The following is a 134154-nucleotide window of genomic DNA, read 5'->3' as shown; positions in this document are numbered from 1 at the left end:
GGCAATGAACCACTCATTTTCTGTATTAAGCAGTGTTACAGTCCCTATAACTCCAGGTGAAGAGGAGTGAACTTTGAAGAGGGGGGGCGAAGTTTTGTTTTCATTAAGTGTAAATTAAATGGCATTTTCCCTCCAGGCTGGATCTTCAATCTATCCTGATTTATTAACTTTGGAAACAAACTCTGGGAGCCACGCAACAGATGACCAACTGATCCCCTGAGCCAGGTCCTTCAGCTGAAGCCAGCAGCTGTAGCTGTGTTGCGCTACCATGTGTCCAATCCAAAGGGGTCTTATCTGTCAGAAGAATATTGACTGCATTACTCATTATCAGCCAAGAGTGCCTCTGCTAGTAAACTCACACTCAATGAAGTCTGCTATCAAAAGCAATACTCCGGAGGATGTCTGGCCACATGAGATGATCCCTGTGCAATCATATGTCTCTCTCTGTCTCTCTCCCTCTGTCTTAAATAATCTGTCTGTGTCTGTCTGTGTCTGTCTCTCCCTCTGTAGCTTTATAGCTTTTTAATCAACTCTTCCCACGGCTGATCGCTGCTCTTCCAGAGGCAGACGGTGAAGGGAAACAAGATGAGGACATCAACTTCACAGCCTTCAGAAACCTGCTTATCACCCTGTTCCAATAAAGATGACTCTAAGGAAGAAAAATAATAACCACTTGAAGCCAGTTTGTGCATGTAATTTACTTTACTTCAGAGCGAGAACTCACTTGGGGCAGTATTGACAGGACAGGAGGTAAAATGCAATGAAGAAGTCTATGCTCTACAAAAAAAAAAAAAAAAAATTCAGAAGAATTGTGTTGCATTGGGGTAAAATGGACATGTGCACTGTCTCTTTAAGATTTTGAAAAGAAGATTGATTCCACTCTCATGTCTGTCTGTAAGCAATCGTTCTACATTTATTAGTCTAACATAGCTTCACTTAAACATAGCTTCGGTCGTGTGTCATGTTAAGCAGATGGCTGTCTAACATGAGTCTGTTTTTTCTCTAAGTTTCTGCCTGTTAAAAGGATCTATTTCCTCGCTGCCATCACTAGCTAAACACTGCAAGGTGTAATGCTCATGGTGGATTAAGATGAGATAATGTTTGTTGTGATTTGGCGCTATATAAATAAAGATTGATTGATAAACACTGGGAGTGGAGATGAATAGCTAGCTTGGCTGTCTTCCAGAATCGTTTAATACCACTTAGATCACCAAGCATTATTTAGCTGTTCATTATTGAATCTATAGTTAGCATTTGAACAGTGTAAAAAAGTTGTTTCCTTCTATCTCAAGCCCCGGAGCTAAGCTAAGCTAAGCTAACTGTCTCTAACTTAAAGTTTTACTTAATTACAGAACAGTAGTACTAACTTTTTCTATGAAAGTGATTGGGTATGTGGTCTAAAAGGTCAAACTACTGCTTTAAGCGATTGCTATTCCTCTGTTGTACTGATGCGTTAGCGTTGTTGGTAAGCCAGCACTTTCCTTCCAGCCTCCATGGGATCTAATTAAGAATACTTTTAAAAATAAGTGCTGGATTGTAAACTTTTGTCTCTCTTTGTCTTTCAAAAGTCTTTCTTAAGCCCGTTTGTTCAGCTTTTAATAAAGACACGGCACATTTAGACTGTCCTTAATGGGATGTAATACATCTGTTGCCTGTATTCATAACCTGATTTCCCCACAGAAATCATGTAATATTTATCTTGTCTTGTCTCATCTTCTACCTGCTGAACTAAATAAACAGTCAAAATCTGGGAAGTTTGCCATGCTGTGCTCTCTGGAATTTCAAACATAATAACAGGGTAAAGTTTTCTTTCATCCAGTTGTTTTTTTCTGTCTCAGGACCCTTCCTATCTTGTGCCTTTGTTTACACCAGGAAAGTATGATTTATTTGTTCTGCATATCCACCAAGGCAACTTCATCTCTTTCCAAACAACTGAGGAAGAACAAGGCTAGATGGCTAGAAATACATACAAATAAAAAAGAGGAACCCAGCAATTACACTGGTTGTCACACTAGTCTTTGAATATATTTTTCTTCTAGAAGTCTGAGCTTTAAACATCTGTAAGATTCAGTGTATCTGCACTATGAGATTCCCAAACTTGCCGTGAATAGCATCCTCCAAATAACACTGAGGAGGGTGAGTTGAGACATACATACAAAGCTGCAGAATGTATCAAAAGAAAAGACGAGACTGAATGATAACAGAATCTATTGTTACAATCTAAACTACAACATAGGCTGTCACAATGCCTTCTTGTGAGAACAGCAAACAACAAAAAGGAAAGGAAACTGTGTAAAAGAAAATAGCCAGAAAACCCCTTCCTCATCTATCCCAAAAAGGCTGGCTTTATTCCCCTAAGGCAAAATGAGAAAGGTTGAAGAATTAAAAAATATTCCAAATACATTAAGATGGGATAAAATATAATGCAATATGTTACAACACTATATAATGAGGCGATATGACACAATATGATTGGACCTGACACAACAGGACACAAAATGACACAACTCGATTCATTACAACTCAGTATTATAAGAAAAGATAAGAACAGATGGGTTACGTTACAATATGATACGATACCATAGGTAACGTTACGATATGATAGGTTACGTTACCGTATGACATGATACAATCAGTAACATTACGATACGGTACAATATGATACGATACGATACAGTACAATATGTTACAATACAATACAATACAATACGATACGATACAATACGATATGATACGATGCGATATGATTGGACATGACACAACAAGACATTTCTCGGTTCAATACAACTGAATAAAATCACAATAAGGTACGATACGATAGGTATGATACTGTACGACATGAAAGAGTCGGTAACGATATAAGGTGACCTGATTCCATCCTATACTGTTGAGATAAAATACCAACATCAGGTTATAATTGTATTGTTATAAAAGCTGAATCACTGTATAGGGTGGTTGTGGTGCATGAGTCAAAAAAGAAAACCCAGTGAAAAATGTAGAAGGCCAACCAAGCATATCTGAATTGCATGTTTCTATACAAGCTGTGCCACATGCATATGCTATGATGTCACTGTACATTGCAAAAATAATAGAGGCCTTTAATGAAAAAAATCATGGCAATAACCTTGTAAGTCCTTGAGTGTTTAATGAACTGATCCATGGATTATTTCTTCCAAATAGGCTTTAGTTGATTCATTGAATTATGTCATGTACCCAGTGATACAATATCCCATTGGTAAACATGGACTCAAATCTTGCATATAAAGAGTATAATTACATATCAAAGTTGGCAAATACAAAAAGCTAAACCCTGCTTTACAGCCCTCTGCAGAAGTTTGGTGTACTACATACAAACTTTTTTCACCCAGTTGCCCCTGAAGTACCTACTTGAGCCCAGTCATCCAGAGATTTGGAAAACCATCATCAATCTCTTCAGAAGAGGTAGGACCAAAATTCAAGAGTCACTTGAATATCCCAAACTTCCTCAATTTGTCCAGCCAGTAAAAACCTAAAAACTTTAGTTAGCATCAGTACTTTTTCCAAAAACAGTTTGAACTCCAGCTGTGTAGCATGATTAAGCCACTTTTAATGCAGATTGCCAACAGTTGGAGGCCCTTTTAGTGGAGCAATAAAGTCTGTCCAGCATTTTACTGCAGTGCCAAAAACAGGTAAAAGGAAATACATATAAATGCAAAAATGCTTGGCAAATGGTGATAATGCAAGTATGTATTAACTACTCAGAAAAGAATAGTAATTTGTGTGCATTTGCTTTAAGCACACATTGAGCCCACGATGGTTAATAACAGCAGGTAATGAATGTGCGTCATGATTGGTTAAAAGGGTAATCTTAAAGACATAGATATGTAATGCAGCGAATAAGGTAGGGAATATATTGTCTCTGCACATAAACCTACACTACAATAAACAACCCAGGAGTCTGACTCCTGATCGTAAATTAGCTCTATGTTTTCACTTTCAGAAGTGAGAATCTGGGTGGGGCACGGGGGTAAATTGATCCCAGATGTGATGGAAAAGTCCTCTGTTGCTCAAGGGGATCAATCCAATGTCGCCTTTTGAAGATATAGCAACATTGTTTAGCATTCAAAAAGCAACTCCCTCAGAGAGAACAGAAGAGTGCAAATAGGAGAACGGTTCATTTCTATGCCTCCATGGTAGCACAAATGCATGCTATCAAAAAAATCCCAGACAAAGGCACAGCAAGAGGGCCTGGGGCATCAATACTCGTCCCAAAACCTGGACCAAGAGAGTGCTGTCTGTCTGTCTAATTGGCAATCAATCTACACATCCACACAAATCTGAAAATCGAAGACCTTCCTTTCCTTTTTTCCTTCCTCTTACATGCATCTGTATTAAGACAGTAGTGGTATCAGAGACTCTGCATAAACAATAGAAACATTATTCAAACTGACTTGTGACTAATTCTGAGTTTTGGACATCACAATATTTGGAATAGAGAGTCGACATAACATACACTTCTCAGCTGCTTAAGTACACTTTGTCACATTGTATGACAAAATCAAGTACAGAGTTGGGAAAAGGCTGCAAAGACTTAAAGTTGGTTAAAATTTCAAAGAGATATTTAGCTGAAAACTGAATATGTATTCCAAATGTGAAATAAACACACACATTGTATTTTCTGATCCTGATTCCACACATGCAACTCCCCATATCCATCATTAAAAGTGGGAGGCTAAGCCAGTATCACCCCTCACTGGATGCAAGAGAGCTTAGCAGATCCAAACACCTGGAGTAGTGTGAGGGGGCCCGGCAGCAGGGCTTATAGGAGCAGCACGCCGCCTCTGCTCTAAAGCCAGGACGCTATTGATGCTAATGGGGCCGGGGCAGCCCCGCAGCCCGCCACCTGTATAATCTCCTCTAATACTCTCACCACCCGCGGCTGTTTACTTTCCCATTTGCCTGAGTTATTCCTCCACATATCCATCGAGTGTTTTTGGGTGATGCTCTCTGCAGCCACTTGTAGAGCCTGGAAATGTAAGCTACTGGCACTGTGAAAGACAGTATTGTATTTTATGAACAGGGAATGGCTAGGCTTACTGTAATTTATCTCAATTGTGCTTTTGACCGAGCATGTTTAAATAATCATGCAGAAACTAGCTCTGCATTTCACTCTGATCTATTTTACTTCCTTATAGCAAATACATTTTTCCTTTAAAACCAATAATATGTTTAACCCTCCTGTTATGTTTGTTTCTCTGGAACAGCAATTATGTTCCTGGGTATCCAAGTGTCAGAACCCCAAAAAATCCCAATACACATTTTTTAAATCTAATTTTGAACTCCATTACTAACCATTTAAATCAAGATTTAGTCCATTGGTGTTCTTTAATTCTCACAGATCATGCTTCAATGAGGATAACTCACTCGTTTTTTAATTAAAATGAATGTAAAAACTTTTTTTAATGTACATTGGAAAGTCCTAAATATAAATACAATAGTTTTACATGACATAGATTTTTATTTATTTAATTTTACATTTTGATTTTTTTTTTTTAATGAAGTGATGTTGATAAATTAACACGACTCCTCTTCTGTCACATGCTGCCCAGATTTTTTTGCTGCATGTAGTTGGTTTGGAAGACATATATTGCCTAAAAAAGACTTTAAAAAGGGTCAACATAACAGGAGGGTTAAAAAATGGATACAAAGTGTGCTTTAACCATGCCAAGAGGAGGGATGATTAAATTCAAGGACATTAGTAGGTATCTAAAACCTATTCATATACTGTATATCATTCCTGTTGTTAAGTATTTCATTAATTTAAGTTTTCATCCATCACTCTCCCTTATTTTGCAGTTCACCTTGTGCCCCATCATGATTATTTTCACTTGTACCTTATTAGCCTCACGTTGTCTCGGTATAGTCTCCGACTCTCCAGTTTGTCTAAAAACCCTGTCTCTATTGTGGATGTCTTCTTTGTGGCGCTCGAGTGATTTGCATTGTTTTTCTGGACCTTGTCTGTTTTGTTTATTTGCCTGCTCCCTGTGGATTCTGCTACAGTAAGCCTTTCTTTTTCTGTTTGTTTGAGTTAAATAAATCTTTGAGTCATCTTTTGGGTCTCTTCCTAAATTCAGGTTGTCCATTAATCACAAGGTTTGTGCTTCATTTCCTGTTATATTTTCAGTCTGCATGTGAAAGTGTTTGTGGTGAGCACTGAACTGCAACCGGTTGGTGTTCAAACGTGTGAGTTAGATTAGATTCTGATTGGCAGGTAAGCATCATGCATGGCTGCCTTGGTTGTCAGTGTATGGATGAGTGAGTAAAAGTACAGTCAGTGGTGTGAAAGGTTACATTTAGAATTAGTGTTAAGTGCTCTTTGTGGCAGTGTTGTTTTTGAGTCACCAAACTTTGAGTCTCAGTTGTATTTTGGGTCTTCAGTTCTGAAGTCTGAGTCACCAAAGAATAATCCAAGTACAGTCCCAATTACCTTAGTCTAAGTTCAAGTCAAGTCCTTCTCATGATATATTACAAGGGGGCAGCTGTTTCACTCTATTGAACCTTAACTGAATGTGTGGGACCTTTTGAAGGTGTAAAAAAAACATTTAATTGATTAACATCAGAGATTTAAATGATCAGTGAAGCACAGCTCTCTTATGGGGAGACAGTCAAGTGCAGGTGTATTATCAACTCAAAAATACTTGCAATTCTAATCATCACACTTTTAAGTAACCAGAAATCTTAGACCTGGTGGCACTACAGAAATGATATCAACAGTCAAAGCAACTTTAGCATCTCAATTACTTTTCTTGGCGTATCCTGGACAATGATTGTTGAAGTTTAAATCTGTCTTCATCTTCTCCTGGGTATTTCTTTTACCCTTTCTTTTATCGAACATGTTGCACTGCTCTTGCTTGCATTTGGGGTAAAATCTATGAGAGCAAAACACACAATGCTTGACACTTCATTAAACATCCTGGACTGCTGGACGAGACGTCACATGAACATGTATGCAGGTGAACACATGTATGGCACTAATCCAGGTAATCAGTGCTCCAGTCTCGTCGAGTCACTAGTCCTGAAAATCAGGATTCAAGACAGCTGAGTCCTGGCCTCGAGTACTACACCTCTGCTTTAGTGATCATTTGATCACTGAAGGGTTTAATTTTAGACTCCTTTGCTATCATGTTGACCATCTTTGGATTTAGAAAAATTGGTTAATTAACAAGCAACAAATTTATGTCATAATAGGCTTTTAAAAATTACAATGAGCATTTTCGCCACTTTCATACATCTCCAAGACTCATTTTATACAAAGTCATCAAAATAAATGCTCATGTTTGAGACAAATTGTACACCTTCTTTTAAAGTAAGAAAACATGAACATTTCTTCATGTGTGTAGTTTTTGTGTTTAACAGTTAATGTCTGTTTCAGCTGCTTTGGGAGCCACAATGGGAACGATCTGAACAGTGTGAAATGAGCCACATATTGTTTATTACCAAATGGGCAGGCCAAGAGCCGTTTCCCCCCTCCAAGGTCCACTGTTATTGGGCTCTGTTGTTTAACAGTCAATAGAGCAGGTAAGTGGTAATGACTGGATGTTGTGGCACAATATTCAGTATCCCAGCTGAGCTACTCCACAACCTCGACACACCTTCCTTCCATATGTTTGACATTTATTGCAATTACCCTGACAAAAGAAAAAGGACTAACATCTCAGTTGAAAGGATTACCTTCTTATTTAAGTGGAGGCTGACGCATCATTCTGCAGAGTCCATAGAAGGCTGTACCAAGGAGACAAAATGGTCCAACTCGAACCTTTCAGTCACTTAATACAGTAATGGCATGGATAGCTCGTAGCTTTTGGCTTGCTAGCATACTTTTGGGACATCTTTGGGGGTCTCTCTCTGAAGAGATTGATGACTCTGGGATCAGGAAGCCAGAAAATAAGAAGGATTTTAATACTGTAAGCTTCTTTTGTGATTGCAAATGGAAAAGAAACTCCTCTGTTTACACACTGTATTCTGTATCAGTCTGAGATGAGTCATGCAAACCAACAACAACCTGATGCATAGGATTATTTGGTTTTTGATGTACTTTTACACAAGGAATCTCCACTGCTCTTTACTTCCACACCTCTACAAACCCTTTTCTCAGACAGGCTTCCAAACTGCTGCTTCAGAGTGAGTCACTGTGAGAGAGAATTACCTCCTCCCTGGTAGAAATGCTTTTCTCTCATCTTCATCAAAGAAGTAGCACATCTAAGCTTTGATTTGTACGGCAATCCAGCTGTACCAAATGCACGTAGAAAGAGCCTGCAATCACAGCCGGCAGTCTAAAGAGCAGGAGCAGTCTGATACAGTTCTGCTGGTAGTTTGGAAGTTCAGAGGTCATAAGGAGTACACAGTATAGATTGAGGCCAGAACTTACACCAAATGTGGACCTGCAAGAAGAGATACAATGCTAGATAAAGCTTGACAAAAGAAGTAATAGCAGATACATGATTTTTTTTGTGCAAGAAAAGAAAAGCCCTAGAAAACACAGATCACAGAGTCTACAGGTAAATAATGTCAAATAGTTTGCCGAGTGTTACTAACACTAACGTGCTAACACCACCAGCCTTCTGTCCTATGTTCAGGTTCATAACAACATGCCTGTGCGGGTGACTCACTGTCCGGATCGAGTGGATGTACGCCAGTTCAAAGAGACACAGACGCATACAACTTTATCTCCATTTTCTAGACCAAATAAGTAAAGGGGCGTGTCCACTGCCACCTTTTTTTGTGCTGGCAGCGCCTGTTTTCTATACAAACTCTATGTGATTCAGCGTTTTCAGCTTTTTCAGCGCTCAGTGCAAAAAACGCCCTCAGTGTCAGCTGATTTTTGTGGCAGTGCTCTGGGTTGAAAACAGTTCAACTTTTGGAACACCGCATGCTCAACAATGTCAGAATCAAGAAGGGGCAGGACTACTGCAATCATCTTTGTCAACACAATGGCAGAGGTCCGTGCGGAGGAGAAATGTTATCACACTCGTTTTTTCGAGATATAATTTCCTGGTTTAGAGCAGCTGCTGCTGTTGCTCTTACACGATTTCTATCAATATTTTTTACAGTTTCATGTTAAAATGCTATTGAATGAAAGCATGTATGAAGCATACAGAGCATTTGAAAATAAACCTTACAGGACACGGAAGTGTTGCGGGACGACCTTTCGTCACCTAGCAACAGTAAACGCTGGTGGGAAACACTTTGAAATTGAGGTCATGGACGCTCCCAGAATTACTAGAATTCATACTAGAATTACGGCAGTAGCTCCTGGCTGCTTGTGGCAGTTGACTGTGCTTCAGCTAAGACACAACAAATGACCTGCGTTTCGGGTCTGAAGTGATGAAATATTGACAACTTGTTTAACCAACTAGTAATTCTCTTGTCGTCTAGCCAGACTAATCATTTGGTTGACTAAACGCGCACATCCCTATCGCTGACTGCCATTCACAGTCAAACAACCATTTTAGCTTCAATATGCGAGACGTGACTTGAAAATCACCATCAATGTGTTTGAATTTGTAATGAATCTTGTGACAGAGACAGATTCTCTAGTGAGATCTGGTCTAAACATAGACACTAACTCATTGTATACAAAAAAAACTTTTCAGTTTTGACCTGTTTTCAATGTCTCTTCAATGATGGCCACTGATGTCTATTAGTTGTTTTTTCAACAGAAAAACTGCCTCAATCTAGCTAATGTTTCCATGATAGCATTAAGCTGAGGCCCTTGGGATTGTTGACTATTACTGTTATTATTTACCATGAAATTATTTATATGAAAAAAAGGGGAAAGACATTTAATAAGTTGACCTGATGCTGAAGGTATAAAAAGTTAAGGGATGACCATCATAACTGCAACTGATCCTTCATAGGCATCAGTGTTTGTAACAAATAGGACATTTGAACATAAAACATTTGGCAATTTAGTGACTTAGATGCAAGTCAAATGGTGAAAATTTTAATATTGCTGTCGACTCATGCTGAAACAGGAGATTCTATTCAATGCAGAATCCAGTGAAATACTATCAATTAGAAGACATTTGCATGGATCTGGCCTGGCATGAATAAAATGCCAGAGGAATAATTGTTTTTTTTGAGAAGGTATGAACCGCGGCATATTTATCCTGTAAAATAATTTAAATGATGCCAGTGCTGCTAACAGTTCTCAGTGCCTGCATGAGCCCTACAGGCCCCGTAGGCCACTGAGCTGGCTAAGCTGATGGCAAATGTGGAGGTAGGGGCCCTGCTGGGATTATAACGGCAGCGTTTTTGATTATCATTTAATGAGATTATAATTAAATATTCGTGTCAATGTGTCTCAGTAATTGTCCCAGTGGCTTTCAAAGTATACGACTGCTCAGAGAGATGGGAGAGCTGTGCTGAATAATCAGGATTATGATGTGTGAGTAGAGAAATCAAACAAAGAAAGTTGTCTACTAAGGACGTTCTACTTTTTGCTTTTATTGGTTTGAAAAGAGCTCTGAATGAAGTGTGAAGGCAAACTTTCTCAGATTGAAGATCACCAGTGGGACCTTATTATCTGGAACTCATTTTGTATGGCTTTTCTCATGTGATGTCTTTTAAAAGCATTTTTTTTCTTCTGTAAAACCATCTGTTCTCTGTGTACGAGTATTATCTGAGGAAATCTGCATCTTGGCTTTGTTAGCATGTGTATTTGAAATTTTAATCATGAGCTAATAACATATGGTTCAGGCCACTAATTAAGCTGGACATATCACAATTTTAAATATCCCTTGTATTGATTACAAACTAAAATTGTAAAGGCAGTGGCAATGAGGTTACACATCGTTTCCTCAAAACTTAGACCATTTGTAAAAGATTGTTATTTGCAGAGATGTGCCCCAAATTCAGATAAAGTTGCATCCCTTCAAAACATACAAAAAATCCAAAACAAGTCTAATGATAAAAACGTGCACAAAGCAGAAAGAAATTAGCTAACAGTTAACACAATGAAAATACCGAAAGGGTACAAGGTCACAATCACACAGACCAGGAAAACCAATGTAACAAGCCCCACTGAGGCATGTAGAGGGCACTCAGTTGAACACCTTGAAGGGATAGGGTTTATTTTCATTTTTTTTCTAAAGTCGGGCTATGTGAGGTATTCATCAGTAAAAAGTTTTAATACCCACATGTTACCGATCAGCTCGCTACCTTTGCAGAGAAACTGCCAGATGAACCAGCATAGAAGCTAGGCTGCAGATGGGGTCAACTTGACCCCATATTTAAGCCAAATTTGAGCAAGTCCGAACCAATCACTGATGTTAGTGTATGTGTGTACCACCTTTAGAAATGTTAGAAATGTTAATTGTTAACCCTAAACCCTAACCCTAAATCTAACCCTAAACCCTTACCTTAAACTAAACTTAACCCTAAGCCCTTACTCTAAACCCTAAACCCTAACCTTCAGCCTAACCCTAACCTTACACCTAAACCTAAACCTTAACCCCAACTGTAAATGTCAGAGAGATCACTTTACTATAAAACAGCCTTTTCGTTTTAGCACTATTTGCAGACGCAGAACTTTCCTGTAGGTATACTGTATATGTTAATCTCTGCCTGCAGCACACTTATCAGCTATTCAGGTCTGCAGGCTTTAAAAGAGACAAAAACATACAATCAAGCCAAATAAAAAATAGGGATCCTGACACAGATAATAACATGCCGTTTACTGTGGACACAAGAGGACACCTTTATCAACTGCAGTTTACAGAAAAAGAATGAGACTCAATGCATTGAAGAAAAGAGGAAGACACTTCTATTCTAACTGGGGAGCAGGTGAGATCCCACTGTTAGCCCATGCATGCCTATGAACAGGTAGAGCTATGCTGTCACAAGTGGGACTTGGCAACAGCAGTACTTCAGGACTATCTGAATCAGAGGACACCAGCTGCTCACATAGAGCGGCAGCCTGCATTGGTCGCCACCCAGAGTTCCATGACTCACTGAACACCGCTATTTCATCAAATTTGAGAGGTTGAAATAGAAAACCAAGGAAGCCAAGATAAAGTGTGTCTGCACTGAGTGTTCAGCGCTCATTGTTTTTCATTGCATAATGATAAAACCCATGATGTGCACGATGTTGACCTAATCAAAATACACTATTTGCAGTTGAAGGGGAAGACTGAGCTGCAATAACAAACTCTGCAGCTATACCGGTCAGCCCGATAATGTTCAGCAATTGTTGATTAAAATGATCACACACTGAAATGCACTTCTATCAAAATTCACAATATCTGCTTAGCACTTATGAATGCAAGAATACTTGGCAAAAGTCAAATTACCCCATCCGTAGACCTGGACCGCAGATCAGTGTGCTTCAGGGGGAAAACACATGTTGCATCTGGAAATAGTGATAAGACAAAATTACTTTCTGGTGGGAAAGTAAGGCTCTGAAAAACAAATCTAAATCTAAGATACACTTTCCTTGGATTAATGTTTAAGTTGGACTTTCTCAAAAATAGCTGTGGTTGGTAGCTTAGCTCCTGTGTAAATTCTCTGCTCAGTTTTTCAACAAAGGGGCCAAGCTGACCAGCATCCCACCTGGGTAATACACTAATGACAAGTACCGTCACACCACTTTGAAATAAATTAACTTCCCCTTTTATGTTTGATTGGAAAGCAAAGGGGCATTATGCAAGATGCTCAGAGAAAGCTAGAACTAGCTAGCAGCTGTGACTCAGCAGTGTGTCACCATTTCTTAAAATACTGACTTAACAGTGGACATTTAAGTTTCTCACATGGCAGCTGTTGCTTCTGACCGGCAGACACAATATGGCTGAGATTTGTGGTGTGCTGCTGCGGTCTAGTTATCTATCACATGATAAGAGTTCTGTGTGGATGGAGAGGTTGTTGACCCTCTGACTCGGGCACTAAATCCACGGCTGAGATTACTGGCCTCCGATATCAGGCCCCACTGAGCCGCACTGGAAGATTGCACATAAATCTCTGTGAGCAAATAATAAAGGGCTTGTTCGTCTCTTACTGAAGCTTTTTATCTTATGGCCTGGAATACACCCACACAATCACACAGCTGCACTGACACGCACGCATGCACACATACTTACATGCACAGAATCAAGCACCACTTTTGCAAACAAATCGACAAGGGCAGTTTGGGCCACTAAATCTTTGCACTGATACATCGATAAATAATTAAAACATATTGATACAAATTATATATGATTGTTATCATTCAAAATGTCACTTTAAAGGGATATTTCCGTTTTTTTGAAGTGGGGTTGTATGAGTTACAGTACACTATTGCTCCTGCTAGCTACAATGCGTGCCGGTGAGCTCTTCCCCTTTAATGAGAAAATTCCCAGAGGACCGGCAGGTAAACTAGGCTATTTTCTTTGTGGACGGGGCCTCCTATTTTGCATAATTTCGCTAAAGTTGAGAAAATATGGTCCAGGAACTCATCACAGTGCAAATGCATGCACCAGTAGAAAAAATTGGAGCTATGCAGTTTGCCATCAGAAACCCCCTTTGTTTTGGCACTATTTTCGGACGCACCTCGCAGACCGGTGTCGTCTGCTGCATGAGCACGGATACACGCCGATCAGCTGTTTGGATCAACAAGCACGTAGCATTTTTAGCAGACACTTTTAGGAACAAAAACTACAAACTGCAGAAGTGAGTGATTCTGACAGCAACGATGACATGCCGTTTACTGTGGACACAAGAGGATTTCTCTATGAACCAGAGTTAACTGAGGAAGAACTCCAGATGCAGACCCAACGTACTGAAGAAAAGAGGGGAGAAAGTTCTGTGCTAACGAGTGAGCAGAGAGATCCCATGTAACCTGGTGGTGCCGGTGCGTAAAGGCAAGGCAAGGCAGCTTTATTTGTATAGCGCATTTCATACGCGAGGACAACTCAATGTGCTTTACATTAAAATATTAAAAGCATTGGAGACATTCAGACAGGCATAAAATAACACAATTAAAATGACAAATATAATAAAACAGAAAAGAAAAGGAAAATTATAAATATATTAAAAATTACATTCAAATTAATTTAAAGTGTGTTAAAATAAGCTAAGATAGGAAGGCAGTGGCAAATAAAAAAGTCTTAGTCTTTGATTTAAAAGAGGTGAGAGTTGGAGCAGACCTACAGCTTTCAGGGAGTGTGTTCCAGATATTTGGTGCATAATGACTAAACGCTGCTTCACCATGTTTCGTACTGACTCTAGGGACTGAAAGCAGACCAGTACCTGATGACCTCAGAGGTCGAGGTGGTCCATAAAGTAGTAGATAAAGTAGATCAGCAATGTATTTTGGGCCTAAACCATTCAGTGCCTTATAAACCATCAGCAGGATTTTAAAGTCTATTCTCTGACAGACAGGAAGCCAGTGTAGAGATCTAAGAACTGGGAAAACTGTGAGCCCATGCCAAAGAACCCAGAGAGCTTCTGCAGTTGGGAGAGGGACTTAGTGACAACAATACTTTAGGACCTTTCTGAATCAGAGGATACCAGCGGCTCACATACGGCTCCAGTCTGCATCACTCATCATCCAGAGTTCCCTGCCTTCCATCTTTTGAATTTGCAGAAAAGTGAGTTTAATTCATTCCAAAGACCGATACCGCTACTTGATCCTGCTACGTGCTTGTTGATCCAAAAAGCTGATCGGCGTGTATGGTTTGGGTTTGGTTTGAAATTTGTTATCCCAGACTAGTTATGCACAATACTCCATAGTAGGAGGGCAATCAGTTCAACATTCAAAAAGAGAATCAAACTGAGGAAACAATTGTGATTAGAGAGTTATTCACCTTATTTGTTATTATTGCTTATAGTATATACATTTTTCTTTTACCTTTAACTCTAAAGTACACCAGAGCCCTGCACAGATAAGAAGTGACTCTAGGGATGAGCTGGTTACTGAAGCACATCCTCACAAATGACTGTAGGATCTTTGAACTGCGGGGATGATGAATGAAAAGCCTCAGCTGAACTTGATGCTGAGTATAATGCCGTACCACAGCTGTGCTCAGGATCACAGCCTCACAGCCTCTGACACACACACACACACACACACACACACACACACACACACACACACACACACACACACACACACACACACACACACACACACACAAACAACACACACACACACACACACACACACACAAACAACACACACACACACACACACACACACACATACACACACGCAACTGGCCAATACGTGCCACCTGCAGTCGCATCAGCCTCACAGCTGCACTCTTCACATGCAAAAAGCCCACTCATGCAAAAATATTCACATGGTTGCACTTGTATACAAACACACACACATTTATTTTAGTTGAGGAAGGCTGTGGAAGGGCAAAAGGTGAAAATGCGGTGTCTTCTGTTATTGTTAGCCTGAAGTATTGTACTGGTCGCTGAAATGTTTTGCACGCACATCTTACAGTACACACCAGCTTCTGCTCTGACATTTATAACTCACCTATAGAAACATGTGCATTTTTAATCAAGTGTCCAAACAGGCATGACTATGTAAACATTATTGGCATATCAGACTGAAATGCCATATTTGGCCCAGTGAATATTTTAAAGGCATAAACATTTTGTTAGCTATTTATGGAACTCAAATTTGGTACAACCCCAATTCCAAAGTTTGGACAATGGGAAAAATGTGTCAACATTTTTCTCTTTTTGTCCTCTTGAAAACCCCTAAAGCAAATATCTTGCCTATTTGCTGTGTAATGTTCGGCTATGATTAACAGCTTGTTGACATCTATGTTTATCAGGCTTTCAATGCTGGAAAGGTTACACCGTTTTTAAAACTGGAAACAGCTGTATCAGTGTGGTTATAGCTATGTGAGCTGTAAAAAATGAAATAAGTAAGTTGGCATTTTGACAGTCTGTGCCTAACTGTCTCTATTCAAACTTTTCTAACCTGCCCTTAACTCTTCTTCTTGCCGAGAGCTATCTGATGAGTGTGATTGTTGAAGCCAGTTAGATTCAGATCAACGGGGCCTGTCGCTCGCACAGCATGAAAGCCCAACCTCAGTGTTGCTCTGTCTCTTTCATTCCACCTGGATTCATCCTAGCCATCACCTGCACATTTTTGTGATTGTTTGCTATGCCTATCACCCCACACTTCATTACAAACATCCACATTTACATCACTGACTTTACAAACACTCCTTATTTGCAATTACATATCCAGTTGTTTACTTTGTTATGATAATTAGAATTTGCAGTTAATTTTCATGTCCTTCCCATACTCATCACGTCCCTTGAGCCAGGTTATGACAGGCATCGGGAAATCATAACAGTGCGCATAAAGATGTTCCCCTCAGGGGAAAACAGTGGCTTTTTTCCTGTTTTGAGATTGTCATTATGCACCTTTTACATTATACATTAGTCTGGTGAGCAATTGTTATTAAAAAAGATTGATCTGTGCAGCTTTAAATGTCAGAGTAAATGTACCCCATTAGTGAGCAAGTCAAGTCATGCTTCTTCCATCAGTTAATCTTCTATTTTCTCACTTTATAGTTTAAAGGTCAGAGAATTTAAAAAACTTCTACTCAGCTGAGTAGTAAAAATAGAAACAGAAAATGAAGTTGAACTTCTGTTTCTTTTAAATGTTGCAGTGTTCTGTGAAATGTTGTTGAGTTTTGTGAAATGTAAAAAAATCCTTCACATACCCGTTAAGTCTGGATCAACATTTTCGAATCATTTGATTTTTCTCGTAACAGTTGAAAACTCCAAGATAAAAAAATACAAAAAGCGATGAGGTGGCACTGCAGCTCCTTCAAATCAGCAAGCAGGAGTAACTTCGTTTGCTTTTTTGCATGAAACTGACGGAATAATTACTGGAACTATTGCACAATAATCTTCTACAGAAGGTCTGATTAATTGATAAATAAAAGTTAATGATATATTTGTGGAACAGTTTTAAAAAAGGGTAAACATTCACATAAAAATACACACTCATGAACATGGAGTAACACACACACAGAACATTTGGACACTTCTTGCTAGACATACAAATCATTTGATAAAGTTTAGTTCAGACACACAGTGCTAAGAGTTTGTCCCTGAGCTTTATGTGGGTGGGAGTCAATCTGCTCAGTGAAGCTTCTGTTTCAATCTGTTTAATATCAGGGCGGGCATGAAAATATGACATTTTGCAACTACAAAAATCAAGGAGCCTTTTACAACAGCAGTATATCCACATGGACTGCAATGTGTGTGCGTGTGCTCATTTTAATATTTATCTTTGTGTGAGTGTGTATAGAGGCCTACGTGTCCACATATCGGCATGTGTGTGTTTTTAAACACCAGCAGCTGCCTGCCTCGTCGCCCCCCTCGGCCCCCCGATGTGTGCTCAGAGTCTATTGGGATCCCACAGAGTCAACAGAAGCAGACAGATCTCCTTGCTGTGTGTCTGTCTGCCGGCTAATCCTCACACTTCCCAACCCTCCTTCCCAGTTAGATACCAAGCAAATGAAATGAAACACACACATCCCCAGTCGATGGGCCTCTTCCATCTGAAAGCGCGAGGCATTAAAGCGAGGCCTTCTCCGCTCCTCCCACACTGTGAGGCTGAAGAGAGAGAAAGGAGGGAAAAATGACAAGGCGGGTCTCCCATGGGCTGCTGCTCAAATGATAGATTTGTAGTGAAGACGCTTCATGCTAGGCTGAAGCAGAAGGTTACATTTCATCAGCAAAGAAATGTGTCAAAGTGTTTTACGCCCCAAATATGATCCCTGCTGTTTCTTACATAATGGAAGACCTCTGCAAGGCTCCAGTTCCTTCCTGATAATGAAACATGAAGGAATACTCCAACACCATTATAAGAAAAGGGCATTAGACACACAGTTGATGGATACATAACAAGATCTTTTACCCCATTGGAAATACTATTCTTAGCGTTTTTATTATCTGGTGACTAATTCCAAATGTGCGCTTTAATACATTGCATGTTTAGGGCCCAACAAATAAGTCTTCTCCCACTGCCAGCATACTGAAAGCCCCTGTAAGGTGTTTTGATCTAGTAATAAAACAGACTGATATCAATACTGATGTCTCATTATGACGCATAAATGCTAAAGAGACCAACAGCATAAAGATTTCAGCATGCTGAAAAAAAGTTCTATTATGACATGCTCCAAGGCAATAGCTCTTGGAAATTGATATTATTGATTGTGGAAACACAACCTACTGGACAAAATCAACAAAGACATAAGACATACTGCTTCGCCCACAGGGGGCACCAAAATCAACACAAACATGAAGTTCACCACAGGAGCAGTAATAGCTGCTGAATTAAGCAGTCCCTCCAGGAAGTTGTGATTTCGCGATCGCAACTATCAACGCAAATTCAAACAATCAGCGCGATTTCTGCGTGGCCTTGCAATTTTATACAATCACCACAACTTACCTGCAAATTTGACCAATCAACTTAACCTCAGCCCCTTTACGTCATCGGTTTTGTCATCAATTTCACTTCCTTGGAACATAAACGTAAGTCCTCACTTGATCGTCACTTTTCAAAAAATGGAGGGGCCTTGTCTCATCCTGTCAGAATTCCACTTGGCATAATCACTATACATTATCCCTTACCAATTTACTGCAAAATGCAAATGTTGATTTAAGCTCTATAGACATTTGTGAGGAAAATGAGTCAATTTAATTTCTCCTTTATCTCAGTAGATTTGGTAATCTGAAACCGTATAAGAACAGCCAGTTTCACAACTCAAGCATAAACCTGCTGTGTGCTTTGTCTTTTTTTGGCATCATCTGCTGGAGTGAGACGGAAGCTGATTTCATCCTTTTGCCAAAACCACTGGCACAGTCTTGGTTGAGATGCAAACTCCTGAGGTCATCACGGTATCAATGGGAAACAACAGATGTATCTTTCTCACTCCATGAGCTCCACTGCACTTCTCACAAGAAAAACGTTCCTATAAAGACAGACAAGTTGTTCCTCCTGTTCTCAAATTGACAATGAAAGAGCCTTTTGGGAAAGACAATTGCGTATTAATTCAAGTGGATTAGCCAAAACAGCCTGTGTTCATCTATTCAGTTTCCTGTTTTACTTACTCTCCTCTCTTGTTTACATCTGGTTGTGAGCCCTGTAACAGTTTTCACCTGTGCCTGACCTTCCTGGTGTGTTTAGTCCTTGTCTTGTCTCCCTCTGTCTGTCCCAGTTTGTCTGTAGACCATGTTCCAAGTTTTCTAACCTTTCCACTGTTTTCACCTTGTCTGGTCATGACTCCTTGCCTTTTTGAACTACGTCATAGCAGTGAGACTTTCTTGTAACCTTTGAGTGCTACAAAGGTAGGCAGAGAGCACTCTTGCTATGTTATGATGTTGTGATTAGAAAGAAAGAAAGAAAGAACTGTGGTCAAGGATGGGATCATCCCTTTCACTGAACATTATGTAGAACTGTCAAAGCCTTGTCTTTACAAAGTGCACAGGAGGAAATAGATCTCTTGTGTCTTGTGGGTACCTTGGCATAAAACATAGAGCATCTCTAAGGCACTCACAGCAGTTGTTCATCTTTACAAACATCAGCTCATATGTTGGCTATGAGCAGGCTTTACATCGCCAGGGGGAGGGCTACCTGCCAAATGTTCAGAAACTATAAGCGCTCTGTTCAGTGCAACAGCATCGAGTGTGTGTCTATGTCTTGGGCTGTGTTTTGCTCTGTGTTTTGCTTGGTAATCTTCTTATCTTTTTAAATTCAGGTGATCTTCAGAGGGTCTTTGATAAGTCTGGGTGTTATGCACCTGAAAAGGCAGATACCATCAACAGAAAGTTAGGTAGAAACAAATGAAACCTGGGAGTTATAGAAACTATACATTCACTACACCACACTTAAGTAAAAGGTGAAGAATAAAATATGTTCTGGCATTATCAGCAGCTCAAAACATTTGATGTTTTTTTAATGGTTGTATTAGTTATTCTCTGTGACTGTGTGAACTTTTTAACCTTTTAAATTTGATTCTTTATACTGTCCCTTCAAGATGTAGAGAATGGATAATGTGCCTTCATTTCCATCCATTGTGAAATGTGAAGCCAAAGACTGCCTCTATTGGCACTGACATATTGTGCAGGTGCAGCCAAGGCATGCAGTGAACTGGCGGGACAATACTCTTTCCACAATCCAAAACACAGATTTAACTTACCAATAAAATGTGGAAACCCCCTCAGGTACAACTCATAGCAGAACAGATTATTGTGTTGAATTAAAGCAGACACTTTTGGTTATAGAAAGTTAAATAATTCTTGCATCACTGATAGTAACATTTTCGCTCGCTGTTTCCACAGAAATTTCCACGCCCGTGGAAATGCAACACAAACAGAGTAGAGTCGAGTCAAGTCAAGTAGAGAAAGGCTAAGACGGGCCGGTGGAAAAGGGCCATTAGAGTATTGTCTGAACCTGCTCTTTTTGAAAAGCGTCTTGAGATAACATCTGCTGTGAATTGATGCAATTGGTGGATTAAAGTTTGGGTGAAGTATAAAACCACTGGTAGGAGAAGGGGTAACTAGCTCAGCGTAGAGATCAGCACTGACACACATTAGTAACAAAGCCTCTGAATGGGGGTTCAATCAGAAAAAGATGTCTGCAATCTGTCAGTAGATTAAACACATGTTATCTGGATATGGTTATGTGGGTAGCTAAAAGTTTTCATCACTTATGAAAGAGAAATGTTTAGAATGGCACAGATGTCTACTTAACAACATAAAAAAGTGTTTCCACATAAAACACTTTAAAGGGTATCTCAGAAACTTGAAAGCCATACCCTCTTTGGTGCAACATTGCAGTTCCAAAGGGATCAGTATTTTGAATACCAATGAGTGAATCTAGTGATGTACACGCTACTGTCTGTGGGGAAATGGGGTGATGGGTCGAATTTGTGGAAGAGGGTCTGATTATCAGCCATGAGCTGCCTTTCTTTTTAACTGGTTACATATCCAGCAGTGTATACTTTTTAACTTGTCAGAGCAGCACTTTAAATGTTAACGCATCTCAACACTGCAGGATTATCCCAGCCTTCGTCCTGCATGCTGGTGTGTAGAAAGTCAGCTGCGTTCTTATCTTTGCTGCTGATTGGACATGGGATCATTCGGAGTCCTTAGAGATCCCAGGACATGAACACACAGGGAGTCTGCATATAAGTCTACCCATTGCGACTGCTGCAGTATGATCACACACCCTCAGCTGTGGTAAGGTCAGCAGTGCAGGAGAAGACCACAGGCAGCTCTGTTTGGCTCTGCAAGTAGAATTTCTGCTGTGACTATAAGCATGTAGCGCCTGTGATCAAAGGACAGTTGGTTGTTGTTGTTGTTTTTGTTCATAGGGTTCAGCACTTGTGACTGTGAAATGAAAGTCTGCAGAGGGAAAGAGAGAGGGAAAAATGTTTAATCTACATTTCCAGAGTCTAGTTGACGGAAAAGGCAACCATCAAATTTATAACACATTGCTAGAAAAAACCCAGCATGCCCTTGATTTAATTATTCATCACCAGAAATGGCCATGGAGAATTGATAGACATGTCTGCTTGTTGATATTTGCAGAATAATAAAACAGCACCGAGGCTGATCGTATCGCCTCTGTTTAAAAATGTGTTATGTCTATTTTTCATGTTCTAATGTTGCTCTTTATTAGATGTGTAACAATGTGACTCAGTCAGTTTCTAACTAAAGAGCTTCCTGAGGCATTAATAGATGAAATTCCTAGATTGTGTCGAAGCAATTATTTTAGCACAGTGTGATGTTTTTAAAAATGAAATCGAGGTATTTTGCATTCCAATGAGAGCGAGATGCTGCGGGGCAGCCGGCAGATGCACATTGTAAACATAGAGACAAAAACACAAGATTAGGGATGAGAAAACAAAGCCTCTTAAGTTGAGAAATACTTGAAGCGTTTATCTCTGACTTCTCAGAGTTCATGCCTGCATTCCAGCTGTTCCAAAAGGGCTTGCAGAGCACTGAAGAGTGCTTTTGAAAGAAAATGAAAGGAAAATGAGAGAACAAGGGAGGAAAAGGCAAATCCCTTCCCTCTTTCCATACTCTGATTAATTAGTTCCGAGTTATCCATGAAAGTAATATACTGATAAGGCCAGGAACAAACAGAAGCCAATTACTAGCATTTCCCTGCAAGCTCCTGCACACCAGCAGCACTGATGGAAAACATTTAAGGCTTTTGGGCTGATTGGACAGGTGTTGTGAGGTTGTTTGTGAGTGCTCTCTTGCTCACGGCACATCTTTTCATTACCAAACCAAGTGCACACCCTTATCAAGCTGTTCTCATCGATGATGGGAGATGAGACCTTGCATAAGAAAGTTGTCTACAACAACAGCTGTGATTGAAGTAAACCTTGGGACCTGAGCTGCATCTCAAAGACTACAAAAGCAAACACACATATGCACATGGCAAAGCTATGTGAGGCGAATGCTTCCAACTGGCCCCAGTATCTAGTTGAGCTTGCTTGGATAAGTGTACTTTTTCATGCTTTATACTGCTGTGCTCCCCCTGCTGCAGCATCATCAATACATTGATTCTGCTGCCACCATGCTTCTAAGGCACCCTTTGACCCGGGGTAAGAGTTTTTCTGCAATAACCCAAACAGCTGGGTGTCTCTGCCCACAGCATAATTAAGAATTGATTAGCAGCTGACTGGTCTTCTAGTGCACTGCGCTTGAAACCACAGGGTTCGACCTTTTTCTTCTTTCCTTTTCAAACCCCTCAAACCCCACAGAGTTGAAGAAGTCATACATTTTTTAACATAGAAACAGTTACAGCTGCATTATTTCGTTGACCATTTTGACTTTGCTTATATTTTCCTGAATGCAGCTCTTTTTAGTGCTGTGTTGCAAACTCCATAAACAGTGAAAATCTAACTTGCTGTTATAATTACACAACATACCAGCTTGAACAACTATTGAAAAGACAATGCACAGTGGAAATATTGTAGGACATGAGGACATGTTTCAAGGCAAGGCAACTTTATTTGTATAGCGCATTTCATACACGAGGCCAACTCAATGTGCTTTACATTAAAAGATTAGAAGCATTGGTAACATTCAGATAAGGATAAAAGAACACAATTAAAATGACTAATATAATCAAACAGAAAATAAAAGGAAAATTTGAAATATATAAAGGTAAATTTAAAATTTGCATTTTAACTGAGGTAGAATAAGCTAAGATAGGAAGGCAGTGGCAAATAAAAAAGTCTTATTCTTTGATTTAAAAGAGGTGAGAGTTGGAGCGGACCTACAGCTTTCAGGGAGTGTGTTCCAGATATGTGGTGCATAATGACTAAACGCTACTTCACCATGTTTCGTACTGACTCTCGGTCGAGGTCGAGGTGGTTCATAATGTAGCAGCAGATCAGCAATGAATTTTGGGCCTAAACCATTCAGTGCTTTATAAACCATCAGCAGGATTTTAAAGTCTATTCTCTGACAGACAGAAAGCCAGTGCAGAGATCTAAGAAGTGGAGTGATGTGATCTACTTTTTTGGTCCTTCAAGGAAAAACAAATTTGCTAACGTAATGGCAACCAATGGACAACCATTTACTTGCTAACATTCAAGTTAGATGATGCAACATGAAACAAAGGGTATGATAACTAGTCACTATTGTTTTTTTTATTATCTTGTTTTGGCTATAATGTTAGTAGCCTACCTGATTAGCAAGGTAATTGTTCCAAACAGACACTTTAATCAAGTTTTTTAAGTTTTTCAGAAAAGTGCTTCAAATCTGATCCTGATGTTTGAAAAAGGAGGCAGGGGGAATAAAATAAAGCCCAATAATTGATTCATGCAGCCTTCATGGTTAACCAGCTCCTTGAAAAAGACCATGGGTTAATTCTCCCTCTGTTGCCCGAATGCTTTTTAAGTTTGATATCCAGCTGATCAGGTGAAAGCTAATTAACTCATTATTTTCAGTTACTTAACTGAGTATCATTTCTGAATATTGTTATTAACTCTCTGTGGGACTCCATGCTCAAGCTTTTCTCGCTACTGAGATTTACCCTGATGCAGCATGCCTCGCTCTTATGTCTCGTTTCTGACTTTAACGCTGGATAGGAATCAATGCTTTTGTGTTGTGTCATGTAATATTACAGGACAGAAATGTTAACTTGGAAGTGGTTGATACTAACAGTTGCACTGCCAAACATTAGCTTAGGTTATCAAATGTAGCTCTAGCGAAAGTTCAGACAGGGAGATTATAAAGCAATCACAGCAGTTGTTTAACTCTCCTCTCCCTCGTTCAATAGCTCATTGGCTAATCAGCAGTGGTCGTCATAGCTCAGTGGCACGCCCTTACCGTCAGCCTATCAACTTTCTGCTGTCTTTTTAAATGTGTCTCTCTCTCCAGCTAGATCCTTCTTGCATTGATGGTGCACACCCCTCCACCTCCCCATCTCCACCTGGTCTCTGCAAGTCTTCAATTCCTAGGATTCATCAACCACCACCACCAGTGTCTGGACTCTAGGGGGATTTCTTCTGCTACCAAATTCACACATCCTACGCTCACAAAATTATCCCCATAGAGTCCTTACGCCTTAAGATTTCTGTGAAGTTTCATTATTCATTCAGTTGTAATAAATAACCTTTAATATTCAAATTGTGTCTCTCCTGATTGAAATAGGTCTGTAGTGTTTTATCTTGAAGTATGTTTTAACATCTTGCACACTTTATCACAGCAGTTACACACAAACCGTTTATTTGTTCCTCTCTGAGAGTGAGGAAATTGGTCACAAGGTGAAGAAAGAGGGAAATAAAAGCCTCAATCAAGCTAGATGGTCTGCCTTCACACCACTGACATTTTTTGAAGAGCACGCCCATCCTCTCCCTTGTCATCATCATTTCCCATTCTCGTAAAACATCATAGTCAAAAGCACAATCACGCACCCTGCAATTACTATGCTTATTTGAAAGCTTTCCTTTCCATGTAGGTGTGAATGTTCCCTGGACATCACTTACACGTGTCTACAGCAGGAGGCTTTTTTCTTCTTTCCTAAGGGTAAGGGAAGTGTGTCAACAAGAAGGATTAATTTGTCACTGGGAGCCGAGACTCGTAAACTTTGCCCTACCCTGGGGATGTCAACAAAGCCTTCACGCAGAGCGGCCAGCCATTGGATGAGGCTGTCATCGGCAGATAATTGACTGTCAATTAGGGACACAGACAACAACGTGGGAGTCAGCAGGAAGGCAGTAAATCACTACCTGTCTGTCAGGCGGCATTGGTTGCCCTGTACTTGTCTTCATTCCCTTCACTCTCTGTCTCCCTCTCTCTCTTACACATCATTCACTACAAAACATCCTCTGCAATTTTTCACCTTCTCTTGCATTGCTCTTCCTGATGATGTTAACAAAATGTACAGCACCGTTTTTTTGTCTTCTCCCGACCTTTCCTGGAGTGATCATTCCAATCGCCATGTCAAGCCAACTGAGTGAGTGGTCCCCATTTTTAAAGGTCTCCCCCTGATACCAGCTGATTGCTGCCGCTCACATCTTACTTTCCTCAAAGGCCAAATAGTCTGACTAACATTATCCAGGGTGCACACACAACACATGAAAGTAGCAAAACCCCTTGTATCTCCTTACTGTGAGATCTGTGTGTATTTGTCACAATAAAGCAGCATTTATCTTGGTAAGCTTTATTGAGTTGTCGGCTTTTGTCTGTGCTTACAAGCACAATCACAGTAAAAGGAAGCAGTCAATAAGGTTAAGAGCCATCTAAATGAACCAGCTACACACACTTAGGGCCTGATCTACTAAGATCTCAAATAACGAGCGCTATATTGCATGTGCAAACTAAAACAATTGCATGTGGTATTTCTGGGCGTGTTGCTGGTGATCTACTATGACTGCATGCACAAATGATAACAAGTGCAAAAGTGGTGCTGACCGTCTTATTTTAATGAGGACTTTTGTGTGCCACTGGCTGTCACCATGGAGAGTTTGAGAGAACAGAGTGGCCGCAAACGTTTGAAGCCATGGAGTTGGAGGTTTTGGTGGAGGGGGCAAATAATCACATTGGTGAACTCCATCAGATACATCTCAGCGTTGCCAGAAAAATTATTCTTATGCCTTGTACAAAGAGAGCACAGTTTACCAAGTCAAATTCCTTGTGTGTTCAAGCATACCTGGCCAATAAAGCTGATTCTGATTCTGATTCTGATTCTGATTCTGATTCTGATTCTGAAGAAACGCGATTTGGGAGGCCATCTGTGAAAAAGGTGAATGCTGTGAGAAAAAACAGAAGATCTGCTGATGAAATAAAAAGAAGATGGCACGATATCCACAGAAGAAAAAAGGAAAAACTTTCCCTTAATAAAATCTCAGCGCATTTCTAATATTGGACACATTTAATTAGTTCAAAATGAATTTGCTTCGTGTGTCACGTTGAATATAGAATGGAAAAAAAATTGTGATTTCATTATTTTAAAAGTGTTTTAGTAAGTTGTCAGTCATGACCTTAAAAAAAAAAATCTGCATGTATTCTGCATATTCATGAAGGCAACCATGCTAAATGGATTACGAGTGCTATTTCGCTCATTTGACAGACACAATCATCGGTGCTCCCGTTTAGTATATCTGCTTTGCGCACACTATCAAGTTTGCACGTGTTTTTATACACGCAAACCTTCAGTAGATTGGGCCCTTAGAGTACAGCATCTCTTCTAAAAATAAGATTTGACTAGAAATTAGGTTTGCTGTGGCACATAAGGCAACATATTCCTCAATTGTATGTCCTGTTTGACAAACCATTTGAAAAAAATAAAGCACTGCTGCTAATCATAGAAGTTCTAGCACTAATGCTGTTAGCAGTGGACCATATCTGATTGTTGATTCCAGCTGGAAACATTGAGTTTCTGGTGCAGCCTTCCCTAAAATAATCTCTCGGTTCTTGAGCTTTAGCTGGGAGAACAACAAGTATAAAAAGTGAAGAATCTCACCTTGAGCTAAGATAAATAAACTCTCTGCACCGGTACACCAGCCGAGCTGAGATAATAGATGTGGCCATACAAAACCTGCAGACACTACAGGGGGGACTCGTGTTTAAAAGGTGGCACTAGAAGTGTAGTACAGAAGTAGTTGAGTGGCAGCTGCTGGGGATGTTCCAACAGAGCGGAGTTCGTTGTAGAAGGTAATAACAGTAATGAGTGCATCTGTGTGCGTGTGGGTGGCTTGTGCTTTGTTCGAAGTGTTACCATCTCCGTTTCATGTGGCAAACAGTGTAGCTGCATGCTACTGTAGGCCTCATCCAGTCTGCAGGGAGAGGCTGTTGTGAAACTCCAACAGACTTAATCAAGCAATCAGGTGAAGACAAGACAGCCCATAAGAAATAGGTCTGATATCATCTTTTGGAAATTATTAGAGCCCCAGATGTCTGACAAATATATAAATTCAGAGCTTTGCTTGTCACTGTTCTTCCACTTCATGACATTTTATGACTGTTTTATGGTAGACATAAGACAATCTAACATGTTCCCTTATCTAATTGCTTATACTCTGAAAGTGCATTTAATGGCTATGTATGTGCAGACAGCAAAAGTCACAAAAAAGAGAACGGATTAATGGACTTCACTCAGTTTGGAGCTTTTTTCCTGCAACCTTGACATTCGAAAGTCAATTTTGCCTTGTAGACATTTGATTGTTCTCAATTAAACACGTGCAAATAGGCATTATACAGTCATAAAAGCAATGGATGCCCATATTTCCCCTGCAGTGTTTCACTGCTTGAGGCATACTGCTGGCTTTGATTGCATCAGCTCTGCTATACTTCTGCCAGTGTGAAAGGTCTGAGTCCTCTTTTAACTGCTCCGCTGATTTCTTTTTAATGTTTCTCTTAATGAAGCAGCATTCTAATTCCACCTGTGACACAGTGAGACTGGTGCGTCTGTCGCCCGTGCTGGCATGAGAAGTATTCATGTTGTGGACAGAGGGATGAGTCAAAATCCTTTGCTTTTAGCACCCACGTGGGAGGAAGAAAAGGTGCTTTTGTAGACGGCTCCTCAGGACCGACATCTGTCACCAAACACCTGCAGCGTCTCTCTGTGCAGGTTGCTTTGAGATCTTCATTTCATTACGTTTCATCCTCACCCTGTGCCCTCTTTGTCATGAGCAAAGCTTTTGAATTCCATTCACAGTCCTGACTGCTCGGAAATGTTTATTAAGCACAGAACCCTGAGCTCACACATAAAAGCTAATCTGGAGGGAAACACAGGATTTCACTCTTGCTAAAACATGAGTTGATCTGCTCTTGCCCACAGGCAATGGATTTAAATGGCTATGTGTTTTCCTGGTTTTGTGTTTGCAGAGGTGGTGACAGAATGCTGATCAGATGTATTTGAGACATAAATTTACTAAATATGTTGTTGTGTAAACCGTAGGTGCCTATTTATATTTATGCTGGTGCGGCGCTTGAACCTTACGTTATTTTAAAAGCAGTAAAACACATGTTTCACAATGACTGACATGAACTCCTTACACACAAACATACACACTTATGATATACAATACATAAAAAGAAATATGAATGGCACCTAATCAATGCGAGAGGCACAAATGAACAAAAAACACAGACCAAATCCACAACCCAACACCACAGAGAGTGGATGTATTTCAAGCAGGAGGATATACTGATGGCCAGTATGTGTAAATTAACACGGAGCTGTCCATGGTGCTGAAAGTCATTAGACCATTACACAGCATACTTTACAGCACCCACAACACCCCTTCATTAAACACTTCCTGGTATACTACGTCATTGATCACTACCAAGCCTTAAAGAGACAGATATGATTCTAAATCAAAATTTTAACAACACACAACAAAGTAGATGTGCTAATCATAGCCACCTAAACTGTATCAGTAAAAAGATTCATAAATCAAAGAGCAAATCCACGGTCTGAAAACCGTCATTGTTAAAAGTAATGGCTAAGAGGCCCATATATTAACTTATCAAAGAAATCATGACAGGCTATCATTATTGCACAAGATCGGTCATGTGTGATGAAAAAAAGGGAAAGGGGACCTATGTGCTGACTGAAAAATGTATCAAACAACAGAGTAAAACAGAAAAGGTCAAACCAAACTTACCAGAAAAATGCCTATTAGCAAAATCCTAAAAGGTCCAAACGAAAACAGAAGGAAACATCGAGGAAAACGAAGCAGGGAAACACAGAGAACACAAGAATCAACGTCATGAACTGACACACAAGGGAGAAAACACAGACTGTGTACACACACAGGATAATCAGACAGACACAGGGGTGACAACAAGACACAGCTGAAACTAATGAGGGTTCAATCAAACTGGAGGTAGACACAGGGGCAGGAAGTAAAACTGAACCTGACACACAGGGGGAAAGAAGTACAAAATAAAACAGGACACACAATAGAATACACTAGAACCACAAATGAAAACACACACATAAGGAGTACAACACAAGACAGAGATAACTAATGAACAATAACGAAGTTATGAGGATAACTCATAACTAATACAGAGGATAATACAAGGAAACACACATAAAACACAACTTTTAGAACTCACCATTGTTGTGACTTGTCGATGAGGGAAGTGTTCTCCTTGTAACTGTACACTTTATGAATTATGTGAAGGTTAAATAGTTATCATCCAGTCTTTTGGGGGTTCACCTGCAGCGCTATGCCGTTCATACGCATGCTGAGGGGAGGGGCACACATCGGTGCTCAGGCCCTGAAGCACCCACAGGATCCTATGGTGTTATCAGCTTCAGACTTCTTGTTATTTTAGTGTTATCTAGTAGTGCAATGCAGAGTAGAGTAGATTTGTGATCATTTGGTTTCTCCCTGTGACTGCAAGCTATCTAAGTCATTTTTATGGGAAAAAATAATTCTGTCTCTTGTAAAGAGTTAGACAATAACAAATCCATACTGATAGGCAAGCTGTCAATATAACAAAATTTACAAGCAAAATAGAAACCCTGCTCTAGCTTCAATATGTAATATCTCACTTGATAAATCCACTGACACACAAAAGGGTAAAAGTGTAAATTTGTGATTTGAGGGTTGGTGGGAGTAAGTGAATTTTGTTACCTTTGGACTGAGTTAGACAGACTGTACACCCCTGCAAAGCAAAAGCTTCACATTTGTTCCATTTTAACAGCTTGGAGGCCAGTAGGCTGAATAATACTAAAACTGGTATGAATTTGTTATTCACAGTGATAACTGCTTTGTTGGTTTTTTGCTTTATCTTCTCTCCCAAAAAAGAAACGTCCTCCTCAGACGCCTGGCTGCTGCCTCTGACCAACTTTGAATAGCTGTACATACATAGATTTCTCTGTACTATCTCATGTCTTCCCACCTCTGACTCCGCTTTCCTTTGCTTGCTTTTGAGTTGATAAATAGATCTTTACAGAGGTATCTGTCTCTCTCCTGAGGGCTTTAAAATCCATAAAATTAGTTCCATCTCGCCCCCGCTTTCCCCTTTGCTTACAGACAAACTGACGAGTGCAGAAGCAAGATAAAAGCCAGAGTTGTGTGAAAACATTATTATGTGAACACACTTTCATTGTATGTGAAAGGGCTTTCCTGGAAATGCACTGCTTATACTCTGTGAGAGGTGTGGAGTTATGGATGTGAGAGGTTTCTCTCTGTATGAGAGCTTCTCAGTCAGACCTGCATTATTCACCAGCTTCAACAGCAGTAACAACCTGCAGAAAGCAACTGCTGCTGCAGGGTAAACAGTGATCCTGATGCTGTACTGAGGAACAGAGACAGTAATCGTACACATTAACAATTACAATTGTACAATTTATTCAAGAGCTTGTTCATGCATGTAATGGAAAAGTCCGGTTTCACTAAAGCTTTCCACATTATTCATTATGTCATCTCTTTCAAATTCTGCACAGAAATGCAGAATCTGTAGGGAAGGGACAAACTTTATGTGTAAAGTCTGTTGGTTTCTGAATGTAGTTTGAATATGGTGCAAGGTCCAGCTAAAGAGGGCAGAACACAGTTTGAGTTCATGTTTGATGGAGAGCCTTGCTGGTCCAGGCAAGTCTCTGTTGTTTCATCGTCCTGTGGAGATGACTTTTTATGAGTTTAAGCTTTGAAAAACTCTGATTTCTTGAGGTGACTGAGACAGGAAGGGTAAGAAGCACAACTGTTGCTAGAAAAGGAACTGTGAAAAAATGCCTCGTTGTCACAGGTGAACTTGGTTGCGCCGTGTTTCAGTTCCAGCTGCTACATGTTAAGTTCTTTCCCATCAACATCTCAAGGGTTGTTGTGTGCATCAGTGGGGTATGTTCCATTGGCATCTTGTTTGGGTGAGTTGTCTTAGCTAACTGAACCAGGTTAATTGGATCATATAAAGACCTGCAGCTGTATTAATGTATCCTTAAGTGGTGTTTGTTTACTATGCAGAATGATTGAAATGCTTCTCTGCGCTTCATTATAGTTACAGAACAGGTTTGCACTGAGTGGGCAGAACTCCATTTGATTGCTTTGCGATGTTGCCCATGGTACACATTTTGCTGTCCTTGCCGCAGTGCTACCTGTGGTTCCCCTGTACAGGTGTTGGCACTGATGTTACTTAACTTTGAGTCAAGTTACTTCAAATCAGCAATTAGTTACAATCATTTTTTACTATCAAAAATTAACTGAATTACTAACTGAGTTACTGCTTTATGAAAGTTAACTTTAGCGTTTCTTCTTTTGCTTCAATACTTGTGTAAATGTACCCTGCCTCTGGTCTCACTGGTATTTTACCTCAAACGTGTGCCATACCTGGCAGTCAGTTTGTGTAGTCTGTTCTGGCTTACAGATTGTGGAGCTGGCTGTGATTTAAAATCAAGCCTTGGCTGTTTGGTTGGATTGGCTCCCCCTCGCTCTGCCAAGCCAACGTAAGCTGCACCTGAGTCACTGGGCTTTGCTGTACCAGGTTTTCTGGCAACTGGCTTTGAAGAAGTGTCTTGTCTGGTTAGGTGCTTTGTGAGATTAGAACTAGAAGTACTAGGAGTCTTGGCCTGGAAATCCACAATCACTTAACTGAAAAACTACAAGTCCTGAAAAGTAGACAGAGATTAGAAAGATTGGTTCTGTCCATGTCTGACATCAAACTTATGGATGAAATGAATGGCTTGATGACTATTTTGTGTGTATATTGAAAAGAGCAGTACTAGGAGCATAATTGATGGAATGGTAAGTGCTTCCAAACTAAATTTGAAGTATTTTGCACATTTCTTATTAAAACGAAGATATTATTTTCTTTTTCCCATGAATATCTGTCAAACACAGCTCAGCATTCTAATCAGTGTTATTCAGCAGGGACGCATTTTTCTTTTTTCTGCTGAGGTTTCTTATGGAAAGAGATAACTTCAAGCAAACACACACATACCAAAAAAATATCCAGTCTAAGTACAAAGGTTGGATATGGAAGGATAGGCAAGGTACGTGCTCAGTTTGGAGATGGAAGAATGTTTATACCAGAGGGTTTTTTTTCACTACCAGATTGCTTTTTGTATTATACGGCTGTAGCCTTAGGGACTGCTATGGAAATGGAGCCTAAACAGCCTGAGGCCTGGGTAGTCCTGTCATCCAAGATGGGAATATTTAGTGGATACAACATATGTGTCCTTTTTTGTTTTGTTTTTCAACTGTTTCAAGCCATAGAGCATTTTCCTTAACTCCCCTTTTTCCATTATGAATTAAGGTGAGGTAAGACCAGTAGTTTTTACCAACTGCTGGAGTCACAGAAACTAAATGAGGCTCTGAATCAGTCTAAAAATGTTTGAATTCCCAACGCAATTTCATTAAAATCTTAAACCAAATAGATCAGCCACTTACAGATATTATACTGATTTGAATTGCTTCTTCTTTTGTAACTGCAGGGAGTGACCCTCAGCCAGAGGAGTCTGTTTGCTTTCTCTTCACTTCCCTTTTTCTTCATTCTCCTCACTGCTATGAAATTCTTTTCACGTTACCTTAAAGGCTGTTTATCTCCCCAAACAAACCTCAAAAAGATTTCAGAGTAGTTCAGAAGTTTTCCATTATAATGTATTGCTCCCCTTATCTTCTGATAGGATGGGACACAAAACTGTCTCTTTCCATTTCTGTCTATCCTCCGGTTTAAAGTGTGGTCATCACCACCCCTAGAACTGAGGGCATGTTTACTGTATTGAAAACATTAGAATTGTAAAAAATGTATTTAATCTATTTCAAACAGTGTTTATTGAGGCTGTATGGTTTGTGCAATCGTGTCATGGTGTCCGTATCCTTTTTACAGTACAGGAAATGTGCAATACATTGTTTGATGTATGTGGTTTTCATTGGTATGCCTGTTGTTATTTGTTATATTGTTTTCATACATACAAGAGTGGAGGCAACTAATGTCTGAAACACTTGAGTCCAGGACAAATTTCCCTGGCAATATAATGTGTCATACTGGATCATAAAGTACCCTATCCCATCCCATCATATGCTATTGCATTGTATTATATCTTATATCATACTGTTTTATATCTCATCGCATTATATTGAATCATATCTGAGTGTGTGCTTTCCTATCCTTTTCTATCCTATCCTGTCTCTTTCCATCCAGGTTTCCCATACTTTATATGGACCTGATTTATAAGCCATGCAGGGCAGTACACTAAGAAAAGCCTGCAGGACATTGTTGAGTTATTTTAAACATTAATATATGGGATGGCTGAGATCTGATAAACTGCTGTTGGTACGATTTATTTTTTAAACACAACCACACAACAACTACAGGTAGTACAACACTTGAGCTTTAAAAATGATACATGATTTCAGTAGTTCAGGCAGGTAGTTGAGTGTGACACTTTCACTTCATGAAAAATACAGAAACATAACCGTGAAATTATTTAAAAAAACAGGATACTGTGTTCAATTATTTGATCTATCTGTGATAAATACCTCAGACTAATTAATCTTTCAGCTCTCACTAAAAAACTAGTCTTAAAAGGATTTAGCTGGATATCAGGACATAGCTTAAAAACATAATCCATTGATTTAGATGTTGTGATCTTTCTTTTACTATACAGGCGATCTGCTGAAATTTGAAGTGTTCATTGTACCTGAAGTATACAGGTAAAATAAGTGAAGATAAAATTATATTTATCACTAAATGTAGAGGCTCTGCAATGTGATGCATACTGTACAGTACACTGTGTGTTACTGTAACTGCATGGCTCAATTCAGTGGCTTCATTACTGTAAAATTATTGTTTCAAATGTTTCTATACAAATATTATTTTAGATGAGCATCTAAACTGCTCACAGAGAACATCATCAGGTGATAATTACTGAAGGGGTGGTGATTTTCAGCCTATTTAAAGCTTGAACTGTAAACAAACCTGTTCCTGACTAGGTTAGCATGGCAGCTAGCACTGTGACATTGAAAACTGACTTTAAAATCAATATACACAAGTTTCCCTTCAAATTACAACCTTTAGCTTTTGATTCAGAAGTTGTTTTTTTATTTCTGCAAATAAGACTGAAAGCTAACACTTCTACTGTTAGCTACACTGCTTTCAGTGCTACGAGCCACTCACTGGATGTAACCACAATGACTCTTAAGTTTGTGATGTCACGTGTCACCTCTATGCTATCAAACCATATCATATGGTATTGTCTCATATCTCACTGTATCTTATTCAACTGGATTATATAGTGTATCATAATGAATCCTATCCTATCTTATCCTATCTTATCCCATCTTATCCTTTCCTATCCTATCCTATCCTATCCTATCCTATCCTATCCTATCCTATTCCACTATTTCATATTGCATTGTATCTTATGGTATTATATCCTATTGTATCCCATGGTGTGTATGGTGTCTTGGAAGCCAAGAATCCCCAGAAAATCAGACCGAGAGACGTGCAATGCTGTATTTAAAAAAAAAAACAAGTGTTAAGACTACCCTACACCCTTTTTTTGGCCCAATCCACATGAGAACAATACAACCAGATGCTGAAAAACTCCACTAACTTGTACATTTTTTTTCACGTGTAAGCAAGCGTGAGATTGTGAAGTGGAGGTTTCCAGGGTATTGCACCATCCTTGAGTGAAATACAATAACTAATCTTAAAAACTGCATTTTCAGGAAAATATTTTAGTTCAGAGTTGTGGCTTCAAGATAGAAACACACGTTGAGCAAATAAAACACGTCTCTTTCCTCACCTAAGATAATCTCTGGCATGATCCACTAATGCAGGCGAGGAGTAGTTGTTGAAATGATGAAATCTGACTCATCCACAGATGAGAGGAGCTGGGGGAGTCAGACTTTCAGCATTCGAGTCAAGTCTAAAAAAAGCTATTTTCTGTAATGACTGAAAACGTGTGATGATTCTATTTGTAACTATATCATAACCAGGCCCAATTCCTGAACAACTTCACAAATTATTTTGAAAGAGAGCATATGAAATCCCTCATGCATGAATCAAAAGGAACACCAGAGGACAAGCAAAATATTTTTCTGCTCTCTGTCTTGTTTGCTCAAATGTCTCACTGAACACTGTGAAACAAAACAGTCTCCTTTTGATCTATAGTGCTTATTAATTCTATCTGCCTGTGTGTCTGGCGTCGAGCATAGTCTGTTTAGCATACTGTGGTGAAAAAAATGGAGCTTTGTTTTGTTTTGTTTTATATGAGCATTTTTACCCAGGATGACTAGGAAAGAATCTCAGCATTGTCTGTTTGCTGCTGCTTGTTCACCAACAGAGACATGAGCTTGTGACTCACTTCTTACTCAGTCCTGTAATAAGAGCTTTCTCCAGCTGGTGCTGCAGTCACACCCACTGATGTTGCATGTACACTGCTAAAAACCAGCCATGTTAAACCTCCAAAACCTTGGAATCAGCTTTGGCAGAGAAGGATTCATGTAGGGGTTTAGTTCCAACCTACATAGGATGATTTAGAAAGAGTTATTCACTATTGTAGATCACTGATTCCCAACCAATGTTTGTTTGTTTCCTAATGGGTAGGTTCAAATGAAACTCTACTTAGTCGGCTAAATAAAGTGATTCGTTAAAAATAAAATTTTCTACTTAGTTCTGTTAAAAAAAAAAAAAAAGAAACAGTCCAATTGGATGGCAAATTGATAATTCAGATATATTTAATACATTACCAACAACCAGGAGGCTGCATATCGATCTCTGTTGGAATGTTTAGCAATTAACAGGGACTGACTATTGCCTATAGGTCCTGGATAAATGCCTCAGATATATAGTTTAGTGTGGTTTCTATGATGCATAGACAGTATAAAATATGGACGTAGTATCCGTGACGTTACCCATCTGTTTCTGAAGCGCTGTTTTGAGGCCAATCGTCGGCGGCAGCCATATTGATGCTGTCGAGCGATTGTGACGTAAAGAGGCGGGCATTGAGCCTCCTAGCCAACAGCTACAGTGTTCCCGCCTGTCAATCAAGTCAGCTGCGCCTCTCATTGGAAGACTCGTAATCTCAATATCTTCGAAACTGCAGCGTTAGAAAAAGAATCAACCCCCCTACAGTGTGTGCTGATCGAGAAATGAGCTATCCAGACTACACTCGTCTTTTGTACCAGGCTGTAAACATGTTTATTTCTGCTGGAAAGATCGTCTTTTTTGAATTGGTGTGTATGTGGTTTCAGGTACTTCCGGAGCCAGCCTCAAGTGGATCCTTGATGAACTGCAGTTTGTAGCACTGGACTCATATTTTCAGACCGGAGGTTGCCGCTTGGGGAGATGCAATAGGTTAGAAATGCTAAATAAATACATTTTAAAAAATGGAACAAACCAATCAAACAATGTTCAAATAATAATACATAACTTAAAACAATGACTGACAGTAGAGCTGTTAAAATAGCTTATATAACAAAATTCAGTGCTAAAAAAAACCTGCACGCTAAATAAATGTCAACAGGTGCTGGAAATGAAAGTAATGAAAATGTAAAATAAATTTTGAAAAAACAAAATAAAATGCATAATGGTTCATGCCCTGGTTTTACAAAACCAGTGTAGCTCAGCATTATTAGTGTCCAAAGTGAAAAAATACTGTTGATATAAGCAGGTTTTTGTCGTAACACGAAGCATTCTCAGTGAAAATTGTTAAAGTTTTGGAAAACTCTCATGCTCATCAATGTCATTCATCCATCAGCAACCAATGAAAACCAAGAAGGGATGGGACAGTGGAAACTTGACAACTTTGACAACTCAACAACACTGGCAGATGAAAAAACTAATCAGACTCATATCTTCAAGGAAACACTTTCCTGCTGCTGCATACACCTGGACATGTTCAGTTCCATTGTTTTTCTGATTTCTTTATACAATTTCCTTGAGTCTGAGCATCCATTCAGCAAGCAGAACACCTCAACACCTGTTTAACAAGAGCTTGGCTGTTGCAAAAGCAGTTTTGGTGATGAAAACATAAAATCATTGAATAACATTTTAACTTTTAAATAAACTGAAATTCACAATTTAGGTTAAAAACGCAAATAGCAATGAAATAACATGTAACTTGCTGAAAATACTGGAAGCAATGAAGAACAGTAAAGTTAATTCAACAGTCCAGCTAAGTTTGATCAATAAACTTTAAATATTGTGCATAAAGTTACATTATTATTATTAGCGAAATGTTAAAAAAAAAGTCGAAACAGTTAGTGTAATGTATTACCAGTTTCAACAGGTAGTTTGGAGTAGTTAAAAGTGAGCAATGAACAGTCTTGAGACACTTAGATTAAAGTAATGAATAAACTGTTAATTTTAATATTATTTCAGTTACTTTAAGTAGTTTTAGATAACATTTGAAAACGTTTATGATCCATTCATCGGACAATGTTCTGGTGGTTTTAAAGACATTTTCTTGAGTGCATCTGATATAGTAGAAAGATGTGTCTGCCAAAAGTCACAAGAGGTATTGTTTTAGTTAAGTCTCACATAACCCATACAATCCCTACCCACAAAAGATCTTCTTTGCTGTCAGACTGCATGACTGTGACTCTCAAATGGTATAAATGCACAGAGTGAAATGTCAGTTTGTCCTGTGCTTGTTTTGTTCACTGTGCACAATGGTGAGTTGAGCGTGGCTCTACATTTACGCTCGATAACTATGATAGTGACAGCACAAAGAAAGCTGTACTCTCCAGCACTCTGCTATGAGAACACTGTAGCTACAAATTTCAGAGCTGCTCCTCCATCTCTTTCTGGCAAAACCACCTACATTCCATGACTCAGTGTGTGTTTGCCTGCGCTTTAAGGACAACTGAAGCATCTCAATTACTCAGCCAGTTCTCTTAGGATGTGGAGGGCTTTTTTAGCTTTGAATCCAACTGTAAAGCTCCACATTATATAAACCACAGAGAAAAACGAGCCTTGTTTTTAAGAAAGGCAGTCCTTCCTTTCTGATTTATTTGTCATTACATTTGAACATGTCTTTATTTGCACTATGTACATGTTGCCTTCACACAAGATAGGAAAAAAAAATCCCAAAACATAAATATAAAAAATGTAATCTTCTTTAATTCGGCTTTGGAGCACGACACGCAGAGAGCGCTATCACCCAGGCATTGAGGAATGCATCCAGCAAACGTCTTTGTTGGGTTGATGTGTTTGTCGGGTACATCAGCTCATCAAAATGAGAAAAAAATAACAACAGCATTGACACCCACATACTGTTGTTACACATTGCACAGTTGCCAGGTTACCAAAGAAGCTGAATAAAAACACTGTTTGATTGACAGGCTACATAACACAAAGCATGTTCATCAATATCAGCAATAAAACTCTCTTTGAGTGATGAAAACAGACATACAGAGTCTTTCGATATAGTTACAGTGATGGTCATGATGCGTGCAAACACCGACGTGAGTTTAGTAGCTCATGAGCTAGCATTTGAACAGTTGGTGAGGAAGGGTCAGAGGTCATAAGGCCAAACATAGAGAGTAAGAGTAGCTTTTAGATGACCAGAAACCCAGAGAACTGAATGTAAAAGTGCGTGAAACTAAACTCGTGTTTAATTTGCTGTGTAGTTACATAGTATTTCAATAGCAAAATGCATACTTGTGGACAGGGACAGAAATCTATGCGATGTGATTTTCACACCCTGAAGATGCAAAATCACATCTGTTTTGGTGAGTACAAAAATTTCAGCTTGGGTGGCATGTTTACTTTATGCAGTGTCACAAGCGCCAATCAGTGTTTGACCTCTGAAAATGAATCAGAGAGCAGCAATCTGACCTTCATTAAGAAGGCAAATGTTTAGAAGTTGTGTTCTTGTTTTCTTGCCGATGGACCAGACAAAGCATTACTTTTATTTGTAAAAATCTGCATCATCGCTATGATGTTATTTTGGAAATGTTCACTGAGGAAAAATAATAAAATATATATGATTTATCAAGCTCATACTGCTGAGTAAGCCTCTATGTTGCTTACTATTTACATGGAAGCTGAGACCCACCAGTTAAAGGTGAACTGGCACTTTGTTCCACTTTACAAATATGAACCATGATGATTTAATTTAACGTTTTACAAATCTGCATCACTATGATGTTATTTTGGCAATGTTTTGATACATGAAATTAAAACTAAATCTGATTAATCACTTTCATACTGTGCAGCTTCTGGCTTGCTATATAGAATAAAACTGAGACCAACCAATAAAAGATAAACTGGCACTCTTAAGTTTTTACAAATATGACTGATATCTAGTTTAACAAGTTCAAACTGCTGCAGTAAGCCAGAGTGCGGCCTCTATGTTGCTTCCTATTTACTTTGAAACTTAGACCTAACAGAATACAATGAACAAGGGTTCCTCAGCTGTAACGTGATGCTGGTAGTTTTCCATCAGAGAAAATTTCTCTAGGAAATGTAATGAATTAAGAAATTACAGATTTTCACCATTATGTCTGAAGTGGTGCATATTTGCGTTACCTCTAATTCTGCACCCACATAAATATTTACATGTTTAAACTTGTGCAGGCAAGGACAAGTGAGTATTTTCTTTGCATTTGGTCTGAACACATTGTTAAGACTCAAACCAATGACTACAAATCAATAACAACATTCAACTCATCATTATCTGGCTGCCTTTTACCAAAGTACAACAGGATGTTTACTTATCCAGGCAGCCTAAAATCATTTTTTTAATTTAAGCAGACTACTCACTGGAAACGTCCCACTCTTGGAGAACATGAGCAATATCCACTCTTCATTAACACAACAGTTCTGACTTGTGTGTTTATTTTAAAATGTTCACAGAGCGGAGGATGTGGAAATGGATTGTTTACTTGCAGGGTGTGACAGCAACAGGCGACGCCAAAAAGTGGCTTATTAGTGAAATGAATGCGGTTGTGCTATTTCGGGGCTAATGCTCCAGAGAGTACACATTCCTTCTGAAAAAGCCATTACGCTGAGCTAATTGCGCACCATAAATGTCAGGTATGACTAACGTGGGGCCTGTGCAGAAAAACTAAGTGTATAATGTCACAAGGCTTCACTGCTAGAAGTAGCATCTGACAAACTATAATTTATGATGAAAAAAATAAAATCTCTGTGATTAAAACGTGACTTTCTCTGCTGTTTCTGTTCTTAGCCGGAACTGTTGACAGTATGGTGGAAACTTGAAAAAACTCAGTGCCTTTTTACTATAAAGGGTCTTTTTTAATTAGCTCGTTTGGGGAATGTGATCTAAAGTATTGCGTATTATTAAAGCATCTTCACCACCTGATCAATTTCAAGTGAAGCTTCTTTATGATCTGACAAAAACAAGTTATAAATCCAATCAATCATGTGTAGCAGTTTACTGCCAGCATAGCTTAAGTCATGCAAATAATTGATCGCAGCTCAATCTGAAGATGCTGGACTTAACACTTTGTTTACATGTGTCACCCTGGGGGACACTTAAGGCCTTCTTTCTGACAATATTATCTTCCTGATTTAGAACCTCCTTCTCTTTTATATAAATGTCTGATTACTAGATGCAGCACTTTTCAAGGGGGGAAAATGCACACACCGTCCCCTGGATTTCTGACCATCTGTCCATCTCACTTCTGTGCTTTACATTAAAGGCTCTAAATGAACATTCCTTAATGTGAGGTAAAACAAGGTGGCTTTGGACTGGATAGAACACAAACAGACTAACATGAAAAACAAAGCACATTTGCATGTACAGAGACAAACCTTATCAGGCATGAGCAGGTTCTGTGAGATTTCAGGGCATGTCTTTGATGGATGGACACCTTCTCAGAGGGAAAATACAGGCCCAAAGCTCTATGGAGCCTCTTGAAATTCATGCCAGTTCACATTGTTCAACGAGAAACAAATAACATCTGATTGTTTTTGGTAGATCCTCATTGATCAAAATGTCTTTCAGAAGTTCTGAATATTTTTGTTGTAAGTTTTCTCAGGAAGTAAGAGCAGTCCTTTGTTGATTTAAGAAGCTGTGAGGCAGTCAGCCCAGGGACAAATGCAGTCTTAGTGTCTTGAGTTGATGGGGGAAGCTCACGGTCTATTAAAGATGGTCCTGTGTGGCACACTGTGACAGGAGGAGATGGGACTCCACAGAGAGGCTACGATTTCAACTGGAGCGCAAAGAACAACAACATAGAGCTGGTTTGAGAGTGATTTTGTGTTGATTTCTAACCTTTTTCAACCTTTGCTTTTTAACAAATGCTAACGTTGGAAGAGTTTTTGTTTAAGTCTTTTTCTCCTTAATGCTTCTGTCAGGGTCTTGGATGATGAAAACCCTGCCAAGTCAATGGGATGTAAGCTGGACTCAAACCTGTTAGCATCCGTTACTCAAATCCATTTTCTGTACCAACAAAAAAAAGCAACAAACAAAAAAACCTTTGTCTATCCCCAATTCCCCGTCTTCTCACCCTCCAGCTTGACCCCTCTCCAGTCACTGTGTCTAATCTTGGCTGACGGAGGGCCTGTAGGGAGAGAAAGTTGTAAGGGAAAGGAAGGTGGAGGCGAAATCTGTACATCCCCGAAAAAACTTTTCTTAAAGTCAGCAGGAGCAAAGCTGTTCCCAAGAGGCAGTTGTTCTCCTTCCCGGGATCCCTGGAGGTGCATTCAGGGGAAGGTGCAGAAGTGCTATATGTGTCCTGGTTTCGAAAGGTAGGCGATGAGAGCTACCACCACCCCCACGTACACGCCAGTGCCTATGGTGATGGAGAGGGCAGCGAGGAACAGAGCTCGTCGAGAGGCGATGTTGGCCAGTGGGAAGTCACCTTTGTTCACTGCCTTGGTGGTCTGATGAGGAGAAAGAAAATGTAAAAGAAGAAGAAAGTTAGACAGCTAAGAGGCACCTCAAGAGAAAGAGTGACCCATTTTTCTGAAGAGTCATAATTACAGAGGCTGTCTGTTATTTCTGCAGCGGTGAGAAAGAAAAAAAAGGAAAAGGGGATTGGAGGATGGACCCCTTGAAATAGCAGCAGCCCAGGAGATCTCAACATGCATGGTAGGAATAAAAATGGCAATTAGTGTGAAAATGTCAAGGAGCAAAGGTTGCGGTCATTTTGTCTTTTGGCACTGAATGATAGATGACATGTGAGAGAGCCGATTTATCATTATTTCTCTGAAATAAACCTCATTAAACGCCCCATCAAACAAATTTTTTCTATAAAACCACATTTCAACAACAGTTCACAAGAGAGTTTGTGCTCAAAGGTAAAATGCTAAACATTTAAAGACTATATAGGTCATTAAAAAGCAGCCTCTTCATGTGTCCTCATTGCTTTGTTGCTGAGGGGTTTTATACTTGTTTCTCCAGACAACAACTTCCCCCTCCGCATGACCCAGTTACCATGAATTGAAGGTTGTAGTGCATTTTACAACCCTCTATAGGCACATATAGTTCCTTAGTGTAGTGCTGTGCTAACCTTTCTGCTTAAATAACACTTGTATTCCAACTCTGCTTTAGTGTGAATGACTAATAACATTATACAGCGGAAGTATTTCTTGTTCAAACAGCATAGAGCTAAAGGCAGAACTTTTTACAGACTGGTTTTCTATATTGACCGACAAAGTTAACCCATCTGCATGCTGCAAACCCAGAACAATGCATATTCAAGAGCACATGTAAAAGTCAAAAACAGATGAAATGCACTGTAAGTGAAAGAAAATATGCTGCAAAAAGCCAAGACATGACATTGGAAGTGCTCCTGGTCTTTAAGGCGCTCAGTGAAATAGTTTAATAGTGACCTGAACTTTTTTTTCTCCAGTTAAACTTTTTTAAAACTCAATGAGAGTTGATGTTTAGATGAGAAAGTCGCATGGAATAAGGACAGAGTAATGTTAAAGTTACATCAGCTGCTAGGGCTAATTGAGCTCTGTAGCTGACGTACTCTCTGTACAAAGAGCCTGACAGTTGGCTGAGTGAGATAACTAACACTAGCTGCAAGGCTAACTGAGAGTCATAGCTAACTTAAGCCTTATCAAAAGAGGTAACTTAAGCAGATCTAGCTATCCATCAGAAGTAATTTCTTAATCTGAGTCATGTGACTTTTTATCTGCATTACAAAGTTGTCTTTTTGCTTCACATCTCATAGGTAGCGCTATGCTACGGTGGCCCTGAAGGACAAAACAAATTTACAAAAGATGAAACACTTTTAAAATGTTGGAGACAAATTTTAGAATGGTTAGCCTGGTCTGCCACAAAAGTCCTTCTCAATCATACAGCAGTTTTCATGTTGTTAATTATTCATTTTGCCCTTTGACATGTATTTATCTGCATGACATGAACTGATGTTTTGGCTCTCTGAAAACCCACAGAAACAAAGGTCTTTGTTCCCTCAAATCACCTGAGCCATCTGAATCAAAACCTCTTCAAAAAAGACCTCAAAGTCGTCAACAAGACCAGAGGCTCCATGTTTTCCTTCCCTGCTCTTTAAGTTAGTGGCTCTTTGCCCTGCTGTTTCTCTCCTTTGATGACTCTCCTAAGAAATCTCTGTACTGCAAAGAGGCACAGAGTAAAAGCTGCACAAGCTGTCAAAACAAGAGAATCAAGAGCTACACTCAATCATGAGGAGATAAAATGAGGAGATACTCAACACTTTCCTAGTCAGTTAATTAATCATATGAATATTTTGTTGAGCATATAAAGGTGTTTTTAAATGGCTGCCAAATTAGTGCTACTAATCTGAAATGGAACGATTTTGATAACTAGTGTCAGAAAAATTTACAACTTTATTTAGAGTTATATACCCTCCACCAGTGGAGGAACATTGTCCCTGGCGGCAGAATATTCCACTGTGTTCATCAGCTTACTTACTAAGTCTTCCTGCTAATTGATGCTATTGCTATCATGGTATAACTTGGGTTTTAAGAGCTTTTTCAATGCAAACAACAAACTATTATGTCTGATAGACCATAAAACAGAAAATATGAGTAGAGCTGCAAGAACAGCCGAATCAGATGATTAGCAATGAGTTATTCACGACTATCCAGTTACACATTACATGTGTTGTTATGAAACATTTCTAATTCAAAAAGATTTATTACAACAGCTTAAAATAGGAACTTAAAGCAATGATGACAAATGTTTTGTTTGTGTCAGTTTTGGCGCCCCCTCTGGACAGAACAGAAGGTTACCTCTAACATTTTTGCTGATTTCTCCCTGTAGTTAGTGATTTTAGACAAAAGTCACATCCTACAGTATTTTATCACTCACTATGAATATTTGCTGCTTTCAACATGCTGTAAATCACTATGTCTGACACCTAACAGCATATACAGGCATTCAATATGACAATATATAAATTGTCAGTCTTGTTGTTGGTGGTCTTGTTTACTTTTATAGTTCATTTGGAGACATATAAACCAGTCCAAAACTTGTGAAAGGAGCTTTAAGTGAATAACTTTAAGGTCCTCAGTGCAGTCTTTAAATGTTTTTAAATATTTCTAACTGTTAAGTTTGTCCTGGTGTTTATACTTTAACAACATTATAAAGTTCAATTAAGTTTCATGAAACATCACTGAAGTTCTTGTAATAAATGAGAAAAGTAGAATATCCTAATGGACCAGATGATAATATCAGACAGTAACTGGGTCTATTTTTGGTTTTTCATTTCTAATAAAAGTATTTCACAACCAAACTCTATAAAATAAACAAATGGACGACTGACAGGTGGTTACATAAGGCGTCTCTTGCAAATTGTGCCCATCCTTGATGTGTTCACAGTCTAGCTACTGCTGTCCATTCTCCAGCTATCTTACAATTTGAATCAACTCACCTGCCAAAGGAGAAACGGTAGAGAGGGGAAGGATGTCTACTTGGATTTCGTGTATTCATTTAAAGCTGAATAGAGGTAGTCACTGAAGCAGAAATTACACACACAGGCACACACTAGTCAAAAGTTTTGCAGTGGTGTTGACCTTGTATTACTTTTTCTATTTTCCATTGTCTTTTCCAAATCTAATTTACATTTTAGTCCAAATGCCACCACAAATGAATCTGTTGTTTTTGTCTAGCCGATGAGATTCAGCGGTGTCAACAAATTATGTTGCTACATCATAGCTATAATTTATTATACCTTTTATACTGTTGGACTCTAATGTCCTGAATACATTCGAGCACATTCAGAAATGCACTGGTGAGTGTTTGTGAATGACCTTCATTATTAGATGGAATTCATTGTAATGATAATGGAGCTGTTGTGTGGCTTGTGTGAATGTGATGAGGCTAGCACGAGGGACACAACTCTGAAGCCATGGTCACCTTTTAAAACCTGTCTTATTCATTTGGCAGTGAGCTGTATCACTCTGTTGATGAGGCTATATATCTTTTTAATGGATGACTGTAGGAGTGATTATGCCAGGTAGTCTGTGGCCTCATCTGCACAGAGGTGGATTTTTTATCTGACAGTGGCATTGAATAGAAAACTCACCACTAAAGCAAGGCTTAACAAAAAAAAAGAAAACCCTGTATTAACCTTTGACTTCTCTCCCCAGCTCTCAGACAGTGGATAAACGTGGCTTAAATTAAGGTTGCCCAACCTTTCTCATTTTAAGAGAATAAAAGCTCAGAAATCTGGGAGGACTTTGGAGTCAAGCCACCGCTTTTCCTCTGAGAGGGGCTAGCTGTGTCAGGTACCCGACCCTGTGGCTGCTGTCTTTTAATGTGTGCTGTTTGTTGCTAACTGAAGTGAAAGCCTGGCGTAAATGTAAAACAAACTGGAGAGACCAAAACGTCCCTGCTGAAGCACAGATACAGTCCCCCAGAGGAGCTGTCGGATGTTACCTCACATGAGACTGAGATCTTGAAGAAGAAAGGCAGAAAAATACATGTGATAAAGATTTCAGCCGAAATTTACTGCGCTTCCTAATGTGCTTTACAAAAGTTGTACAATCATGCAGGAGTCTAACAGGTAGTGAACCTTGCAGCATTGAGTCTGTAAACTGAAAAAGTCTATCATCAATAAAATATGGTCGAATAAAATCCTCACACAGGCTTCACTTCCGTCTTGCTTAAATAAATCGTACAGTATTAAATCATCTACACTGATGTTTTTTTTTTCATGAATATTTAGCATTTACTCTCACTTTTCATCTATACACTGTACCTAGCATTATAAAAAACATTACATTATTCATAAGCTCTTCCCATTTGCACTACAGTCATGCAAACAGAGCAAGAGCAGCCGTCCTAGACAAAAAAAAAACAAATCCAGAATGCAAAGCCAAATAGCAAATAGTAGAGTCTATCTTGGAGAAAGGGACAATTTTTCAGCAGACCCTTAAAGTAAGCCAGATTTAAAGTGCATGTGACAGAGACAGGGAAGTGTTTAGCCTGGCTTTTGATATAAATCTGAAATAATAATGTAGAGATGGCTCATCATGTGTGACTAACAGTCATTCATAATTATTCATGGGACACCACCAAATGTGTCATTCTTGTCTTGTTGATTAGTTCAGTTGCATATGTTCAAGTATAAAAGTACCTTTATTATTTCAGTAAATGCATTTGTGGTTTCACTGAGTCAAGCACTTTGGGCTGAATGGGATATTTCTGACACAAGGGCACATCATTCAACAGAAAAAGACATCCATCAATGGTATGCTACACTACACTGATTTGATGTTATTCTTAAAGAAAATAAGCAAGCTGATTGCAAACAAGGAATTTAGATACAAGTAACAGCCTGTTGCTAGCTAGAATGTCCTGGATTTTACAAAATGTTGTCCGTCTTAATCATTGACTGTGTATAAAATGGAAAACGCAGCTCCCTTTTGCGCCCATTGTGATGTGTGAGGCCAAAATATCACATTGATGTGCACTGACATATTGTGCTGGTCTCCATTCTTTTTTCTCAGTTAATGTAAATTTTAAAGAGATTTGTTGCCACAGCTGTGTGATTTGTGATTGTATTGAAAAGATGAAAAGCAAACATTTATATTTTTTGCGTTATCCTTTTTCTTTGAGCCTCTTGCATGCGCAGAAACAATCTGTTATTCTACAATGCTGGCTAATATTGATTATCAAATACAAAAAATTACAAATGCATTGAACAAATCAATGACTGGACGAGACATAATTTTCTTCAGTTAAACAAAGTAAAAAACTGAAATGATTGTTTTTGGAGCCATGGAAGAAAGGTTAAAGGTTACTGCTCAGCTCCAATCTGCAAAGATGAAATGTCCAAACCAAGCCAGAAACCTTGGTGTAGTCTTAGACTCAGACATTAATTTCAGCAGCCACATTAAGACAATTACAAAGTCAGCCTACTATCACCTTAAGAATATATCAATGATTAAAGGACTTATGTCTCAGCAGGATGCAGAAAAACTTGTCCATGCATTTATCTTTAGCAGACTAGACTACTGTAACGGTGTCTTTACAGGACTCCCTAAAAAGTCCACCAAGATGACTGCAGCTCATACAGAATGCTGCTGCTCGAGTCTTAACTAGGACCAAAAAAGTAGATCACATCACTTCAGTTCTTAGATCCCTACACTGGCTTCCTGTCTGTCAAAGAATAGACTTTAAAATCCTGCTGATGGTTCATAAAGCACTGAATGGTTTAGGCCCAAAATACATTGCTGATCTGCTACTACTTTATGAACCACCTCGACCTCTGAGGTCATCAGGTACTGGTCTGCTTTCAGTCCTAATAGAACGAAACACTCCCTGAAAGCTGTAGGTCCGCTCCAACTCTCACCTCTTTTAAATCAAAGAATAAGACTTTTTTATTTGCCACTGCCTTCCTATCTTAGCTTATTCTACCTCAGTTAAAATGCAAATTTTAAATTTACTTTTATTATATTTCTAATTTTCCTTTTCTTTTCTGTTTTATTATATTTTTAATTTTAATTGTGCTCTTTTATGCTTGTCTGAATGTTTCCAATGCTTTTAATGTTTTAATGTTTTAATGTAAAGCACATTGAGTTGTCCTCGTGTATGAAATCCGCTATAAAAATAAAGTTGCCTTGCCTACAAGGTTATATACTGCAAATAAGATTATATGTATATTCATATAGCACATATTTTCTGTATCATTGCTAACTGAACTTAGCTGTAACGATCACCTGCAGCTCTCACTAAATTAGCTTGTTAGCTAGTTGCAGAACCTTACATACAGTACATCATCAATGTATTCATTGCTTGGACAGGAAAAACAAAATGCCACCTACAGTACAAGTCACTGGGAGAGACACCACATAACTAATATTAACGATATTCTTGATGCTCTTCTTAATAGTATCTTAGTCATCTACACAGCCAGTGTGCAAGTGTCGTCTCATACAGGGAAAGACTTAATGGGGCAGCAGTAGCTCAGTCCCGCTTGGGAACCGGAGGGTCGCTGGTTCGAGTCCAAGCATTCACGAACAACAAGTGGACTGGTGACTGGAGAGGTGCTGGTTCACTTGCCTGGGCACTACCGAGATGCCCTTGTGCCGAACCCCCAACTGCTCGGGGTGCGCTGGTTGTTGGCAGTATCCTCACTCTGACATCTCTCCCTAAGTGCATGTTTGTGCATAAAAATGTATGTATACTGTATACCAAACTGTGTGTGTAGCATGACCAAAAAATAACATTCTGATAATGGACTGGATGATAATATAAAAATAATTCTTCTTTCTAAAGGTTTATGTTCTGTGCGACGTCCTGTTGTCAGAGACATTTACATAGATGTGGTGAAAGTAAATTATACATTCTTTACAATGGCTTGCATTAAAATGTGCTGATGTTGTAGGGAGATGCAGCGGCCTGTTAACTTTTGGTAATTCCTCAGATTTGTATGCAAACAGTCATTGGTAGACTAGACTGAATGCAAATGCTTGTGGAAAGGCTGTTCTGTCTACCCTGATATAAAGCAGTTACTCACTCTACCTCGCACTGTCCTTCTCTACTCTGGGAATCTGTGTTCAGCTCTTGAGTGACCCAGCACTTGGTACTTTGGTCATTATTGTGGTGATGTTAATTGTTGATAATGATAATGGAAGGTCTTAAATTGTTTGGTTGCTTCATTGTAGATGTTCCTTATTTTGAAAAAAATAAAATAAAATAAAATAAAAATCCTTACTTACTTTTGTGCATTGCCTTTACACTGCTTGGCAGTACCTGCACCCAAATTGACTTGAAGCAGATTTTGTTACTCGTACTGGTCTTGTTTCCTCTTGTCTAGATCTTTGCTTGTGTTGTTCTTGTTCTCGTATGTACGTCGCTTTGGATAAAAGCGTCTGCTAAATGACATTATAACATTGTAACATTGTAACATTGTAACCTTGATTTCTTCTTGTTGTTTTAATTCCAGGAATTACTGTATGTAAAATATCTCATAAACCCATGAAGCCCTGAAGTCCCTTTCATCCATATGAACACAAACATCATTGCAAAAGAGTGCGGAGCAAATGAGATGCAGAAAGGACAGATACTTTGCATTTGTATGGAAGCTAACGGCAACTCACTTATTTCAAGGGTTTTGTTGTGCTGGTCACAGTGACAAGTAATATAGTAACCTATACCATGGGTCTTATTCCACTATCTTAGGTTATGGACATATTTTTTTACATTGAATTGTTTCTCTTAATGAAACAGCCATCTCTTCAGCTCACAGCATTTTCAAAACGAAGAGTGTCTATCACCTGAAAACAAAAAAGAAATACAAAAACCTTTCATACCTAATTGACAGTGTCACTACTGAAAACATGCACATTAGGTCCCTCGACTTAGCACCATTAGCGCCGAAAAGCTTTCAGAAGACAATACCTAACAGTCTGAGACAAAAGGAGCCAGATGAGAGCCAGAGAGAGAGAGAGAGAGAGGGAGAGGGAGAGATAGACTTTTTAGTCAAACGCTTCAAAAGGTCAGGAAGCAAATCAAGACAAAGGACGTGTAATCAAGACAGCCTCCATGTCAATACAGTAATTATTGAAACAAAAGCACTGTTATGAAGGCCTTGTGGGAAATCAGGTGTCCTTTCTAAACTAGACAGAACACATTCTCCTTTTGAGGATGTATTACTCCCCCTCAGCAAGGTCTTTCTGAGGGGAAAAATCATGAAAAGAGTCATAATGTGACAGTGGACCGTTTCATTCTCCCCATCACCGGCAGGAAACAGCATTGAAGGACACACACTTGTTATTTTATATCTTCTGTCAAAGCCTGCATAATTGATTTATCTGAATTTTTCTCCCTTTCACACAATTAATTAAACCAAGCATGTTATGACTCTCCCTGAGGAACATGACACTGAAATATAACAATGATATAATGTGGACTGAGGAGATGACTGTGTGTGAGCCCATGCCGTTCTGTGAGTGGTGTATTATCTATGTCAGGGTGAGGATCCTTTCCTTGAATCCCCTTGAAAAGGAAATGGTTAGAAGCATTAAGGCTTTATCTCCACAACCTTGACAAAATGATTGAAATGTGGTGTCATAGAGAAAAAGATAACATCTCAGACTTAGCGGCATGGAGAGTTTTATTGCCACGCACTCCAGGAAGTCAATTCAACCCCCTTAACTGTTTTTTCTTCCCAACAAACAACACATTGAGACCCGAATTCCTCCCTGTCTTTCTCTCTCTTCCTCTCACTGTCTCTCAGCCCTCCTCAAACAGACACACATGCAAATATATAAACTGTTCCACATAATTAGCCCATTCATTTCCATCCATTATGATGACTTGTATGTCGTGAGATAACTTCAGGGGAGTCTCATTTGCATAATCGTGAAAAGAATCACTGCAGCTCCTCAATGCTGCACTTTCTAGCACAGATGTCTCCGAGCTGAGAGAAACATTTATCAGCATCTCCAAAACAAAACACTCACCCTATTAGTGGCAATAATTGAAACTCAGTTCTGTTTCCCAATCAAATGCTCCAAGCTCATTTTCCCCAGATACTCACGCTTTTTCAGTCATTATCAGTTGTGTATGTGTGTGTGCGTTTGTGTGTGTGGGCGGTAAACACTAAACCCTACCACTGTAAAGCACTATTTACCATAAAGACGTTACACAGAATTAAAGATGTAGTCTTTGCCAAATAGGATATAAGCAATTAAAAACAGAGGATAATTGCTTGTCTGTATATGCGTGTGAATGTTTGTGTTAATGCCCTCACTCATCTTCTTCTCTCCTTGAGAATCCATCATCCAGCATCTCTCTATGTTCGACTAGGCCTGACCTTCCAACGGGGCAAAACAAAAACACTATTGATCTGCCATCCACAGACTCCATTACAGTCGCTGATCTGTTTGTTTGCAAATGTCCTCTGACGCTGATGTGCGATCATTTCTCAACATTTTTCCCCGTTCACTCTGCTGCCCTTGTCTAATCTCATTATGCATCTGCTTACACGAGGCAGAGGAGACTACCATGAACAGAGAGGAAGAGCAAAAGAGGGGCTCTGAAGCTGGTTTGCCCAATATGCACAAGAAAGTACAGCAACAAATTCCTATCTTTTATTCGGGTGATTTTTATGTACTTATAAACAAATGTCACAAACTTTATAATGACATTTAAAATTCAGACACTACACTCTTTAGCTGTATGCACACATGCATAACACTCCTGGAAACTTCCTGTTATTTTTCAGAGTGAGCTGCATGTGTGAACACAACCACCGCCACCCAACTAAGAATAACAATGTTTTTTATTATTGATTAATCGATAATTGATCGTTAACATTTCCAAAAATCAATCACGAAAAAGACTTAAAATGTACATCACTACTCTAAACACTAAAATATTCAAGCTTCATAACCAAAATCTACCATTTTATAACCACTTTGCACTATCTGTATTCTTGTCAACCACTGTTTTGTTGTCAAAATGTGTTATAGCTGCATGTAGCCTGTTGAGCTGACATGTGATTTCTTGAAGGCTCTTTCTGACACATCAGTAGGCTAACTGTTAGAAGTCATCCCTAAGAGACAGCTGTTTTTTTCAAGAGCTCTTAGGAAGCTAACTCAAATAAATGCCCTCATTCCCAATCACAATTCTTGGTGGAAGTATTAGCACATTAATGTATATTGAAGAAACGTGGCACATTTAAGGTTTCCAGTTTGTTTTGTATTTAGCTAAACAACAGAGGTAGGAAGATGTAGATGTATTAAAGTAGCTTTATATAATGGTAGTTGTTGCTACCTCAACTGCAAACATTAGCTTTGAAAAACCAGACGTCCCTCCAAATTTGTCATGTTTTTAAGACTTTATCCAGTAGTACGTGATGATTTTTTTTGTAGTCCCAATGACAAACAGTGAGAGATACAGAGCTCCCTACAAGATGACAAAATTGTTTTATACCGTTTTATTGACTTGAACAGTCGGTATAGACTCCCACACCTCTGTCTCAGTTCAGACAGTGCACATGTAAAATGTTATAAAATGCTAATGCAATTCTAGACAGAGTTGTACAATTTTGAAATACCTCCATGCTAACTCCTAAAGAATTAATTCATTAAGTCAGAGAGCTCCCAGTACAACTCAATGAAACGACGACCAGTGAAGTGGGTTATTGAGCCATAAAATGAAGCGATCCCAGACTCCCACCATATCTTTTCCTGACAGCTTTTCTGGACGCCACCTTCTAAAGGACGGAGATTGGCAGGAGAGCCATCCATCCCTAAACACCACCATCACTTCCCCATAATTACCCAGGAAGAATCAAATTAGCCCCTGACAAGATAATTCACTGACTGCCTTAATCTGCTTCGGACTGCTCGTGCCGACAGATAAGACGGCTAAATGCTCGAGCTTTTGATAAGAATTTATAGTCAAAGGCAGGACAATTTACTGAAAGCTTATGTGTCTCTTACATGTGTGTGTACAGAGTGTGTGTGAGTTCTCTTGTGCGTTTGAATACACACTAGGCATGCGTGTTTGTGCTACTATTGGCCTCTTAAGGAGACAAAATTGATTAGCAGCAGGAGAAGTAGCGGTCCCTTCACTCTTTGTTTGACTGACACACCATCCCCAGAGATGTTTCCTAACAGAATTGTAAAGAAGCAGGAAGTCCAGCTGGAATCAATTAGACAGCCAATAAGTGCTGTTTGCCAATTCTGAGCTGAGAACATATTGGAAAAGCATCAAACCAACAGAGTTGCTTTTGTCCCGTTTGTCAGATTGCACTCTAAAACCATATAATCACTCTTCCTACGCTTGGTGGTAATGTGGTTTCATCTTAACATCAAAGTTGATATCTCTGGCAAAGCAACGTTATTTTTAACGGCCTTGGCTTTGTAAATGTGTGAGCTGCATGCCAATCTATCACCCATTAAGGGATTTAACACATACAGTAAGCAGTGTTTAAATGTAAAAAGTCAAATATTTCAAGCACAAAGACACTCCTTTGATGAATCATTTTAAAGTTCACAAGTTCACATCTACATCAACATTCAATATCAAACACCTTTCTTTTAGATAGCAAAAACTGTATAAGAGACACACATAATTACCTTCCCAGGCTTGTTTTTAGCACATTTTGAAGAATTTCCACTAAATATATCTTTTAGACTGCGGCCCTAACAAGACTGTTTAAAGTGTCTCTGAGTTCATCACCTTTAATACGTGAGCACACCTTTAATTGGGTTGATCTTAAATCCTCTTGAAAACACAACCAGTTCAAAGGCTTTCTCTCATCTCAGTATTTGAACACTTCCTTCGCTAGACTTCCTTGAGGTGATTTATAAACTCTTTCGAAAGGCGTCTCTCGGCCTGTTTGCAGAACATCAAGCAGCCATTACAGATCGGCCTTGAGTTATTGATGGGTAGCTCAGTAAAAAGTGGCCTTGCGTTGGCAGTAGGAGACTCAGCTGTCAGTTCTTCTTTATGTATGATAGCCCTTAATCTTCTGATGATGACTCACAAACAGAGCTAGGTGTACGCGAGTGTGTTTGTGTGCTAGTATGCCAATAAATTCATAGAAATTGGTGTGTTTACGTGGGAGGAAAGTCACACTTGTTTTGTCAGACAACAACAGACAGACACCAGATCATTCAACATTTTTTTTGACAGACAAAATGATTTGCATGTATGCATCCTCACCCCCTGTGAGAAGTAGAATGCTGCAATCCCCAGAGGCCAGAAACAGCATAGCATGGAGAAGATGGCCAGGCCCAGGTGGTCTCGAGGAGGGACGACAATGAAGTTGTCCTCGCTCTCACTGTCGCTGGAGCAGTCTGTCTGAAAAGAGAACAGAAACTTAGGTCAAAACACACGCTCTTCTTGTGCCCTGGACATAACAAAATATACTACTCATTGGTATTGTAGCAGTACAACAAAAGAGTGGGTTCAGTTCATACAACACTGTCTAATAAATTCAGCGTGGGAAAAGTTGTTTTTTTTTGTTTTTTTTTACTATTGCAGCTTTAGGGTTCATGATGTGTTTGGATCACTGTTGTGAAGAAAAAAACAAAATGGAGAATGCAGTGGTGGAGCCAGACAGTTTTGACCTGGGTGGCCGAACTGGGGCACTGATTGTTAAGGGGTGGTCAGGGGTGGAAAACATTAGAGGCTTACCCCAAATCTAGGGGGGTAATCTCCAATAATCACATCTACTTTAACTTCTTTTTATAACATTATTTTTAAAATGTTACATTTCTGTAGATTTCTAACGCTAACATGAAAAAATGTAACTCGACAGTGTGTTAACATTTAAATCTGCTGAACTGAACACTTTAAGGACTCAAAATGAAGATGATTGTCCAAAGTTAAAGCGTCAACTACTGTCTACTGTCTCTGCAGCTTGTTGAAACACAACAACACAATAGCTGATTTCAATAAGTAATGCCTCTGACATGGCAAATAGCAAATCATGTTTAAGAATTTTAGGGTGGCCACAGGGGTGGCTAATCAGTTTTCAGAGGTGGCCATGGCCACCCCTGGCCACTCCCTGGCTCTGCTACTGTGGAGAAGGACAAGTTTCTCAATCATCACGTTGCTGTTTTTCCACAATATCATCCGCGTCACAACGATCATGGTTCCACTTTTCTAATAAATGTGACTGAACAGACCAATCAGGGGCTAGAGGAGCCTTGTTAGGAGTACCCTGGCTAATCCAGTTAATTATCATCATAGTTTTAAGAGATTCATAGACATTCAAGTGTTTTGACATGTAAACATGTAATGAATGACAGTGTAAACACAAAGAAATGTGTAATTAACTGTATTAACATTGTTACCCTTTTTTTTTATGAAAACAGAAATCATTCCTAGAGCTTATATTGCTACGGTCTGTGTTCACTAATGATGTTTTCAACTGGCAGCACCCATTCTATATACATAACCACTGCAGTTCAGCATTTTCTGTCCTCAGCAGAAAAAAAATGCCCGATGCATCACTATTTTGTTGTGGCAGTGCTCACAGCACACTCAGTAGTTCAACTTATGGTATGATGGATCACCCTCTAAATGATGGACAGACTTCAGGTTTTTACTGTTTTTCTTCAAAGATTCTGTCAAGAGAGGGAAAATATTTTCCTTCCCTCGACCTCAGGCAGAACCTCAACAGGCACTTCATCATAACTAAGCAAACGTTTATAGCATTGTCTCAGCTGGTGTTGGTGCTGATGTTTACAAAAGTTTGATGATAGATAAAGTAGATCTGTAGACAGACAGGTGGATTAGGGAGACAGATATCGCAGTTAAAGATGAAAATAAACTTTCTGTCCACGCTGTTCAATAATCTGTGTGCAGGTAAGAGGTGATTTCTAAGTCGACTGGGAGGAGAGAGAATCTGCAGTCAGTGAGAGGGAAAAGGACATTTGTGTAATGGGAAACAAAACACAGACGCGTCACCGCTCCCTCGTAATGTCACAGCTCGTATTCATGAACTTTTTGTGATGGCCCATTACTTTCTCATTAGTTTTGAGATATGCAGATTCCTACATTTTGGTGTCTAAACAACAGATGGCATTAAAAAAAGCTACGGTTGAGAGTACTCTTCATTTCAGATATGAAACCGTTATGAATCAAACACCTCTTCCCTCCAGCTTTATGAAACTATTTCACGCTCCACACAACATTCCTCACATGGAACTGAAACGCCTCTCCGCAAAGAGAATAGACATCCATACATCTGCATACTGTTTAGAGGGCTACACACTCCCAGTCCTCATCCCAGACAGAAATGATCACATTTTAGCTGGTTTATTACAACAATACTTTGCCAAACAACCTTCAACATATATATACTCTGTATTGTCCCTCATGACAAAGGCAAGACAAAGAAAAGAGATTTGTTGTCTGTCTGAGCCTGTAATGAAAAGAAATCGCAGATTGAGGCCACGGTTTCTATACGAGCCATTAAGCTGCATCCTTCACACATCATCCTGTTTGAAGGATGATCCGGCATGAGGGAGGAACATGAAAATAAATGAAAAAAATCAAGGCTAACAATACACTGTTGTATTGAAGAAATTGAGTTTAATATTAGGCTGAATATCACAATCAGAAATGGGAGAAATCAGTCAAAGCATAAGGAAATGTGGCAGTGAGCGTCAAATAATCACATTTTAGATGGTAATCTGACAAAGGAAATGCTCTTCCTGCATTTTTATTGAGCGCTCTGACATCTTGCCTTCATGTATTTCTTGTTTTTGTAAGCATTTTCAGAGGATTTATAACTCTTAATCCCTGCATTTGTCTCTGAGGTTGTGCTGAACCTAATGAATTTAGACTTTTATTTCAAGGATTAGAGCGTTTTCCTCTCCACCACTGTTTGATATCTTACAGAGGAAAATTTAGAGCCTCTCTTTTTAGTACTGTGAGTCTTGCAGCTCAAAGGCAGCATGCCCTGATGTGCAGAGTACTGGCCTCAGGCCTTGAGTGGGAGTGCCAACGTCTTTGTCAGATGGAGTTGTTGGTTTTTCTGAGGTTGGTGTTGCTGCTTTTAAAATAAAGATATTAAAGCCTGACTTTCATTAGCCTCCAGACTCCTTTAAGTCTGGAGCTTGAAGACTCCTCTTGGATGACTGTGTTCTGAAATCATAGCAGTGAAAGATGTGGGATGTTAATTTATTCCTTCATTGCATTGTTGGCTGTATTGAGTTTATCTTCAACCTTTGAAAACAACAGATCAAGGGAGGATTGTTGATGCATAATACTGTTGTAAAGCTAAGGATGACATCTTCTGTATCATTATGTGACATGTTTGTTGATGATGTCTTCATGTTCAGGTACAGTGTAAATTGTGTTTGCCGCCCAGGTGGAAAGTGAGGAAACAAGGAAATTCAAGATACTCTAAGAAACTACTCTAGCACAGTAGCCCCCCATTAAAAAGCAAACAAAAAATAGATTACAAACTTGTGGAATAAGTCTTGGATCTTTGACAAAGAGTGAAAAAGCTTTACAAATTTACAATAATTAAATCAGAACAACAAGACAAAAGTCATAACCACAGGATATGATTCATCTATATGTAAAATAACATATACAGGGAAATCAGAAAGGCAGCAAGCTGCCTGCACTAAAGTGAGGAACATGGATGATCTTGTGGAGTTATATTCAACAGTGCAGGACAAACAAGAGGTCCTGAAGTTTTTTGCTCAATCTTTTCACAATCCTGATACTTATGACAATGTGGTGCTGATGTGCTACAAGGCTGAGTATTTGTCATAGACTGTATAAATAATGGACGTAGTATCCTTGACTTCATCCATCTGTTCCTGAGCGCTGTTTTGAAGCCAATCGGCAGCGGCGGCAGCCATATTGGAAATGCGGAACTCAACCAGGGCAGAGTGTGACGTAAAGAGGCGGAGTTTGAGCCTCTTAGCCAACAGCTATATGTTCCCCACCAGGAGTCAAGTCAGTCATGTCCTTATTTGGGCAAAAACTTGTAATCTTAACATCATCTGAACCGTCGTGTTGGAAAAAAATTCACCCCCACTACCTGTGCCGATAGAGAAAATAGCTACGTAGAGCCATTTTTGAACCTAGCTGTAAACATGTTTATTAATGCTGTAAAGATTGTCTTTTTTGAATTGGTGTCTATGTGGTTTCTGGTGTTTCTGCAGCCAGTCTCAAGTGGATTCTTGATGAATTGCAGTTTATAACACTTCCGCATGGGCTTCATAGTTTGAGACAGGAGGTTGCCGCTTGGTATTAGTATGTAGTTATTTATGAAAGCTTTACATAAATTAAACTTCACAAAATGCTTTTAACAGAGGCTAAAATTAAAACTATTTTCTTCATGAATCTACAACTTTATTCTTGTTGATGTTTGACTTAATATTCTGGATATCTCATCATTTTCCCTTCTTTAATGTGGCCTAATCAATGCACATTTTTAAAATACTTTATTTTGGATAACTTTCATCAACTACTTTTGAATTTCATTCCTTATCATTTTTTTGCTGCCTTTCATTGCATAAAAGCTACATATTCTACACTGAAAAATGAAGCAAAGGTACGTACATGTAGGTACTGCTGGACAATTTGACAATAAAGGCTGATATGAATACAGTATTTGAATAAGCATGGGACGAATAGACTACTTTCTAGGCACAGTTGTTTATTTTTTACATTTTGAGTAGCTTTATTCCAGTGAGTCTGCATAACAGTGTTTTCTTTCTATTAAAAGTTAAATGGGTGGAGGGAATACATTTGCTTTGAAGGGTGAGGCAGTTTTCATTTAGTTTTAATAACATGCAGCCTTATAGTCATACTGCCTGATGGATGGTGGGGATTAGTGGGTGGGTGGTGGAAATGTGTGGGGGCTCTTCCCACTAATTATAGGAGCATCACTGGATTCATATAATCAAAAAATAGAGCCCTGGATGACAAAACAAGCTTATTAAAATCTAAAGTGTTGGAGCAAGCAAAACCTTCCCAAGTTATGTTTGATACCTGTGTGTTGTCAGCCTCTATAATGAATCTGTTAAAGGATGTGTACACAGGGCTCTGTCAGAATGATCGATAAGTTCTCCTTCTCTTCATAACACAATGCTGAGGGGGGGAAAAGGGTCATAACACATGAGCATAATGCATGCTACATTCTGCATAATGTCATTCTGCCTTCATGGCCTAAAGCGAGCGCTGTGGTGCAATCTCTGCAGAGCCAGGCCTGCTTCGCTCCATGCCTCCGAGCTCACTGACAATATCTGCACAGCCTCCTGGCTGTTTGGAGAATGAAAACACACATCATCATCCAGGGATCCTGTTGGGTTGGCTTAGGTTACCCAAGAATAAGGAAGAGGAAGTTATAAGAGAAAAAGATGAAGGCAGTCATGCAAGCTAAAAAATATGCCGGCTGGAGTTGGAGCAGACTTGCGTGAAGCTTCTAGTACATGCAGATACACAAGAGGGTCATTAATCACAGCCTTTCATAGAGCCCCCTGAGATCCAAAAAGGAAGAAAAAAGACAGCAAATTCATCTGGGAAGCTGTATCAGGAAACAAATTAGTAGACTGCAATCTCACATTTAACTTTTATATTTCTTAAAATACATAAAAACCTTCAAGAATCTTTACAAAGTACAAGCTGCATCGCACAAAACCTCTATCACTGACAAGCAGTGGAGCTCTATTTGATTTAAAGTAAACACAAGTTTGTCAACCATTTTTCTGTCTGACTTTTAATGAGTGTGCATCTCTGGGTGTGTGTCTGTGAGTGTGCACGTGTTGTCATTCATTCAACCCCCCTTGCTTTACTAGAAACACCTAATGACTATGCATGCCGGTGCTGCTAGCAGAGCAGATATGTCTTGCGGGGCGTAAATCCTGTCAACATGAGGCAACAGGCTGACAGGTAATGAAGAGCTAATGGATGGTTTCAGCACTCCGCCATGACAGCAGAACCAAGAGGAGGGCCCGTGTAATTTATTTGTTGCCAAATTGCCCCCACAATACACAGGAAATGTGGCCCTGTCCACTTTTTTTAACCCCTGCTGTCCATCCCCTGTGGAGGTTCATCTTTGTACCTTTCATTTATTATTTTGGTGCACATCATGTCAAGTGAATGTTGTACCGTAAATCCTTGATGCCATGTTTTTCTTTGAAGGTGGCATGATGACAAATTAAATATTAATGCATTTAAAATGTCATCCTGCAAAGCAAGTGTTGGTTAGAAGCATTAATATGACTTTCTTTAATATGAGATATGCTAAAATGTCCATGAATTCAAGCTAAGCACTATAGAGGGGGTCTATGTTGGTAATAAGAATACAGTATACATAAATAAACAGCATATTCATAGTCAACATATTGTGATTGCTCAAAAAATTGTTGACCTGACTTGAACGCTTTTCAGCTTCAGACACTCTGTTGTTTTTGTTTTGTTTCCCTTCAAATAAAGCAAAAGCAATTTTGTTTTTGAAAGTCTGTGTCCTTGAGGATACAAATCAAAATCAAGCAGTCATATTTCATCTTTTTGGGTTTCTTGATTTGCTTTTGAATCTATCCAAGATGGCGCCACGGACGGTCGCCCTGGTACTGCGCTCTCTCGTACTTGTTGCGTTTTTCTCTTTTTTTGTATCTTTATGCTCCGCTTCTCTGGTTTCTTTTACCAGAGAAGAACTTGTTAACATTGGACAGTCCTCTGCCGAACTTTTTACACCGGTTTTCATTGAACCTTTAAGTTACACAGAGATTCTTGCTGGTGGAGCCGCAGCTCTCTATGGTCTCTGCCGGAGACGCCGGCGCCGGGGCAAGCGAGCAGGCGTGCTCGTCAGACTGAGACAGCGGGGGTTACGCAGTGCGCTCCCGTCCATTCACCTGGCGAATGTCCGCTCCCTGGCAAACAAGATGGATGAACTGCTGCTCCTCAACTCAAGAAACACGGACTTTTGCAGATCCGCCGCCCTGTGTTTCACTGAAACCTGGCTCAGTGAACACATCCCAGACAGCTCGCTGCACTTACCGGATTTTCAGCTCCACAGAGCGGACCGCGTAAAGGAACTCTCTGGGAAGGCGAGAGGAGGCGGAATCTGTTTCTACATAAACGAAGGTTGGTGTACAGATACCACAGTGTTGAAGAAGTCATGCAGTCCAAATCTGGAGACTCTTTTCATAAACTGCAAACCCTTCTATTCGCCGCGGGAGTTCTCCTCCTTTATTCTGGTCGGCGTCTACATCCCACCTCAGGCCTGCGTAACGGAGGCGTTACAGCACCTGGCTGACCAGATTACAGACGTGGAGAAAAAACATCCTGACTCTCTGCTCATCATTCTCGGGGATTTTAACAGAGCAAATTTAACCCACGAACTACCTAAATACAGACAACATATTAAGTGTCCCACCAGGGAGTCTAACACTCTGGACCACTGCTACACAGTAATAAAGGACTCGTATCGCTCTGTCCCCCGTGCAGCTTTAGGACTATCTGATCACTGTCTGATTCATCTCATCCCGACCTACAGGCAGAAGTTAAAAACGGCTAAGCCTGTAGTTAGGACTGTGAAGAAGTGGACGGAGGAGTCAAAGCAGGAGTTACAAGCCTGCTTTGATTGCACTGATTGGAGTGTTTTTGAAGCTGCATCAGGAAACCTCAATGAACTCACTGACACTGTGACTTCATACATCAACTTCTGTGAGGACATGTGTGTGCAGACCAGGACCTTCTGCACATACAACAACAATAAGCCCTGGTTCACACCTCAACTGAGGAAGCTGCGTCAGGCCAAAGAAGAGGCCTACAGGAGTGGGGACCGGGACCTGTTCAAGCAGGCCAGAAACAAACTGACGAGGGGGATCAAGGTAGCTAAGAGGAGCTACACTGAGAAGTTAAAACAGAGCTTCTCTGCCAACGACCCCTCAGAAGTTTGGAGAGGCCTGCGTGAAGTTACAAGCTACAGGAGACCCTCCCCCCTCCCTGAAGGTAACAAAAGACTAGCTGACGACCTGAACAGCTTCTACTGCAGGTTTTCACACCCCACACCCGAACACTCTGATTTACCTGGCCCCCCCACAAGCCCCTCCCCACCCCCCTCTGACCCCCCACCTGCGCTGACGATCTGTGAAGATGAGGTAATCCAGCTCTTCCAGAGACAAAAGACCAAGAAGGCTCCAGGACCAGACGGCGTGTCCCCCTCCTGCCTGAGAGTCTGTGCTGAGCAGCTGGCCCCCATCTTCACAAAGATCTTCAACACATCGCTGGAGCTGTGTGAAGTGCCCTCATGCTTCAAAAGCTCCACCATCATCCCAGTCCCAAAGAAACCCACCATCACAGGACTCAATGACTACAGGCCCGTCGCCCTGACGTCTGTGGTCATGAAGTCCTTCGAGAGACTAGTGTTGAGCCACCTGAAAGACATCACAGGCCCCCTGCTGGACCCCCTGCAGTTTGCCTATCGGGCAAACAGGTCGGTGGAGGATGCAGTCAATATGGGTCTGAACTACATCCTGCATCACCTGGACTCCCCCAGGACCTACGCTAGGATCCTGTTTGTGGACTTCAGCTCTGCGTTCAATACCATCATACCAGACATCCTGCACCAGAAACTCACCCAGCTCACAGTGCCGGCCTCCATCTGTCAGTGGATCACCAACTTCCTGACGGACAGAAGACAGCAGGTGAGGCTGGGGAGCATCAAATCCAGCACCCGGACCATCAGCACTGGCGCCCCACAGGGATGTGTTCTCTCCCCACTGCTCTTCTCCCTCTACACCAATGACTGCACCTCAGGAGACCCCTCGGTGAAACTCCTGAAGTTTGCAGACGACACCACCGTCATCGGTCTCATCCAGGACGGAGACGAGTCTGCTTACAGACAGGAGGTGGAACAGCTGGCCCTCTGGTGTAGTCAGAACCATCTGGAGCTGAACCCGCTCAAGACGGTAGAGATGACAGTGGACTTCAGGAGAAGCCCCCCCCCACTCCCCCCCCTCACCATCCTGAACAGCACTGTGTCTACTGTGGACTCTTTCAGGTTCCTGGGATCCACTATTTCCCGGGACCTGAGGTGGACCTCCCACATAGACACAATCAGAAAAAAGGCCCAGCAGAGGATGTACTTCCTGCGTCAGCTCAGGAAGTTCAACCTGCCTCAGGAGCTGCTGATCATGTTCTACACCTCCATCATCCAGTCTGTTCTGTGTACCTCCATCACTGTCTGGTTTGGCTCTGCAACCAAACTAGACAAACACAGACTGCAGCGGACTATAAGGACTGCAGAGAAAATCATCGGTGTCGACCTGCCCCCCATCCAGGACTTGTACCGGTCCCGGGCCAGGAAACGGGCAGGGAGCATTACCGCTGACCCCTCACACCCTGGACACAAATTCTTCAAACTCCTCCCCTCCGGCAGGCGCTACAGATCACTGAGCGCCAAAACAACCCGCCATAAGAACAGTTTCTTCCCCCAGGCTGTCACTCTGATGAACACTAAACCATAACAGTGTCATACCTGTCAGATAAATACTCTCTGTAAATATACATGTAGATATACAATGCAACAATTCTCAGCAGAATTCCATATTTCTATTTTTTGTATTATTTAACTTCTATTTTATAATGTAAAACTACCTCTGCAACTCACCACTGCACTTTATCATATTATTTTAGCCTGTACATATTAGTCAAGCTATTTGTTGTTTCTTTGTATTTATAGCTAAGGTTATTGTTATTATATTTCATTTTATTTTTTATTGTAGTTCTTATTCTTATTCCTATTCTTATGCCTTGTACAAAGAGAGCACAGTTTACCAAAGTCAAATTCCTTGTGTGTTCAAGCATACTTGGCGAATAAAGCTGATTCTGATTCTGATTCTGATTAGTTTTGTGAGCTTCAACTTCCTGACAAGATGCCATAGATCTCTGAGGGAGAAACAAAAAATATGTTCACTTTAAGCAGAAATAAATGTCACCGATGGGTCCATATAAAAAAAAAAATTGTGTATTGAAAATAACTTTTATTTTGGATCTGGGATGCTTACCTGAATTTAGATGAGGGAAAAATAAAAGCACAAAAAACAAATTGAAAGACACTGACCACTATCAATCGAACAAAGCCACCACAGAAATTACTGTTTTGACAACCGCTTCATAAAGCCACACCCAGAAGTCATGAATACATAAATGAATTGCTTTGTATTGCAGCGAGACAAAGGTGATGTACACAGAGAGGTCTGGATGCAGACAGAACGACTTCACAACCAAAGGGAATTCAATTACTTGGCTGAATGCATAAGCAAAGTTAATGAGCGAATGCCATAAAAGATGCAAGGCAGCACAAAAAGACATTTTCAGCACAAATATGGTCCTGCCTGATACAGGGTAATAGGAACCCACAAAAACTATATGTGATGTTATGATTGCTTTTGCAAAAGGGCCTCATGTCCACAAAAAAAACATGCAAATGGAAAATGGAACAGACAGAAGTCATAAGGATGTGTGCCCCCATAATAGTCCCCTCTCATTCAATTAGATTTCTACAAAAGACGGCACATGTTCGATTTGCATAAGAGTCATCTGCGGGTCATCTGGCCTTTCTGTCCGTCGCCAAGCAGTTCTGGCAGAGACAACATTCAGTCGTGCCCTTTGCATCCTAATGCAGCATCAGTGAACATACACTCTGTGTGTATTTGTACTCCAGATGGTTGTGTTCAGTTAAAGAAGTCCATGTCTCCAGATGTAGCCACACTTGTTGTCTGAAGAGTTTTGAATTTATCAGGCAGCATAATGAAGAGCTACCAAAGAGGGCAGGTGAAAAAACACAAGCTTTTAATAAGACTGTTAATAAGTCCATGTGGTTTACACAGAGCCTGGGGTTAGCCAACATAAGATGTCTCTCACTCAGGCACCTCCGAGGGACCCTGAAACACACCATGTGTGATCACAATGATAATAGTCTAGTCAGGAGGCAGTCCTCTCAAACATGTAGAACCAACATGTGGGGAGGTTGAAGTACCTGAGGGGAATTAATGAACTAAATATTTGTTATGTATTTTTCTCTCTCTCGCCCCAGTGGCCTCTTGTTGACAGGTGTGCAATTTAGCACCATGTAATGAGGCTACAGCATGTGAACACTAAACATCAAGCTTAGTATTCACATTGAGCTCTGAGTAAACAGGTGGAAGCAAACAAACAATAATGTTGAGTGCCAAAGCAATCTGACAAGAATAAGTGAAAACTTGTCTCATACGAAACCTGATTTTCGAGATGTTCCAATTTTACTTTTTTTCGTCTCAGCACTTCAACTGATACCTCGACTCTAATACCTGCTGATGTCAGTGGGGTCAAATAAATAAATAAATGAATAATATGATTTGAAACAATATGATTTTGTTCATTCTGTGTACTACCATATATTTGTAAATGTGAAATCATAGCTATCATTGTTGGAAGGCCAGACTCAGCACTCTGAAGGAATGTCAAATCAACATAAGCAACTCATAGCAGGTTAAGCTAACGTTAGAAGCAGCTCAGGTGGTAGCCTCTCTTCACACAATTTTTAGCATGGAACTACTACATTATTTTTTGTGTTACTTGTTTTAATCTTGCCCAAAAAAAGGACTTAAAAATGTTTTTAAAATACTTTTAAAAAAAACCTTGATGTTTGACGGAAAACAACAATTTAAGCTAGCTTTGCCAAACATGTCACTAACAGCTAGCAAATGTTGTCTGCTAATGTCACAACTTCTTTTTCATCCATAAATAAAAGTTGTGTCATGTGGCAGCTGCAATTTTTTGAATATTTTTTGTGTACAGCCGTTTTAGAAAAAAACAGGTCTGTTTATTAGGTTACTGATAAATTATGGCATCACTTGGTGCTTTTACTAGCATACTCATTTGATACTGCATTAATGCCTGTATCTGAGGAGAAATTGTTGTCTGGGCACCCTTTAACTCTTTAGTGTTTGGTTATTAAGACGTGATGTCATACCTTCGCATATAACTGTTCCCTGGTCCAAGCCGCTATACTGTGTATCATATTTTCAATATGTCTGCGTGCTGTGTTCCTTGCTGTTTTTAAATGGATCAGAGTCTGAAAAGACCTTCATCTGTATTAGTTACTGATATCCAGGTAATGAGAAACCAACAAAGATGTGGCTGAAGTTGATCAATTCAATGAAATTCAAAAAAATTCCCTGAAGTTAGCATGAAGCCATAGAACTGATAAACATATGCTAATTATTAACATACCACACACTGAAATGATTTTTAAGTCGGAAACAATAAGTAGCTACATTTTGACATAACGTTACACATAGCCACAGTAAGAAACACTGTTGTTGTGTATATTATCACAGATCAACTTACTGAACTTGTTTATGAGGTGTTAGCCCATAGATGTTAAAGCCTCTGGGAATATAACTTGGAATATTAAAAGTGAATATAGAATACAACATTTGACTGTGTCATTAAGCTTCAACAAAAATCTGAATAAAAATCCATAACTTTGAGAAAACACTGTTCAAAACTGCTTATTTTCCAGTTAAGACTATTTATCTGAACTGTGTGGGCATGGCAGCTAACTTTTTGATTGACATGTCAATCAAACTAAACCATGGCAACAGTCACAATGCAACATGGAGCAGCACAGAGAGTGTTCAAAGCCTACTTGTTTAAGCTGCCTGACTCCAAATCTGAAGACAAAAAACTACAGCGTCTGAAAAATTATTAATTTCAAATGGTCTCTAAGTGCTGATATAAAGAATACTTACATCATCTATAATTGTATTAATAGGTTGTTGCCACATTTTTTTGCAAAAACAAATAACTCCGTTTTTATACATTTTCAAAAAACATATTCCTTTTTGATATAGATTCCTAATAAAGTTACATTTTCAAGATATCTCTGATTAGTAAAGTCATTTTGACTTAGTCAAAGCCACTCAACCTGAGATGACTGATATTACCAAAACCTAGTTTTAGAAAAAATATCCTTTTTTTTTTTTTTTTTTTTTTTTTCAAATGTGAGTTAACTGTTTTTGCAAATGAACTCTACATTTCTTTTTCTTTACATGTTCAAAATAACCACTTTCAAATCAGATCAAAATCAACATAAAGCTCGAGCAGCAGAAGCTGAAGTGCAGGAAGGCAAAAGACGGCTCAGAGTGCTAGACAAAGCCGTTTGGCTAAGCTCTGGGCTGTTTTGGGAAAGTTAGTGAACCTGTCCTGGGGAAACAAGCTGTTTCTTTCCCCACAAACATATTTCATTGTGGATATGCCGCCAGGGACAGAACACTAGAGCACAGTGGCGTAAAGAGCAGGGAGATAGCTATACAGACAGATAAGGCAGTATGTGATTAGCAAACAAGCTAACAGCAAAGGCTATGAAGATACGTTAGCAGACGGACTGAGCAGGAGTGGGGTTGTTCTGTTGCACATGTGTGGGCGTGAGTTGGTGTTTTATGTATGATTGGTTTGATATAGTATGTATTTCGTAATAAATATCCATGTTAACCCCGCCCACTTTACCCAGTGTCAGAATGTTTTCAAACACTTAACTTGTGCTAGTTTAAACCTCAACTGTGTGGGATGACAGACTGCACAGATGAGCAGATGCTTTTCTCCATGCTTATCATGTGTTTTGATAATGTACTGTGTGCTTTATATTCTCCAGTAAACCAGCACAAAGTGAAGAGGAAAGCAAATTTTTATTAGTGGGTGAGGGAGTGTTTGGACCAGGAAATAAAATGTGCCTGACACAAGCAGATAAGGTTCTGACCATAAATTGAACATGCTGGGTCAGTGTATAGACTGTTGTATCTCCCAATGATTTAATCAACTGCATTACCCAGACCAACATCTTCTCCATGTTAAAATAAGTGCCACTCTGAATGAGACTGCAGCTGCATGGACTCCAGTAGGAGGCATCTATTATTTAGCGGGTCCTAGATTAGCCTGTGCCTATGGTCGTTTAATGCAGAATATTAGAAGTCTGCGTTACATATTCATAACCAGTAAGAAGGTGACCTGCTGGACTGATCAAGAGTGAGTACGAGACTGAAAAGCTCCAAGGCACCAACATTGCAAAAGAACCTTATCTCTCTTCAGTTTGCTTTTTTAATATAAAATCTAAATCCATCTTAATCCAAAAGACTGCTGGACAATTACAACACGTCTGCCCCCCAAAAACAGCTCAGATTTGTAACATGTAATCATCACCGAAGGGCTGACATTACTCGAGATGCATGACATTTAAAGAAATCTTTCTTATTATTCACATTTCATACACTGAGCTGCCATTCAGAGAGGGATAAAAGAGGCATCATTGAAGTTTGGCAGAGGGACTTCTATTTCTTTTTTTTTTTACCTTCAGGAGCTTCTTTTTCAAAATAATGAAAAAAATAATGTTTTGATTTTTTCTATTTTGTAACATGGCTCACATATAACATTATTTTATTCAACTGTATGACCAGTAGTAACTGAGATTTTATTTTAGCATTTAACTTGGCATTTCAAATGTACAACTTGATGTATGAGAAAGGATAACATATATCAAAAAACATCACTTTCTTGCACATCTCAAAACACAGAGTAAGAAGCACATATTATTATCTAAAAAGGTTAATAACAGTAAAGTGTAAACTGTGGACACAATGTTCCCAGTGTCTTCTCAATTCACCTATTCTTGGATTATTTAAATCCGTATTGTGTTATTGAAATTAGGTAAGCACTTGAAGATTTCTTATGAGCTGTGTCATAATTCAGGGATTGAATCCAAAATGTGACCAGTTAAAAAACATGACAAACATGCTATGCTTGAACAAAAGAAAGTTCCGCAACTCCTAACACATCTCTCTTCATAAGACCAGACACAACAATTTAGCGATGCAAGTAGTGCTGCTTGATCATGAAAAACTATAATTACGATTGTTTCCGTCAGTACTGAGAGAATGATTACTGAACATGTTTTCTCTGTGGATCCAGCTGAACTAAAACATGCCACAATGGTTGAGACTAATATTGCATTCAAATGGATTCAGGCAACAGATATCAGCTAGTGAAAGATGGGGAAATTATGTTAACAGGCAATTAGTAAAATATCAGCCTGTTGGCTGAATCAATTTAGAAGACATGATTTCTGGAATATAAAAGAAGATACTAGTAATGCCAATGTTTCTTATTGTGCTCACAAACTATTAATGTGCATAAAAACCAGGCTATTTTTTTGAGGGTCATAACAGGCTCTCAATCAATGTTTTAGGGCTCTGATACTAGGACACCTTCTGCCTTTAAGTCTCCAGTGTATTTTGGGGTTACTTGTATAATGCAACATGCTTGGCACTTAAATCACACAAAATGAATCACCTTAATTGGCATGTATAACATGATCCCAGTGAATTCTATCAAAGTTACCACACTGTCAGAAATGGTTATTAAACATTTGAGTGGCAGAATTACCCAGCTTTCCAGTATTATCTTTCTGTTTTAAATATTGATTCTGATTTGTGTATATCCCAGAAGATGGGTAATCAATTCTCTACAATAGAAAGGAGTCAGCACATTTTCCCTGTTGACACTGTGGCTAAAATGTTAGTTTCTGTCTCAGGTTGGTCTTGAGGGACAGGATATAATGATAGCTACTGGGCACAGAGTAAAGAGCAGCCTTTTCCCTATTAGCTAGTGGAACTTGATCCTGCGCTGTCATCCAGGCAATAGCAGCAGAGCTGGTGAGAGCATCTCTAAGTTGACGCTCATAACTTAAACCATAAGCAGAAGTGATAACAGCCACAATGTTAAAAGTTGGGACATTTGCATCATGAATGTTTATTGGTTTGTCAATTGCAAAGCTGAGAGTAGGAAAGTTGAATGAGGACAGAAGTTAACATTATCATTCTTGTAGAAGTCATGGTCACCTTCTCTAACTTAACCGTTAATGGAAATATTCAGTGTAATGTGAATGATAACAAGTAAGCAGGCTAATGTTTGACCTTGACTTCACTGTGAATGGAAATGTTCTGTCATCAGATATTGTTAAATAAATGTTCAGTCATTCAGTATTGTTAAATTGACCCCAACAGGCAGATAAGAATCCGTTGCCATAGAACACTGACTACCGTGGAATCAGAGGGACTATATCTATATCTGGTTAGTGGGTAGTTAAACCACTTTCCTGTCTATGTTTTAGATGTTGAATCTGGATTGCGGTTTCGTCCGGTCAGTTTGGTAGTTTTCTGGAACTGACATTAACACCCACTTCACAGCCGGCTGTGTGGAGGTGTAAAAGCAGTCAATGTTTAAACTTCTCTCTCTCTCTCTCTCTCTCTCTCTCTCTCTCTCTCTCTCTCTCTCTCTCTCTCTCTCTTTAGATGTCTCTTAATTTTTGACAATGCTTCCACTTTTTCTGTGAATAACCAGTTACTTCCTGTAGAGATGCATACTAAGATTTCAGATTCAGACCTTCTTAAAACACCAGATTACTGAAAACCCAAATACTTGCTACAGATGCCTGTGTGCTTCCTCCCACTCACAGAGGGATGGGTAGACAGAAGGAGAGTGTAGACAACCAATCAACCCTGTATCAATCACTGTAATTGTGACTGAAATCCCTCACCAGTTTCTACCTGGGAACATTGCCAACTGTGGAGCACGGTTAAAGAGCTGCTGCTGGTGTTTAAACCAAGATCTCTGCAGAGGTGGGCGGATAATTTTACCCTCCGCCATTCTGCTGCATGTTCACAGTACAAAGTGTGCTAAACTGTCTGAATGTGATGACTGCAAATCAGGAATTCATCAGATATGGACCTTGAACTGACTCAAGCTCCTTTGCACTTTTTGAATGGATAAAGTCTTGATGGTTTAAATCGCATGAAAGGCTTTTAGACTGATGAGCTAAGGGAGAGTGATAAATAATGCATTGTGAGCTTTCATTATAAAACATCTGTTGTTTGATCCCTGAACAGCATAAAAACATAGTATATCAAGAATAAGTAGACAATTTTCAAGGCAACAGTATCTAAAGTTTCAGGACTTGAATCAATGAAGTTTCCATTGATCAAAGACTATTTCTCACAATATCAATAATCCATAAAACTTCTCTTGAAAAGGATAGATCATTTTTTTTAAGTGGGGCTGTATGAGGAACTAGTCAATGCTAATGTATTAGCCGCAGGGGATACAGGTCGGCCCGGCCCCTTTGGAGAGAAACCAGCCGGAGAACCAGCATGGAAGTGAGACGATAGACCGCCCATTTGATTTTGAACTGTTCCGCTGACTTGACACATACATGTTCCTCCACCTTCAACACACTGATCAGCTGTAGGGGTTGAGAGCCTAGCTACCTAGGGTTCCAGTTCTCTGGCTATCAATGAAATCATCTCTTACATACTTAAAAATTATGGCAAATTGATAATAGAATAATGCAACCACAGCTGTACAGCACTTCACTTTATTAGTGCAACCAAGTAACAATGATGGGCAACATCTCAGCTTTCTCTTTTCTCAAAAAATATAAAATGAGCTAAGAAAAAAACAAAAGAGCCTGCAAAGGAATCAGGAAGCTGCCTTACTGAAATAATTAAATAATAATAATGATCAGATGATCAGTGCTTTAATTACCTAAATAGAACTGAATGACAAAAATGGCCACAAATGTTTCTCAACTCAACTCAGACTCAAAATATACCTGCTTAATCATGATATTCATCCTGCTTAGTGGTCGATATAAAACAAATGTCACGTTTTTTTATTTGAGTTACCGTAAACTCTGAAAAAATCTCACCGGTGTAAAGACGCACTCTGTATTTGAAGATCTCTCAGAGATTAAAAAAATGTAAATTGTCTTCCAGCATGGCGATGTCTATTATGATCAGCGATGTCTACAACGTGGAGTTTCTGTGCAGCTGTGTCGCTCTTTTTGTTCCGTTTGTTTTCACAATCGGGATTTGGACTCCTACTAGCTAGAGCAGGGGTTCTCCCATGTTTTGGAGCCATTTGGAGCCAGTTTTTTCCTTTCGCTGCTTAGCTCTCACAGTGCTCAGCCCCAGCTCTGCTCACAGTAGAACTTTGTTTTGATTGGTCAGCATGGGGGCCGTGCGGCCAATCACATGTGAGGATATAGGATACAGGTGATGGAGGGGAGGCTGTGTATCCTGGCTTCATCTGTTCCTTCAGAGAGAGTCTTCTTGAAGACCGGGCAAATACTCACTGAGAGGAGAAATCAGATCAGCCCATCAAAGCTGAAGCATCTGATTTTTCTAAATGCCAACCTGAGGACGTTAATAAAGTTTCTGTTTGCTTGAGTTTGGTTCTGGTTTTGGTTCAGTTTGCCTGAGTTTGGTTCTGGTTCGGTTCTGGTATGGTTCTGGTATGGTTCTGGTTCAGTTCTGTTCTGGTTCGATTCTGGTTCAAGTCTGGTTCGGTGCTGGTTCGGTTCTGGTTCGGTTCTGGTTCGGTTCTGGTTCGGTTCTGGTACGGTTCTGGTCCGGTTCTGGTTCGTTTCTGGTATGGTTCTGGTTCGGTTCTGGTTCAGTTCTGGTCCGGTTCTGGTCCGGTTCTGGTTCGGTTCTGGTTCGGTACTGGTTCAAGTCTGGTTCGGTTCTGGTACGGTTCTGGTACGGTTCTGGTATGGTTCTGGTTCGGTTCTGGTTCGGTTCTGGTTCGGTTCCGGTTCGGTTGAGTTCTGGTAGGGTTTTGGTTCGGTTCTGGTTCGGGTCTGGTTCGGTTCTGGTACGGTTCTGGTATGGTTCTGGTTCGGTTCTGGTTCGGTTCTGGTTCGGTTCCAGTTCAGTTCGGTTCAGTTCTGGTAGGGTTTTGGTTGGGTTCTGTTTCGGTTCAGGTTCGGTTCTGGTTCGGTTCTGGTTCGGTTCCGGTTCGGTTGAGTTCTGGTAGGGTTTTGGTTCGGTTCTGGTTCGGGTCTGGTTCGGTTCTGGTACGGTTCTGGTATGGTTCTGGTTCGGTTCCGGTTCGGTTGAGTTCTGGTAGGGTTTTGGTTCGGTTCTGGTTCGGGTCTGGTTCGGTTCTGGTACGGTTCTGGTATGGTTCTGGTTCGGTTCTGGTTCGGTTCCAGTTCAGTTCGGTTCAGTTCTGGTAGGGTTTTGGTTGGGTTCTGTTTCGGTTCTGGTTCGGTTCTGGTTCGGTTCTGGTTCGGTTCTGGTTGAGTTTCATTCTGGTTCTGTATGCTTAAATTTAGTTCTGGTTCTAAACCTAACCCTAATCCTAACCCTAACCCTAACCCTAACCCTAATCCTAACCCTAATCCTAACCCTAACCCTAACCCTAATCCTAACCCTAACCCTCATCCTAACCCTAACCCTAACCCTAATCCTAATCCTAACCCTAACCCTAACCCTAACCCTAATCCTAACCCTAACCCTAATCCTAACCCTAACCCTAACCCTAACCCTAACCCTAACCCTTATCCTAACCCTTATCCTAACCCTAATCCTAACCCTAACCCTAACCCTAATCCTAACCCTAACCCTAATCCTAACCCTAATCCTAACCCTAACCCTAACCCTTATCCTAACCCTAATCCTAACCCTAACCCTAACCCTAACCCTAACCCCAACCCTAACCCTAATCACAACCCTATCCCTAACCCTAATCTTAACCCTAATCTTAACCCTTATCCTAACCCTAATCATAACCCTAACCCTAATCACAACCCTATCCCTAATCTTAACCCTAACCCTAACCCTAACCCTAATCCTAACCCTAATCCTAACCCTAACCCTAACCCTAATCCTAACCCTAACCCTAATCCTAACCCTAACCCTAATCCTAACCCTAATCCTAACCCTAACCCTAACCCTAATCCTAATCCTAACCCCAACCCTAACCCTAATCACAACCCTATCCCTAACCCTAATCTTAACCCTAATCTTAACCCTTATCCCAACCCTAATCACAACCCTAACCCTAATCACAACCCTATCCCTAACCCTAATCTTAACCCTAATCTTAACCCTTATCCTAACCCTAATCATAACCCTAACCCTAATCACAACCCTAACCCTAATCACAACCCTATCCCTAACCCTAACCCTAATCTTAACCCTTATCCTAACCCTAATCATAACCCTAACCCTAATCACAACCCTAATCCCAATCCTAACCCTAATCCTAACCCTAATCCTAACCCTAACCCTAACCCTAACCCTAATCCTAACCCTAACCCTTATCCTAACCCTAACCCTAATCCTAACCCTAACCCTAATCCTAACCCTAATCCTAATCCTAACCCTAACCCTAATCCTAACCCTAACCCTAACCCTAATCCTAATCCTAACCCTAATCCTAACCCTAACCCCAACCCTAATCACAACCCTAACCCTAATTATAACCCTATCCCTAACCCTAACCCTAATCCTAACCCTAATCCTAACCCTAACCCTAATCCTAACCCTAACCCTAACCCTTATCCTAACCCTAACCCTAATCCTAACCCTAATCCTAATCACAACCCTAATCCTAACCCTAACCCTAATCCTAACCCTAACCCTAATCCTAACCCTAATCCTAATCCTAACCCTAACCCTAATCCTAACCCTAACCCCAACCCTAACCCTAATCACAACCCTAACCCTAATCCTAACCCTATCCCTAACCCTAATCTTAACCCTTATCCTAACCCTAACCCTAATCATAACCCTAACCCTAATTACAACCCTATCCCTAACCCTAATCTTAACCCTTATCCTAACCCTAACCCTAATCATAACCCTAACCCAAATCACAACCCTAATCACAATCCTAACCCTAACCCTAAACACAACCCTAACCATAACCCTAATCACAACCCTAACCCTAATCACAACTCTTACCCTAACCCTAATCATAACCTTAACCCTAATCATAACCTTTACCCTAACCCTAAACCTAACCCCAACCCTAAACCTAATCACAACCCTAACCCTAATCACAACCCTAACCCTAATCACAATCCTAATCCTAACCCTAAACACAATCCTAACCCTAACCCTCATCCTAACCCTAACCCTAATCCTAATCCTAACCCTAACCCTAACCCTAACCCTAATCCTAACCCTAATCCTAATCCTAACCCTAACCCTAACCCTTATCCTAACCCTAATCCTAACCCTAACCCTAACCCTAATCCTAACCCTAACCCTAATCCTAACCCTAATCCTAACCCTAACCCTAACCCTAACCCTTATCCTAACCCTAATCCTAACCCTAACCCTAATCCTAACCCTAACCCCAACCCTAACCCTAATCACAACCCTATCCCTAACCCTAATCTTAACCCTAATCTTAACCCTTATCCTAACCCTAATCATAACCCTAACCCTAATCACAACCCTATCCCTAACCCTAATCTTAACCCTAACCCTAACCCTAACCCTAATCCTAACCCTAATCCTAACCCTAACCCTAACCCTAACCCTAATCCTAACCCTAACCCTAATCCTAACCCTAATCCTAACCCTAACCCTAATCCTAATCCTAACCCCAACCCTAACCCTAATCACAACCCTATCCCTAACCCTAATCTTAACCCTTATCCCAACCCTAATCCCAACCCTAACCCTAATCACAACCCTATCCCTAACCCTAATCTTAACCCTAATCTTAACCCTTATCCTAACCCTAATCATAACCCTAACCCTAATCACAACCCTAACCCTAATCACAACCCTATCCCTAACCCTAACCCTAATCTTAACCCTTATCCTAACCCTAATCATAACCCTAACCCTAATCACAACCCTAATCCCAATCCTAACCCTAATCCTAACCCTAATCCTAACCCTAACCCTAACCCTAATCCTAACCCTAACCCTTATCCTAACCCTAACCCTAATCCTAACCCTAACCCTAATCCTAACCCTAATCCTAATCCTAACCCTAACCCTAATCCTAACCCTAACCCTAACCCTAATCCTAATCCTAACCCTAACCCTAATCCTAACCCTAACCCCAACCCTAATCACAACCCTAACCCTAACCCTAACCCTATCCCTAACCCTAACCCTAATCCTAACCCTAATCCTAACCCTAATCCTAACCCTAACCCTAACCCTTATCCTAACCCTAACCCTAATCCTAACCCTAATCCTAATCACAACCCTAATCCTAACCCTAACCCTAACCCTAACCCTAACCCTAATCCTAACCCTAATCCTAATCCTAACCCTAATCCTAACCCTAACCCCAACCCTAACCCTAATCACAACCCTAACCCTAATCCTAACCCTATCCCTAACCCTAATCTTAACCCTTATCCTAACCCTAACCCTAATCATAACCCTAACCCTAATTACAACCCTATCCCTAACCCTAATCTTAACCCTTATCCTAACCCTAACCCTAATCATAACCCTAACCCCAACCCTAACCCTAATCACAACCCTATCCCTAACCCTAATCTTAACCCTAATCTTAACCCTTATCCCAACCCTAATCCCAACCCTAACCCTAATCACAACCCTATCCCTAACCCTAATCTTAACCCTAATCTTAACCCTTATCCTAACCCTAATCATAACCCTAACCCTAATCACAACCCTAACCCTAATCACAACCCTATCCCTAACCCTAACCCTAATCTTAACCCTTATCCTAACCCTAATCATAACCCTAACCCTAATCACAACCCTAATCCCAATCCTAACCCTAATCCTAACCCTAATCCTAACCCTAACCCTAACCCTAACCCTAACCCTTATCCTAACCCTAACCCTAACCCTAACCCTAATCCTAACCCTAATCCTAATCCTAACCCTAACCCTAATCCTAACCCTAACCCTAACCCTAATCCTAATCCTAACCCTAACCCTAATCCTAACCCTAACCCCAACCCTAATCACAACCCTAACCCTAACCCTATCCCTAACCCTAACCCTAATCCTAACCCTAATCCTAACCCTAATCCTAACCCTAACCCTAACCCTTATCCTAACCCTAACCCTAATCCTAACCCTAATCCTAATCACAACCCTAATCCTAACCCTAACCCTAATCCTAACCCTAACCCTAATCCTAACCCTAATCCTAATCCTAACCCTAACCCTAATCCTAACCCTAACCCCAACCCTAACCCTAATCCTAACCCTAACCCTAATCCTAACCCTATCCCTAACCCTAATCTTAACCCTTATCCTAACCCTAACCCTAATCATAACCCTAACCCTAATTACAACCCTATCCCTAACCCTAATCTTAACCCTTATCCTAACCCTAACCCTAATCATAACCCTAACCCAAATCACAACCCTAATCACAATCCTAACCCTAACCCTAAACACAACCCTAACCATAACCCTAATCACAACCCTAACCCTAATCACAACTCTTACCCTAACCCTAATCATAACCTTAACCCTAATCATAACCTTTACCCTAACCCTAAACCGAACCCCAACCCTAAACCTAATCACAACCCTAACCCTAATCACAACCCTAACCCTAATCACAATCCTAATCCTAACCCTAAACACAACCCTAACCCTAATCACAACCCTAACCCTAATCATAACCCTAATGATAACATTTACCCTAACCCTAACCCTAATCACAACCCTAACCCTAATCATAACCTTAACCCTAATCATAACCTTTACCCCAACCCTAACCCTAATCACAACCCTAACCCTAACCCCAATCCTAACCCCAACCCTAACCCTAATCAAAACCCTAACCCTATTCCAACCCTAACCCTATTCCAACCCTAACCCTAATCATAACCCTAGGATCAGGGTGAGAACGATTTTGTAACAGAATAAATGCATACAATTGGGCAATTATAAGGCTTCACATAAAAACACCGTAGGTAAAAGGGTTTTCAACACAAACCATTAATTTTTGCAAAATTAAGGTAAAATATACGGCTACAAAAGATCCTAAATTAAGAGCCGTTTGGGAGTCGAAAGAGCCGGCTCTTCTTTGAGGGCCGAGTCAAAAGAGCCGGCTCTCTGAAAAGAGCCCAACTTCCCATCACTAAAGCACATGCTTACTACCATTTGCACTCTTAGTTGCCCTTGGAACTATTTGTATTGTAAAATGTATCAATGTAAATACTTCAGACCTGTACCATAGTGATAAACAGATAACACTTCAATTTGAATCAAGTAAATACCACTTGTATACTTTAAAACAGAGGGTCATTTCATTCCTTGTGGACTCAACATGACAGCATTTATACTTTTCAAGTAATTGATCTTACACGCTTTCAGAAAATTAACAGTAGAAAGACTCACATATACCTTTGAGCCACCAAATGGTATCATAACAATGGTGTATGCTGTTTTGTAATGACACAGCACAATTTTATGATTTACTAGAAATCTATTCAAATTATTTCACGGACCCCCCCTATGGTTCGCAGACCCCCAGGGGTCCCAGGACCCCACTTTGAGAACAACTGAGCTTGAGTACGGTAATTGAGCCAAATGTACCATAAAACATAAACAATATACCCCCGTTTTCTGTGAATGCATGATTACTAAGTGAAGGAGAAAAGATGTGAAAAAAGTTGCGCAGTGTCGCTGTCTTTTCCAGCACAGCGTGCACTCAACATTCAGGGAATGGGGATGTGTTTTGTTAATAGGGTCAGGTCAAACGCAGCCATGTTGGAATAATTATCCAGGACTATATGTGATTTTCCAGGACATTTGACTTTTTCTCCCATTTTCCAGGTGTTTTCCAGTACTGGAAAACTGGTCAACAGTTTTCCAGGTTTTCCAGGATGCGTGGTAACTCTGTAAAAGCTGTACAAAAAGTCAGTTATAAAGTGCCTCTTTAGCTCAGCAGTCCCATGTACAAATGGGAATGTCAGCCCTCAAATGGACAGTCAAAGACAAATAAAAATGTGAACGATTTCAGGTTAAGACTCTCTGAGAAAAAGAAGAAGCTAATGTTCCTAACACTGCATCAAAACGGATGAATCATTAATATGTTATTTTGTCTGGAATTATTGCCAAGGCTCAGGTCAGATCCTCAACATTTAAAATTAAACCTCTAAGAGTAACTTTAACAGAAATATATATAGTTGGCTCTTTTAAAAGTTTAAGACGCCTCTCTATAATGGATGATGGTCATAATGCAGCTTGTGACAGTACACCATAAAAGTAGGTAGGTAAACGATTACATCCTAATGACAGTAATTTATCTACATGGCGTACATGGCATACTTAAATGGGATCAGGAGACAACTATAAGAGGATGGTTTCATTTCACCTTCGTAGGTCTACAGAATTTATTCAACAATTTATGGTTATATCCAAGGACACACCACAATTTCCAGTGAGTGCAGCTTACGGTTTCCATAATTCAGACGGATGCACCAAACCACTGGAAAAATATCCTCAGTTAGCCAAGAAGAGCTGGCTGTAAATCCATTGGACAGACCCGCTTAATGCTGAATTGAAGTGATCCAAGAGACCGGTTGTCATTTGATGAGAAATGGGATATCCCTCAAAGATTTCACTGGAATATATGACACAGGCTTATATTGGATGCCGGACCCTTCTGAAAGGCGCGATATGTGTGCAGTGAACTGCAGCATGACTACATTTTACATTTAATGAAGACATGAGCACTCACGTCACCTCAGATTTAGTGAGCATAGATAACCTCTCCTATAAACCTGGTTGGATCTAAAGTGCAGCAGAGGTGAGGCAGAGGGCAGTTATAAATATGCTTATTTTGAAACTGATCTCTCTATTGATTTCACACTCACGACCACTATCTAAACACTCCAAAGCCTATGCTAAGAGCTGAGAAGAGGCCATTTTTATTGTAATGTGCGCAGGGACAGAAGTGCCACATGTTCTAGTTATTATCTGAAAATGAAATATTCTGATAAATGCAAATTTCATGCACCTGGAGATGGTGTAACAGATGGCACACAAATAAAAATGACAGTTTGTATCCCCAGTTCAAGTGCTTTTTTTTTCATGGAAGTACTTTAAGGGATTGAGTGCATGACTGAGTGATCAAAGATATCCATGGCAACATCAGCTGATGAGTGTTTTCCTTTAAGTTCTACTTTTTAAACCTACTTTTTTCTTGGTGCTTTTAATTTATTCCACTATAGCCGTAAATGCTTTCCACTCATTACCTCATCTCTTTATAGTTGAATTTTTGGACCATCTTGTCTTCTGTTCAGTAATCCAGAAAGTAGAACATGTGGTGAGGAGGAGGCATATTTAGTGGAGTGGATATGGGATTTTTCAGAATGAAAAAGACTTTAGAGGGGAAAAAATAACTGATTTCAGAGTTGGCAGCCAATACAGTGATTTTTTTAACTAGAATGAAAACAGACCTTGATGGTTTAGAGGGACTGGGTATTAATACAAGTACTGTTGCAATCAGAATATTTTCTCGAGATCAATTAACTTATCTATTCAAGTCAATGTGATGAAAAAAGTGAACATGTCCAGTAGTTACAGTCTACTGTAAGTCTGTGATAAGCATGTCTCAGCTTGATAATAGCCTAGTTAAAATATCAGATGGGGCTCATAAATAGATTTAAACCAGTTTTTAAAAATGAAGAAATTACAGAGGTGCAAGACAACTGCATTTCGTCAAGTGTCCACTTGAGACTGGCTCCAAAAATCAAGGAATCCCTGCCAGACCTCATATTAAATGTCCATTTTAACAGCAGAATGAAACACATTCACAGCCTGGTCCAAACACTAGTAATGGTCTCCGTACCGCGTTCTTACCCCAAAAAACCTAATAACGCCTCTTTAGAAACTGATGGGTGATGTCACTGAATCTATGTCCATGTCTTTTACAGTCTAGAGTTTAGAAAATAAATCTACAGAATTTTATTGTACACCATGCTGGCTCATATATGACACCCTTGATTATGGGACACCCCCTTTTTTACAAGACTCATTTTGAGAATGACTTTTTGAAGACTAATCTTGTGTTTTACGAAGAAAACCTTTTTGTGCAATCTGTAGACATCATATTTCTAGGCTGCTTGACAACTGTTAAATTACTCTGTTGCATTGATGTACATGTTTTAAAAATCAGCCTCATAATTCTGCCTCAGTTGTTGGTTAACTCCCTTCAAGTTGTCATTTATCTCCATCCCCGTTCACCCCCCTGGCACTGTAGCAGTTGGTGATGGCTGGCCTCCTTCATGAGGGGTACACTCGCTTTACAGATAAGTGATGGCATCAGCTACTATGAACAAATATTGTATGCTCCCAGATCAAAAGGAAGAGATATCGAAAGGATTACAACTTCAAGGAGGGAAACCAACAGAAGTGTGCAAAAAAAGAAAACAACTATGATGTGTAAACTCAGACAAAGCTGAAGGATAGGTGCAGCAATGGCATCTGAATAAAGTCAAGGTAGATCGATTCCTGCTAGCTTGTTAACCTCAATATGCTCCAAAATCTGAGGCTTCCTCGACTATTCACAAGGACGAATGCTTTAACAAAAAATGGGCAGACCTTCCACTGCCTTTTTTTCCCAACCACATTAGTCTTCCTGGAACTCTCCTCTGCTGTTTGATGCACTCACTTTGTCAGGTGTGTCCACGCAGAGACAACCCTGACACAACTCCTGTCACTCACAGAGCATCAGGTCCACAGTGACAGGCAGGTGGCAACAGCATGCTGTCTCCCAGTGTTGTGTCTCTGCAGCTATAAAAAGACTGCAACACCGTCGTCTGTGGGTCATTTGCAAGAAGTTCTCTGTCAACACTGATGCACAAAACAGAAACAAATGACTTCATGTATTCTTTTTCCTACTCAGGGAGACAAACAAACTCTAGTTCTATCACCTCTCACTCCTCATGATCTCATTCTTACAGCAGTGTACTCATCCAGCTCTGACTTTGTTGTCAAAAAAGTGTTTGAGTATGAAATAAAGAAGTTATTTGCTCAAAAACACTACCTGTTAACATCTGTAATTTGGACACTCCTGCACTGACAGCATCGGTGAAATCACTGTCTCATGCCTGGGAAATCCTCACAATTGACCAATATAAAAACAGGACTGCATCTCTTGAGTGATCTGCAGTATCAGCTTTCAAAATTAGTGATTACAGCAGGAGGCAGTGTGTCATCCATACCCCTGAGTTTATGAGGTGTGGATAAAACGCCAAAAAAGAACCGCTTTTCTCTGATCTCGCTTTGTAAGTGTGGGAATAATCTCACCTGCTGCTGAGCACTGAGGCTCAGAGGAGGGGGGCAGAGACAGAGGGGGGTCCACTTGGCAGACCTCCAGTGCTCACTGTACACTTGTTAAAGCTGGAGCTGATAAGAAGAGACCAGATTTTCAGAGTTGTCCGGCACAGAGGCCTGTAACACTGGGAGTGTTGAGCTCTGCGTTGGGCTCTGTAAATGGTGTTTGTTGTAATCTTCCGAATCGCTGAGTGCTGATATGACCGAGCAGCTGAGAGGAACCCAGTGCCTTGCTTAGGTGTTCTTCAGCAGGGCTGGTGCTTATCATCACATACTTTTTTTTTTATTAGAAAAAACATTCTCTGCTTATTAAATGTTTCTTAATCTTCTGCTCTAAAACTTTAATACAAGGTAATTATCAGGCAGTGTGAGGAAGGCTAAAAGCAAAATTCTTGAACGGATAGACAAACATGTTATTTAAAAGGATTTAAGAGAAAAACTATCAAAGGAAATTATTTTGTGGAGATATGATTTCAAAAAGGCTCTTGAATCTTAATTAATTTTGCAGAAACTCTTTCATTAACTCTCAACGGTTAATAAGAAAAGGTTTTTGGTGCTTAAGTGGAAAAAAAAACTTTCTGAGTTATTCAAAGTAATTCCCCTTTTTGACATTTTTCCTGTACCCTACTCCCCCGGCTCTTCTGTTAATTAAATCCTGCACTCTGTTAACTGGGGAATTTGGGAGCAAAACTCTTAAAAAATAAAACACAGGTTTCATTATTAAACATTAAATGTACTTTTTTTGTTTGTAATGAGCTCTGTATACTCAACTTTCACAGTATTTATGTCAAAGGAAAAGCAGAACGAGCGCATCTTGTTACCGCCTGGCATTAATGACCTTTTTTAAATTGGTGAGGATTTCAAGCTTATTATTTAATTCTAGCATTGTACAGAGCAGCTGGTGAGGGATGGCATCCTTCCATAACAAGCTGTACCTCTAAAAATCCGTCTGTCACTTTCCAAAGCCAAATCTAGCAGAGGACATCTCAACAAATAATAACTCTGCTTACTTCAATCATCCAGGAGCAGTTTATAAACTGTACCTTATTGACAATATTTTGGATGTATAAACCTTTGAGAGCTGTTTTGGTTTTGACAGTGTCAATAAAAGCTTAGTTTGTATCACAGGCTGTATAAAGCATCAACGCAGTCTCTGTGACATCAACTACTGGTTTCTGAGAGACATTTTGAAGCTCATTGATGGTGGTTACTACTTTGGTTGGTTTAGAAATATGCAAAGAGGAGCTGGAGCTGAGGCAGGCTCAGGAAACAACACAACAACCTGTCAAATAAGCCATACACCTGGTGATAAAAAAATTAACTTTAAGTTCTAATCTTTATACTGTTTTAACAGATACCAATATATCTCACTCCTCGTATGGTGTGTGTGAGAAATAATTAAGAAATTCAGACTAAAACTGTTGTTTGAACGAGGCTGTAAACATGTTTAATTTAGCTATAAAGTTGGCCATTTTAACATGGGATCTAATGGGGATTCTGTTGCTTTTGGAGCCAGCCTCAAGTGGACACTTGAGGAACTGCACTTTTTAGCACTTCTGCTTCAGTGTTATGGATCTGGTGTGTTAAATCAAATAAATGTTTTTTTTGTTTGTTTGTAAAGAGATCCAAATTTGGTCAACAGGTTGCCTCACTCATCAGCAGCTATTGGGAGCACCTGTGACCCTCAGCTGGTTGCAATCAGTTGAGAGAGGCTACATAAGGAGGCTGAGGTCTCTTTGTTCAGCGAGGTTTTGCTCACAAGAGGGTCAACCCTTTCAGTTGGCTTTCTTTGTACATATTGAATGAGCGTTTGAGTTTGGGTGCCTGAGTTCTATCGCTGTTGGAAAATAATTTCCTGTACCCCTGGTCAATGAGTCCCATTTCCTTTTTGTTTTAGACTAAATTTGTTTGTTTGTCTATCTTTGATAGAATCATTGGGTGTCTGTGGGGAGTCATACTTTCTTTTCAGAAAACAGAAGTTTCTTTTTCCTTTTGACTTCTTTTTTAAGTGCAGTTTTTGTTAGTTTTCCACAACGTGACCCCAGTTCTTTAGGTTTTGGTGTAGGGAAAACTTAACATTCAGTATCCTTTTTCAACAACAAAAGTTGTTTTAAAACATTTTGGAACTGTCACTTTTTTTTCATCAAGTTAAAAAGTGCTGATGAAATCTTCTCAGATAAGTTGTCTAATATGCATAATTATTGGCTGTATCATTCCATATTGCAGGATTTTGATGTTTATGGATTAGACATCAAACAGGATTCAGTTAAGCAAACGGATCAGTGAGAAATAAAATTATTAGAGACACAGATACTTTTCTTGCTGAAGAGTTTTGTGCTGAATCAGGCAAAAACAGATTACACCTTACTGATTCCTTTAGTAAATCAATACAACTCATTACAGAGACACTGCATCTAAAAAGAAACACAGAGGGATTTAGAAACATAGAGATACGAAGTGTGAAAAAGGAGCAGCAGCTCAATCTGCTTTAGCTGTCCCTAAAGGCCTGGTTAGACCAAAAAAAGCTGCAGCTTACAGTCAGCTCCATTTTTTTTTTATCAGTGTATCCAATTACTGTTAAACTAAACTGACAAACTTTAAATATTAGTGACATAAGCAATATATATGTATAAGAATGTAAGCATGAGTGAAATACATTAAATGATACGGTGGCACAATCTGTACTATCAGCTCTGTTAATAACTGTGCACTGTGTCCTTTTGAGCTGCATGTCATACTTTATCTGAGAAGGAACAGATAGTAAGCTATGCCAGATCAATCAATTTTAACCCCTCTAGCTCTCCATTCCCTAAAAAAAAAGCATTTAATTCAATAAAAAGAACTTGATGGGAACATTTTTACAGATCTACTTTGCTCACTGAAGCAAATCAGCTGATGGTGGTGATTACATAACTGATTTCTGTGACTTCAATGCTGGTGTGCATATATGTAAAATGCTGAGCACGCTATTGATTTAACTGCTTCAAAGCTTGTATTCACCACACATGCTGTGATACAAAACCATCAAAACCAAAATACTAGAAAATGCTGAACTCATGTCTCACTGCCCTGGAGCTGACAGTGCTTTAAAATGTCAGACACCTACTAGTCCTACTGTACCCACAATCAAAATAAAACATGAGGCATCATGCTGTGCAACAGAGAGTCTCTTTTCTCTGTTCTCTGTTCTAGAAAAAAGACAGACACTTTTGGGACAGAATTTCCTGAAAGTTATTTCTCAAACAACACAGACACACACAACTGATGTGTTACTATAAAGAACTGAATGGTTTAGCTTAAACCAGAAAATAGCCTGTCATGTTTCTGCCTTTTGTCACACTCCAAAGTCCATCCCCCTATGAGGAAACCTCCACTTCCTGAACCTCTTTCTTCTTTTTTTCTGTAACTCGTCTGTAACTCCGAGAACAGAGAGAAAAAGAAATGTCGTATTGTAGCGCTGCACTCAGATATATGCAGCCCTGCACAATCCCTAATGTGATGAATGCAATAACACAAACTGAAAATAACCTAAAGACACACAGACAGAAATATTTACATGACCCACCTGAGGTTAAGCCAAAAGAAAACATGACATGAGCAAACAAACTGTCATGCTGTCATTACTATTATAATTCATAAAATTCAGATTAAGTCCATGACTATTTTTCCTAACTACTACATTGGCAAAGTTGGTCTTTTACCCCACTTTGGATTATTTTAGATTTTTTGCTGAAATAATATTCTGTCTTTTGAGACCACTTAGAAACCCAAGATAACTGATGATATACTGATCCTGTTCGTTTATGTTGTGAATACTTGCTTTGAATGGGATTTTATTTATGGAAGCAGGGTTATGTAAAAAGCCCTCCAGCTTTGCAGTTCAATTATAGCTTTAGTACCAGCTTTAAGTAAAGCATTTAGATAAAGAATGAAACTACAATTTCAAAATGAATGTGAATGTCATATTAAGCTGTCATCATATAGCTATAAATGAAATGTTTCTGACAATAAAAACCAATCTAAGGCAACACATGACCTATTTATTTTGCTTAAGTTTTTGTTATTTGTCTATCAGATACATTTGTTTTTTGTTGTTTTTGGGAGGCTCTGTGGAGGGGGGGAAAGTGGGGGACACTTAATTGTAGATGGACAATGAAAAGAGGGAGAGATATGGACACTGGCAGACTGTGTGAAATGGTTGAAAACTGTATGTCATGTTGATTGAAAACGATGTAAAATGGTTGATGTCTGTCTGATGTCTCTGAAAATAAAAAAATAAAATTTAAAAAAATCAATCTAAGGCAAGACATTTGCCTCTACTTCAGGAATTTGTGTTAAACTAATTCAAGAGTGGGCCTTTAAAGGTACCCTGATGAACTTTTGGCTGGCATAAGTACAATGCAGCAATAATTTACAAGTGGGTTCTTGTCTAGCACAAAAGAGACAAAACATACCTTCCTGCTCCAAATGTCATGCAACTGAGATGATCCAACAGTTGGTTGCAGTAATATACAGTAAAAAAAAAAAATGCAAGGCCCAATGCAGCGAAGAGCAAAATAAAGCTAACTGCATGAAAATATAGCACAAAATGAATGTCATATGAAAGCTCCTTTTGAGTTTTTTTTTAACTGGTTATGAAACTGACTAAAATGAACTGTGATGCACCTATATGAACCTAAATAGCAATTGAACTGGCGGCAAGATTTGCTATGTCTTTGTAGTTAGTATTAATGCCTATAACCATTGCATTGGGGTAGGTGTCAGATGAGCATGCTAATGAAACAACCTTTTTAGGTTGGGTTTTTTTTCGCAAAAACCTTTCACAATGAGAGATGTGTTTGGATGTTAAGATAATGCAGTATGAGATTTTTGGTCAAGAGATTTTTTCTTTTTTTACAGGAACAGATCAGCAGGACGACCAGATTTATGTGTTTGACCAAAGGGGGTGCCAAAAATCAACAAAATAAAATGAAAGTTTCTCATCAGGAATAAATTAATCTGATATGTTAGTCAGAGCTCAAGGAAACACACATTGCATTTAGTAACAGCTTTTATTTGTTTCCAAGAAAACCCTGCAGGGGTACCTTTTAAGCCAATTTATGTTCAAGCCAACGAAACCCCTCAAGGTAGAATTTTCAAACAGTAAAACGATGAATTGTTTTATGTTCACTGAAGATTCAAACTTACATAATAATGTATCATAACATGTTTTTTGGAGTGCCTCCTCTTCAAGTGCTGAGCAGTTTGTAGAGGAAGTGCTTTCTTGTCTTAGGTCTTTGCATTGTGTCAGACTACGGGCAGGGTGGTGGAGACATGCTGCCCTTTGTGGTGTCAATGGTCTGCTGCTGGGAGGCTCCATAATGAGTCCCACTGTGTGTTTTTCTTCTTTACATGTCAAAACGGACTGTGAGGTCCGTCTGATGATGCTTTTTTCATGTGCTTGTTCATTTATGAACAGGAAGCATGTGGGAAATATGTACAGTATGGTAATCTGCACACTTAACCTTTGAACAGCTGATGGGAGCTCTCAGTTGGTGCATTAAATTGTTCCCAGCTCATCTGATGTTATTTTTTGAACAGAAAAAAGTAACATTTTCTTCTTTTCTCTATAAACAGATGAGGAACCACGCCTCCTACTTCTTTATTCATGATGTGAAAATGCTTTTTCTCTCTGAACCCCAAAGCTATATGTACCCATGTCACGTTGCATTTCAGCAGCTTCATGTTTATCACAGAAATTCAGGTTAATTCCAGTGGACTCGCGGGTGTGTGGCAGTCAGTCCATTAGGTCTTGCAGGACACTGTTCGAACTCAACACCCTATTCCGCCTGCCCAATCCCCCTAAATCCTCTGGAGTGCTTTGTGCTATTGGCAGTGCCAGTTGAGAGTGAAAATACTGTGGCTAATGCCGTAGTGCTGTAGCACCTAATATCCCCAGCTGAGGCAGGCATGGGTGGTTTATTATTATCTAACGACTGAATTTTAGAGTCAGGAATTGAGGCCAAGGTCGGTGGATTGAATGGGATTTGTGGTCAGTAAAATGTCAGTCCGATCCAGGCATGGAGCCGAAACATGTGACGATACATGTGTGCAAACAAATGCAGCAAGGATACAGGGATTCTCATACAAATGCACAACAGGTTTCCAAACCAGGAATCTCATTTGTATGTATGCATGAAATCAAAAATGGTGTGCACTGACAATCTCGTGCACACACACCCACACACCAGTGTTACCTTCATAAATCACTGTCTGTCAGAACACGTGTGCATCTGGATATGCTATCCACACACCCACAGGGTTTTTTATAACGGCTCATTTATTTTTATATATTTTCAAATTGTAGGAACAAGAACAAATATTATTGCTGGTATGAATGATTATGTTTATGATCTGTCAACGGCATCCAATACTTAGTCAAACTGAATGTGTGAGACGCAACAATATATCTGGTTTTTGATTTTAAATTCTCACTATTTTCAAATTCCTTTTCCTCCAAAACATATGTTCACATGGGTCAGAGTCTGCACTCTGACATCACAACAGCTTCCCAAAAGTGAAACCAAAACATGAAGAGCTTCCCCAGGGGCCGAGTGCACCAGCTGAATATAAATGAAGTTAGTCCTTTCTCTTACATCCGACTTGGCTTACACCGAGTGCAACAAGCCTGACTTAGAACAGTTGTTACAGTGCCTGGTCTTATCATGCACTTTCACGTGAACATTTGTGAAGCATTGAGTGTTGTAACATGTAACACACTTTTATCCACTCTACTGTCCAATGAAAATATATACAGATGGTTTGGATGACACAAACCAAAAGAAGAATAACTGTACAGATAGTGAAATATGTAAAGTCATAGAATTGTATGCAGACCATAAAAACGCTCTCACAATAAAACTAAACACCAAAACGAACAAACAAACGCTTACAAACAGACTGGGAAATTGGGGAGGTCTGCAAACAAACCATTATAAAGCAGCATAATCACTGACTCTGAGAAAATTTCCCCACTTTCACAGGACTGAACTTCATTGACAGCTCAGAGCACACAGCCTCATTAAACGTACATAAAACCTGAGAGTGATAAGCACCTGCAGGGCGGGGACAGCACCCTGTACACATGTTGTAGTTGAGAAGAGAGCTCTTTCACTAATTCAAACAGGACTCAAATGCAAAACTTAAAATCAGCTCATTGTAGGGTTTTTATCATAAATTGCTCCCTCTAATTTTAACATACTTTCAGCAATCATCCTGTGAACAAGACACGCTGCCATCACCTTTTTCTCTGTGGAAGTTATTTTTCTGTTTATGACCTTTAACAGTCTGACTAGACTGACCGTGCAGACTTACAACTGCTCCTTCCTAGGCCTAAAAGTTACACTTAGGTGTATCACAAACAGGGCTTAGGTCTGACTGGTGCACAGGGCTTAACTTTACAACCACTGTAACTTTCAGCTCTAAGGCCGATGCAAGGTTACACCCAGGCGCAGGTCATGTATCTCACCTCCGAGTTAAGAACAGATGGGACATCGGTCAAACTAGAAAATTAGAATACACGATAAATAACATTTTCTCAAATATGCTTTCTCTCGTAGCAGTTAGTTCTTATCACACTGATTTACACAGTATATACATAGTTGATGGTCATTGTTTGCTCTTTGGTGCAAACATTTTTCTGTCAAGATTGTTTTTATTGATAATACTTTTCGGTTGAGAAATGACGTGCACCACTTTCAAGCCTTATTTTGTGCAAACACAGCGGTTATAAAAGACCCCAAATAAAAATATATCTTTCTGGCTTAAGATATTAGCTGAAAATACTAAAATCCCACATGTCTCTTATGACCAAAGGGAAATGTACCTTATGTACTAGCCTTGGATATCTCTTTCCAAAGTAAAAAAAAAAAGCTGTGTAGGTTTTATTTATAGATTCTGATCATCCCTGATGAATCATGCAATGTTTTGAATGATGATGCAAGCATATACCACTGAATGACTGGCTTTTCACAGCTGATCTCATCAGCCTTCAGATGCAAGTTCTCCTGTTTCCTTCCTTTGATCTAATGATGTGTTTACTCTCCTACCTCATACTCCACGTACTCCTCCTCTTCCACTTCATAGGAAACAGTTTGGATCTTGACGTGCTCGCCGTCTTCCAGCAGCTTCGCCTGGGGATCCTCCGTGCCAGGCGTGTCTGCCCCTGCTGTGTTGGACGCCTCCTTTGCCTTCTTCTCTGTGAAGGTGGTCTCGCAGCATTCACTTTTGTATTCCTTAGCCTTGATGCTGCCGCTGTCTTCCTTGTACAGGATGAAGTTTGGCCTGTAGAAAGCCTCAACCGCCAGATGCAGCGAGGTGGCGTCCAAGAGCTGCTGGGATTTTACCTTCCCGTTGGTGTTACAGCTACCTCCGCTCACTACGTTGCCATTGCTCACCTTTCCTACTCCTCCTCCCTCACCTCCACCACCTCCTCCTCCTCCTCCTCCTCCAGCAAAGTAGTTAATGATGTTCTCCTGGTACTGGTTATTGGGGAAGTCGCCCCCATAACCGTTGATCATGTGTTTACTGTTTTTGTCCAACAAGGGGTTCTGGAGCTCACTGAGATTTTCCATAACAACAGGGGTCAAAAACTGTGTGGCTGGAGTTTCTCAGTGATGTTAGCTGGTCAGCTGGGAAAGTGATGGGTTGAATACGACCAGATATGCTTCTCAATGGTGTGCGCTGATGTCAGTGAAAGTGTAAATGGCATTCAGCAGTCAGCACTCTGATATCTGGAGAGGGAGAAAGCAACAGAAAAAGAGCGTTTTCAGGATCAATCCAAGAACTTGGAAATGTACACCAGCAGGTAACAGTTCACCCAGCACATGCTCACATAAGATCAAAGTTTAGCTGTCATTCATGCGGCAGCTACAACTCCGATAGTGTCTCGCCTGTCAAGAGCTACACCCTGCAGATGATTAAATTAAGTTTAATTTGCTTTCTCACGCTAGACACCCTGGGTAGCATGCACGCACGCACGCATGCATGCACACACGCACGCACGCACGGAGTAGTGACAGGAATACATCAAAGCATGGTCATCTACATCAATATATCATGATTACTATGACTCTGTTATTAAGGTAATAGCCTGAATTTTGCCATGGATTAGCTGAAGTGTTCTTCACCTCTCAGAGGCAGGGCCTTTCCGAAAAGGTTGGCCAGGGGTGGCATGGACCCCTTAAAATCAGTTTGGCCACCCTAAACTCTGTAACTATAGTTACTGGATATTTGCCTTATCAGAGCAGAGACTGATGTTGAAATCCTTTATATGGGCTGTGTTTATAACAGGCTGCTGGTAGCTTTTTGTTTCTTTTCTTAACATTGATGTGTAGCACATTTTCTTTTATTACTTTAAATTGTAGGAATCTGTTTCATAAGATTTGTGCGTAGGACCATCAAAATCTTTGAGTAACTCCTTCTTACTGTCAACTGGTAACAGTTAATCTCAGTACCAAACTCAGTCCAAAAATATTGCCAATACATGTATTTACAACAGATAGACAGCATGCTTGCATAGTGTGCAGAAGTTCGCTTGCATTATTTTTTATACTTTAAATTAAAGTGCCTTTGGACATACATCCTCCTTTGAGTCCTCCGACAGAGAATTCAGCTAAAAAATGAATGTGTCACCACTTTCTAGAATTAAGAAACATAAAGTAATTTCTGTATGATTCTTTCATAGAAAATATACACATGATCAGTGGAGACAGAAAGGGTTAATAATTCAGTTCCCCAGTTGGGCCACCTCATGCAGTCTGGACACATCCCTGCCTAGAGGACTTATGCATTTCATATGTGTATAAATCTGGGACTAACTGGCTGAAGTTTGGTATCAGTGTCATTTTTCCTTTTCCATGTCTAGATAAAGTCCAAACCAAGATTTGATTGTCACTGTTAAAACAATCAAAGATAACACTGCAGTATAAATATCGGCGTACTAGGTGTGGGTGCATCTAGCTTTTGAAATGAAAGGAAGATGACACTCTATTTCATTAACTTTTCACCTAAATCTGAGTTAAGATGAAGATAATTGGAACAACTTTTTTTTCCCTCACACCTTTTATATGACAAAAAAGGGTTGGCATACCCTAAGAGTATGTAAAACATGCACTAAGATCATGGCCTGCAGATTGTGTAAGAGTCCTTTGTTGGCATTTTGTTACAAATTTCTAGTAAATCATATGTTATCAAAATAAGTTAATCTTAACACGGTCTTCAGTTTTTAGGAAATGTTGATCATTTATGGCCATTTCTGGCTTCATACAGATCACACCTGTTGAGTGGTAGGTGGCGTACATCACTTTTAGGTCTCATTTCATGCATATACGACAGTTACAAAGAAAACCAAAGCAGAATATGTCTAGTATGAATATCACTGCGCAAGGTAATGTTGCATCTGGCTTTTGAAAGGTAAAGTTTAGGAATAACAGTATGTTGAAATACTCTTTTTGGTCTCACACCTTGATTTCATAGAGTGCCATTTGGACAGCAAAAAGGGGGTTGGCACACCGTTGATAACTTCAGCCATGCAAAAAGATCATGGGCTACAGACTGTTGAAGAAGTTATCGGATAGCATTTTGTGAATAGTTTCTATCGAAACATTCATAACCAAAAGATATGAATCAAAATATAGATTTAGAGATTCATGGCCATAACTTGCTTCAGAACTTTTACCACATCTGGATGAGGTTATCAAAGAAAATTGTGTCTGTTTGCCAAACTATTGGCAAATGATTGGGCCTTTAATGCTGATATTTCACTATGAATGAAAATGAAGAAATGAAGACATATAATCATACAAAAAGGCTCTAAAAAACATAGAGATGGCATAACTACATCATATTTGACTGATCCCTTTAATACTGTTGCTAACTCTGCTTTAACCAGCTAAAGTTAGCTCTGAGGGATTCTAAATCATACAGCACATTATAAAGAGTCTTACAATAACTCTAAAATTATGATCTACTCTACATTCAGCTATCAGAAAGAATTCAAATGACATGATTAAATTTACCTCGAAGCTATTTGCATGCTATTGAAAAACAAATCTCCAAGTTCTACCCTTCTAAATTGTCACCTCTTAACCTTTGTCTGATTAATCTGTGTTCCAAAAAGTTATGTCAATACCAAATTATTTTATGAGGTCCTGACCCCAATCATTTACAACTTAATAATTCACTACTGCCAAATGCTTAAAGAGATGGTCCATCCAATTGAAGACAACAAGATCATACATAATAAAAAATGTGATTTGAGAATAGGATATGAATAACAATTTGTTGGTACACTGGATAATAACTTATGTACTAATCATCTCAGATTATTATTCATGTAGTTTATCTGCCGGGGACTACGGATGGAAATTAGCCTGGGGCTACATTCAAGCACATTCACATGCCCATGTTCATCAATATGCAGTCCCCTATTCTAAATAAATGAAAAAAATAAATATCATGGTCCAAAGCATCTGCTAATGTATATCAAGCCAACAATAAACTCTAAACGGCTGCAAAAATTAACATTATGGGTCAGACTTTCATATAAAAAGACAGAAAAGTGGTTTATGGTTTTCCACAAGAGGTCTAAGTCTTCCATTCTCACTACATCTCTCTTTCTCTCTCTTATTTCCCCGAACGTAGAGTTCATGTTTGCTACACTTTTCATATTTTCTGCCCCATGAATAAAATACGACCCCCACGCTCCCAGGCTTCCTCAAGCGCAGTAACCAGCGGACAGTCTACAAAGTTTTCACGGTTCCTCCCCCATTGGACCTTGTGCGTCTGAATATGCTGACACTGTTGTTCCACACCAGTGCAGCCTTTGGTCCACATGTAGCTCCAGGGATCACACACTCACACAGTTCTCAAATTACTTGCCTAAATTGTGGGTACTTACAAATTCTCATGAAAAACTAACTATGAGCAGGTGCTGAGGCTGCTGTGTACTTAGGATGCTGCATACGCTGCTGCTTTTTCAGAGGAAGGATGGCCTCTGGCATCTGCCTTGCAGGTATTTTAAATGTCCTTAAAATACTGCACCCTGCCAACTCCAAGTGATAATTTGTTGCTGGAAGTAGCAGCGACCTCCTGGGTGGGGTTGATGAATAATCAAAACTGCTTTGAAGGACATGAACTCCGTTAATGAATTTATACTGCGTTCCATTTATTGGGTCTAACTGGGTGCAAAGACAACTGTTACGCAACTCCCCCAAGAGTCCCAGAGATTTAGAAATGTCAGAAAGCATTTTTTCAAATCATAGGAAGGCTACTTCAGTTAAAGGGGCTACAAATAGCATTTCAACATCAATAAATCACTATTTCATTAATACTTGAGCCTCAATGTGACTATCATAATCACGGGAGACAGTTTGCAAGAGGACAAGCCACTTCTTAAGGCCTCCTTGCCATGATATAGTATTGAAAGTGAAAATTTGGATTAAAGCTGCTGCTGCAAAAAACAAGCATGTTCCTCTTAGAAACAGAGTCAAGTTTTTCTTTTTTTATTGTTACTGATAGTGGAGCCTTGAACAAAGCAGATACCAACACCAGAGACACTTTCTTTCTGATGTTGTTTAAGAAACCAGACAGAATGGCCGCCAGGAATTTTCTGTAAAAAGTACAACAAAGTAAAATCAGTGGCATTCATCACAAGTACCACTTTCTCTAAATTAGTTCTTAGTGTTTCATACGTCTCTAGGACAAAAGGGCAGCACATTTAAAGGCAGTGAGAAATGCCATGTTGTGTTGATTCTGTTGACCTCTTTGTACCAAATCAGTAGTGTTTGTCCAGTATGAAAACTGCATTTCCCATGTGCACCGCCACCCACTGTTATATCGATGTGGCTGCAGTTGTCATGAAGCAAACTAAAGGCACACAGATCTTCTTTATAATGCACTGATGGGTCATGTATTGGTTTGTAGCTATGTAAAATCATTAACTGTAACTTGAAAAACAACACTAAGTACACTTTGATTTATTACTATTAGTATGCTTATAAAAGGTGACCTTACGCACTGGTTTAATGTTAACCTGTCATAGACATAGTGCAACAATGTGTGCCCTGGTTTCTCTGAATAGCCTAAGAATGCACATGTTTTAACTCTTTTGTCCTCAAAAGCAGTGCAAAATGACCAGATGTTTTGATTTTGTTTTGGTGCCTAACTTCCCACCCTGCTCGATCTGCTCTGTTTAAATATTGCATGTGCTATCAGTGGGCGTGTTGTGGGTGATCTACTATGACTGCGTGTGCAAATGATAATGTGTAGTTTTATTGTTAGGGTAGCCTAATGTTTTTGTTGTTCTCTTGGTTTTTTAGACTTCATGTACGTTTGATTGACTTCAAAATGACATAACTGTGTGTACAAAATGTAGTACTGCTTGTAAGCCCCGCTGTTGCGGGCATTTGTATATTGTAAAGGGATGTTATGATGAGCTTTATTGGGTTTAAAGTGCCCAGTCATGTGCCCCGCCCATGGCCCAGCACTGATTTGTTCCACTAGTGGTCTTGTTGAATATAGAATGGAAAAAAAATTTCATTATTTGAAAAGTGTTTTAGTAAGTTATCTGTCATGACTGTAGAAATTATGTTTATCTCTTTTTTCTTAAATGGAGAATCTTCATCAGATGTCAGACAATCCCACAATGGCCGTGAGTGCCCTGGCAACAGTCATTCAGTGGCAGTCCTTCAACTGAGCCGCCGGCGAATGAAGAGGGAGGGGAGAGTGCAGGAGATGAACGTCCAGTACGCACAGGTGGACACTGGGAGACGCTGGCACTAACTGCGATGGTGCGCTGGAATGATCCAGATGCAAGAAAATGCAGTGTTGTAAGGAGTTTCTCTCTAGACGATATTTCTCTACTATTTTTATTTCTGACAGTCCAAATATGTTGACACGCGCACGGAAGATTCTCTCTCTCCGCTGTCTGTCATTGCACCTATGCCTCCTTCTCTCCACAGTGACCGCAGCCATTTGTGGTATAACGCTGTGCCAGTTTGCACCTGCCTTTCAAACGTGCAATATATACACGCAAAAACACTGTGCGCTATCTGCTTCTGGTTTGATAAATCACATTGTGTGTGCTAAATGATTACATTTGCATCTCCTCCTCAGTATTTTGCGCATTCTGATAATCTGCATGTATTCTGCATATTCATGAAGGCAAACACGCTAAATGGATTGCGAGTGCTATTTTTCTCATTTGACAGACGCAATCCTCGGTGCTCCCGGTTAGTACATCAGCTTTGCATGCGCTATCAAGTTTGCACGTGTGTTTATACACGCAAACCTTTAGTAGATCGGGCCCTGAGTGCTCTGAGTTGAAAACAGTTCAACTTTTGGGACCATTGTGTTCTATCTAACAGACACCAAAATAGAGTGTGCTCAGATACACCAACATTAAAGAGGATTTATTTTTTGCCAAGATAGCGTAGGCCAGCCATTCTCAACCCTGGGGTCCCGACCCCAATGGGGGTCGCGAGATGATTTCTGGGGGTCGCCAAATAATTTTTGAAAAATATATCTAATATTATATTACAGAATTTCAGTCAGGGAGCTGTTCTAGTTGCTTTGTGCTTCATTACTTTTTCAAAATGCATTGTATCAACTAAATTTGTATGAATTGACCTGTGCGCGTGAGGGGGGGGGGGGGTCGCGGACACCAGTGCATGTTAAATTGGGGGTCGCGACTCAAAAAGGTTGAGAACCGCTGGCGTAGGCAACCAAATGAAATCCCCTCTGACGAATCAATAAGTGCTGTAATAATAAGCAGTATTCCAAGCACTTCCATGTTTCTGCCACTCTAACACTCCACCTCAGCACAAACCCTACAAGCTGACAGTGGATTACTTCTGGTGTCATGACTCCAGGTTGCTCTGAGAAATCTTTTTTTTTGTTGTCATGCTTCCAGATACATTGCTGCTGTATGATGGTGCAGGGCATTGCTCTTTTTGGTTAATGGGAATGTTAAGTGTGAAAAGCTATTTTAGTGCGAGCCGACTGATGTAGGACACTTTAGAACCAGTGAGGATGAATGTCACAGCAATAACCACCACTGTGTGTGTTCATGCATGTGAAACATTAGTTGGTGGGCGTCTGTTCAGCGCGTTTGCGACTGTGAGTAAACATACATGTTTATAAGTGGGTGGTAGTGTTTGGGAGAGAAAGAGAGTGTTTGGAAGAGACAGAGAGAAAGAGAGAGATCATAGTTATATGCGATTCTCTGGTTGAGTGCGTTTGGGCTTTGCTGGTAGACAGCGGCGGCTGGGAGGTATGAAGAGCTGGGAGGTACCGCTGAAAGCAAATGAGGCAGAGCAAACGCTGTTGCGGGGAAAACAATTCAGCATGACAGAGGCGGCACAAGCACAAGGCTTGTGTCGCAGTGTAGGAGAGCCCAGAGGCGCCTGACAAAGGGGCTAATAGATTAGTGAACAACCTGTAAGCATCCAGGTGAGCGAGGATAAGAATGAGACATTGCTAACATGCCAGCCATGCTGATACGTCTCTGCGCTTCAACCCTATTAGACTCCAGTCAGCACACTTTATTTCCCTGTGTCAGCCCATTGCCAATCAGCCTCGGACCTCTGACCCTGGAGCCAGGAACGGGTATAATCAACCAGGCCTTGAGGCCAACGGGGCGAGATGCAGCTGAATACCAATGTGTCTTATCTGTCGGCCATGTTTACCCACCCATTCCATTCGTCCTCTGTCTCTCGAAGCTTTTCCTGGATACCGCACACACGACAACAACAACAACAACTTCATCTTTCTGTAATTAGATTTTGGAAGCACTTGCTGGCACATAATATGCATAATAAGGGAACGGCAGGTAGTTATTGATGATCCTGCATGTAAATGATGCATGGATTGCAGAAAAAGTCCCAATGCACATTTGTCAGTGAACCTTTCCTCTGGCTTCAGCACATGAAAGTCCACTTGCAGATTAAGTGACAGAAAAGGATAAAGTGAGTAATGGGCTTAAAACCATATTGACTGATCCTTTTAAACACTATTATCATCAAAGGGGACTGTGTAAAAATGTCATAATCCACTCGAAATTAATCTGAATCCCACTCCTGTGTCAGCACTCGCCACTGATAGTCTGTCCCCTCGCTGTCTGACCGTCTATCTGTGGAGCTGATAAAACATTAAACCCTGAGCAAAGGAAGCTTCAGCACTCCTCCTCTGGACCCTCATGTCCTTGTCTCCTCGCCGCCTCTCGTGTACCACCACACTCTTATCACTCGGCTTAGTGTTTTCCACACCTCTGTCAGATGATTCAAAGTGTTCATTGATGTGTAAATCCTCCATTGAAAATCTCAGCCACATGTGTTTGAATAATTCAATGGGACGTTGCTGTCAGTGGCAGCCATGTAGACTGTTGCTGTGGTTTGTTGTTAGAGAGAGGAAGGCTGTGAAAGTTGTCTTCATTGTCTATTTATGGCAACACACAGGATTTAGCATTCATCTCTGAAAGTCATTGTTATTGTGAAGATAGATAGATAGATAGATAGATAGATAGATAGATAGATAGATAGATAGATAGATAGATAGATAGATAGATAGATAGATAGATAGATATTTTTTAACTGCAAACACAAAACTTAAAACAGACTACTAACTAAAAGGGAACAAATGCACTGGGTTATGCCTGAAATACATGCGTAAAGGAAAAGTCTGTTTTTCTAGATATTCTGCTAAAACTGGGAGTTTCAAGGCAGCCGCTCTCTGGATGATGTTTTTCAGAATATTAGGACTGCAGTTCAAGCAGCGATGAGACCTGACATCACTTGTGCCAACCCAATTGTTGCAGGCAACTGGGGTAGATCAGAGGGAGAAGGTGGAGATTAATAGCTGTGTGTGACTCTGTGTGTTTCTTACAGAATTAGCCTCTTCATTTTGCAAAAGCTGATCAATCGAAACATCCATCAACAACTTAATCACTTATTTAAATACCTAAATTTAAATAAGGCATACAAAATATCCTCACAGTTAACCCTGAACCATTCCTTACCCTCCTCTTACGTTTTTTTTTTTTCCTTGGCTTTCTTTATTTTCAGGGTGCGAAATGTTCCCAACAGTACTATCGGGCCACACATGGAGCGTGTTCCCACATCTCTGTACACAGCCTAAAAGACACTCTTCACAGTGCAGAGCCCACAGAGTGATTTGATGACTTCATGCCAGCAGCATATCTCTAGTCATAACACACACAAAGAGGTGATGGATTCATGATCCGGCGGACGCAGGTGGGAACTGTGTGCAGAGTTCTTCATCAACAACAGCACGCAGATTGCATTGCGACACTTAACTCTGTTTTTCCTCCCCTAAACCACAGAACATTTTGTGCATGATATTTAATTGTTTTGTTTTAAGAATGTGTATCATTTAGACACTACTGATGATATGATTTCAGCTTTAAGGCAGAGGTTTACGCAAAACATGGAACAAAAAAATCTGTAAATTTTCTCTCTTTTTTTTTGTTTGTAAATGAATGAATTTATTTCCTACCTTTTAGTTCCTGACAGTCCAGATAGTGTTTGAAAGATGCAATCACTCGCTTGTTTCCCCCTGTGCATTATGGCTGAGCTGCTGAAGATGTCGCCCAGGGAAAAAGACATTTTTCCGACTTTCTCATTTTCAAGAAATAGCCAATCATTTCTAGCGAGCAGGTCTCCGCTCGAAAGATAAAGAAAACACACACAAACACACACACACACACACACCGCCGTCACAGCTCGTAATCTCTCTCCTCTATAAATACGAAGGTCTCCCCTCCCCAATAAAGCGTTTACCTTGAGAGTCGACTGAAAGGTAGTCGCCCTCGGAAAGTTAAAACAGCTTCTGTAGAAGAGAGGGGGAGAGCGAGATGCGTCCTGGTGCGGGGAGGTTCTGAGAGAGAGGAGGAGTGAAGTCCGATACGCTTCACGACGCGCGTAAAAGGCAGAAAGCAGCGTCTACCCACCCTGCATGCATGCGTTTACACTCTCACTGAATTCTTCCAGTGTTTGAAAGAGGAGGCTTATCTTAATGAGGATTTTTCTGTCCCTAAATCATCCCCAATCAGCTGTATCCAAAGCCTCGTAGCTGCTCAATTACACCTCAATATCTAAATCAATTATTAAAAACAGCAGAGGCTGCAGCTTTCAAGCACAGAGCAGTCTGTAAGCTATTCAGACAATAACAAAAAATAAAGTGAAATGTTTTTTTGTTTTTTTTAATATCATGGTTATTATTCAATTGTACGGGATTATAAATTAAATTATCTTTAAGGCATCTTTCTCTAACAGCCTCCACATCTCTCTGAGTGGAGCAGTCATGTCTGCTATTAGCAGACTCTCATCTGATCAAGTGACTGGCCAACAATAATATCAGAGAGCACTCTGACGTTTTTGTGGCTCTCAAATTGGTCACTATAACTTCATAAGGACCCTGAAGGAGAGCCAAACAGTTCAATTTAAAGGACCACAAACCCCATTTATTGATCAGCTTCTTATCATGGCTTTTACAACAATAATATCGTCTCTAAGCCTGATACCGACATTTGACTTTGCTAATTATATCTGTAAGTTTTGATTGGTTTGAAGTGGGCGGGGCTTAATTGGTTTGTGACGACTTCACCCACCCAGTGAGCAGTAACCGGATTTCATCATTGACATTTGTTGGAGCTAGCATTGGCTTCAATGAAATTGATAGTGCTGACTGCAGGTTTACCAGAAACAACCCAATGATATAGCAATTCATGACCAAAAAAAAAAGACATTTGCAAAGGGAACAGTTCTTTGTTCTTTTGTGTGTGTATTAAAAATAGTCATTTTAGTTACAATTGTTACAAATAGAATGTTAGTTTATGTGCACTTACTCACTAAATCTTAGCCTTTCTTACTCTCAGGTCATCATAAACTTCACATTTAAATACAGACATGTCAGGAATCTTTTCAGTGTCGGCCATCATGAGTAGGTTATGATATTTTTTTAGGAATTGATCCATATTGTGCATCCCAAGTACGTAGACCAGATTTAATCTTCAAGCGAGCCAAACGTTTTCAATACCAAATTCAAAATCTGCAGTTGAAAAATAGTTTCTCTGTCCCAGAGGACATCATACATGCTTGCAATTCCTTTTGGGAATCATCTTCTTCTTGCCATTGCTTTGATGACATTATGTATTACATTACTTGTTGTGTACTGTACAATATGCAGCCCTTGTCACTATAATGTAATTATGAGAGCAGATTACTTATATGCAAACATAGTTTCTAGGAGACAGCATTGGAACAAATACATACAGATAAAACACCCACACAGTAAGATGTGAGAAGAAGAGCTGTTGTACAACATGACGTGATATATATACTTCCAAGTGTCATGCTTTAATTGCACAAGTGGCTTTTTGGGATATTTTTAACTTTGATTTAGAGTTCAAATAAGGCAACCCATTATTGCACAAGGGTGCAAATATTGCACAGATATCTCCAGAGGACTTTAGACTGATAGGGGAATTCTATTAACGCTGTGTGGAAATGAAAACCGAGGAGTGCAGCAGTTTCCCTCCGCTGTGCTGAAGGACTCCGCTCTATAAATGTAGTGTCACTTTCAGCGCTGTAATTTCACTGGCGTTTATATATTTAGAAATGTGATGTGATTATAATAAGCTGTGCTTGACGTCACAGCAGTGCAATCATTTAATGTAGAGGAAAATAACTGTGTGTACATATTTTGATGGTAATATTGAGAAATCTATATACTTTATGATTAAAGGGCTGTGACGCACAAATAGGTGTAGTTACTGCTGGCTTTTTAAAGGCTAGAAAACCCTTGACAGGGTTAATGTGAAGTTCAAGTATCTCATTTAAGTGAATGAACTTCAAAGGTAGCCAGGAACCAGGCCCTGAAATCCCCCATCATTATCTGAGATCTAAATCTCCTTTAACGGCACGTAAGTAGTGTCCTGACCACAATCTTGTCATTTTGATCTTTCATGAAAAAGCACCTAGGTTTGAATTGAGTGATCCGGGGTACTGACACTTCCCCTTCCTTTCAAGTACAACATAATGTGCTTTCGCCGTTTGAACTTCTCCACTACAGGTAGCAAGGCGGGAAAAGGTCAGCAAATAGCCAGAGAGTGATAGTGTCAGAAATAGTCTTGTAGCTGCAGTGATCATTTTTAGAGGATGACCAGGAGAGGGATGGAGGAGAAAAAAGAGAGTGAGCCCACAGGGAGGTGGTTCTGACAGGCTGTGTAATAGCTGAACACTGACCACACCTCCATTTCAACATTTCTCCTCATGTGCCGTCTGTTCCCACTCTGCAGAGTTGCCTCTCAATAGTTCTGCGTTTTTTTCATATTGTCATCTCGTGTCTCCTTTTTTTTCCCTAACTCAATATCACTGCAATCATATCTGACAAATAGATTCCGATCCAGTGGCCGGCTGCACTCTGGACCTCATCAGAAACCCATCAATCATAGATATCATACACAGCTCCTTTTCTTATCTCGTACTGAACCCAGCTTGACCACAGAATTTAGCCGAATCCTCCCCTGCGTTTTGAAGGAGGTCATTCAGCACTCCGGGTCTGCCTTGCATCACAGATGAGCCGCAAGATCCAATTTGTTTGTGCTGAGATGACTCCAATTCCTTTGCCACAGAACATTAAGGCTGCAAATTAATATCCCTGGGCTCAGCGGCTCACAGCTCCGTTTGGAGACAGGAGACGGGCACACTGGGAAAATGGCAGACACATGGAGAGAATTCTTTAACACCTGAGGTACCTTGTCTTTCTCAGCCCTTTGTCTCCCCTCTCCCATCTTTTTCCCCCCCTCATGGTTTCATCTTTTTTTTTACCTTAAGAGACCTTCTCTCATAGAGATTAAAAGGTAGAGGGCTCATCTCAAGTGTCGTGCTCAGAGTTACAACATCTGCAGTCAGTCACCTCTCAGCACACAGGGACGATCAGAAGGGAATACAAATGTGCAATAATGTGAGAAAAAGTTTGGATGAGGCCTAACTTCTATAGCTGAGTCAGATGATGGTTATTATTGTGGATGTTTGATGGTCATCATTGGTTAAAGCTATGTTATCATACATTATTCAGAGTTTGTACTGAATGCATTAAGTGTTCAATATTTCTGCAAGGTATGTTGTATTGATTTTCCCATTTATTACTTGTAAAACACACATTTATGTAGACATCAAGGTTATTAAATCATACAAATTATGTATGCCATAAATTGGGTAGCTCCCAGCAGGAGAAATGTGCTGCATGTTGTACTGGTGAAGCCTGACATCTGTTTTAGCCGCAGTATTGATTATGCTCGCAATTAGTATAAGGCTGGTAGATAGCTGTTGCTTTGTTGTGTAAATGTATGTACAAATCTTTATTAATAAGGTTATAACAGACTTTCATTTATTGATTACTTTCACATATAAAATATGTATAGCACTCACATTTACAGATATGTACACAAAGTATGAAGCTATAGATTATGGAAGTCCTTATCCTTATATTTGATTTTCGTAGTTTTCTGTGATCCCAAGACATTTCCAGTTGTTTTCCCAAAATATAAACTAATTGTTCACATTATCTGGAGGTTACAAAGCAGGTTTTCCCATTATAAAAGATCAGTTTGTCACATTATCTCCAGACATCAAATCTTGTTTTCTCATAATAACGGGGTAACTTAGAAAACACAAAACAGGCTGGTCATTGTGATAGACCAATGAGGAACCAATGAGTAACTAATGAGGCAACCACCAATGAGGAAAGTGAAATATTTGTATTGAGATTTTGCAATTTACAGGACAGGAGTTGTAATCATCTCATGTTTAGTCAAGGTTTTGAGAAAAAAACTAAAATGAACTCATTACCACAAAGAAAGAGGGTACAATATTATAAGAGAGCAGGTCCACTCAGGGGTTCCATTATACAGCAAGTAGCTAGTTAGTTTAACTCAACTCAAAAGAGAGCAGCTAACCTGTCTCCGTCTGAAATAACAAAAAGCTCTACATGCTTACCAACTCGTCATTACTTCATAGATAATTGGAAATATGTTGTTGGCTCATGTTTGGATTAGTTGTCTGGAAACGCATCACAGCTTTAGATTTGCCACATTAACACCCATAAAATGTATGCTATTTTTGATGTAGTTCTATAAGCTAATTGGCTTTCAAGGCATTGGTAGTTTAAATGAATATTTTCAGACAGTCAAGCTAGCTTCCCTCTGACTCGTCTTACTGCTAAGCTTTCTGAATTAGATGTATGACTCTATATATGTCCACCAAAAACTGTCATGTCTCTGCTGGAGACCTACCAACATTTCACAGCCAACAAATAATCTGCTGCTAAATCTACAGATCAACACTATTTGTTTATCTTTAGTTCTGATAAAACAAGCAGATGCTAGCTTATTAGCTTCAGTAGAATTGATGATGGGAATAATTACTTTTTAAGTCAACAGGCGTTCATCCTTGCCTCCAGCCTGCATGCTAACTAAGCAAATCTACTCATATGTATGATTTAACATCTTTCCACTAAAAGCGTTGCCTCCTACTAACATCCTATGTGACCTAGCAACATTTTCGGGCAAACAAAAACTCTGTCACCAAAACTAACAGAAAACTACGGAGTGCCGGTTTGGCCTAATAGTTGAGTTGTGCCCCCCATGAATAGAGGCTACAGTCCTCAAGCAGCCTGCCCCTTTCCCATTATCATACTCTATCCACTGTTGTATCCTTTCAAAATACCCCCACGCCCACCCCCCAAAAGAAAAATAACAAAAAAAGTAAATAACATGATTTACTACTTTTGGACAGTCAACTGTTTATCCATGCTTCAAACCTCAATGGTAAGCTAGCCCACTCCACTGCATGCCTGTTTGCAGCCCTGTAATGCAATGAGAATAATTCTATCGGTGGTATAACAAATAAATGATGTGGACAATATTCTGAATACATGGCAAAAGTTACCCAGAGTCTGCTGAAAGTCATGTTGAATACATTCCTGACCCTCAGTCTAAAGTATTGTCTCATGATAGCAACTGCTAGGTGGGTAGAGTCCAACCTCTGGTTCGTGTGTTTAATGTGGCTATCGCAGAGGAGCTGAAGGTTTGCATTCAGCATGCTAAACACAACCAGCTTGAGCAAACAAAAAGAAAATGCTTTTAAGGGCTCACCCTGCCTTTAAGCCTTCAGCTGAAGGTAAGATCAGTGGGTAAGAACATCAGTCACATATACTGGATAGCACGGAGCCTACACACCAATGCTGCAGTTTCATAGAGGATTTCAAATCGTGAGGAGAAACAGAATCCGTGCCTGCTTGCTACCTACACACCACTGGCATCCTTCTGAAGCTCATGAAGACGAAAACATTATTTTAATTGTTCCATCCTGACTTGAGTCCAAATTACAGAAAGGCATATCCTCCGTGATATAAATGAAACACTCTTCATATTTAAAGACTGCAGGAACTTCACTATCACATTCATTGGATTTTACAGTCAGAATGAGAACGGATCACAGCAGCCTTTCATACACTGCTTTGTGTTCTCTTCACCAAACAAAACGAAGAACAAAATAAGTCTGGAAATAATCAAGCTGGAAGTAGAACCATTTTTGTTCGGAGCTCACACTGCTTAAAAAAGACATTGACGTTCTTTCATGATTTTGTTCTCATTTGAAGAGCAGATGATTGGACAAAAGTAATGTGACAAATGAGAGGCATCCTATCTTCCCTACCAGAGCTTTGTCATTAATGTAAATACATAGTTTGATTCAAGGCCTTAATAATGCTTCTTTTTGAGACAATCCCCTTGTCAAACACAATTGTTTTTACACTTGTAAAGGCACTCCTGCTCAAAGCTACCGGTATTTAACTAATAAGCCTCTCTGGGAATCCATTAAGCCTCTCATTAAAGTGATTTCTTGGTTTCTTGTTGAAATTGACTTTTGAACCACTTATTGACTTTAGAAACCATGCAGTGAAAGTTCATTTTCTCCAAAAGATGCATTTGTTCTTTGTCAATTATGTTTAGGTTATGTTTGGAGCACAAACACAAAATCCCAAATGGAAAGAAGATATTCCCTCTCAATGACAACAAAACAAATGTCTAATAGCAGAACGTGGTTTCATATTGCATGTTTCTATTCCCTTCTAATACCATTAGATTCTCTGATTAATTCCCATCATCCCACCATGGTGCAAGACTGAACACTTCAGGCGCTCCTTTGTGCCCACCGCCATCAGACTGTTAAACAGTAACGGAGGCCACAGACTGCACCACACTGACCACTGACCCCTGACCCCCCCGTGAATAGATCCATACCATCCCTGCATTGTCTGTCACACTCCATCATCTCATCCTAAACTGACTCTCTTGACTGCTGCTGGCATTATAATGCATAATATACTGTATTATATAATTATCTTGCAATATTATATAATGTTATATTACATTATTATTGTTTACTAGAACTCATGGTCATATTACATACCTATATTTATTTTTATTTATTGCTTACTCTGTCATAACCAACCATAATCACACCATGTCAACCTGTCTCTACTGAATCATTTTAATACTGCCTGTAATTACTGCTATTTAATCTAAATTCCATTTGTAGCATTGTATATATCTAAATTGTATTCTATCTTTATTTATCTATTTTTATTTTTACTTATTTTATTTTATTTTACTTATTGAAACGTCTTCTTGATTGTACTTATGTCTGGGTTGCTGTAACAACTGAATTTCCCCCCCGGGGGATCAATAAAGTAATATCTTATCTTATCTTATCACATAAAGGAACTATCTGCCTCTGATAAACACATGGAATATGAGTGGATTTTCAGATTTTGACAGCTTCTTCAAAGTCTTCTGATAAAATATTTCTTACTCACAAAAGTAGAAGTAGATATAAAATGACAGAAAAAATGAATAGAGTTAAATCAGGCATACAGACCCTCAGTCTGAGATTAATCCTCTACCACAGAGTGCCTTGTCAGGGCAGAGTGAACATGGTTCGGTTCGTTCAACTGTGCATGGTAATTCCTCACTGTCAGTTGCTTTAATGAATACTTGTCAAGATAAGAGAATCAAATAATCACTGTTTTTTTTTCCTCCCAAAATACTGGATAAACTGTTACAGTGTGTTACTCTCAAGACAGGTTTAGAGTGTGAAGATGGATTAGAGGAAAAGAAGGCGGCAGTCTGGTACAATCATGTCGCTTAGGAAGAAGAACCATAGACTATAAATAATGGTGACAGTTGAATAAAATCGCCCATCGGTTTCTGACTTGTGTAAATTAAGTCTCAAGCTCAACATTTGGCCGTGGCCATGTTAACTATCTTATTACCTGGCTATGTTAATTACTTGATTTTGATTGGTCAAAACCTCATAAAAAAGGTGATTGATTCTAAACAACTAAAGCAACACCAAGGACAGTCTGATCACACATGTCATATAAATAAGTCCATTGACAGGAGTCGTGTACATTTCACCCCAGCTTGTTGACACTGGGGTCAAAAAGACTGGTTTCAATTAGCGGTCTTAATTGGTAAACACTTGTGGATGCTTCAATAGCTGCAAATGAGCTAAATTTGCAAAAATTTCCCCAGAGAGTGAGATTCTATTTTTGGTGGTAGCTGACCTAAACGGTTGATCTGTTACTAAAGCAGCTAAAAGAGTCTTTTGGAACATAGCTCAGGCCTCCAAATCTCTGAGGAGAGTGTGAGGGACCAACACTTAGGGCCTGATCTACTAAGATCCCAAATAACGAGCGCTAATTTGCATGTGCAAATAATAATTTTGCACGTGCTATTTCTGGACGTGTTGCGGGTGATCTTCTAAGACTGCGTGCGCAAATGATAATGAGCGCAAAAGTGGTGCGGACCGCCCTATTTTACGAGGATTTTGCGTGTGCTATCGGCTGTCACCATGGAGAGTTTGAGAGAACAGAGTGGCCTTAAGCGATAAACGAAGTTTGAAGCCATGGAGTTGGAGGTCTTTGTGGAGGAGGGAAATAAACACATCGGTGAACTCCAGCAGAGACATCTCAGCGTTAGAAACACGATTTGGGAGGCCATCTGTGAAAAGGTGAATGCTGTGAGAAAAACAGAAGATCTGCCGATGAAATAAACGCATCTACTCTACTCCAAAATGCAATCAGTGTTTTGATGGAGTTTAGAGAGCGATTTGATGAGGCTAAGTTTGCCAGTCTTGCTCTAGAAAAGTTAGGCGTTACTTGGATGAAGACAGTCGCCTCACTGTCCCAGGGAGCAACTTTCGGGTGAACGTTTTTAATGCCTGATATCATCATCCAGCAACTGTCCCAAAGATTCACCAGCTTAAATGGAACTGTGAACATATTTGAGTCAATTCACCCCAACACACTGCTGCAAGCACGAGATGAGGAGTTACGCAGAGCTGCCTGGCGCAGCTCAGTGAGCAATCATTCTCCAAGTTAAAACTAATTAAAAACCCCTTGATGACTGAGTGGACATGTCATGTTATCTATTGAGAATGACAGATCAAAGAAAATTGACATATAGTGCATCGTGGACGAGTCCGCGGAGCTTAAGGCTCGTCCAAACAGTGGTGAGCAGGCCTAGTTCATATTGTTTTTTTGTTTGTATGTGAACATGTGGGCCGCTGTGCCAATTTGACTAAACTTTATAGCTGTTGATACAGTGACCTACTGTGCCCTAATTATATGAAAAAGTTAAAGTGGGTGTCAGAATGATGCGGTCGCTATCCTTGGTGCTGAACTGCTTTGAATTTGTGTTGTTTTATTATTATTATTATTATTGTGTTCTCTTGGTTTGGTTGACTAAAACATGTAGTAATGCTTGTAAGCCCAGCTTTTGCGGGCATGTTGTAAAGCAATGTTATGATGAGCTTTACAGTGACCGCAGCCATGTGTGCGTAACGCTGTGCCAGTTTGCACCTGTCTTTCAAACGTGCTAAATATAGACGCAAATACAGCGCGCAGGTTTGATAGATCACATTGCGTGTGCTAAATGATTAAATTTGCATCTCCTCCTCCCAGTATTTTGCGCGTTCTGATGATCTACATGTATTCTGCATATTCATGAAGGCAAACACGCTAAATGATTTGCGAGTGCTATTTTGCTCATTTGACAGACGCAATCCCATTTGCTCCCAGTTAGTACGTCAGCTTTGCGCGCGCTATCAAGTTTGCACGTGTTATTATACACGCAAACCTTTAGTAGATCGGGCCCTGAATGTGTAACTTAAAACAGCTTCTTATCACCACTGCCCAGCATAATCTCTTGAAGAAAATAAAACAATCCCACCTCCTTTACTCTAAAGACAATTTAACCAATGTATTATAATTGCTGCACTAATGAACAATCCATTTAAAAGTATCAGTATAACAATTATAGATTTTCCCTCACAGAAGAGCTTGATCCCAGACCACACAGAACATTACAACTCCTCCAGAAAACACCAACACAAATAAGTTCGGGAGGTTAAGTTCAGTGACTGACTCGCATTTGGAGCCATCCTCAAGTAGACAATTAAGGAACTACAGTTTTTTGCCCTTCCCCATCAGCTTCATTTTTCAACTTTAACAAGTTTCCTCTTGAGAAGAACCAACAATAAAGTAAAGTCATAATAAAGATCCATTTTAAAATGTGATGTGGAAGGAAACGTAAGGCTAAGGTATTGCCTTAAGGTGAGTGATAAAATGCCAGTGTACTGTGAATATTAGTGTAAATAGTATTTGGCTTGCATTTTCATCAATAATGAGCTATGTGTCAGATACTGCAAAACACAGTGGCAGTTCTTTGGGACTAAAGCTCTCTGATGACTGCTCTCTGCTCATCCTCCTCTTTGATCAACACCCTCTCCATCTCTATTGCATCACTGCCAGCCTTTGGGTGTCCTATTAAGCATATCTCTTTGGTTCTTTGATTCCACCACCTGCCTATTTCAGCCATCCAACAGTCAGCATATCTGCCTGTGTGTCCATGGATAACTCTTCAAGACTGCTAATAACACAACAAACCCACCAGAGTGCAAACCGGATCAACAAAACGGAATCGTTGATGGTTGAACAACAATCTCACTAGCATATGCTCTGGTCTCCACGGCTGTATAGAGGCACAGTCTCCTTAGCAATTAAACTATAAATTTAATAATGGTAATGGAAATATATTGCAGAGACAGTGGCACAGCTGGATAGACTGTGTCTCTCTTATTATTATTATATTAAAGTCATCTATTTTTTTTAATTTGGCACAGTCTCTTTCATGCAGAGGAGATAACTTTCAATTTCTTCAGAGAGAAGAAAAAGCTGCTTCTTCAGTCGTTCAGAATCAAACCCTCATACAGAACATTTGCCTCTCTAATCCAGCCTGGTATCATAAAAGAAGAGCTCCTGTGTGAATACCAGGCCTTATTTTGCCATCCTTTAGAGCTCAGCCAGGCCTCCTGTGGCTGTCTGACTTGATCCTGGAAACATGATTGGCAACTGCTTAATGAGGACCTGTGTACCTTTGATTACTGGGCTTCACTAATGAACAGCATGTCAGTTTATTAGCAGAGAATACAGTTCTGGCTACCGTGGCTAATCACTACAACAGTGTGTCCAAATGCCAGTCAAAGGACATCATAGACATTTCATGCAGCTCTCCCATTGAAAATCCTTTTCATCATATGAACTTTCAGTCATTATTTCCTCACAGTGATTCTATCTGCTTTGTGTGAACCACCGGAGAATTATTTGATAGCACTATTGTTTTTATTGATGCCCGTGCAACCTGTATAACATTCCTCAACAAGCTTGCCGACTTTTTCTTGCCTTTTTTTTCTTCTCTTTACCTGTCTTGTCCTTTCTCTCTTGTCTTTGATCAGCAGTGACATACAATTTTGTATTTTTAGCTTGCTTTAGAGAAAGCAGAGGGACTACCGCTCAGGCAGAATTTGAAACATCATCCCTGTATCCGAAATCTGGAGTCTGGAAAATACTGGTCTTATATGGTAGTTTGGACAAGATGATACTGCGGTTCAAGAAATTTAGAATACTAGTTATTAATATACTCATATCAAGGGTGCTTTACGCTCCAAAAATTTAAATTAAATTAATCCTTCATTAAGTCAATACCTACATTGTACTAATAGTTCATTTTCTCTAGTGTTTTGTATCAGTTTAGGCTCAGGGTCACAGTACGTCTTGAAAACACCTTAAGCAAGTGGCAGATGAAAATAGAAGTTGAACTCTTCATATTACTTGTAATGTAATCCCTCAGTCCACATCTAAGATCCATTTTGTTGTGTCCATTTATTGGCATCAATTATTGTCTTATATGCAGATGATAATGTGATGTATTAGTCCTGATCATCAGATTTCTGTTTCCTGTTGGCTTTAACCCTCAGGGGAGTTGTACTTCTGCTTTGAGGTTCTTCTTCTAGTCTAGTCTAAAATGTAGGTTTACCATGCAACTATTGTTTCTCTGAGTGATCCATTTATTTAGAAGCAATGTGGATCATTAACGCTGATTTATTGCTATTATTTTCCATAGTTCTCCTGATTTTCTTTTACCAAATTAGTTTTTTTTTTGTTGTTGTTTTTCTTGCTCTCAATATGTGAAACATTTTCAAGCTCCTCCTGAGGGATTCCTGGGCTAAATTGTATCCCTGTAGTGAGCTCTAACTACCCTGGGGTCTCCACCTGGTTGGATTTACCCATAAAACCTCTAAGGGAGGCATCCCTATCAGATTATTGTGAATGGCTCCTTTCACTGCAAAGTAGTAGCCACTTTATTCCGTGCTCCAGCTAGATGTCCGAGCTCCCAATCTGGAACGTAGGTCAAGCTGTTAACACATGAAGAAGAGTCCACATAACATTTATTTTTAAAAATCTGAGTGCATTTTGCTGAACATCACCCTGCACTTAAAACAGCCAATCCTTAGGGAATGTGGTATTTACAGAAAATTATATCAGATTGATTGTACAGTGAGAAATAAACTTGATGTTTGAGTTGAGAACACTACAAATTCCGGGTTTAAACGTTACCTGCAATACTGTTGTGAGGAGACAGTCATTGGAGGTGCCTTCATAGTGGGCAGACATCAGAAGAAGTATCTCCATGAGTCAGAAAGCAGGAGGAAAATTCACAGCTGAGTGCTGAAGAGAGGCTAATCACCAGCCAAGCCTGAATTCTGAAACACATTCACACACACACACACACACACACACACACACACACACACACACACACACACACACACACACACACACACACAGGCACACACACAGGCACACAACGCTGGAGAGACAAGAATTTAAAAAAGAACAGAATCAGGACTAGGCATCACTGATCTCTGGCTTAAACTGCATTTAGCTAAACTCAATTTGAAGTTAGCTACTCAGATTTTTTCTATACATAAAAAACATTTGAATCATTTTAAAGGAATAGTTTTGCTCATTTTGAGGTGGGGTTGTATGAGGTGCTTGTCAGCAGTATTGAAATTATCCACAGGGGATCCTGGTCAGCCAGCGGCTTACTTTTCTGTGAAAAAGACCATATGTTTCTGCATTTTACCTGCCCCTCAGCCTTCAGAGCACTGAAACAGCTAACCAGGTCTATGATGTACAAGTCATCTTGACTTTTGCCCACTATCATGTGGCTTTTCTGTTTCTTATTAGACATCTAAAAATGTAATAACGTTAAATCAGCAGCGTTCAGTGAGGCAGTGAACTCTGGATACTGAATAAGGAAGCTGGCACCACTGCTGTCCTCCAAAAAAACTGTTGTTACCAAGTCCCACTCTTGACAGTGGTTGCTCTCTCTAGTTTCAAGGGCATGGGCTCACAGTATACACACCTGCGCCACCAGGTAACTTGAGATATCTTATTCTCTCCAGTAACAGAAGTTTCTCCCCTCTTTCCTTCTGTCTCAATCTTCTTCTGTAAACTCTGGTCAATACCTTTGTCTGTTTCAGAATCACTACTACTTGTATTTTTGTCTCCTTCAAAGCGCACAGACCCAAACAGATCAGTGTGCTGCAGGCAGAGGTACACTCATGTGTCTCATCCACAAATAGTGCAAAGGCTGATGGGCTTTCTGACAGTGAAGCACAGAAAATCTTCAAAATAGAGAGAGCAATTACACCAACATTAGTGTTTCTGTTGAAGTTTCATGAAATGAACTTAATTTGGTAGAGTTGACCCCTTCTGCAGCAGCTGATAGCCTAGCTTCAGGTCTGTTTCTGTAGAGCAGGAACAAGATAACAGACATCCTCTTGTGGGCAATACACTTAATATTGACAAGTGCCTCATGAAAATCCACTTAAAAAAATACACTATCCCTTTAAGCAAAAAGTTATAGATGTAGATATTTCAGCATTCATTGTTTCTGGTACCAGATTTAGCTTCACCCCAATCTAAATCATTACATTTGAGTCCCACCTGATGTATATCTGTAAATGGAAGAAAAAAAAACGGTTCCCACAATTAAGTTTCCACACCCCATAATATTAAAGGTATATCTGCAATAATCAATTTGTGTGACAACATACTGCTGCAATATTATGATACCAAAGAAAATGAGTGCTTGTTATTTTTTTAAATTTGTATTTCTTTTTATGGAGTTTGGCCTTATATAAAATGATTTGTTAACAATTAATTACCTTGCTGAAAACCAATTTGTTAAATATTGCAGAGTTATCACCCTCATTTTTATTCATATTTCATGACCCATTCAGTCATAAAGTAGTGCATTTATCTCCTCACTGCTCTGGGATTTTGTAATCCACAGAGTTGCCACAGCTAACAGCACGTACTCACCACCAAATTATATCTAATATGGGGTTGATAGGAGTGAATATGATTGTGGACATATGCTTCTTGTTAAAGCCCCAATTCAATTAAAGCCTCATTTATCATGCCTCATACTGTCTAATCTCTTTGCGGAAGATACTGACGGCTAAAGGGGGGTTACGAAAGGAGTAATGAATTTTTTCTCACTTTACTGAAAGTGATGACACCCTCCAGCTCCTGAGATTATGACTGAATGACTCAGCCGGAGGTAGGTATTAGTTATAAAACTTAACTTTGAGTTACTATACCGTGCAAAGGAAACTGGCTGTCAAGGCCTTTTCTCTGTAAATTCAATTAAAATGTCAGACTCTGTGTTGGCCCATGCATAACGCCAGGATGTATTATACATTTTCTCGCCAGATGAGTGGAGCGAGTTGTGGTGGGGTGGGGGTTGGAGATTCAAGTGGTTGCCCTGTAAGTAAATTACTTTTCCTATAAAGCAGTTGGCAACAAAGTCCTCAAAAGTGAGGAACAGCAGCCAGCAAATTTAAAGTTTGGTCAACTTCTTGCAATGTGCTGAACTTGAAATAGAGGTTTTTTTTGAAGTACCATGTATTAAAAATACAGCCTGATTTAATTAAGATTTGTTTCTACTAAAACTTTGAATTGTTGATTAGACTAAACATATGAACCTATTAAGCAATATTTCAGGTAATTCCATGTATCCTTTGGTCTCATTTATTTGGCATATGCATATCAATCCCTCCTCTGCACACTAATGTGAAAAATTAGCATAAAATAATTTATAAAGAGGAATGGAGTGATCGGCAGATTTGTTACTTGTAGCGACAGGCTAACTCAAGCACTAAGTATTATTCATTTCACGTTGCTCGTTTGAAGGTCAGCATCATAATGCAATAAGGTAACACACAGAGTTTATACAAGTTAACTAATCAATTATTAAACAGTCTGCACGTTGTGTACAAATCATTTTAGTTTCTTTTTCTATTTCATCTTCAGTTCAGTAGACAGACAAAGACAAAGCGCAGCTCTTCGTGAATATTATAAATCTGCCAGATCTCACAGACGTGCACTGATTAATACAGCTGCCAAACTATTAGACCTGTCATAGTGGAGATTTATTCATCCGGGTTGTTTTTTCTTGCCTGATAACAGTCAGACGTTATAAGTATTCCAGATGCACCGGCTCCAGGTATGTCGTAGATAATCACTGTGATGATCCAACATTATTTCTGACAACACACACACACGGAATAGCTCACATTCTGATGGTGTATGAGAGAGAGGGATGTACATACAAACAAGCCTGAGGGTCTACAGTATTCTTCTCAGATGCTGAATACAGGTGTTTTTTTTGTTCAAAATCAAATTCTGACATGAAGCATTACCAACATTTTAAGCATAATGATAAAAAATAGCTTACCATCCAGGGAGTATGAATGAGCTTAACACATATGCATGATGTTATTTGAAGTGCAATATGTGGAGAGTTTTAAATCAAAGTAGCTTAAGAAGACTGTAAAGAGGGCCTAGTTGATTTGGGCCCAAAAAATTGGTCAAAATCCAAGCAGCAATCCAACTGTATTTATTTCAGTGAAGACAAAAAAACATGTGCAGCATTATGTATGGTGCGGGCCTGGAGGTAGAGGGAATAAAGTTAATACTTGTAGCAACGAAAGTATCAACCAAAGCTAGGGACAGCGCTCTACACAATATCCTTTGGAGCCTAGCAGCTTTGAATGCTCTTTGTTCAATTGCAACATTCTCCAATAACTGATTGACTTCAACTTCAACCAACAACAACCCCAAGGATATCCAGCCTCCTCTTATATAGCAGCTGAGTCCTACCAAGAGTGAGGGGTTAATCATTTTTAATCAATTAACTCTCCTCAAACTCTTAACTGGTCTTCAAATGATCTAAGCACATGAAATGGGGTTCAAAAGTCATTATACAAAAACATTTACATAAAGTTCATTCTCAAACTGCAATTAAAGAACATTTCTGATTTCATCAGTTAAAACACCCCTCCATCTTACTCAGACATGGTGCCTTCCACTTGGCACACCTCCTCATAAGCCATTGGCAGGCTGCAGTTCTGTTTGGTGGTTCCTGGTTTTGGAAGTGGAATTCAAACATTGCAGTAGAGAACAGGTGACAAACAGAACCTACTAGTGATGGTGAGATGAAGCCTCATGAGGCTTCGAACCACTTGAGCCAATTGGTTCGAGAAAGGGTTCATTTCTCGAAGCTTCATGTGCACACGAAACCACCTACTGGCCAGGTTTATCATTACATGCTGCTGGATCTTAACCACAAAATGTGTGATGCATTGAATTTTTGTGTCTGTTATGGGAATGACTAAATTACAAAAAATGTATGACCAAATCATTTCTGTACATAAAGTATCATATATGTGTATGATACAATATTTTTGAATGTATTCTGTGTGTGTAAATTTTCCCAAAATGGTAGTATCATATGATATGGCAGGTTGTGTAATTATATTTTTCTGTCACTTTAGGAAAATGGAATTGGCTTAAGCAGCCAGAGGACAGTAAAAGTGATTGTGGAACTAGGAAGAGGGCACTGAATATGCTTGTGTTATTAGGAGTTATTAAATCAAAATGTTACCACACAGGGGAAATCCTCCTCTTTCTTTCTTTTTAAAGTTATATTTTTGGGCTTTGACATCTTTTATTTATAGAGGAGAGGACAGTGTAGAAACTGGAAGAAAGTGTGATTAATAAGCCGCAGGCTGGACTCTAACCCTGGCCAAATATTTCATGGACGTGCTATTCACCATTAGGCCAAGTCTGCAACAGATTAGCAACACGTCCGCACCTAACTATCAAAACTCTATCCGAACTCTGAACTGACCGCAGCTCTCCATCAAAAACCCACATTATGAATGGGGCCTGAGGGGTTTATATTGCTGTCAAACCATCAAACCTCGCAGCAAAATCTGAACCATTTGCCGAAGCAGTCACGTGGTACAGCCGGGCAGCGAGGCTTCGGACGTCATCATGTTCGGCTCCTCCCCTCAATGAAGCGAGCCTCGATACGCGCTTCACGGAAACGCCCCCTCCGTTACTCGACACACGCTTCGAAGCCTCGGCACATCTCGTAACATCACTAGAACCTACCTTAAACATGTTGAACAATGAATAAAGTGATATATGCAAAGACATATCAGTGTGTGTTTCATTTGCTTTGACATTTGACCTTAGTCGTCTTTCTCAAGAATATCTGTGCTTTGTCAAGGGGCTTTAACACACACAATGCTAACATACTCTGCTAACTTTAACACAGGCCCCTCAGCCGGCGTGATGTTTAAACAAGAGTGGCTGTGTAACCTCACAGTATGCATGTGCACTTTACTCTACAGGGCACAAGGTTGCCTCGAGACAAGGACATCTTGCAGAGGATATATCTTCAAGGAGCATGAACAGGAGGAGGTAATCACAGAGCTCACACAAACTCACATAAAATTGTCAGTTAGATTTGACCAAAGCTCTGCACAAACTAAGGGGTAGTTTCTCCTCTTCTTTGCACACATTACAAACGATGTGTAAGTGCATGCAAGTAATCTTTTTAACAGTAACTGAAAAAGGAGAATTCATCCTCCAGGGAACATGAACAATACATTTATTTGATTGTTAGTAGTGAGATTGTTATGCAAAAGATTGAGTTTCCATGAACAAAGATTTATTATTTAGGGACCATGAAATCAATTAATCGCAAGCATATCTGGACAGCAGTAGAAGAGTTACAATATCTCATAACTGTGTCCTATAATGACACATTAGGTACCGAGTATCATACTGGAGAGATATGATATTAGATATGATATCTATCGTATCTCGTGGAAGTCCTCTTGCTTGTATTTATCTTACCCATGTTCTTTGTACGTAACATGTATAATTTAGTTGCGGACTGTAGTGCCTTAGTTATGTGACATTATACATAAGAACACAACTTATTTAAACCCAAACCATGGTCTTTTTCCTAAACTTAAAGACACTGTGAGGAACTTTCGGCTGTAAGGATTCTGGTGACTCCTTTGGACAGAAATGGTACTGTTTAAATGCAATGAAGACTGTATTTGTCATGAGCACCATCACCCTCTTTGTAAAGATGTTACTCTCACCAATGTGTACATTTGTTGTGGAAGTAAATTAATAGCATACAGATCTTCTTTTTAGTCTTACTTTTTTTGTTAAAGACAACTTTTTTGATGAGATGATGTATTGATTTGTAGCCTAAAGTCATATTATTAACTGTAATTTAACAGCAAAACTTTGAAAACTGTGATTTATTGCTGTTAGTTAGCTTACAAAAGTTGACCAGAGTGACCAATTTAACGTTACTCGTCACAGCCCCAATGCCAAGTGTGCTCGTGTCCTAGCAAGTGTCCAAATAACTTAAATATGCTCACAGTTGAATTATTTCTGTCTAAAAAGAATCCAGTTTATAGCCATTTTCCTTTTTTACCAAGCAGAGCTGTGTTTGTAGAGTTTCTCCTTTTAAAACAACACTCTACTAGAAAGCATGCTCGTTCTTTTGTTCCTGCTCCACTATCAGCCATGAGTTCAAAAAGAAAACAATGAACAAAACAAAAATAACTCATCCTGCTTGTCAAAGCCCCTCTCAGTGCAAAACTTTACTGGCAGAGTTCTAAACAAAGACACTTCCTGGTGAGTGCTGAATACAAACTTGGCTGTTTTGCAGGAAATCTGACCCAAACACAGACATGAAAATCCAGAATAAGCATTTAACTGATCTTGTTGCTCATAATTTCATTTTACTAAGTAGGTCATGAAGGGGTATCATTGTAGGAGTGATAGTATTTCAAGATCAGCTGAAAACTCCTCATAGCGCCTTTAACAAGGTAATTGAGGTTTATTGACATAATTACAAGCATATCACAAGTCATTTTTTGCTCAACAAAGATAAAAAAGCGACATTTCTCAGCAAGCTGTACCTTTGAAAGTCCCAGCAAACATTTAATTACATGTGGTGGTGACTCAACCGCTTTATTTTGAGTGTCTTAAGGCATGCTGCATATTTATTGTTGCTAACTTGAAATCAGAAGCCTGCACATTAAATACTGAGACTTTTGGGGTACCTATGTTGAGGTATTTGAAGTGTGGGGTCACTGTAAAGCTGATATTTTATTATGATGGGAGTATAACTAAAATCCATCATGAAAACATAAGTTCCTCTCACTTAAGTGTCTGGTATTTCTGTTTTGTACACATGATGAAACCATATTAATCCTCAAAAATATGAACCACTTTAAAGTGTTTACAGTGCTACTTATTCCATACATCTGTTACCACAAACAGTGCAGTTTGTGTACCTAGCATGTGAAAATAAGCTGGGTTTATGCTTGGTGCGCATGCTTTTAGACACTGGAGCTCTATATATAGCATTTCCCTAAATCAGCACAATATTGATGTGAGCAATCTGGCCAAAAATAGCATGTTTGTTTGTTTCAGTAAACAACAGCGTCCCTCTCTGCTCCTGCTTTCCAAAATTCCTCATCCCTGAGCAGGCAGAGTCAATTTTCACTCCATTATTCTGTGAAAGGCTGAACAGGCTAAATGAACAAGCCCAGAACAAGCCAGGCCATTTAAACAGCTTTACATGTAAAGCTATTTTTGAAACAGCACAACACTGTGTACCAAATGGGCTTTTTAAATCAGCTTGTTGTTTCCTTATGCTATTTCACCAGTGTTTATAGAGGCTTCAAATATCATGAAGTTTCTATGTGCGGTGCTTTTTCACTCTCTCTGGCCCAAATAATCACAATAGGCAGTAAAAATCCCATACATTCTGCTTTGCCATAGTGACAAATAGAGATTGACAGTGTCTATCAGGATCTACTTAGAATAAGATGTTATACGAGGCAACATTTTTGGCATCAGGGTTTGATGTGTTTTGTTTTCCCTCCTGTCTAGGTCTTGATGTCTTGCAGAGGCTGCCATTTTTCTAATGCACACCTTTTCTTTCTAAACAGACATTTCTCAGAGGAATACATTCTGATGCAGGCTTCCCAAGCATTCACTCACCTGACAGTGATGTCACATGTCTTCTTTGTCTGTGTCTTGTTCTCAAAAACTATGCAAATGATTCTCTGCCTATTGTGACATTATTATAATGCTGGGCAAATAAAGGACTAATGAAGTAAATGGCCTGGGAACGTGTTAATGGATGAACTTTTTCACTCTTTGTGTTCCTGCCCAATTCAGCATAATGTGACACTAATGGAGCAAGTTAAATATTGAGCGTAACAGACTTCTTGGCATAAAACCAGTGATCAGATTAATGCAAAATAATCAGGGATATTTCATGTATTGTAATTCCAGCTATAAATCAGAAGATAATTGCAGAAATAAAACCTCTATTTGACTGCAGATACTTAAGGTTCTCTAAAGATTCATATTTGAAACTGGGTGGTAATCATTTGTCATCTTAGCTACTAGCTTTATTTTCCCATTACACAGATGTTCGATTTACTTTGAGTACAATTCAAGAGATAAATCTTACAAAGGCAATTGTCATGAGTGCGTTTGCATGAGCCTCAATTGCAAAACCATGAACATGTTTATGGTTGGAATAACTGCAAGACCCTTTGAGTTTTATTTGAATTCCCATCTGACGAGTCCATGATTAACACAAAGGTGGTGTTTCTGCAATACCTTTGCAAGTGCTTGGCATGTCAACTAAACCATGGGGGGCAAGTTATGGGAACTGACAGACTTCTGCAGCAAAGAATGAGCCTCCAGTGTTGTGTGTCAGAAACAAGAGACCCGAGTCTCTGAGCTGAGAGATAAATTTAGGGGAGAAAATGTCAACTTCTGTTGTGTGCTAGATTTGAAATGCACCAGAGATGAGAAGGTGAAGTTGGATCCTGCACATGCACACCCCTTTATTCATGGATACACACACATGCTTCCGGAATCAGAATAAACTCTCTTCAATTTTTCTGAAGTGTGAATTGCTTGTAGAGTTGCAGCGAAAAAATAGTCCACTTAAGAATAAACACAATAGACATTATGATTACATTTTTTTTTTGTTAGAATATCAAGGGGCGTGTCCAGACTTTTTGGACTGGTTGGCCCAGCTGGGAGACTGACTCATACAGGGGTGGCATGATGTTTAAGTACACACACACAGCATAAGTCTCGTCTCAGGCAAGGCAAATGACAATCGTAGTTCAGGCCCCTGGTTTGGCCAATCAGGTTTCAAGGGAAGCCTTACCAACCCAGGCCACTTATCTGGACACACCTGTGAACATATTTCATAAATTATTTTTAATGAGGGTCTGGGCATATATGTATATATATATATATATATATATGGGGCAAAAAAGTATTTAGTCAGCTAATGATTTTGCAAGTTCTCCTACTTAGAAAGATGAGAGAGGTCTGTAATTTTCATCAGAGGTACACTTCAACTATGAGAGACAAAACAAGAAAAAAAAATCCAGGAAATCACATTGTAGGATTTTTAAATAATTTATTTGTAAATTATGGTGGAAAATAAGTATTTGGTCAATAACAAAAGTTCAACTCAATACTTTGTAACATAACCTTTGTTGGCAATGACAGAGGTCAAACGTTTCCTGTAAGTCTTCACCAGGTTTGCACACACTGTAGCTGGTATTTTGGCCCATTCCTCCATGCAGATCTCCTCTAGAGCAGTGATGTTTTGGGGCTGTCGCTGGGCAACACAGACTTTCAACTCCCTCCACAAATTTTCTATGGGGTTGAGGTCTGGAGACTGGCTAGGCCACTCCAGGACCTTGACATGCTTTTTATGGAGCCACTCCTTCGTTGCCCGAGCGGTGTGTTTGGGATCATTGTCATGCTGGAAGACCCAGCCACGTTCCATCTTCAATGCTCTCACTGATGGAAGGAGGTTTTGGCTTAAAATCTCATGATACATGGCCCCGTTCGTCCTGTCCCCTTTGCAGAAAAACAGCCCCAAAGCATGAGGTTTCCACCCCCATGCTTCACAGTAGGTATGGTGTTCTTGGGATGCAACTCAGCATTCTTCTTCCTCCAAACACGACGAGTTGAGTTTTTACCAAAAAGTTCTATTTTGGTTTCATCTGACCACATGATATTCTCCCAATCCTCTTCTGGATCATCCATATGCTCTCTGGCAAACTTCAGACGGCCTGGACATGTACTGGCTTAAGCAGGGGGACACGTCTGGCGCTGCAGGATTTGAGTCCCTCTCGGCGTAGTGTGTTACTGATGGTAGCTTTTGTTACTTTGGTCCCAGCTCTCTGCAGGTCATTCATCAGGTCCCTCTGTGTAGTTCTGGGATTTTTGCTCACCGTTCTCATGATCATTTTGACCCCACGGGATGAGATCTTGCGTGGGGCCCCAGATCGAGGGAGATTATCAATGGTCTTCTATGTCTTCCATTTTCTTACAATTGCTCCCACAGTTGATTTATTCACACCAACCTGCTTGCCTATTGTAGATTCACTCTTCCCAGCCTGGTGCAGGTCCACAATTTTCTTCCTGGTGTCCTTGGACAGCTCTTCAGTCTTGGCCATGGTTGAGTTTGGAGTCTGACTGTTTGAGGCTGTGGACAGGTGTCTTTTATACAGATAACGAGTTCAAACAGGTGCCATTAATACAGGTAACGAGTGGAGGACAGAAGAGCTTCTTAAAGAAGAAGTTACAGGTCTGTGAGAGACAGAAATCTTGTTTGTTTGTGGGTGATCAAATACTTATTTTCCACCATAATTTACAAATAAATTCTTTAAAAATCCTACAATGTGATTTCATTTTGTCTCTCATAGTTGAAGTGTACCTCTGATGAAAATTACAGACCTCTCTCATCTTTCTAAGTGGGATAACTTGCAAATCAGTGGCTGACTAAATACTTTTTTGCCCCACTGTATATATATATATATATATATATATATATGTGTATATATATATATATATATATATATAAACATGGGTTATAGAATTTGATGATTGTTTGCAAGTAAATATCTGAAGAATTGACCTTTTCATATATTCCTCTCTTCAAGTACTCCAAGTTTCCATATCATGGACAGGCAGGGGTGTATCTAAGGTGATGCTAGATTATTGGTGCTTCCCTCCTATCTGTTTGTACATCTGTGGATCAATTGGACAGGACATCCTCCCACTGTCTTTAATATACCCAGAGGCACTTCATGTCTGCAGGGGCAGATAGCAAGAAATTCAACCAAGTTTACAAATCATCTTTAATGAATTGCTTTCCCCTCTGCCATCCGCATTATTCATTGTTTTCAATATCTACTTCCTGTAATGACTAAAATAAATGCAGCAAAGATGAGTTGTCTGTATGTTTCTGATACATTTTTCTTAGCCCCCCACAACTATCTCCTCATTTAATGTCATCTGATATTAAAGGGAAAGGACTAGCTGGGTGAAAAAGTTTTTCTGCAATGATTTTGAACGAGTTATAAACATCAGCCACACTCACATATCTCTGAAACTCTGAAAACCTTTACCAAACTTTATGAAATGGATTGCTTTCATTTTCCACTGAGGCAGTCTGCATTATCATTGGCATGATAACTACAAGCCTCTGACTGATATTCAACTGCCTTGCAGAGGCAACTTCTCCTTATGCATCTCACAAAAGTTCATTACAGCGTTTGAAAGAAAAACAAATCAAAGAACCAAAAAAAGGGGGGATGAAAGACTCTAAAGGAAATAACTTAGTGATTGTATTTGTTGTTTCTTACACAGCAAGTAAATTAGACCCTTTAGATTAATTCAGAAACTTGTATCGTCTCTCCAAACTTCTACTGAACTAGGGGTGTTGGACTCATTAAACTCAGTAAGTGATTACCATTGTCGCAAATCCGACTTATTTTTTGCAGACATTACATGAGATGCTAAAATGCTGCTAAATGTTGTGCTTCTGAATTTCATGGCATACAATGTTAACCCTAGAACACTATCGCTAAAATTAGTAACACCATCAATAACGCCGGGTGTTTTTTTACTCGATAAAATATACCCAATAAAAAGTACTTGACATCAAACAAACCAAAATATGACAATGCATGACAAATTAGAGTAGTGTTCTTTTATTTTAAACTGTGCCATGTCTAACAAAATGAAAACAAATTATCATGGGGGGACCCTATAAAAATGCTCCACAATTACTGAAAATTTGGAATTCGGGACCAAAAATTTCTAAAACAAAAAATGATTAAACTGGAAACTTGGTGTTCGGTCCACCCATTCCTTGGACATTTGAGACTTCCCTGGTGAAGGAACAGTCTCCTTGACAAACAAACAGCTGCAGGAGAGAGAAACAAAAAAGGGTGAAAATCAACCGAACACGTGCCTGTAGCAAAAAGCGGGTTTTGGAGTAGGGAAACACCCACGCCTTCAAAGACGTCAAAGGTGATGCTGAAGCTACCCAGGTTCCCATGACACTAAGACAAACACAGCGTAATGGAAATCATGTAAATGTATTTGCTCGGGTGAAAATCACCCGGCAATAGTGTTCTAGGGTTAAAATGTAGGGAATCTGATAAAAGTAATCATTAAAAAGATTCTAATTTAATGAGACAACAGAGAGAAAGTGAAGAAGTAATCAGCAACATACTGGAAAAAAATAATATTGACTAGTTAGGGGCTTATAACTGTTAGGTCATTGGGTCATGATGGAGTACATAAGCGTAGTTTGACAAATGTATCCCAGCACCTCTTTAATCACCAAGGTAATAGCTGGAGGCATGTGCCCAATCAGATATTAGAAATACATTAGATATATTGATTGGACCAACAGGTGCACAGAGTAGCGACAGAGAGCAGTCAGGGGCCAAAGTGTTTAGTGGAGCATCAGAGCAACCCAGCAGAACATCCATCCATCCATCTATCCATCCATCCATATCACTTATACTGTTCAGGTTTGTTTGTGTGTGTGTAAGGATGGTGCATCATGAATGTCATAATGCCCCAGGATTCAACTCCAGCCTTCAGATGACTTGTTCAAACATTGTTTTCATACAGTAAAACTTAACTTGTGTGGCGTTCCAATAACTTGTTAACAGAGGGACTGTGAATGAAAAAAAGAACAGATTGACACTTTTGGGATGATTGATAGTGATAAAGCAGGATTAACTGTTATACACTCTGCATTAGGCTAACTGGTAGTCTCCTTTCACCAGGCGTGTGCAGGGAAGTGGCTCTCTTTTCTCGGCTGCTAATGACTGTGTGCTCTATTGGACGCTGTACCGATCCGCCATCAAAGAGAATGATCATCAGTGGTACACACTTCATTTACTTCCTCATTTCTCTCCCTTATATTCTCTTTGCCGCCCTCTCACTTGCTCTCTTTCCATTTGCTCTCTTGTTCCTTCCTTCCTTCCTCCCTCTCCTCCTCCTCCTCCTCTACCTTCCTGTGGCTACATTAAATACTCTAATCTGTGTTTGCAGGGTGGAAAGGGATGTTCAATGGCTTTTTCTCGTTTCCTGGCTGAGAGGGCCGTGTAATGTGCTAATGGACTCAGTGGTTGCTCCGGCCCGCTGACCCCTGTGGTAAAGCATGCAGAGTCAGGGCTCATGGGTGAAGACCCCCCCTCTCTTTCTTACTATCTCAGCCAAACAAGTGTAGCTTCACTGAAATCTTTTTATAGTCACACACTGACTGGCCAACCGCTTCTAAGCCTCCCAAGTGAGGGATGTGAACTCTCTCTGCTGCATGTGCCACTAATAGGTTTGGATAGACATGCTCTCTGACATAAAACTGTTAAGTACTAGTACATTATGAGCAGCTTCATGGCTCTATAGTGGGCAATTTTCTAATTCTGATATTTGAGTGTTGGAAAGATATCAGGCGTGTGCTGAAAGGGTTACTCACTGCGAGTAGGATGGGTTTTTAGATGCACTTTAAGGAGCACTTTATAGACTCTTCACTCATTCACCCGACACTTATCTGCCTCTAGTGGCCTTTATTAGGGCTCTGCTATGAAAATAAATGTGCATATACTTACAATTTATCATTTTGTTTGTATCATGTTATTTTGTATTTTAACTGATTAATCATAAGTCTTTTGCTATTTCTTACAAAAGAAGATTGAATTAACTTGAGGTCCCCAGTCACTGTGATAAAACAGCCAGGTAGGGGTGGGTGATATATAGTGGATCCAAAATCATCACTGTCATGTTTTGCCATGACATTGATCTTACCTATACATAACCGTTTGAACACTCCTTTGGGTTTCTCTATTAATCAATCAATTAATCTTTATTTATGTAGCGCCAAATTACAACAAACGTTACCTCAAGATGCTTTTACAAACAGAGCAGGTCCAGACCACACTCTATGTTAAATTATTAATGAAGACCCAACATCAAGACAGGATAAGATCCAGTCTCATCTTAATCCACCGTGAGCAGAGCACTTGTGGCATGAAAATAAATAGCTTAGCAGAGAAATTTGTGACTGACGGCAACATGGATTGGACCCCCCTCCTCTCTGTTGTTTTGACATGACAGAGCAGAGCCACACTAATCAGAAAGCACCAGGTCCTCCTCGCGCTGCAGGAATTATCATCTCTTCAACAATGAGTCTACCTGCTTGAAAGTGTTTCAAATGACAACTCAGTCGTCTTAAGGCTAAAATGAGTAAGTGAAGTGAAGTGACGCATGGTCAAAGGCTTTTATGTCTGTGTAAATTTCCCTTTGTGTCTTTACTTTTCTTTCCCTCTTACTGCATGTTATTCATCTTATTCCCCAGGCCCTATGAGGTATACCAAAGTGCAACACTACCAAATAATATACCACACACTAATCCTTGTGTACTGCCACTGCCTCATGTGTTCACCACACTGCCACACTACTGTGCGTCCACATGTACTTCCACATGTACTTCCACTGGAGTTTACCACTCTGTAATGCTGGGCGATACTGCAAGCAAATGTTATCAAAATAACATTTTCTTATCAGTCCATATCGATAATTGTCACGCTAAATATCAAATCATTATATATTTCAAATCTAAAGGCACATTTTTGCTCCTGAGTGAAAGCTGGAGAAGCATGATTAGTTAATTAGCTTGTGTCTGGGGTCAAGCACTCTGATAAGCCTCTTGAACCTCTTGTTTTTTTATGGTTCTACTGGAAAGCGTGTATTTTATGTAAGATGAGATCTATCTTTGTGAAGTTTTAGTTTGTAGATTCTTAGCCCTTCATAGGTCGAGGTAAATTGCTTAACTTGATACTAAATTGTATACTGTTTATCAGTACTAACTTGAATAGTGCTCTCCCCTTCAAGGTTAATAAGGGTTACAGGCAAAGTTATATTTTTTCCCACATTGAAGTGAATGTATCACAATTATTCAGCGTTCAGTTGAACTATTGTTGTGGTGGACATTCGAGATGCACAGCAGAAATTCTCCCAGTGCTCCTGCTTAACCCACATCCAAAAAGTATATCTAATTAAGGGCCCAATCTACTAAAGGTTTGCGTGTATAAAAACACGTGCAAACTTGTCAGCGCGCGCAAAGCTGATGTACTAACCGGGTGCAACGAGGATTGCGTCTGTCAAATGAGCAAAATAGCACGCGCAATCCATTTAGCGTGTTTGCAGTCATGAATATGCAGAATACATGTAGATTATCCGAACATGCAAAATACTGGGAGGAGGAGATGCAAATGTAATCATTTAGTACCCACATTGTGATTTATCAAACCTGAAGCAGATAGTGATCTGTGTTTTTGCGTCTATATTTAGCACGTTTTAAAGGCAGGTGCAAACTGGCACAGTGTTACGAACAATTCACTGCGGTCACTGTGGCGAGAAGGAGGCATAGGTACAGTGACAGACGACGGAGAAAGAGAATCTTCCGTGCGCGTGTCAACATATTTGCAACACTGCATTTTCTTGCGTCTGGATCATTTCAGTGCACCATCGCAGTTAGTACCAGCATCTCCCAGTGTCCACCCGTGCGTAATGAACGTTCATCTCCTGTGCTCTCCCCTTCCTCTTCATTCGCCAGTGGCTCAGTTGAAGGACGACTGCCACTGAATGACCTCCCTACTGTTGCCAGGGCTTTGACGACCATCATCAGCCCAGACACAGCACTGACCAGCTGCCTCGTGTGCGCAACAATGGTCCGACTGTCACAGGGGAGGGCGCGTGCCACATTGGTCACAGTTCTCACCTCCTGATCAATGGCCAGTAACCCATCCGTCTGATTTCTTTGTTGCTGCAGCAACTCCCGATCAATGTCATCATAACAATTAGGACGCCTGCGGGGCTCTGCTGAGGTGTTTTCTGGTCTGAGCTGATTTGAAGAGTGTGGCTGAGATCCGATGAAGATTCTCCATTTAAGAAAAAATAGGTTTTATTTTTTTTACAGTCTGACAGACAACTTACAAAAACACATTTCAAATAATGAAATCACTTTTTTTTTCCCATTCTCCTAAATCACGTTTCAAAGATGAGATGTCTCTGGAGTTCACCAGTGTGTTATTTCCCTCCTCCACCAAGACCTCCAACTCCATGGCTTCATTTTTCGTGTACGGCCACTATCCTCTCCCAAAATCTCCATGGTGACAGCCGGTAGCACACCCAAAATCTTCATTTAAAAAGGGCGGTCCGCACCACTTTTGCACCTGTTATCTATTGCACACGCAATCATAGTAGATCACCCGCAACACGCCCAGTAATAGCATGTGCATGTTTTTTGTTTGCACACACAATTTAGTGCTTGTTATTTATAAGTATTAAGTTGTCTGGTTCTTTCTGAGGGTCCACAAACACTCGTTAGGGACTGAGATGTCTTCCTTTCGGTTTGTTCTTACAGGTGATATAATTTGTGGAAAATTTTGTGAACCACTTGTGTTAGCTGGCACGGCATCAGCACAGTTTGCAGTGCACACTGCTTGTCTATGTGTCTTTGTGATTGTGGTTTGCGTGTGAATTTGTGATGTACGTGTAGAGTGTGGTAAAAGTGTGGTGTACGTGATATGTGTGTACTTCAGGTGAATGTGTATTTGTGTTTATGTATCATGTCCGCGGGTTATTGTGGTTTGTGTGTGTGTGTGTGTGTGTGTGCGTGTATGCATGTGATAGAGTGCTGAAGAAAAGATCCAAGTATTTATCTAGCCTTTTCTGTACTAGAGGAGACCAACCCACTCTGTACTGAGTGCAATCTGAGTGTCAGAGGGATCTCTGGTAATTAATCTGAGAGCAGAGTGATTAACTGAGTCCAGGGATTTGAGAGTGAAAACAGCAGCATGTGTGTGGATTATATCCACTTGATCTCCAATTTGTAGACAGACAGCTTCAGTTTGACTTTACTAAAATTCAACAGAACACTGCATCTGCTTTCGTAAAAAAAAAATCTGAGTTTTTGCTGCAGCCTAGTGATTCAGTGTGATTATAAATAAAATTTGATTTATCTTGATATTTAATCGCGAGCTCTTAAGATATGGACTCAATATGTATTGATTCAGGACTTCATTAATACAAATTAAATGGTAAAACACACGTATTGAAGGCCTTAGGCTCCATCCTCCCAACCAAAACAACATTCAGACCTCCTGTCCTGTGAGAGAGATTATAGTTTAAAGAACTTGCAGACTCCAGTGTTTCTCTGCTGTCTTTTCCATCACTGAGATAGAAAAAGAAAAAAGTCAGTACAAAAAGTAATGATGGATGATAACAGTGACCTGCACTTAGTTAAAGTTTTATTGTTGTAAAAATGCTTGCTGTGATGAAGTACAAGTGTTCTTTCACCTTAACAGCTCTCACTAATGTCCTCATCACCCCTAAAGAGTTGATGGAAACCATCATCACACTTCAGAGTGAGCTGGATTTCTGGCTGACTCTGCGTATAACCTTGGAACATCGTATCGGGCAGCTGGAGAGTACCTGCAGCTATAGTCAGGCAGGTAAAACACATTTTTTAAAAGTCTTCTGGATTCTTTAAAAGTTTCTGCACTATTTTGGCTCGTCCCTGAAGCCTCTCAGACCACATGCAGAGCAGAGAAGCAAACAGGGTGCTGGCAGCCTGGGGCACTGACATTTTGACAGATAGATGTAGAAACAGGGTGGCAGGTTTTCGTGAGCATTCCTCCCCTACACTGCATAATGTAATCAATAGTACTGTCCATACACACAGTACAGAAATTGTAGGCAGAATCCGGACTAAATCATTAAAAATACTGACAACCAGTTCACATTTCATCATTTTTAGCCTTGTATAATATTGCTATGTCTTCCATATCTCTATGTGGACTTGGGTCTCGGCTGGTGTGGTTAACTCACAACAAACTCAAAAAACTGCATTTCTATGAAGGTACATCAGTCAAAACTTCACTATGCAGTGTATATATGTTTGATCTGTTGTTTTTACACCCTGAATGTTGACGAATGGCAGAGTTCCCAACAGAAAACTGCTACAGCTGACTTCATGATATTTTTCGAAATAAGTCTTCTGCAAAGTCTCAGCAAAACTGGTAAAGATACATGAGTCAGTCATAACACTATGACCACCTGTGCAATCGAATGCAATCAAGTGCAACAGGGTTACCATTAATTCTATAAGTCCAATTCTGAAAAGGATGGGACACTGTGTAAAAAGTTTATATAAAAGATTCCGATGGTTTGCAAGTCACTTATACACTAAATTTAAATGAAAATGCAGACAACATATCAAATTTTGAGACTGAAACATTTTATTGTTTACATCACCTCTTCTTTTAACAGCACTGTAAAGTTTTGACAACCGAGGAGACCAATTTCTTGAGTTTTGAAAATGTAATTTAGTCCCAGTCTTGCCTGATATAGGATTTATACTGCTCATCAGTTGGAAGTCTCCTTTTTTATATTTTTCATTTCAGAATACAGAGCCGTGCTGTTTCATAGAATGTGGTTTGGCATTGAGTTGCTGAAATATGCAAGATCTTCCCTGAGGTCCTCTCTGCCTGCATTGTCTGGATGGCAGCATTATGTTGCTTTAATCCCTGAGTCTATTGTTCAGCATTAATGGTGCCTTCCCAGTTGTGCAAGTTACTCATGTCATTGGCATTTAGGCATCCCTGACCATTCAGATGCTGGCTTTTGAACTGTGTGCTCATAACAAGCTGGTTGATCCCTCTCCTCTTGGACTGAATTGAACAGTGGACACTCACAGATGATGCTTCAGAAGCTAAAGCCTAACAGAATCTATACAAATGTTCATAACATCCACATCAGGATATGAAAGAAAATCAGACAGTGTTGCTGGCCTGTATCACTGGTTTTCCACCTCAAAACAAGAGGCCTTGACAGGCAGTAAACTCAACAGTCTTTTTTCAAATAGCAGCAAGAGCAACATCACTTCAGCACCACGGCCAGTGCATGCCAAGTGGATGACTTTAATCAATATACAAGATTTTGCTGTCAAGAAACGAAAAATATCAACGTCAGCATTTGATTTCAGTACTAAAATAAATTAACAATAATGCCACCTTTTGGCTTAAATTAAAATAAACTTAATTTATTGTCCATCACAATCAGTCTTTTATACTTTTGAACCTAACTTTGTTTGTGTGTGTGTGTCAATGAGATTGTATTCAACTGCAGTATAAAGGCTAATGAACTGTTTAGATACACCCAAAGACTCAATGCAACCTAATGCGCAGCTGTAGTTGTCCATCCTCCTATTTCATATGGGTATCATCATCATGCGCCAAAATGTACTAAAAGAAAAATACCGTTTTCTAACGCAACTGTGCGTGAGGTGTACTTTTTCCTCTGCAGTAGTTTAGTCTATTTCCTGCTAGTTCAAAAAAGGACATAGGTTAATGTCAAGAGTATTGTGTAACTTAAAATTTGAGAAAGATCACTCCAAACAGTAAACTATGCTTTCTAGCCAAACTACATACAGTTTTGAATCAGTCTTAGTGAGTGATTTGTTTTTATTATTGTTGTGTAAAGAAAAAGAATGTAGTAAAATCTGACATGATCTTAGATGCCTCTTGATGGACTCCTTTGTGAGTGTGTGCACTATAACAACCAGCAAATCAGAAGTTTTTCTTCCCCTTTGACTTGAACTTTTCCATTATCTCAGGCGGCTGCAGATTGAGCCCTAGGGGCTCTTTGCTTTAATCTAGCAGAGATTATAAATGGCACCCAGCAGAACATTTTCTTCCTTTTAACTTTTTTCATTGACCTTGAGAGATAAACACATTTGAATTTCAAATGTGACAAATAAGCTGACAATTAAAACACCCATTTAAAGCCTGAAATACATTATTCAAGAAAACACAAACAAAGATGAAGAAGAAGATCGTGAAAAATACACAATTACACAAACAACAAGATGACTTCAGGGGTAGTGGAAGTGTGCTTGCATTAGAAATTACACTGATCAACCATTAATTAATTGTCTTGTTGTATTGCAAATGCCACAGAACATTTTAATCTCTGCATAAATATGTATAGTTTCACATGAATGAATTACACTTAATCCTGTTTTTGTTATGGTGCTTTGAGGAACACTGTAGGACAGGTGGATTTACATTTTGATAAATGGAAGGAAATACTGAAACTATAACATGTAAGACATAGGCCAAGGCTAAAGAAATGAGGTGTTCCTGTCTTGTTCTAGGTAGTGATTAAGTCAGGCCAAAAAACAAAATCAAGTTAGGGTAAAGCTCAAGTCAAGGTAATAATCAAGCTTAACATTCAGCTGAAGCTAGGCTCTAAAATCTAGCAAGTCTTGCTAAAAGGTAGGTTTACTTTGTTTGAGTCAAGTTACTGTCAATCTAAATTTAAGATTAGAGTCAGGCTAAAGACGGACCTCAAAGTCAATCTTAATTAAGTCAAAAATCAAGCAAATGTTGTCTTTAAAGAATGATGCTACATGTCTTAATAGAGTTAAGTTAAATAGATGATACAAATCCAGCCAACAATCAAGCTGAAAATCAAACCAAAGTCAGGCAAAAATCGACGTCTGGCTAAAATTGATTTTTATCTGCAACAGTCAAGTTAGAGTGAAGCTTAAAATCCAGTAATTGTAATGTTAAATTTTATTATCAGTCCATAAGTCAAGCCAAACTCAGTCCAAAATGCAGCAAGTCTAAAAATCAAGCTAAAGCTCTTGCCAGTGTCAAGTTTAATACAAGCTAGTTCAAGTCAGGGTATGGTCACGCCAAAGGAAATATTGAAGTTTTAAGGTAAAATATTTTAACTTAAAACAATCTAGAGCTAGACAACAACAACAATAGCAACAAAACAACATCAACAATCTTGAAATTGTGCAAAAGCTAAACAACAGTCAAACCAATAACAAGCTAAATCATGCTGAATAAATGGAAATGACTAAGCTAACAATAAAGCTAAAGGCAAGCTAATATAACACAATAAAACTAGCTTAAATATAGACATTAACAGGTTTGAAATCACACAAGCAAAACTAGAGATAAGCTAAAGTTGACCCTAAATACAAGCAAAAAATCAAGCTTCAAATGTAGCTAAAGTGAATCTACAACTGAGACCAAAATCATGCATTAGTGAGGGAATGAGCAGGCTCTATATGATATATCAAGAAGTCTTCCCAACAACCAACAACCACCATTTGACTATTTCACAGTCACTGAGAGACCATTGCTACAACAATAAGTTTCTATTAAAGGATGACCTTTACACATCATCTTCATATGTACATCCTCACGGGAGCTAGCTGGAAAATCCAAACTTGTTCTGTAGGTTTTCCCTCCTCCTCTTTAAAGTAATTTTTTCACCTCCTGAAGCTGTTGTGTATCGAGCCCCTGGAGAGGCTCCTTGAGGTCCGTCTGCCCACAACATCACCTGCCCCCCATGGGAGCA

General features: G+C 39.7%; 1 protein-coding gene and 1 long non-coding RNA gene across 4 annotated transcripts; one reads left to right on the top strand and one right to left on the bottom strand.

Annotated features, from left to right (window-relative positions):
- Nucleotides 1-38394: 38394 nt before the first annotated feature.
- syndig1l (synapse differentiation inducing 1-like) lies at nucleotides 38395-100654 on the bottom strand. Of its 3 annotated transcripts, none has more exons than XM_034698951.1 (4): nucleotides 100003-100654; nucleotides 90540-91223; nucleotides 54509-54646; nucleotides 38395-42273 (listed from the first exon to the last, which is right to left on the bottom strand). In XM_034698951.1, exons 2-4 carry the CDS (start codon nucleotides 91062-91064, stop codon nucleotides 42115-42117), a joined length of 822 nt encoding a protein of 273 aa, XP_034554842.1. In that variant the 5' UTR covers nucleotides 91065-91223; nucleotides 100003-100654; the 3' UTR covers nucleotides 38395-42114. The 3 variants fall into 3 exon arrangements, with proteins under 3 accessions (XP_034554842.1, XP_034554843.1, XP_034554844.1); XM_034698952.1 differs by having other exon boundaries at nucleotides 100287-100654; XM_034698953.1 differs by having other exon boundaries at nucleotides 100457-100654.
- Nucleotides 100655-116375: 15721 nt separating this feature from the next.
- LOC117824496 lies at nucleotides 116376-120489 on the top strand. The gene is made up of 3 exons (XR_004633601.1): nucleotides 116376-116449; nucleotides 117684-117753; nucleotides 120318-120489. It is a non-coding gene; the product is annotated as an uncharacterized LOC117824496 (long non-coding RNA).
- Nucleotides 120490-134154: the final 13665 nt, after the last annotated feature.

This window comes from Notolabrus celidotus, chromosome 13, assembly GCF_009762535.1.
Source record: "Notolabrus celidotus isolate fNotCel1 chromosome 13, fNotCel1.pri, whole genome shotgun sequence".
Lineage (NCBI taxonomy): Eukaryota > Metazoa > Chordata > Actinopteri > Labriformes > Labridae > Notolabrus > Notolabrus celidotus.
Note: the sequence above shows the minus strand (reverse complement) of the source record. Positions and strands in the feature narration are given on the sequence as shown.

What these genes read in the sequence shown, in the direction of transcription:
- syndig1l (XM_034698951.1), bottom strand. Translation starts at nt 91,064, where the DNA reads ATGGAAAATCTCAGTGAGCTCCAGAACCCCTTGTTGGACAAAAACAGT. An exon ending in AGGAGTACGTGGAGTATGAG is followed by an intron (nt 54,647 to 90,539) that starts GTAGGAGAGTAA and finishes TTCTCTTTTCAG; the next exon opens with ACAGACTGCTCCAGCGACAG. An exon ending in CATTCTACTTCTCACAGGGG is followed by an intron (nt 42,274 to 54,508) that starts GTGAGGATGCAT and finishes TCTCCTCATCAG; the next exon opens with ACCACCAAGGCAGTGAACAA.